This window comes from Rhinolophus ferrumequinum, chromosome 14, assembly GCF_004115265.2.
Source record: "Rhinolophus ferrumequinum isolate MPI-CBG mRhiFer1 chromosome 14, mRhiFer1_v1.p, whole genome shotgun sequence".
In the NCBI taxonomy this organism is placed as follows: domain Eukaryota; kingdom Metazoa; phylum Chordata; class Mammalia; order Chiroptera; family Rhinolophidae; genus Rhinolophus; species Rhinolophus ferrumequinum.
In genome coordinates, this window is record NC_046297.1 from 21,881,631 (window position 1) to 22,025,809 (window position 144,179).

General features: G+C 37.4%; 3 protein-coding genes across 21 annotated transcripts; 2 read left to right on the forward strand and 1 right to left on the reverse strand.

The window, feature by feature from the left end:
• Positions 1 to 863: 863 nt before the first annotated feature.
• CHCHD7 (coiled-coil-helix-coiled-coil-helix domain containing 7) lies at positions 864 to 8,182 on the reverse strand. 14 transcript variants are annotated; one of them, XM_033126703.1, is made up of 6 exons: positions 7,895 to 8,182; positions 7,612 to 7,786; positions 6,480 to 6,583; positions 5,111 to 5,180; positions 3,061 to 3,203; positions 864 to 2,302 (listed from the first exon to the last, which is right to left on the reverse strand). In XM_033126703.1, exons 4-5 carry the CDS (start codon positions 5,162 to 5,164, stop codon positions 3,087 to 3,089), a joined length of 171 nt encoding a protein of 56 aa, XP_032982594.1. In that variant the 5' UTR covers positions 5,165 to 5,180; positions 6,480 to 6,583; positions 7,612 to 7,786; positions 7,895 to 8,182; the 3' UTR covers positions 864 to 2,302; positions 3,061 to 3,086. The 14 variants fall into 14 exon arrangements, with proteins under 14 accessions (XP_032982594.1, XP_032982593.1, XP_032982585.1 ...); XM_033126702.1 differs by having other exon boundaries at positions 6,485 to 6,583; positions 7,895 to 8,176; XM_033126694.1 differs by having other exon boundaries at positions 3,061 to 3,159; positions 6,485 to 6,583; positions 8,061 to 8,163.
• A 411-nt stretch (positions 8,183 to 8,593) lies between these two features.
• On the forward strand, positions 8,594 to 53,087 carry PLAG1 (PLAG1 zinc finger). 6 transcript variants are annotated; one of them, XM_033126800.1, is made up of 5 exons: positions 8,602 to 8,773; positions 35,232 to 35,336; positions 42,796 to 42,894; positions 45,626 to 45,984; positions 46,505 to 53,087. In XM_033126800.1, the coding sequence occupies exons 4-5, from the start codon at positions 45,743 to 45,745 to the stop codon at positions 47,760 to 47,762; spliced, it is 1,500 nt and encodes a 499-aa protein (XP_032982691.1). In that variant the 5' UTR covers positions 8,602 to 8,773; positions 35,232 to 35,336; positions 42,796 to 42,894; positions 45,626 to 45,742; the 3' UTR covers positions 47,763 to 53,087. The 6 variants fall into 6 exon arrangements, with proteins under 6 accessions (XP_032982692.1, XP_032982696.1, XP_032982691.1 ...); XM_033126803.1 differs by having other exon boundaries at positions 45,626 to 45,775; XM_033126801.1 differs by lacking the exon at positions 35,232 to 35,336 and having other exon boundaries at positions 8,594 to 8,773.
• Positions 53,088 to 137,202: 84,115 nt separating this feature from the next.
• On the forward strand, positions 137,203 to 138,249 carry MOS (MOS proto-oncogene, serine/threonine kinase). The gene has a single exon (XM_033125750.1). The coding sequence runs from the start codon at positions 137,203 to 137,205 to the stop codon at positions 138,247 to 138,249; it is 1,047 nt and encodes a 348-aa protein (XP_032981641.1).
• The last annotated feature ends 5,930 nt before the right edge of the window (positions 138,250 to 144,179 follow it).

Sequence of the window (144,179 nt, forward strand, 5' to 3'; positions counted from 1 at the left end):
GATGTGGGGAAATTGGAACTCTCATACATTGTAAAATGGTGCTGCCACTTTGGAAAATACTGTCCCTCAAAAGGTTAAACAGTTACCATATGACCCAGCAATTCAACTCCTAGGAATATACTCAAAAATAAATAAATGCCCACACGAACTCTTGTACACAAATGTTCAAGAAACTCATGACCCATATTAGCCAAACAGTGGAAACTGCCCAAATACCCATCAACTGATGAATCAGTAAATGAAATGCAGTGTATCCACACAATGCAATGTTACTCAGTAATACAAAGGGAATAAAGTACTGATGCATGCAACATGAATGAACCTGGAAAACATAAAGCTAAGTGAAAGCAGTCACAAAAGACTACATATTGTATGATCCATTTATATTAATGTCCAGAATGGACCATTCTAGGGACAGAAAGTAGAGGAGTTCTTGGCCTAAGTGTTGGGGAGGTGGGAGGAAGGGCAGTGTTAAGAGAAATGGAGAATGTGTGCTAAGGAGTACTGGGTTTCTTTCTGTGGTGATAAATGCGTTCTAAAATCAATTGTGGTGATGGTTGCACAACTTTGTTAATATACTAAAAAACCATTGTATTGGACACTTTAAATGGGTGATTTATAAAATGTGAATTGTATCTCAATAAAGTTGCTATTTTAAAAAAAGAGCAATGCCAGGACAAATAGCTACAGGATGAATGTTGATATTTAAAGAGGTGACATTTAAATTCCAAACCCTTAAACAACCATACTTAAAAGTATCGAAATGCTTCTCACACAAGTATGCATTAATTGCTTGTCAGGTCCTATTTTAATCCATCATTTTTAGAGCAATCAATACAAATCAAAGAATTTCTCAATCCAAAAATTTGAATAAAATTTTATTCAAAATAAAATCACATTTTATTCAATTAGAATCACATTTAACAATCAAGGTCCTATGACTTAAAAACATCTGAGCTGTGTTTCGGTATAAGACCAATGTTGTTAGCAGCCATTAAAATTATACTCTTGATCCTGGACCAGATGAAGAAAAAGGACACATCTATTGTTTTCATTGATTGTCTAGTACACGTTAACTTTTATTAAATGTCTTTTATAAAACTATTCTGTAAATGAAACAAACTGGATTTTAGAAACCAGTGGGTATGAGAGCTGCTACACAATCCACCCTGGTCACCATACCATTCTTGTTTTTTTATCACAATGAAGTTGAACTCTACTTTCATCCCAGTGTTGCAAACACCTGATGAACCTCATACCCTTTCCTGCCCATCTCATCCTGAAAATAGAAATCCTACTTCTAAGACACTCACTTTTTCCCCCATTACCATGGTTCAAGGCATACTACTACTATGTTTCCCCAAAAAATAAGACCTAACTGGAAAATAAGCCCTAGCATAATTTTTCAGGATGACATCCCCTTAACATAAGCCCTACTGCGTCTTTTGGAGCAAAACTATATATAAGACCTGGTCTTATTTTCGGGGAAACACGGCATGCCTTCAGAAAGTTAATCAATATTTATGAATTTTAGTCACAGAATACTTTAACCAGGCCTTTCTTTAAAGAAAGAAAATAAAGAATACCAGTTCTCTTGCATGCTATTTATTGAAGACAGCCTTCCCGCACTCCTGCTTCCTGCACGGTGAATGTACTAACCTAATTTAAAAAGTGAGTTAAGTAAGGACAGAGATGTTAGTAATGAGCATCAGATTTGAGGCCCACCAGAACATGCACTCTGAACTTACCTCCCCAGTCTTCTCGCCCGGCACTCCTACCCACCTTAAACTCTAGGTGGAACGGTCTACAGACAGGCCCCTGAATTTGGCTCATGCTTTCCTCCCATCATGTCATTGCTCACATGAAACACTGCCTTCCTTTCATCCCCATTACGTCTTTACTTGTTCACATCTTACTTTTCTTTCGAGACCCAGAGGAAACGCGCAACTCCTCATGCAGCCTTTCCTAACACTCCCCTGATTCCAGGAAGGAAGTAATGTAAACTCAGTGACACAGCACAGTCAGCAGTGGCACATTATCATCCTGGCACGGAGAGCTAACACAAAGGACACGGGCTTAACTTAATTTAAGAATTTAAGATCTGGCTGGGTAAGGCCTATAAGGTCCTAGAAGATTATCATAATCATTAATTGAAAATATTCATCTGCTTTTAAATAAACAATTTTAATGCAAACATTCAATAGGGCATCTTTCCCATTGCTCCCAAGATTTCGTCTCTTTCTACTGCTGTAGGCATAGGTGGCTTCACTCCATTCTGTCTTCTCTTGAGCATGACAGAATTCTGTGTGTAGGTATAAAAAAAAGAAAAAGAAACCAAAATTAGTCACGTATTAAATGCTAGTCATTTGCCAGTAAATTATTATTGCTTCCTCAAAAAGGAAATTCTAAAAACTAAGTTTAAAAAAAAAAACAAAAAATGAATTCTAGGACTCCAGATAAAGTTTTCAAACTATTAACAATTACACAGAAGTGATTATTCCCACAGGAATATGTTAATTGTAACTGGGATAGGAATATGCTGTTTAACTATAAGAGCACAAGTGTTCTGTCCATTAATGAAACCAACACTTAATTTAGCAGAGAGAAAGGAAGTAGCTGGGTCCAGTGCTCACAGAAACAGAAATTATATGCCAATCTTTCAAGAAAAATGCGACCATTTTAAACTACCCTGAGTGGTGGTGGGAGAAAAGGAGGCAGAAATGGAAGCTTAATATGTGTTATGACAAGTTATCCATTCTGTTCATCTCCAAAAAAGAACTAAAATTATAACTAGGTTATTGTTTTAGGGCTGCAGGTACTTATACTCCTAGGATGACCACCTATATTACAACTGTATCCTTATTCCTTGGAGTAGGATAAGGCAGCTAAGAAGAGCATTCAAGGATTCTTTAGGCTAAAATAACACACTGAGGATAAAGTAGAAAAGTTAAGTCTCCCTAAGCTATCCCAAAAAAAGGATTGTAGGTGCTAATTTCAGGCTTTAGTTTCAAGCCTAAGAGATGAGTTAGACTCGAACTCATCTAACAAAGTTAGACTTACCCAGAATTTCCGGCAGTTTTTGTACTTCAAGAAGTAAGTGGAACACCTTTCCCTATCATAGTTATTTTCATCCATACATCTCGTAGAAGCATCAGATTCCTTAAACATGTAAGATAGGCATCATTTGAGAGGTGGAATAGGTTCTAAAACAAAACAAAAAAACCCTAAAAACCTTCTGAAGCTGCTTCCCACCGAAGCAGCTAATATGAAATAGTTCCTTTTTATTCATTTTAACGAACTTTTAAAGAACAAAAACTGAATTATCTTTCCAACTATCCCAGCACTCATTCTGGTGAGGGCAGACATCCTTTTATAGTTTGGGTCAGTTTTCTGAATATCTAATCACAAGAATTTGAGCTGAATCACTGACTGAGATCATTTAACCTAGCAACTGTTTAGCAAAGAAGCTGAGTGAGGCAAGGTACAACGTGCTCCAAACCACTGCTGTGCAGCTAGAATCAAAACCGGCTCCCAACTCAGAGCAGCTCTCCGGCTTTTCCAAGTTCTCACTTTAACTTGAATGTTTGATGTTAATGCTCTTTCTAGATTGTAAGTAAATCACTCATAACTGGTCTGCATCTACGCAATTTAAATTAACACCATTTATCTCAATGTATGTTTGGCTATCATTCACTTCAGTATGAAAGTAAATACACAATTGTGTTTAAGCAATTTTAATAGATATCATTAATATCACTTCAAAACCAAAGTGAGCAACACAGGACTATGAGTTCAAAGAAGAGTATCTGTCATTTGGGAATTAAATTTAAGCTGTGTGAATTGGAAGTAGATTGGATAACAAACTTCAAAGTGAAAGGTATGATTCTGAAAGGTCACCTAAAGGAAAGCTTTAACTGAAAGGGTGGGTAATTTGCTTCATAGATTTACGAAATATATTCTATCTAAAGAGGTTTAATAAAGCAGTTGAAAACATCGAATACACAGAACAAATCTAAATTTCTATGCCAAATAGTTAATGAATGTGTACATTTATTTGGAAAATGTATATAGGATCAGGGACTATCATTTTCTTAGCCCCATCTGAGGCCCGCATTATTCAAGGGTGACAAAGCAACAAGTTAGTATTGCTAGTCATAGCAAATAAATGCCAATAAAAGCTTATTCTTACAACAAAACATTACGTTTATGTGATACCTCTGTGAAAACCTTTACGCTTTAAATAGGCAAAATCTATTCTCAGCCCCTTATTCTCAGTGAGGTAGTCTCAAGAACATGATGAAATTATTACTGTTAAAACATAAATTTCAGCGACAGTTTTAAAAATATCATACTTGCCAATTTCTATGTCTGGACTAAAAATTTTCCTCAGTTTTACATATGCTTGTCTAATATTACAGTGACAATTAAATGCTTGCATATTATACAAATAAGGGAAACTTAAGAGAGATGAATCTTAGTTATAGTATGAATATCTTAAAAGTGCTCTAGTGAAATAAGGATACGCTGGCTAGGAATATTTTTTTGTACAGAAATAACTTTTAAAAGAACTGCAGAAAACAGAAACAGACTGGTACAGTAGATACAGAGAACAAACTGATGCTTGCCAGAAAGGGAAGGGGTGTGAAAGGATGGGAGAAAAAAGTGAAGGAGAATAAGATGAGGTACAAACTTCCAGTTATAAAATAAATAAGCCATGGGGATGTAATGTACAGCACAGGGAATATAGTCAATAACATCCTAATAATTTTGTACAGTGACAGATAGTAATTACTTATCGTGATCACATCAGAAGGTATATAAATATCGAATGTACACCTGAAACTAATAAGTCAACTATATTTTAATAACTAAATTAATGAAAAATAACAAATAAAAATAGTTAAAAGATCCAAGTGAATATGTACTGGATGTCTGGGTAGGAGGAAATGTAAAACTTCTATATTAAAAAAAAATCCCATTAAAATTAAAAAGCAAATAAACTGAGAAAAACATGAGAAAAAAGAACTGCAGAAAACAGATGCCCACAAAATCAGAAGAAGCCTGTTTTTCCAACTTAACGCTCACTAAAATTAAAAGCAAACCACCTTACCGACAAGCAAGGATTTATGTCAGGATCTCTCAGCCTCCGTGCTACCAGGGGCATCTTATCAGTCTTCTAACTGCAGATAGATGTTGGGGAAAAGAGTTATACAGTGGATGACAGAAAATGAATCAGTAAATCTCATTAGCCCCATAATCACTTGAAAATTAATTTGGGCATAATGATTATGTAGTGAGGAATTTTGTGTATCCTCTGTATAGAATAAAGACTTTGATGTGTTTTTCCTTTGCACTGATTGCCCTGGTGCCTCAGCACAAAGGCCATATTTAAATACATCTACCGAAATTTGATTATAATGTCCAGAAAGAAAGATAGTTCAGCTATAATTCAGTTTTCATATTTCTCAGCACAAAGGCCATATTTAAACACATCTACTGAAATTTGATTATAATGTACAAAAAGAAAGATAGATAGTTCAGCTATAATTCAGTTTTCTTCTTATTTCTCAAGATTAAACAATTAAATATACTAACAAAACCTAAGCATGCACTCTAACGATTATTTCCTTATTACATATTGATTATACAAAACAGTGTTGAATAATGTAGTTCAACTCATCTTTAGCAAAAACATTTGTTAACTAAAGAGCACTGGCGTGGCCAACATACCAAAACAGAAAGTTACCGCTTAGTTGACATTTCGGAAAGTTTTAAAAAAAAAAAGAGTTGAAACTTTACTTCCAGTGGCATCTTCTATCTATTTGATACTTCCCTGGGTTGAAGGAATCAGGGAATGCTACTGTGTGTGATTCATTAATCTTTCAACTCAAGCTTACAGATACAGCCTGCAGAAATCTTTATCAATTAAAGATGATCACAGTCTCCTAAAAGCCATTTTGTGATTCCATGTCGAGTCATATATTCATATAAAAGGTATGTCAACTATATCCCAGGACAATTGCTCTCTATAATGGAGTTCAACTGAAACTGGTATGCCTATTATCTTCAAAGAAATGTTATAGAAAGAAACTAAAAAACATTTAAAAACCAATAATTAACTAACTTAAATATTTCAGTGATTTTTTTCTTTTTTGGTTTCAATATATTGGTATACCATGGATAAGCCAGCCACAAATATTTTTAAATGCTCTGCACTAAGTTTAAGGAGCTGATTTAACTTATATTCCCAAATCCTGGTCTAGCTTAATCATCTTCCACCTAAAGATTGAAGGAGAAGCCAGCAAATAATGTACTATGACCTACAAAACGCCACAGAATAAAAACTACGTCTGTAAAACCACACAGAGGTCAGAATTTTTGTATGAAATGGTTTCTCCTTTCCTTGCCCAAGACGGGACCATCAAAAACCATAAGTTGTGTTAAAAGAAATGAAGTACATTCAAGAAAAATAATCAAACCTTACAAGCTCCTGAAAAGTGGAGGTATTCTCAGTCAAGAGTCAGGTAGTTCAGTTTCTTTTGTTGTGGTAAACATCAGGTTGTCCAGGCTAAAAGAGACCAACCTTTGCAAAGAAGGATGGAAATAAGTTTAGTCATTCTGGGGTCCTTTAACTTTACATACAGCCTAAGTAATCCTTTTATTTTATGATTTTCATTGACAATACATGAAGACAGCTAACAGAAACTTCTTGGCAAAAAGGAAATTCAAGATGATGTTCAACTATATCTAAAAGCATCTTCCTCTACTGAACACAATTCTTTTGCAGGCTTGACTTCTTCCTAGAGAGATGATATTCATAACTTTGCTTTTTATAGCTACTCTATGATGTGAGAACACAGAACTCTGCTTTGCTGTTCATATTCCTTGGATATAATCTCAAGAAGCATCAGACATAGTCAAAATTCAGGTTGCATGCCTTACATGAAAGCGTCGTACTCCACATTTTATTATCGTCATTAGTCAGGATTTAAAAATAACATCTAGGTAACATCACATATACCCCAATTAGTTTTGCAGCATAAATTTATTCACATTTCATTTCTTTTCCCTTCCGAATTCTAAATACAAGTCAATCGAAGTTTGGATTTTCGAATGTCACCTTCTTTGCATAAATTCCTGATGTATTAACTGGAAATGTCAATTTACAGTGACAAGTGGGCTAAAGGGCAAGATCAAGAGTTCCGTTAGAGAGGCCTCATCTACTTACTTTGTGAAGGTATTAAACAAATGTTCCAAAGCTCTACTTTGCCAGAAAGAAAACCAAAGAGTTGGAGAGGCCACACAAACAAGCACAGCCGGTGTCAGGAACAAATCTTCTCCAAAGGGCAAACTACTTAAAAAATGTATTTCTTTATTTCCCATCCAGTTGTTCAAGTACCCACCCTCCAAGGAGCTATGAAAGAGAAGGGGGAAGGGACCTTACTGAACATGTCCATGCCACATGCTGGCCAGCAAGTAGACAGGGTCTGTGGTTCTGATAAAATGCAGACGCAACTATTGGGAGGGTGAAACACGTCATGTTAAGAACCTAAAGCCCTTCACCCACTGTTAGGTGCAGAGTCAGGGTGGCAGGAAGTTAGGGTGGCATACCGGAGGGAGGCAAGGAAATCGACTGAAGAAATCGGAGAGATACAAGCCCGAGGCCTCGCTCACTTCCGCGATGCTTCCTGTCTGTCCAATAGTGGATAGCGGGCACAGGTGAACACACCTTGCTTCGACCTCAGACAGTGCCAAGTGGGGCTGGGAGCGAGGAAAACGAAGGAAACTGGGGGTGGGAGCAGGCAATTACGCTTCAAAAGCTGGGAAGGAGGATGAAGGAAGAGCTGGGGGTGCCCGTGCAGGGGTCACCTTCTTCGCCCCCACCCGAACAGACCTGTATCGCCGAGAGGGAAAGCGACGGAAAGGGACCCGCGATGCGGCGAACCCTGGTAGAAGCGGCTTCGCGCGGAAGTGGATTCGGCCCCGATGCGACCTAGGTGCGGCCTTCTCTTTCCCCTTCACTGCAGCCACCGCGGAGGGAGGGGCGCGGGACCACTCACCTCGGGTTACCGCTTCACCAGCGCTCGGGCCGTCTCCAGCTCCAAACACGTCAATGGCTCACGCAGCTAGACCTTAAGTAGTGCTCATCCTAGTTTGCTGCCCCCGCTCCCCGGTGGCCAGCGGCCCAATCGGCGCGCGCCGCTGCCAGACTGACAGCCGAAAGGGGCCTTGCACGACAGGGGCGGGCGGGTCTCGCCCCGCCCCCAGCTGCTGGGAGGAGGGCTCGGGCGGGAGGAGTGGGCGGAGCGGCGCGCGCGGTCCCGCCCTCCCCCGCCCCGCCGCGCCCCCAGTGCCACCGCCCGCCTCTTAACACTTCTGCTTGATGGGCCGCGTCATAGGCCAATAGGCGGGCCCATCACTGGCGGCGGCAGCGCCTACTGGCCCGGCCCAGGGCGGAGCGCGCGCGGGGGGCGGGCACAGCGGCGGGCGGGGGCCAGGGGCGGGCCGGCGGGAGGCGGGGGCGGTGGCCGAGCAGGCCCGGGGAGGCGGTGGTGGGCGCGACGTCGGCGGCGGCGGCGGCGGTGGCGGCGGCAGCTGCAAGTTGGGCTGCAGGGGCAGCGCATACACTACAATGGCTGCTGGAAAGAGGCGTAAGGAAACAATTTCCAGGCCCGCCGCGTCCAGCCCGAAATATGAGAAAAAAATTATTAGAAATTCCGCGGGCGGTGTAAAGGCGGCGGACGGGCCGGAGGGAGGATGTTAAAGCCCCGCGGTGAGTTCTCCTGGAGTCCGGGGCGGCGGAGAGGCGTTTAGCGGGAGAAATATCAGGGTTATTTAAATTATGGGACTAGCCGAGGGGGCAGAGGAGCAGCGGCGGCGGCAGGAGGAGGAAAAGTTTGTGCTACTCTCAGCCCCTGCTCAGGACCCCAGAGAGAAAAATAATAATAAAAAATAAAATAAAATAATTAAGCGAGGGTGTGAGGACTCCCGAAGTCGCTTCTGACAGGGCAGGGGGCGACGCGGCTGGAGACCCAAAGGTGAGGTCGGTGGGAAAAAAAAAAACCCCTTTATTCAGGGTCTGGAAAGTTTGAAAAGTTTTCCTCCTCCTCCTCCTCCTCCTCTCTGGTGCTGTGAATATTGTGACAGCGGCAGCGGCAGCAGCGAGAGCGGAAGACATTAGAGACCCGAAAAATAAGGGAAAAATTAATATAAATTCAGTTTTGAGAGTAAACTCTCCGCATTTTCCACCAAAACATCCCGGGGGAAGGTCGCTTCCCAAAGGGCCTGGCGGAAACCCGCAGTCGGCAATATTTGGGGGGCACTTTGAGTGACTTGGGGTAACTTTGCCCCTTTTTCAAAAGAGGTTTTTCTTTTTTGGAGAAATGAATTTGTTTTTGCCCTTTCCTCAGGTGGGCGAGTCGGGGTCCGGGTGCGGGGTCTTCGGGGAGGTGTGAACCCTGGATGTGTGGCTGCGAGGGGGGGGTAGGGGGAGGGGGTGCTAAATGAAAGCAGGAGATCTGCACAGAGCAGGGACAGCTTGTTGTCAGTATCATAAACAACCAAAATGGAGGGAGAACTCAGGCATATAACCAAATAAAAATTTTTAAAAAATCGCAAAAAATCCCTAAAAATCCGGGATGCTCCCCCTTTTCTCGCTAAAGGTAAAAGTATGAACCGCCTTTCCCCTGAAGTCCATTTTGACTTTGCAGGGACCAAGGAGTTAATATTTATTTATTTTTTAAAACTTTCGAAGGGCAAAAGCCTTTTATAACTCAACCGACAATGAGAAAACGTGAAAATCCGATGCAAGAGAAGGAGGAGGAGGGAGGGGGGAGGTGGTAGTGCAGAAACTGCTAAACTTATTGGTAATGTGGACTGATCTGAGATAAGATAAACACTATATTTGCTATTTTATAACTCTCTTTTGATGATCTTTGCGGTTTTGGGGGGGTTTGGTAGAGAAAAAAGTGATGCCATTTTTCTTAATAGAGTTAATGTGTGTGATTGGAAGAATAAACCTTTCCGGTTTTAAACTGCATTTTCGTCGCATTTATGCTTCAGGTTTTGTTAGTGGCTCCCTCCTTTCTTTAAACTAGGCTCTACGGAGGAGGGGTAGAGAGGTGATGTTGCACTAAGAGACTGGAGTGCAAGACTGGAGCACCTTTTGGGGAGGGGTGGGGAGTTGCTTGGCTTCACCCTTCCTGACACGTTTGCTTCACCTGTTCATCCTCAGTAAAGAATGTTAGCTGAGGTTTTCTGGTTTTATGTATATAAAAGCATGGTGCCTCTTGCATCACATTGAAGTTAATGGGAAAGTGCTACTGATGTTGGTTCCACGTGGGATATGGGACAGAGCAGGGCATTTTAAAGGGACAGCTTCTCTTTTCTTAATGATTTTCATCACCTACACAGAATCAATGTCTGAGGACCAAAAGCAGAGGTACTCGGAGGGTGTATGGTGATAGAAGAGCCTTCTCTTTCCATTACTCAAGTGCACCCACCTTTAGGAGTGATGGAGGGAAAGGAGGGATAAACAAGCTCAACAGAAGATGGATATTGTGTAGATTAGTTTGTTTCCAAATTGTTCTTTTGTGTAACAAGCCCTCCCAGGAACTTTTCATGTTAAGTTGCTTTGCTTTGGAAGCTGATTTTGGAAGGAATTGTGGAAAAATGGAAATAGTTTAAGGTGTGTGGTGTAATGGTATAGTATTATTGAACAGTTATGAATTCTGTGCAGTGAGATCAAAGAGCTATGTATGCCCATAATGTGATTTTACAGCCATTTTGTAAAAAGCTGTAAAATACCTAATAATCAGTTTGGCTTAAGCTATAATGAGGACTTCTGGTTGAAAACTGTAGACAGAGTGGTGAAGATTCTGTAAGCAACAGGCATTTCTCTAAGGAAAAAAAAGTACATACACTAACACCATGGAAAAGTTTACGTATACCCATTTTTAAAGCCCATCCTATATACACATGTTGTAAATGCACCTTTGAAATTAAAAGATTTTAAAATCCTGAGACCTATCAATTGCCTCTTTTAAGTTTATTTATTTGTTATTTAACAGGAAATGTTTACTGATTACAAACTACTGTCATCTCTAATGGTTTAGATTTATATAATATTTTCAAAATTTAGAATATGTAAATTGTTAGCTGTATTCTATTTGGGATTAAGGTTAATCTGGAATAAAAATTACTTGTGTTCCGTTTTCCACAGGTATATGGAGTTTCTGAAATGAATGCCTATTTTCTTTTGTTTTTGTGGATTTGTAGAAATGGATTGTAATTAGAGCTGGATTTTTAGACTTCTTATACAGAGTATTTTTCCTTACCGTACTGTACAAACAAACTGTTATTTTGGAATCCATTGTATATTAACTGGTGTTCACAATTGGGCTCTTATCTGCACCTTTCTGTCAATTACCTCCATAACAGCATTAAATCGATGCAGTGTTTGAGTACATCATCTTGTGGTTTCTGATTTTGGAACCAATTACAACTTTATAAGAACTCATTAAAAAATTAATCTCATGAATCACTGTTAAATCAAAATTGATTGGAAAGTGATTAAACAATCGTTGGAGAAGAAAAACTTTCTCCCTCCCCAAAATAGTCTTCTGTCCAGAGATTTCAGAATGCCATTAATACTTATAAAACCTTTGAAGTTTATCTTACATTTTTATTGTATTTTGGCTCAAGACCGTTACATTGACTAGTAGTCAGACTTAGGCTATATGTTTAAAATAAATGAGTTTTTAAGATCTTGAATAGTTGCCACTTTGACAAACCAAATACTAATATCAATAAATTCAATTTCTGTAAAAGTGAAGGCAAAGTATTTCTTCCAGTTGTTTTAGACCATTGAGTTAATCAGGTTGTTTGGACACTTCAAGTTATGATTCTTGTCAACCTAAATAAAAGTGCTGGTGTTGTGGGTTTTTTTCTCTCACAAAAGGTGATATAAAATCTTCTTTGGGTTTGGGTTTGACATTAACTAGCTACTTGTCTGAATTAGAAAATGCACTCTTAGTGCACAAGTATAAAATCTGTAATTCCTTAGAGAGTCCTCTTTAGATAGGGCACAGCACAATCTCTAATTTGAATTTGTTTGATCGAGCTTTTTTAATGCCTTAAAAATACTACCCATTGAGCATCCTTTTTCTGAAGCTATAATTAAATTATACCAATCTATAGAAATAATCTAATAATATTGTATATTCAAAATTTTTATTTCAGTTAGAATTACAGAAACCTCATAGACTGAGTTTCTTATTTGAAATTTATATGCCTAATTTTACTATTTGAAATTCTATAAGGAATTTAGCTACTGTGGAAGATGATTTATAAATGTGTGCTAATACTGATAAAATTGTATATCTATATATTTATTATAACCAAAATATTTTAATAAGCAGACATCTTATAGCTAAATAAGTTACTGAATTTGCTTTTATCAATATAGTTTAAAATTTTTAAGGATGCTCTGTATTTTAATGTTATACAAAAGTGGGAGATTTTTCCTTCATTTTTAACAGAATCCTGGTTGTTGCTGTATATATTTAGGTTTGGTATTTTGGAAAATTTATTTCTCAGAATTAAATTGTTATTTGCTAAATTAAATGTAAAATGCCTATCTTTGAGATTTGAAAAGCCAGATAACTGAAATGTGTCTATAACTGTCTTTGAAATTTTGTTTCAATAATCATTCGGCTCTTGAGCTGTGTAATCAAAATATTGATTCCTTCTAGTAATGTTTTAATATTTTTTATTTACAATACTATTCTTTGGAAAATTAAGATATATGAAAAATTACCTGTTATTCTCTCTCTCTCTCTCTCTCTCAAGAAAAAGGAAAAAAAGTTTTACTGAATAACTTTACTTACACTGCCTGGAATACTTGTTATTTTTGACGTGTTTCCAAATGTGTGAGAGATCAATATAAATTTTTTTCTCTTTATATTGATAACATTTTAGATTCTTTAGTTATTTGAGTGAGGGAAGAATTTCAAAAGAAGTAAAGGACAACTGAATTTGTTCAACAAAGATAGTGAATATGTTAAAGGTAAAAGGGCTATAAATTGTCCCTTGAGCCATTTTTCAAATGTTTTAAGAACCTGATAAACACCTTTTCTGAAAAATGGAATACTTTGAAAATAGATCAGCCACTGCAAAAAACCAAAAGTGGACCTTTAATTTTTTCTAATTTTAAGAGGAATTAATGTAGGCAGCATATTTAATCAATTAGTAAGTATTTAGGTAGCCTTGGAAAACTATTTACAAATAAGTTAAATGTGAGAGCAGGGTACATCAAATTGATGGACTGTAAAGTTAACTATGATTTTAGATTCAGGCATGGGAATCTTTTCCATTTTACAATAAGACCACTTTGAAGGTAACTAATTTTCACTTTTTGTATTTATTTTGCCTCATTTTTTTTGAAATCCCTGAACCTGACATCTACTGTGTTACTACTTTTCATTTATAACAGGACAACTTTTATAGTTCATTAACAAATTTAATTTTCAAATATAATTTAAGAAATTAAATGAAAAATGTTAGATCTTATTTTATAAAAGTATTGGTGTACAGTTATTAACATTTGCATTTATGAGGAGTATACATGAATGAAAGCCTAGTAGAAATTATTACAGAGGAATAATTTGATTTTTATTTTTGAATCGCTTGGCCTGCTGCCCAGAGATTTGCATTCTCAATGTGTACACCTGTCCCTGCCTCCTCTTTCCAGGGTGGTATCGACAAGTATATGGTGATGTGGAACTACCAAGGGTGCTTTGGTATTTTTGTTTTCTGATTCTGTTTGTGATTTTGTGTTTGTTGTTGTTAAGGTGCAGAAGTTTTTGGTGTTTGTTAATGTTTATCAGAAAACAAAAACCCATTTTTATAAAAATATCTCATGTTTAAAAGTGAGGTGGTGTGATACTGCATGAAAATTGTTAGTATTTAAAAGTCCCTGGATGTCTAATAAACAGAGTTACTGCAGGATGATGGTATTAAAACTAACCACAGTGTGTGTTGGGAATTTGAGATGACTGCATAAGAAATATGTGTGTGTATGTAGAATGAGTGAATTTAGCAGTTATGTCCTAGGTTAATAGGATAAGCAATTTGCTTAAAATGTTTCCTTGCATTTTTTTGTGAAAACTATTTCTAAAAACATAGAAAACCTAAAATGTGAAGGTGGTAGAAAGCAAAAATGTTCTTTTTTGATGCCTTTTAAAAGTAAGAGTTTTATGTTATGAAAGTGTATAACAAGAACATAAGTATGGACTAAAATGCCCAACATTGATGGGAAACAACCAAGTAGATGAGAATTTCAGAATAAAATAAAAATGTTGAATTAAAAATTTTGACTTATGTGAATAAAGAATAACTAACTACAAAGCAAAGATAATAAACTTACCCCCCAAAATGAGAGTGATAATTAGGGGAATCTGTAAGAGAGTATTTTTAATACAAATTGCTCGTTTTATGATAACCTTTTAAAAATCGATTCCCCCAAAGGCTTTCCTCTATCTATTCTTAGATTTGAATTAAACTAAATTGAATTCTAAGACTAATTTGTAGTGTATTTAGAATTCTTTATTTTTAAATAAGGAAAATTGTTTTCTGCTATTTTTAAGAGATTTTAAAGATTATTTTAAATGTGTACCTAAGTGAAGTGTTCTGAAAAATCTTAGAACTTATTGAAAATTGTTTTTTTCATTCTTCATCAGAAAGTTTAAAACTTTTTGTTAAGTTAATGAAATAAATTTTAAAACCTTAGTCTACGAACAGTGTACTTTGTGGACTTTTTTAGGGCAAATTAAAGTCGTTTCTTACAGACTTAATAATATTTAGAAAGCTTTTCACAGGTAAAAACTTTCACCAACAAAGTTCTTAATTTCTGGAATGTTTTTAGGTGTATGCTGACGATAAAAGGAATTTTCTTTCTCATTTATTTATTAATTAGCAATTGAATTTCTGAAGGAGAATCTAGACCTATTATACTGTTATGTCAGAGATTAGAAGTTTCCTTTAGTATTAGATAATATTTTGAGGGTAGAGGAGGCATCTTTTCTTAAAAAGAGACCGAATCCTCTGCAAATTGTGAATGATCTGCCATTACAGAGTCTTAAACTCTTTTTTGAGAGAGAGACTCATTTTAGATTTTCAAATATTAACTATTTGAATTATTGTCTCAAAATACTGTAATTACACATGTGCATATTGATTATTTATGATATCCTATCTTTTAGTTTCTGAATATGGAAATACTCTCATTAAATGCAACAACTAAAGGGCTGCAATTGACTCTTTAAAAAAATTGTATCTTTTTAACCAATAGTTAGACATTAGAGCCTTTACTTTTGTGATATATTTTTAGAAACTGTTAAACTAGAAATCAATTAAAGAATGAGGAATTTTGCCCCTTTGCCTAAAAGACAATATTAGAAAATGTGTAAGTCAATTTTGTTCACTTGAAGATACATTAGTAAAAAGTTGATTGAATTGTTCTTAATCAGGAGAATTTTAAGAAATTGAACCCGAAAGCTTAAGGTAGTTCAAATGTGCAGGTACAAAATAGCACCAGTTGAATTTTAGTCTGCTAGATTTTCTCAATAACTTGATTTTATTTCCTTGTATTGTCTTAATGCTGGAATTACATAGAGCCTACATCACTTTTCATCACACCCTAAAAGGGTTATAATAATAGATTTTATTTTCATCAACTTTAGGCAATGAAATGAAAATATTGTTTTATATAAGAGTACATTGCCTTCTTAAGCTACTTTTTGCATTTCCTAAATATAATTATTTTAACTGTTCCAATTCCAAAGAAGAGAAATTAGGTCCTTTACAACTAAATTTGTTCTAAATTTGCAGTTTATAGGAGAGCTGTCACCTTATATATTTGGATAAGATCTATTATTACCTTAAAAATAAATATTAATATGACCAGCATATCTGATTATAAGCTATATCTCAAACATGAATTTGCTTTCCTTGTACTTCTAAAATTACTTTTTCTAAATAAATCTGAGAAAATGTTTTTCATGTATTTTTCTAATTTGTTACTGAGATAATTTAATTGAGTAAAATTTCAATCTCAGTTATGTTTCTTTTCTAATATTAATAGTATTTTATTTGAAAATCACTATTCAAATACATAGGGTGTCAGCACTAAAATAGAATTAGACATACAATAAAAATAGGTAGCTTAATTACACCAAGAGAGGTGGAAGCAGCCCTAGTAGTTCTTACTTGGAAAGTAAGTTCTTACTTGGAAAGTTTAAAATGTTTCAAAGAAGGAAAGTGCCTATGAGTCTATGGCACACCTCTGACAGCAGTTAGTGATGTTTTATGCTTTTCTTTTTCTGCTTCATAAAACTTTAGCATCCTCAGAGCTACTGTCATGCAAACAAATAACTGATTTAATTAACTATGCCCTGTGTGAAGTACATGTATCAGGTTTAGCTTTTAATGTAATTTGCTTTAGTTTACTTTTAAGGAAAAGTTATAAGACAGATATTCATACATCACATTTTAAAAGATATTACATGTAAAATATATTATAATCATTTACCCAAATCAAAATGAAAGTAAACTATCAAGTAATAGATTTAATTAGACATAGAATGGAAGTTTTAAACATTTAATTGGATAACTTGATGTGCTGTGAAATATAGGGAATTTTAACGGAAAGTTGTTTTTGTCCCTGAATCTATTTTTGTATGCCTAGAAATTTGTAAACAAAGTGAATAAATATGAAAGTCTGGCAGTTTGTAAAAGTTCCTGAACGTCTATCCTTTGACAATTAATGAAAATATAGGTTTCAAGTATATGGGCAAAATTTCTTCAAAAATCATAATTATTTTAAGTTATTTTTCAAAGAAAAATGGTGATGAACGGGTTAGTTCTGTTTTAATCTATATCAGTTAAATATCTATCGTATTTGAAATTTTTAATCATTGAGCATTTAATACTCTTAGGGATATTTTAGTTTTTTTAAGCAGTGTTACAGATGTTTTCCTTAAAAGCTGTTCTGTTTAGACATTATAACCTGCTTAAGACAATTATCATAAACTTTAACTGTTTTTATTTAATAAGAGCATTCCTGTTCCCAAGATTCTGTTGTTCTTTTCAAAAATTTCTATCTTGAAGCACTTTTCATTATAGCTCGGGTTATATTTTTAAATATATACTAGAGATCCAATTGCTCTACTTAAACATTGGGTCTGATGTAGGATACTTAAATTTGATCATGCTCAGTTCACCTTTTATCAGCCAGTGCAGGAAGAGAGAAAACAATTGGTTTTAAGAGAGGTGCAACTGAGCACATTCAGAGGCTGACTCATAAGAGGTTTTCCAAAATGCATGATAGTTCTGCCAGAATTAAAAGGAATTTCTTAGGAATACCCGTGTGTCTAAGAAGTGTATTCATAATCAGATTTCAGGCACATTAGTATGCCTGCATTGGCCATTCCAAGTGTTCTGCTGTTTGCTCCTTTTTTGTTCTCAGTGCTGCCACCCTGTGTATGGCAGTGCCTGAGTACTGAATGCACTAATTTCTGTGCTTTTTATCAAGCGATGACATCCAAAACCACTTCTGGAAAATAAGCACACATGCTACAATAGATTTAAAAAATATTTGGGTATACTCTGCTTCTTTGTCTAATGTACTAAATCTCGATTTTTAAGTTACACAGTTCAGAAGTATGGCATTCCACTGCCCAAAATGAAATTTGGGGATTTTAAAGGTAAAATAGCTTTATCTGTTTCGTCTGACACTTCACTAAAATAAAGTAGAATTGGACAAGCATTTTAAATATAGCTTGAAATTGATCAAAAAGGAATGTGGAGATTCTGGTCCTTTAAACATGAGAGCTATTACAAGATTTTTTATTTTAGCCAAGTTTTAGTTAAAAGTTCTTTCTATAAAAGCAAAACCAAAAATAAGCACAAAAAAGTGACTGTTTCTGTTTAAAAGAAAAAGAAACTTAACTTGATTGGTTAAATTACTCCCTGAATCATTAGCCAACATGACTTTCAAATTATATCACCCAAAATATTTTGAGTATTAACGCTGTGCGTCAGCCATAAAATACTTTGGCTGGATAGCAGTCTTTGCTTTTTAATCTATATTACCTCATTAAATTCTCACAGCAATCTTGTCAGATAGGAAGTAGAAGAATAATGTGTATGCAAGGAGTAATGATATCAGAAACTGGAATTCTGTTACATAAGTCTTTAGAATAAACAGGCCATAGAAGCTAATTATTATACATTAATTTGCTACTGTAAACTTAAATTTTATCCATATTGAAGTTAATATATTTATTTTAAAAACAATTTGGTGTAAAAATAAAATTTTCAGTCATAAAGTTGACATTGAGTAACTCAAGTTAGAAGGTGCTGCATGTCTCCTTATTTTTCAGCTATACATAAGGAATTGGGGAAAATTTATAAACTTACTAAGTTAAAGGAGGTTTTTAAGATTATAAACCTAAACTTTGTTTTACAGGATTTAAGGATCTTAAATAGGTGCAGTTTTATCAGTTTTTGCTTTAAAAGAAATTTATAACAAAGCCATCTGATTTTAGAATAATGAGCATCTTTTTGAATTTTTGTGTGGTTTCAGTCAAATAAACAGTATAATTTTGCATTGTGACAATTGAAAACATTATTTAGTTTGTTTAATTTTTAGATGTTAGGCTTCCAAGGTAGAAATGTCACTGATAATCTTACCACTTAGGAGAACTGAAATAATTTAATACAATATATCGTATCGTCCCAATCACTCCAAAATTCCAAGTTAAGTTCAGAAGCTTTTTTTGGTTATTCATGTGCTTCTCTCCATAGGTTTAGGGGATTTAGAGACACACCCCACATTTGACTGTGGCTATCCCTTTGACCACAGTTCCTTTGTCCTGTTTTTTTGCAATGCTCTTCTCACATTCCTATCCACTTCTTACCTGTTCTTTAAGTCCCATATTTTTGAAGTTTTTTTATTCTTACTCCAAATGGGAGCCAGAAGTGAGGAGAGAACTTCCTGCCCCTGTAAGGGTCCTTGTATTCACCTTCTACTTTTTCCTTGTCTTTCTTTTATGGCTTTTGGAAGATGGGTTGATCTATGAAAGACGTCACAAAGCAGTGTATTTTTAAATGCCAAGTGAATATTACAAACAGCGAAAACTATAGGTATTCAAGGAAAGGAGAGGTGGGACCTGAGGTGGACTTTGAACAAGATGTGTGTTAGGAATAGAAAGAAAGAAGGAGGACATTACGGTGAAACAAATGGTTTCAGCTGAGCCAGAAATGTGTTTATTGTCCATGGCCACCAAGAAGACCAGTCTGACTAGAGAGGATGGTTTGTTAGGGAGCAGTGCAAGGTAAGACTAGAAAGGTATGCTAAGGCCTGATTATGAACAACCTTGATTGGCCAGCCCGAAGAGTTTGCACTCTGTGCTGTAGCTTTTTGAGCAGGGGAGGATGAGTTAGAGAAATTAAGTCAATTCAGAATCCAGAATAAATTAAGCCCATGGGTAGGAGAGTGGACTTACAGAAATGTTAATATAATCCAGATTTGAAGTGGTGGTCCACTGCTCTGCATATAACTCAGATCTTATCACTAGGCTCATTTTCAAGCTGTCACTATCAAGTTCTAGATACACAGCAGGTCCTTGAATAGCATCTTTTCTTTCAATGTCATTTTGTTATTACATTGATTAGTTGTCATAGGAACTTAACTCTTGTTTATACAATTAGCCTATAGTAAAATTGGTTTCCTTATATGTCGTCTTGCTTAAAAGTCGCAGAACCTGTTGCTGAGGCTAAGTGAGGATGTACTGTACGTTTTCAAGGGCCTCTTTGCCATAGTCACCTGGATGAACCATCTTAAACTTTCAACATCCCTAAAATTAGCAATTCAGACTTAAGTAATTTTATCAATGGTCCCATCGTTCTTTCAGGCCCACAGTCATGAAACTGCCTTTTCTATTATTCAGTTGGAACTTCTGTTGTAGGTTTAGTACTTCTACCCTGTTTCCCCGAAAATAAGACCTCGCCGGACAATCAGCTCTAATGCGTCTTTTGGAGCAAAAATTAATATAACACCCAGTCTTATTTTACTATAGTATAAGACCAGGTGTAATATAATATAATACTGGATCTTATATTAATTTTTGCTCCAAAAGACGCATTAGAGCTGATGGTCTGGCTAAGTCTTATTTTCAGGGAAACATGGTATTATAGAGACCTAAGGGAACTGGACACAGAAGAAAGAGCAGTTTATATCAGTAGGTGACTGATTCACAGAGGAAGGTGGTCCTAGAGCAGGGAATGGGAGGGGAAAGCTAAGAGCAAGGAAAGGATAACCAGCCTTGTCCTGTGGCACATGCTGGGTCCTCTTCTGTAGCTGGAGCATAAGGTGTCAGTCAGGAGTGAGCAGAATGATAGTAGATGAGGCTAGAAAGGGAGACTGGGGCCAGGATGTTTTGGATCTTGATTACCACACTGAAGGGTTTTCATGCTGTTGCGAGAGGGACCCACTGAAAGTCAAAATTGGGTCTTCAGTGATGTAAAGCCATTTTTTTAACTGTGTCTCTATTCTCAGTCCCTTTATCTCAGTCCTCTGATCACTGATGCTCAGCACTTGGTTGAGTCTCAGGGAGAGTTGGTCTGGTTGGGGAGACTGGGCCCCATGGCCTCAAGAGGCATTCATCATCAGGGCTGCTGGAGCCGACCCAGTTACTCTGGCCCACTCACCCCTCCCATCCGGGTACCGCCCATCTCTTCCTCTCTACTGCAAAGTATGCTTCAATCTTCTTCCTCTATGAAAGAAAAACAATATAATAGAAGACCTTTGCCATCATCCCACCTCCTCCTCAAGTATCTTACTTCCCATCAGTGCCAACTTCCGTAAAAGAGTGGTCTTTGTCAGTCTCTGTTGCTTTCGTCTCCTTTTCCTCTTTAACCCATCTTAACCACCATTTTGTTTGAAGAAAATACCCATCAGTAGGCCGTTTCCCCGCTCCCCCTGCCTCCCCAACCCATACCAAACCTAGTGGCATCTTTTCCGTTTTATCCCCAGTTATCTTTACTGCAATACTTGACACATTTCTGGAAACGCCCTCCTCTCCTGTCTTCTGGCCTTGCTATTCCTTCCAGCACCTCCTTTGATGGCACCTGTTTGTCCACATGTCTCAAAGACCAGCAGTTTAGCCTTTTCCAGAGCACTACTACTTCTCCTCTCCAGTGTACGCTTTCCGTGAACACTTCTCTCTCCTGCGGTCTCTCTGCTTTGCAGCTTTGTGCTCAGAAAACCTCCGGCCTCACCCCTCTCCTGGGCCTCCAGGCCTGTTTATGTACACAAACATCTCCACATCTGTATACAGGACTCCTTTCCTTACATCTCTTATTCAGAACGCCTGTCAGGGGTCAGATACTGTGCCAGACACTAAGCCAGATGCCACCCTCATTGAGCAAAGGAGACATACTGCTGTTGCTCCATCTCTGGGGACCTAAGGAGGCTGGTTAGCTTCTGCTGAGCACTGTTCCCCACTTCTCTGGAACAGCAGTATCACCTGCCGTGATAAAGGCTCACTCTGCTTTCTGTCCACACACTTCCATATATTGACTCCTAATCCTCCTGGCGTATGGTGCTTACCTCCCATTCGCAGAGGTAGAAGGCGAGGCTCAGAGAAGATCGGTGATTAGGTATTAAATGAGGTGTGATGCATGAAAAAAATTTCAGTATAGAACCTGGTTCATGTAAGAACCTACATAGTTTTTGTTTTCTAAACAACCCCATCCACTCTATGAAATTCTAGCTAATAATGATGATAATAGTTATCTCATAGAACTAAAATTTAAGAGTCTAATATTCTATTAATAGACTAATACCGTGTTTCCCGGAAAATAAGACCTAGCTGGACAATCAGCTCTAATGTGTCTTTTGGAGCAAAAGTTAATATAAGACTTTATAGTAAAATAAGGTCTTATAGTAAAATAAGACCGAGTCTTATAGTAATTTTTGCTCCAAAAGACACATTAGAGCTGATTGTCCAGCTAGGTCTTATTTTCGGGGAAACACGGTATTAACCTATTATTATTTCCTTTTATTAATATTTACTCTAATATTTAATAGAATAGAAGTATGTAATATTTATGTTGTAATAACACTAATCTATTAATAGTTAATCTAATAAGGATTTTACTTAGAATCTGTAATAGACATTAGGTATCTTTGCCCTAAGTTCACTGAGAAAACGGAGTATCAGATTCAACTGTCTGTTTCCCACTGACCACCAATCTTATTTGTCCCCAACCTCTTCTTTTCTTAGCTGCTAAGAAGCTTTGTGCTCCTGCCCCAGGCGCACCATCTCTTTTCCTGTCCCATTCAATATGGAAACTGTGGCTCCTTTTATTCAGCCAGTGGAGATGTGCACGATTCTCCAGGCCAAATGGTTTGAAGCCTTCTCTTGACTCTGCCACCTCTATCCAGCCATCCTCTTTCTCCTACAGACTTTTGTGTCCTCACCTCTTTTCCTAAACCTCGCCAGTTTGGGCAATCTCTCTCTCTCTCTCTGTCTCTCTCTCTCTGTCTCTCTCTGTCCCTCTCTCTCCCTCTCTCTCCCCCCACCCCCCAATCCATGCCCATATCTTCTGCAGACTATTTTCATGCAGAATTGTTTCATATCATTTGTATATTTTTGGTGTAGACTCTTTAAAAGTATAATCACAATTATCACACCCCAAATGAACAATAATTTCTTAATATCAAATATTTAGTGTTCAAATCTCCATAATTGTTTCTTAATTGTAACAATTTGCATGATCCAAATCCAGTAAGGCGTGTAACTACAGTTCGTTGATATGTCTCTTAAGTTCTTTTTCACCTACAAATTGCCCCCTCCCTTTTTGTCTTCTTAAAATTTGATTGTTGAAGAAATGTGTTTTTTTAGTTTGGTTTGGTCCAGTGGAGTTTTTCACGAGTCTGTATTTTGCAGTTGCATCCCTGTAACATTGTTTGACATGCTCCTGTGGCCCCTCATTTTATGTAAGATTCAGGTTCTGCTTTTTGCCTCCAAACATGTTATAATGGCCTAGAAAGAAAAGTTGGAAAGATTGAATATGAAAGAAGTAAATACTCAGTTAAATGGTATAAGCAATAAAAATATCATCAATATAAATATAATAAATATATAATCTTGTTTCTGATGTAATATTAATGTTCGCATTATTAAAAATATGTTGAATACTAACAGGTATTTTCCTTCTAGTATTTTTTTTTAAACCTGTGTAATACTTTTGTAAACTGAATTGAGATCTTCTTCGTTGTTTTTTTTAAAGATTTTATTGGGGAAGGAGAACAGGACTTTATTGGGGAACACTGTGTACTTCCAGGACTTTTTTTTTTTCCAAGTCAAGTTGTTGTCCTTTCAATCTTAGTTGTAGAGGGCGCAGCTCAGCTCCAGGTCCAGTTGCCGTTGCTAGTTGCAGGGGGCGCAGCCCACCATCCCTTGTGGGAGTTGAACCGGCAACCTTGTGGTTGAGAGCCCACTGGCCCATGTGGGAATAGAACCGGCAGCCTTCGGAGTTAGGAGCACGGAGCTCAACCACCTGAGCCACCGGGCTGGCACGAGATCTTCGTTTCGTAGCCTCCTTTTGGAAAAGCTAACACTGTATAAAGGTTATTTCTTGTGTATGTTGCTTCTATTATACATCTTCCTCAAAGCCAGAATACTTGGGGATGAGCACCACAGTTTATTTAGCATTCCCCCAGTTGTTGCTGTGTAGCTTGTTTCCAGTTTTTAAATAATAACTAAGGCAGTGTTGAATGTCCTTGAACATAAATCTTTATGTGCATCTCAGGTTATTTTCTACAGATAATTTGTTAGGTGTGAAATTAGTGGATGAAAGAATAAATGCCTTCTTTTGTGTGGCAATTACATGGCCAATTGTCCACCAATAGTCACCAGTAGTCCATGGGAGTGCCCATTTCCTGAACCCTCCGCAGTGTGGGCCATGGCCCCTTACACCTGGCTACTGTCTTTGCTTTTTCACTTCTCCTGTATGTATTTAGCTTTCTATACTTTCCCTTCCTAGCAATCACCTCTTGCTGCCATTATTACATTTGCTGTTGACACCTGGGTTGCTAATCTTTCCTGTAACCAAAATCTCCGTAAATCGACTTGTTATAATTTTGCCTGAAGGATTGGCACAGGGAGGGAGAACGTGTGGATTTGTAACATCTGCTTTGGCTTTTCAGAACCTGTGCTCCTCCTTTCTGTTCTTCCCCTATGTTTTATTTTATTTATTGATTTTTTTTAAGGCGCGGCTCACAGTGGCCCATGCAGGGATCAAACCCAGCAACCTTGGTGGTACCAGCGCCACGCTCTAACCAACTGAGCAAACCAGCCACCCCATGTTCTTCCCCTGTGTTTCAGATCACTGACATTGCAAGATAAGTGAAAGATCACATTCTATTACCGTGTTTCCCCCAAAATAAGACCGAGTCTTATGTTTATTTTTGCTCCAAAAGACACATTAGGGCTTATGTTCAGAGGATGTCATCCTGAAAAATCATGCTGGGGCTTTTTTTCTGGTTAGGTCTTATTTTCGGGGAAACATGGTAATGCTACAAGTTCATGATAAGGTGAGAGGAAAAACCCAAATTCTGAATTAATTGGATTTTACAAAGCAAGTAAATTAAGGGAATAATAGTTTATATTACCCAATAATTCATTTTTTAAAAAATAAGGATTTGAATTAGCACCTCTTTTGGTACCTTTAAGTATTAATTATCTGGGGAATGTCAGTTGAGAAATCTGAAATATTAGGAATATTCAGAAGTCATAATCAAGTTTTTCATAAATTATAATACACAATAAAAATGCCTCATATTTGCATAATGTTTTGCAGCGTGTTATTGAGGCTTGGAACTGCTCACCTCTGTGAATTTGAACCCTAATATGAGCCTTGCTGACCACAGTTTCGTGTCCTTTAACCACACTTACTCCCTTGCCGTACTGAATCTATTCTTTCATGGTTGACGTTTCCAGCCGCTCCTTCTCTCTTGGTCTTTTCATTCCCTTCTGGTTTCAGTTGCTCCCTGCCACCAGGCTGGCTCTTGCTAAGGCTCTAAAACGTTCCACTCCATCAGTTACCCCCTGTACCACCTTCCTACTCCCAACCCTGGAAGAATTATCTCTCCTTGCTTTTTCTTTCTTGGGCTTCCAGGTCACTGGGGATAGGCACGTTACAGGGTGGTTTAGAAGTAACATGTGTAAAGTAGGCCTGAAGGAATAGCTTGAGTCCAAGGCCTGTTGTGATTTGGTCCCCAGTTATTCTTCAGCTCTGCCTTGGGAATATTCCCTCTTTTCCCCTCCACACCCGATAGCACCAAACTACTAAGTCCCTCAGGCGTGTCAGTCTGGGATTCATATGCCTGCCCTAGCTCATGCCATTTCCTCTGCTAGAATGTTCTTAAACCGCCTTTTGGCCAGTTGGCCGAAGCCTGTTCATCCTTGAAAACTGCTCAGGTGTCTCCTGCTCTGTGCAGCCGCATTAATTACTGTCTCCTCTGTTCTCCACCTGTGCCTTGCAGTCTGGTTCAGCCTTGGCACACCTTGTCCTCCTGTATCTCTGTGTGCTCTGAGTCTCATCCCTGCTAATCCATTATCCTTTTTCTCTCAGCCTCTCCTTCCCTACCTTGTCCATTCTGTCAGCATGTAAACACTCAAACCTCTGCCATCTTAAAAACAAACAACAAACAATAACAAAGCTCCCCCTTTTCTGTACCTTCCCCTCCAGCTAGTACCATTTCTCCAAAGAGTGATGTGTACTTAGAGCTCAGATTTCTCACACGGCACTCTTCCTCACCTTCAGCCTTGCATTCTGGTTTTCCAACCCCTAAAATACTTCTTCCAAGATTACTAAAATCCTACATGCTGCTAAATCAAAAGGGAATAGGATTTAGTGTTATCTTGACCACTGTCCCCATGAAACATTCTCTTCCTTTTGTTTCTATGACAGTACAGCTTCCTGGTTTTCCTCCTAGTCAGTGATGTTCCTTCTACCCTTCTGGCCATCCTCTTCTGTCCAGTTTATAAGTGGTATAGTTCCTCCTTTTGCCCCCTCTCCACGCTCCTTCTCCCAAATGCCTGTGTGTTGTAAGGTGGCCCCCATGTCTCTGCCACAGGCCATCTTCCCCTCTGGTCCTTACCCTGCTTTTCCAAACCTTTGCCTGTTCTTCCTCGTCTGTTAAATAGGCTGCCATTCAAGGTCTTCATATTACTGGCTGTTCCTTAACATTAATGCTGATCACAGTGGTATGTGCTTTACATACAATATCACTTATTCCTCACAACAACCCTGTAGGGTTCAATTGTCTCACTTTTAAACTGTGGAAACCCAAGCTGCAAAAAGGTAAGGCCACACAGCTCGTCCACATGACCCCCGTAATCACCAGACAGGATCACTTCTACAAACAGAACTACCTTTTTATCCCTCTACTGTTCTACGTCCTGAAGCAGAGCCCCTTTCGCAGCTTCCTAGGCTGCTCCCAGCCCTGCCTTTCTACAGCCTCTTTTCCTTAAGGCACAGCAGGCTCCAGTCAAGGAAATAACCGCTCCTGCTGTAGCCCACACACGCTCAGGCCCTGCTCTTGTCTGGGTGGCTCCTACCCCCGGGGCTGTACTCCCCACCTCCCAGCCCCACGGACAGGGCCACAGCTTACCTCTCTCTCTCCACTCAGTTCAGCTGGCTTTTCTTTCCCAAATTCTCATCTCCAGAGGTTGAAAAAAATCTTTTCTTTCTGTGAATCCCCCTTGTTCCTAAACTATACTTATTTTATAGCATCTTCTACCTTCTATTTTATGTTATGAGTAATTTTAAGTATCCTTTTGGGATACCTCCTGTACTAGATAACACACTCTGATGGGAGCACTGATAAATCTTGGTGTTTTCCATGGTACCTTGATAGTTAAATAATAGAGATTGATTTATCAGCCCATTCTAAGAGCCTCTGTGCAGGAAGGAGGACTCTACTGGTGTATTGAAGAAGAGGAACTTTCTAGGTATGACCACAAGATGGCACAGTGACTGCAGCGTCCTGGGATCTGTGAGGGTGGGCCAAGTTAAGAAAGAGAACAAGGTGTTCTTAGTTGCCTAATTACTCAAGGGAAATCCAAGAGAATTTTCAAATTTAAAGTGTTCAGTCAATTTTTAATCATTCACAAAAGTAATCAAGTAGGTTGGACAACTATTTTCTTCTACAAATCCATTTGACCAACAGAATAGATAGCTTCCCTCCTTCCCTCTTTTTCCTTTCATTCAACAAATATTTGAGTACCTCCTTTGTATGTCCACTCTTCTAGGTATTAGGGATACAGAAATAGACCATAAAAGGCAAGATCTCTGCCCTGATGGAGCTTATTTATGGCCTTCAGTGGGACGGACCCAACTGAGGATATTGGAGACAGACCCAAGAGTTTCTTTGCTGTTTTTGTTACTCTTGCAGTCACTTTTTCCCCTCTCCCCCAGCATGGATTGACCCATAGTTTTATATTATCCAAACGAGTTTCAGTTTAAAAAGCAAAAGGACCACCAGTCAGTGTACTGTTGTGACTAATTTTTGTTTCAGCCATGATTTTCTGTGGCCTTCTACTTTACTTTCCAGTTATCCTACTTAATTAAGAATCAACTGTGTTCTTTTCACAATTAAAGATACTTAGGTTCAGAAAGGCCAAAAAGCACGTCCAATATTGTATAGGTAAACACGTGGAAAAATACATACTCAAGTCTGTATCATTTCTTATAATCAAGAATATATGCAATAAAAAAAATTATAATCAAGATAAATGCAATAAAAAAAATTAAAAGTAAACAAGCAAGTCCAGTGTTGTGGCAGGTACCTATAGATAAATTTGACATACACTGTGTTGTTGCTAAAGGTAACTGTTTGACAAGGTGAATCTAATGTAAATTTACTTAGTTAAAATTATATCTAGTGTTTAGAAACATTTCTTCTGCAAAGGGTAAGCAAGGATGTAAAAATGATAGAAGTGTAATCATTTAGAAACCTCAAAAATCACACATTGCCTGTTTAAAAACTATGAAAAATTACTGTCTTTTAGAGCAGCCCTGGTGTGGTGTGAGTCTTAGTTGAGTACTCATGTTTTTCCAGTATTGGCTCCCTGTCTCCTCCCTGTGCCTTCCCTCTGTACCTCATCCCTCCCCAGCCTGGTTCTGCAAGACAGGATTCAGTTCCACACCCCTTCTGCCAACCCTTGCTTCAGTGTAAGGAGGATAAGTGTGGGGATTAAGAGGCTACGTGAAAGAGACATTCCCATGTTGTGGAATTCACAGTGTGGAATTTTAGTGTACTGTGTACTTCAATAGAGTACATTCCCCCCGCTAATATGTAGCTGTTTCCTCTGATTTTTTAGTAATCTTGATATTTTCACAGGTACGTTACAATCTTTTACCATAGTTAAGCTACAGGCAGAGGCTCAGTCCATGCCTGGGTGGTCAGTAATTACATAATACCCAAATTACCATTCAGTTCAACATGCAAAATTACTGCTGCCTCCACATGGATCAGCTGTTGTTTTTTTTGTTTGTTTGTTTTCTCTTCTTCTACCTCCCCCCCAGACTCCAGTTCAAGCCGTCGTTTCTCAGTCTACTTGTGTAGGACCAGCTTGCTGGCCCATGCTGGTATTACGAGACTTGCGCTCACCCTGGCTGAGGCAGTCGGTCGCCGGTCGTCAGTTGGCTGCACACAGCAGCTCTCGCTGGCTGCCGGCCACTCACGCTGGCTGCCGGCCACTCATGGCAGCACATGGTAGCCCACAGCAGCACACAGCAGCCCACGGCTGCTCACGCTGGCTGCCAGCCACTCACGCTGGCCACCGGCCACTCCTGGCAGCACTCAGCAGCCGGTGGCAGCCCATGTCAACCTCTAGCTGTTCACGGCAGCCCAGCTCCAGGGAAAGCCGTTGTTCACAATCTTAGCTGTAGAGGGCGCAGCTCACTGGCCCATGTGGGAATCGAACCAGTGACCACAGCATTAGGAGCACTGCACTCCAACCACCTGAGCCACCGGGCCTACCCGGATCGGCTTTATTTTAGCTGTGATTTAGGATTATCTGTGACCATGACCACCATAAAATGTCGGGTATACCCCATCTATGTCACAGAGACAAGAGATCAGAAGTATACTACTTCACCACTTTTCATATAAATCTCACATTACATATGACTGCATAGTCTTCACATGGTGTAGTCCCAGTGTTTGTCCTTCAAGGATTCTGTTGGTTATGATTCTTAAAATAGCCTGTGCCAGGAAAAAAAAAAAACAGCAAACCTTATTTATAAGTGCACATCAGACCATTTTGGAACTGCACTTATTTCTGAGTGACACACAGAATGTAATAGCTTTGCATTTTGAGCCCTCAGAACTATGCTAGAGATTTTACATACATCACCTTGTTTATTCTAGCAGTAATGCAGGGTAAGTATTTATTCCCATCCTGCAGAGGCAAACTCGGAAGAGAAATTAAATTGTCCAAAGCTACGCTGATGGTAAGAGTCAGGCAGGATTCAAAACTCAGTTCTGATTCCCAAAAGACAGTCCCTTGCCTCTGTATCACTGTTCCCCTATACTGCTTGACTCGGAATCCTTGTAAGAATTTGTGTTTTGAGGTGCTCTCCTAGGCAGGGTTTTAAAGGAGCAGTTTAAAGACGATTGCCAGAACTGTACTGGTTAAGATTATGGAAAGACCTTTCTGTAACACATCTCCTTACCAAAGTTGGGGTGGAGAGCGCAAACCAGGAATGTGTCCTGCAGTGGAGAAGGGGCCACCCCAGGTCCTGGCTGAGGCTTCAAGAAAGAGGACCCTGAACCTCACATCGACAGATTTAAACCCCTTTTTGTTAATTATCTGTCAGCGAACACTTCAAAGGCCTGAGTTTATGATGAGGAAGGTCAAATTTCTTTTTAAAAATGCAAAGCTAGATAAAAATTGAAAAGAGAATGACCACTTAATTCTGCTTCAGAAATCAACAAAGGCACACAAAGATTGGTTGTTTCCTGAATAATCTAAACACATCGCTGGGGACGGGAGTGAGGGGAGTCAGTTATACAGGCACCTGCAGGTGGGATAATTTGTAAATTATCAGAATTGTTTTAAATTTGTCAGCCCTCGGTAACATGACTCATACAAATTTCCTGCACCCATCTCCAGTCTCATAGATTCATTCTTTCTCTCCCTCTTGACTCCCAAAATAACATTACCTGAAGTTACCCAGACCCACCGTACAGCTTCTGACTCCCTTACCTGGAATTCCTGCACATGCTTGGCTAACACTTACTCATTCTTTTATCTTGGCTGGAGGGTTACTTTGTGTATTTTTAAAAATTAATCCAAGGCAGGTCTATCAATTAGCATGACACTATTTCTTTTTAAGGCTGCCACTAATTAACATACTTGAAAGTACTATACACAGCCTGAACTGAAACACTTCAGTGGGTATTTCCTTTGGTATTTGATAAATGGGTCTTATCCCCGAACTATTTATTATTTGTAGCTCTCAGTTCCAGTTAGAGGGTATTCCTGGAGCCTTTAAATCATGTAGTATGATGTGCTAGTCTCTAACGCAACAGGTGAACTGCACTGACTTCCTCCAAGGGCGACAGCTGAGAATGTGGCTCTAAAAACTGCCTGAACATGTATCCTTTCTAGTGAGAGTTGAATGTGACTCTTACATTTAAACCAATATTCCTCATCTTTTTCCCCCCGTCTGAATGGGAAGGAAGGATTTGTCATTTTGAGTCATTGCCCTTATAAAGGATTTTAGTTTATCAATTCGCAGAAAGTGGTTTTGGGTTTTGTTTTGTTTTTTTTTCCATGCAAACTTCAGTAAATTCATATGAAGATTTCTCATCCTTATTAATTTTGTTTTTCTCAATATGAACTTTGCCTTTTTATAGCTTTGAGTTATAATTGATATTTAGTAAACCACACACATTTAAAGTGTACAATTTACCAAGTTGTGACATGTCTACATTCCTGAAACCATCACCACAGTCAACATAGTAAATATGTTCACCATTCCCAGAAGTCTGTTCATGTCCTTTTGTGAGTGTCCCTTCCCCTTCCCCCAGATAACCACTGAGCTGCTTTCTGTCACTGCAGATTAGTTTGCATTTCCTAGAATTTTATATAAGTGAAATATGTACTTTTTTGTTCGACGTCTTTCATTCAGGATAATTATTTTGAGATTCATCCGTGTATCAGAAGTTCATACCTGAATCTGAATGGACATTTAGGTTGTATCTAGTTTTTGATTATTACAAATAAAGCTGCTATGAATACAAGATGTACGAGACTTTGTATATAAGTTTTCATATCTCTTGGGTATATACATAGGTGTGAAATGACTCTGTCATGTGGTAGGCACATGCTTAACTTTTTAAGAAACTTTTCTAAAATGACTGTACCATTTTTACTTTCTTGCAGTGATACATGGTTCCATTTGCTTCACATCTCCACCAGCTGGTGCATAGTCAGGTGGTCAGTCTTTTTAATTTTAAGTCATTCTAATGGGTTCATTGTGGTATTAATTTCTATTTCCCTAAGGACCAATGATGTTGAGCATCTTTTCATGTGCTTATTTGCCATTTGTATATCTTGAGATTTTCATTTAAATATTTTGCCTATTTTTTAATTGGGTTTTCTTATTGTTGATTTTTGGAAGTTCTTTATATATATTCTGGCTACAAGTCCTGTATCAGATGCATGCTCTGCAAAGATTTTCTTCTAGTCTTCTAGAGACTTGTTTTTTCATTCTCTTAACATTGTCTTTTGAAGAGCAGTTTTAAACTTTGATAAAATTCAATTTATCAGTCTGTTGTTTTATGGGCTGTACTTTCAGTGTTGTAGCCAAGGAATTTTTGACTAAATGTCACAAGGTTTTTTTCTGTTTTCTTCTAGTATTTTTACAGTTTCAGGGTTTACATTTGTATCTATGAATCCACTTAGAGTTAAGTTTGTATATGGTGTAAAGTATGGATCCAGGTTCTTTTTCTTTGTATATAGACAAACTTTTCCAGCACTGTTTATTTAAAAAAAACACACTTTTTGGTGAAATGATATCTTTCTAATTATAAAAATAAAACACTTGTAAAATACAGAAGAGTATAAAGCCTGTATCTTGCTATTTTTTTAAATTTATAACTTACCTAGATACATTTAAGGGTACTGGGGGTAGGGGGGAGTGGAAGGTGAGTAGTTCTAAGTATGTACTTTACAAAATTAGAATCATAGTGTATTCTATGTCCTACTTTTTAAAAATTTAGCATTTTATCAGTGGTTTCCATGTGATTTAATTCATATTTGTTAAGCGCATTATTTTTAATGGCTGCATAGTTATGCTATCATATAGACATATCATACTTCTTTTATTAGACATTATCAACTTTTAGTATTTTAAATTTTTTTTAGTAATTTTCAATTACATATGACACATAATATTTGTTTCAGGTATACAACATAGTGATTAGACATTTATATAACTTACACAGTGATCACCCCGGTAAGTCTAGTACCCATCTGACACCATGCAGAATTATTACAATATTATTGACTATATTCCCTATGAGTACTTTACATTCCTGTGACTATTTTTGTAAGTGGCAATTTGTACTTCTTAATACCTTTAAACACACTTAAATCTTTGTTTCTCCTTTCTTTTGGGGACGGGGGCTTAAATTTTTAGAAATGAAACGAATTATCAGGTCAACATATACAAACATTTAAAAGGCTTTGATTACATATTTCCACACTGTGTTCCAGAAAAGTTTTAACAATTTATACCCCCACCAACAATAACTAAAAAAGTTAATTCTTTATGGCAAGTTTTGTTTTTTGTGAAGCTTTCAAGGATGACCCTGAACACCCCTCTCCTTGTTCTCCATGTGGCCTTCTAATCTTCCCTCCTGTCCCCAGGGCAAGTACCTTTTGCTCCTCCCTCATTCTTAACAGATACATGACCCTCCTATTTGGCACTGACAAAGTTAAGCACACTCCTTGCCTCTTGGCCAAAAAACTTAACTAGGATGAATATATATCCCTCTTAGGTCAGTAAAGAAACCCCTCTTCTTATCTAAGACGAAAACCTCTCCCTTTTCTCTGGCTCCCATTTTGCTTTGCCTCCCAGAATGTTCCATTTCTTCCCTGCCTCTTTATCCTTAGCACATAAGGGTTCTCTTGTCTCTCCCACCTGGCATCCTGAGTTCCCCTCTAGCCACCACCCTACCTTTTTTCTCCTCTTTCAGTGCAAAACTCTTTGAAAGAAAGTATCCTCTTTCTGGAAGTCATTACCTTGTCACTCAACTGGCTGTCCTCATTTAGGTTTTTCTCTCTCCTTCCTCCTCCATTCTCACTCCCACCCATCTCACCCCTTGCCCTTTCTTGCTGAAGTTTGGTGTCTTTGTTCCTAAGGGGTGAACTCTATGCAAGAAAGAGCGTGGGGTGGTTTTTGCCACCTTTTCTTTCTCCTTGAAGCTCTGTCTCTGCCCCTCTCCCCTTTTGGGTATCCAGTTCCCTCTTACAGTGGGGTTGTTAGACTCCAACATGAGTGAGCCAGTAAATCGGTTTGAATCTGTCTGTTGAGTAAACTATACAACTATCTTTGTCCACTATGCTATCTTCTTTATTGATATTGTCAGCCATATAAGTGGCCTTTTTTCTAGGAAATGCTTGTGTTTACTGGTTTGCAGCTCTGCTCTGGACTGCTCCAGCACCCACCTCTTGTGTCTCATTTGAACACTTACTTCTCCCCTCCCCTCTTTGCTTCTCTCCCCCACCTCAAGTACTTGTTCTTGGTACTTCTGACCCATTCTGTGTTTTATAGTTGCCCCACTTCTCATTATTAGTACATGAGTGTACAATATTCTGGACACTAGGCTTCAGTGCACTTTTCTCATTTGAATCTTTACAATGTCAATAAATTACACTGTACTCCAGCCAGAGGGTCATCTTAGAATCTATAATAATCCTCACTTCTAACCTATGAATTCTGATGACTAACTGGCATGCCCACACATACCATCTTTTCCCTCCCTTCTTTTATTGTATATTCTTCAAAGCAAAAATCCATAGTAGTATTTTCCTTTTCTGAGCCTCTGTGGTACTTGCTTATACCATATAATACTGTTTTTACTATTGATTTGTCACTCTAATCCTGCTTTATGGCACTTTTATATTATTTAACAGTCATATTGCTTAGCTTGACGTAAGATATCTATCCAGGAGCTGCAACTAGCTTGTATGAGTATGCTCCTAGAGAACGGGCCATGTCTGTTTGCATCCCCAGTAATTCAGATTGAAGCTATATGTAATAGGTGTTAATAATATTTATTACATAATGTCAGCTATCTTAATAGAGTGGTAGCCCTGTATAATTGTGCATTGACTCTCTGGTCTAGGGAAAGGAAGTTGACGATTTCTGCGTAGAACTCCTGGCATTCATTTTCTCTCTTGGTTATTTCCCATAGAGGTAGGTCTTCACTACCTGCCCCAACAGAATGAAGCTGAGGAAAACTCAAAACATTGAGTACTTCAGAATACGTTTTGGTTTTTCTTCGTTGTTGAACATGGACTTGCCACCTGTGAATTCACTTTAAAATGAATAGTAGTCTCATAAAAAAGACTGATTCAGGAGCCGACCACTTGCCCATCTCCTCATTCTGCCTCTACTTCAGGGCACCAGTGGTTTGCACTCTTCCCTCTGAACAGAACAGACAGCCTGAGGTTCAGCTAGTATTCAGAGGAGATCCACACCTCGAAAGGTTTTTCTGAGAACTGTGTTACAGAGGAAATAGTGATGTGTTTAGAATATAAATGAAGAAAATAAGCAGCCATTTTGAGAAATGGCAATAGACTTGGATTAATATTTTACCAAATGAAAATATAAACAATTTAGATAATTGTGATTTGGGGGGAAATATATAAATCTAGGGATATTGATTTGTTTAGTTTTCATTTTTCAATGTAATATAAATTTTTTGTTTCTAACACGATTTGAGATAGATTTTCCAATAAAGAAAAAATATAAAGAATATGAATAAGTGATAATAAATAAAAAACAATTTGGTTCATATGCCATTAACCAGATTGGGTCTGACTTTTGGAATTTCAAACTAACTCTTCTTTTCTTTTTAGGTTGCCTCTTGGTGCTGCATTGGCTGTATTTGGCACCCAGAATGCTTCATTCTATCATGGTCTATTAATAAGGTTACCTTGCTAGAGTTTGGAGCAGGGCCTCAGGTAGGTGGCTTTTATCATTATATGGCATGGCTTTCAAAGTGATCAGTCATTCCATTTCTAAATAATGTAAGATAAAATATTAAAATCTTTGAAAAGCATGCCACATAATAAGCATGCCACTTACTATTTTAAGTCTCTCAGTATGTATTGTATTCAGTGGGATTTCACTAATAGTTATGGTCTAATGGAAGGATTGGAATACTGACAAGGAGCGGTCTTCCTTACTCTGCACAAAATGCATAGCTGCTATAAAAGCTTATTTATTCATGTCCCCAAATAGCCACAGATGAACTCTTAAGCTCTTCTTTCTCGGAAGCCTGCTCAGAGTAATAGACTATCCCATGTTACCACTATATTTCTTTCTGTCTGCTGGGAAGGATCTGATTAACTGTGAGCAGGTGGGGAGGAAGGCTAACTGCTTGCTGGAATGGGGCAGATGCTAGAACAAGGAACTCAGTGGGACAACAGCAGCAGTTTGCTAGCCCTTGTTGGAAAGAGGGCACACACAGGCAACTAGATTTCCTAACCTTGTAGATGCAGCTCAGTGGCACAGAATCAAGGTGTAGTGAGTGATACTTGGGAATCAGGTATACATGGATTTCGCTCCAGGTAAGTGTCAGCAGGACCTCAAACACAGGATTGAGGTTTAGAGGCCAGGACCCTCAGCCCTAGGATGGGAAGGCTGGTAAAAACAAAGATGGCTGTGCCAAGTGCCGGAGGATGGGCTCAAACTCCACTGATGGCAGGCAGGGGCCCCGCCCTGGGGAAAGGAGGATGTAGGCTGAGAGCCAGGCAGGTCCTCACAGTATCCAAGAACAGAGCTCTAATCAAATAAAAGGTACATAAATTAATCTGGCAGAAATTCTCTAATCACAGTTTTCTGTGGAGTTTAAGCATTTTAAGGTTAGCGTAAAACTTTAGTCATTTATATTATAAATAGTTTTTAAATAAATGAAATGTTAATTTTTTCAGTGTTACAGGTTATAGATTTTTTTTCTTTTTCTACTTCATTGTAGTTTTTAAACTTCTTTTTAACAAAGCTGTTTTCTTTGACAGCTAAGAAAAGAAAATTTTTTTTTCATTTTTTACTTAGCCAACTACATTTACACAGATTTTCTCCTTTTGATCTGTCTTGTATCTATAATAAGTAAAAAAATTTTTCTGATATTTTCAACGTCCTCGTCACATTTTAATTCACATGATGAACATCCTCTTTAAAGATTTTGAATTTTACTTTGTTTCTTTTTCCTTCCCATAAAACTTCATTGGCTGTTTCCAAACTGTAAATCATAATCAGTACAGTTGACATGCGCTTAAGGAGCTATGGAATTTAACGTTTGAAAGCAGAAATGTTCTAAAAATCCAGGCCAACTGAGTGCTGCCCAGGTGTGTCTCCCTGCCAGTCAGGCTGCCTGCAGGCCTCTGAGTAGCATGTGCCCAAGTCTCCCTAGCTTTCGACACCTCCTGACAGAAACATGACAGGCTCCCAGGTGGTTGTGATGCTCCCCCAAGTCTCCACCCCTCCATCAAAACAAACTAACAATTTCATTTTATGGGGTTTGTTTTCTGAGCTTTCTTTAAATCAATTTGAGATTCCAGGAACCCGAAAACATGTTTAACTGCTTGTTTTGAGTCCTGAACTTCTTTAAAGGGACTATAGTTATATTTGTCAGATATTTATCAACTGTGTACTGCATGCCAGGGCCCTGACTAGGTGCTGGGGATATAAGGATGAATAATAGTCTCCCCATAGATAAATTTACAGTCCCGGGGGAAAAACGGAATTTCCAGAAGAGCTTTACAGTTCATATTTTAGGAGATAAAGTTCCGAAGTTCATCTCACTCAAGTAAAATCAGTCAAATCTCTTCTGATTGTCACAGCCGGAGAAGTGCATAGATCCTCTTGACAATTTTGCCTAGAACTGGTCCCATTTACCTGTTATGTAGGAATAAATAGAAGTGTAGTTTCCACAAGCGGTTTATCCTGAACAGCGACATGGGCATAGGAAGCAGAGTCATGGCACTTATAGAGCCTTACCTGGATGTGGGTTCTGGTTTCTTTTTTTTGGGGGGGGGTTCTGTTTTCATTAGATTGTTGAGTGCTACTCAAGATTTTGCACACACAGTTAACAACATTGATACCTTGTTTTATACCATAGCACAAGCCTATATTTAAAGTGCAATTTACTTTGAGATTGCTTAAAGCTAATTCTATGCATGAGCTTTTATAATTAAGGAAAACCTTTCCTCATCACTTTTGTCGTAATGTGTATTATTTCTGCCTTTCCATTTGAACTTATAGACAGATTCAGTCTGAGTGCTTGGAGAGTTCAAGCATGAAACCTGGATTATGCTGTATTTGTAATTTTAATAGCAGTAGACAGTTAACCATAAATGAATGGAGGCATGTCCTCCAAATGTTTGGGGTCCTTCAGTGTGAACATGTTTATGGATGGTGTCAAGCATTTTTATTGTAGCCCCAGGAATTTAAGAGTTAGTGGTCATAAAAATAAAAATAACTCATTACAATTTGGGAACTATGCAGTTTTTAGATTGAGTTGACCTGTGAGCTGCCTACTTTATAATCCTACCAAGAGCACTACTATTTTGGAAATACTTTATAGCAAAAAAACGGACAAAACCAGGAAAACCTCTAAAAATGATTAAATTTTTGATTAAGCAATCTTACTTTATATTCAGATATAATTACGATTCTTTTCTCTCTCAGGCATCATTGCTTCCCTTTTGCACAATTCCTCTATTATTTCCTGTTTGCGAATACTTACTAATTGCTGTATGTGAAGAAAATGAAAATATCCCCAGCATACCACTCATCTGTGTTTTTCAGTGTTTTTATTTTGATAAAAATCTACAACCATAGAGGGAAAAGTCCCCCACATAGTAGTTAAAATGAAATGCTAATTTCTAAGCCGTGGATCATTAAAAGAGGGTTTTTCAAGGAGAAAAAAAGCTTTTTAACCGAACACGATGTTATTGCTCCATAAAATAACCAAGGAAAATATTTCTGAATTGGAAGATAAAATTTATTTGAATATTCCATCATCATCAGATTATCTGTTCAGATTGTCTCTGGGTACTCTAGAAAACAAAATAAACAGATGGCCCAAAACAGAGCATTGTAGTTGTACAGACAAGAGAGAATTGACATTGGATTTTGTTGGTTCCACTTTGAAATTTATTGAATCTTTTCTACTGGTTCTTAAAAACAAATAGTTCTGCTATTTCCCTTCACTTCTCTGTTTGCTTTTATGTAAAATATATGGCTATCTAAGGATAGGAAGGCTACATTTTAATGATAAATTTCAAAAGGGTTGTCCTAAAACTGCATTTTAATGAATTGCTCAAAAGTTGTAAATATCCAATACAGTAATTCAAAGAAAGCATCCTTGTTTATGATTAATTTTAGTTAACTATGACATCAACTGTAGGAAAATAAGTACTGTAATTTTTGATATCCTGAGTATAAGATACATTATTTGGGTATCTACTTACAAGTTAGGCAGGTCAGGTGCAGACTCAGCTCTTTGCCATGTCTCCTGCTTTGCAGTGGGCACTTCTGCTCCTATCTCTTCTCTTGATGCATCAGCAGCCCCGTCTAACTATAACCATCTCACCATCCAACCGTCCTTCATGTTTCATGCCAGGCATGGATGCAGGTACCAGGCATGTTTTCACTTTAGAAATTTTTATTAGGAATGGGAACGAATTGATATTATCTCCTTGTATTAATTGAGTCCTTAGCAGTAAGATCAATCAGAGAAGGCTTGTTTTGTGAAACGAAACAAGTATTTTAGACAGCATTCATTACAGTTGCTATTGTTTTAACCAAAGACTTTACAAATAGCTGCTAAGTTTCAAAAATTCCTTTCTAGTGGCTTATTTAGTTTGTTGAACCAAGTTGTATCCATACTGTATTTTTTTTTCACGTGAACATAGAAATGTATGTTCTGTCCTATGTCTACTATGGTAATTGAGCCATTGTATAGTTCATTTTGTTGCTGGAAAGCACTTGCCCCGCTTTAATTATTTACATTCATGCAACAAAAATTTTACCTTTATTGGAAACAGCAGTGAATAAAACTGACACAGCTCCTGCCCCAATGCTGCCTACCGTCTATTTTTGATTCTTAGATTTTATAGTTGCAAGATTTTTTTTTCCTTTCATTATTCTTTAATAAGTGATTTTACAGTTCTACAGAAATTGAATGCTTTAAAAATTTCCGCATTATCATGCAGGATCAAAAAAAGTGTTCCAAGTATGCTGTTGCCCTTACTTCAAAATTGGCTGTCTTCAATTACGTTATCTTGTTAACAATTTCTTTCACATTATTCAAAGCTCTATTGTGTTTTATACACATAAAGTTTTAACTACTGGTAAGTTTCCTTTTGTAGCCTACCTACTTACTCTATATGAAAAACATGTTTCAAGCAAATGTTGACATTTTCTGAATTGTTTGCTAATGATGTTTTATGATTAGCATAAAGGAGAATAAAGCTTTGATTATGTATGACATTTGCCCTTAATTAGCAAAGTATATGTTTGACGTTTAACTTAAATATGAAAGAATTATTGATGCAGGTAAGTGTTGTAAAAATTCACAGCTGTTAGAGAAATGACTATCAGAACTGTAGCATTTTAAGTATAAAAACAGTTTTAATACAGGTCTGTTCCTTAGCCGGCATCCTCATAGGAATTCGTTTTAGTAGACCCTTGATGTCTGATACATTTTTGCTTGTTATTTTTCTGTGTGAGTCACTTTTCAGAATGTAAAACATAGGAAGAAGATAAACCTGTGTGTGTGCACACCCACGCAAAAAATAGCTCCTTCAATTATTATTTTTATGTATGCAAAGTTGCCCTAGGAAAAATGTTGTAGTTCCAGCAAAAACTAGAAGGGTGTTCCAAGTCCTGTTTCATCTTAGGGCGATTTGAAATGGGTATATGTGCATTTTCTATCTTGTTTCACAATTCTTCAAATCAAGGCAAAGAAGAACTTTAATCATTTGAAAACCAATCTTTGATACCTAAAAAAGAAACACAGGAGTACAAATTTTGTTGCAGACTTTTCAGAATAGTAGTCCAATGCCTTTTAAAAGTTTTGTTAATCCTCTAAAAGAGAATACACAAATAATTGTAGTTGACATTTATTTAGGATTATATAAATGCAACCTTTATTTTTTATGTTTATTATATCAAGCCAAATAACTCTAACCAGCTCCTGGTTTCCTTTGTTTTGGGAATTAAGTAGCAGTCCCTTGAAATTATTTGGCCACTCAGAAGAATTCAAAATAGGTCAAATTTAGGAAAATTAACCATGATTTTGGAATTTTGTGATAAAATGAATGAAAATGATGGCTTTATTTATGATTTTATTTCAGACTGTAAAATATATAACGGGTAATTTGTAGACTATTGTAGTATTTTAAATATTACATGATTTTAAATTATATCAAAATAGTTCTCTAAAAGATTTTTATAAATGCCAATAACAGGAAACATAAATAATATTTGTGTGAATGTATTTGAAATGGAATAAAATATATATTGGTCAGAAAAAAGAAAAAAATATAAAAATTTGTTGTTCACTAGTTAGCTTTGGTTTTAAATTTTTTTTCCCTATCCAAATCACTATCCATCAGACAGATATACTAGTTATTATTTTAACTGTTATTTATTTAAAATTTACTTTGTAAACTATATTAAAAGAAGCTTTTTAAATCTTAAATTTGTTTCCTTTGGGTGGTTGTATTGACCGCTCTGATAGAGGAATAGGCACTACCCCCATTCTTGTTTTTTAAGTGTAATGAGAGGATTTATCTGCTTGCAAATTGATTTGCCAACCTGCCCTTCTAGAATGCAGTAGAATAGGAGTGAAATAGGAGTTTTAGGGCATAAGCCCCTTTTTGACCACATATGCTTGACCACATGTATACTATCAAGATGTTCGGCTTCTCTGGGCCTTTCACCTTAAAATGAAAATGATGATAAATGCGTCCGCCTCTCAGGTCTGTTGAATTCCAGGGAGGTAATAGAAATGGAAACACTCTACACTTGTAAGGTATTTATATTATTAAAATAACAGAATACACAAAATAGACTTATATTCTTAACTACCCTACCAAAAACTCAGTATGTGCCCTGGGCAAGTAAGTATTTACAAAGTTAATTTTATTATTTTGCAATTTTGATGTGCAGAATTCAGCTCTCACGTTTATGCATGTCCTGTGCTTTACAAAAGAATGGAGCTTTTGCTTTAACTTTTTAAATATCTTTTATTAGTCTAAATTTTAATTTTTCTTGTCTTTTAAACTATGAGAATAATGCTGCTTTCAAATATACCCTTAGTATTTTTATAATGATGCTTGAATGTCCTCTATTAAATATTTTATTTATCATCAAATTCTTAAAATATATGAAAATTTGATTTCAGGGGAATGTAATTAGAATTGTGTTAAGAACATTCAGTAAAATTATTTTCATTTAATCTGTCATTGGTGAATCCCTTTCTTATTGTATTTTAACTATTTTATTTATATTATCCCTCTCAGGTTCTTATAATCATGATTGTGAATGTTCATCTTTGAAATACTTAGAGTTTACTAAGCTTTCTGTGCCCTGTTCTCTCTGTAATAGATAATTCTACTTTTTTCTGCCTTTTGGCCATTATACTTTTCACATTTACTTATACAATCAAGAATTATTAAATTTTCTGTACATGTTCTTAGTCTACTGAAGATCATGCTACTAATAGGCATTTTTAAGATATTTTAAGATTTTTTTCAACAATTACTTCTTAAAACCAAAAGATGCTTTCTGCTTGACATCCCCGTCTGTAGCAAATCTGTATTTAACTTCCCTCGCATGCTTTTGAGAGCACAGCTTTATTGCTACATTTCAGCAGTCCTTACAGCATTCTGAGAGACAAATTGGCAGGTATTGTAGGTAACAAGCCCAAGTTGCACAAGCGTGTACAGTGTGGGCATGCAAGGTGCTGTCATCAGGAGGCTGCTGTTCTTTGGTGACGTTCCACATGCTCTCTCCAAGAGAACGAGTTTGTCTCTTCCATAATATTATTAAGCTTAATGAAATTTTGATCCATTTGGTTTACAAATAGCAATACTTATATCCATTTCTCTCAGTAGGCAAGTTAGATTTTAAAAGTTAAATTGGGAAAGAAGTGGGGAGCCATTCAGCATCACAAAATGCCGTTTATATAGGTAATACTATTTTACTTTTTTTCCTGCATTTATTTGGTCGTGTAAATGTGCTTAGAACTAATAAAAATTTGCAATTGGTGGAAATTAATGCATGACTCGTCAGCAGAGTATGGAATGTAAGCATGTGCCATGAAATTGCAATTCTTTTATCCTTTATTTTCCATGATTTACGTACTGGTTCCATTTAGAGTGTAGTCCATTCTTATTTTTTGTTTCATAGATTGGCCAAAATGGGAAGGACTGGATTCCGCTCTCTTCCACGAAGAGTCAATGGTACTGGCTAAGATCAAGGTCTGAGGCTTTTTTCATCTGTCGTCAGGTAAGCATTAAACAAAAATCATTACAGTTCTATGCATGTTTCTTTAAAGTATTTGATTGATATGCATATTATGATTGTGGACTTTTATTCAATGTTGAGCTCACAACCTTATATTTATCTTATAGTTTTAAATGCACCTATAACTAATTTGAGTTTTGTAATATGTTGAGATAAAAAGATATTATTAGCCATGAAAAAATTTCAGCTGGTCTTAGAAAAGTGTAATATTTGAAATCTGCAATTTTTCATTGCTCAGTATGTACATCCAAAGATAACAGGGTTCATTTGTTACTTTATATTGAGTATCACCGATTTTTATATAATCAAATGTTAGTATATTGTTTCATGGTGTATTTTTAATAAATTTTTTCAATAATTTAGCAGTTATCTTTTTTCTTAACTGGAATTCTCTGTCCATTATGGTTGGATCTCATAACACAATAATGACAAATATGACCAGTGTTTGAAATATTTTCAGATATTAGTTATATACAGTGATTTAGATTCTTTGAATTCTGTGTTGATTTTACAGTTGAAAAATGTATAAGCTTGTTTCCTACAAGGTGCTAAATAGGTGCATAAAAGCATTGTGTTAGGAAATCAAATAGTCAGAATTGCTCTTTTTCCTACCGTGGCAGAGTGCTTTATACCAGTTTACTGTGTCATTGCTGGTTACAGCGGAATAGCTGTTAATATATTTCGGAGAGAGGCAGAGAAGCTGTCTCTTGAATGAGACCACAACAGGAAAAGAACAAGTTCTTGAGATTCAAAACCCGATCTGGAACCAGAGGGAACATACTGGTTTAGCATTAGTAATGTCAGGTGCATTAATTGTGTTAATGTCACTTTTAAACTGCAGAGGACACTCAGACAATATGAACAGCATGAAGGAAGGCCTTGCCTGTGTCCGCCTACCGATGAAGAAAGAATACCTGAACCAAACACTGATTAACTTACCTATCTGGTTTACATTTTAATCAAATGAGTGGATAATTGCTCTATTTTGCCTTTTTGGTGGCAACCTCTACACTAAAATGCAATAGGATGTATTGTAATATACACTCAATTTTACAAAAATGTAGGCTAACTTTAGAGCCCCTGCAAAAGTATAACTGGAATCTGAGAGAAAGTCAGTATCATACCTCTCGCTGTGAAGGCAAATAAGTGTGTCTCATGTCAAAAGACAAGTAGTGTAAAGAAATTGTTTTTTGTTTTGTTTTTTTATGAATATATAATAGGATGAAAAATTCAACTGATTAGTAGTTAATAACAGTCATTTAGCCATATTCAGTTTTCAGTTTAAAAATCAGATCTTTTTAAAAGAGGTTGTAGGTATTATCATTTCTGTGTCTCTTAAAAGTACATTGCTAGACTAGCTAGCCTTCATGAACCTTGAGGAAAAGTTTAACTCTTATATCAGTTGAATCTTTGGGGGCTTGGTTTCTTACTCTGAGAAATACAATTGATAATAGTATTTACTATCTCTTGTCCACAAATTTTCAAAGGTTTCAATCAGTTTAAAATTTTTTGTTTAAGTAGCCATACTCTTTGCTATACAATGTGTTCATTTCATTCTTTCTCAAAGCACCAATAATGAATTGAAATTCTGACACAGGTTTTTATAACCTGAAACACCTCCGTAAAGATGTATCCTTGCCCAGGTATTGCTCTCTAAGCCAAAAGTCCCACTAATGCTGCACACAGGGTACAGGTGTGTCAAAGACTGACCCCTCCGCTTTTGGGGAGGCCAGATGACTGGCTCGTCCACTAACCTCAATCTGCCCAATGCACAGAATCCTTTTCTATGACGTGAAAAATGGGGAAGAAAATGACTTCAACCAAATCCTTCTTCCCTCCAAATGACAAGAAGCCATGATCCTCACCTAATATAACATCAAAAGGTTTTACCATTTCAAGAATGCATATTTGTTACGAAGATAAGTCATTTATACTCTTGACTCAGAAATTCCTCTGCATGTGATGACACTGGTATAAAGAGTAAATTTTCACTTTGGGCGATGCATTCAACTCTTTCAGGCCTCTGGTGTCTGTGCATTAAGTATGTCTGCCATAGACTAAATGGTTCACAAGGTGCCTAAAAGAGTTTTCAGTTGCTTATTTATGTTTTACTTTCTTATAATACAGAGTGTGACTAGAGCCAACTTGCACAAATTAAAATGATTTTTAGACATTAAAATATTTGCGGAAACATTTTTATGTTCTTAGATTTATGTTCTCTAGTCCCTTGTAAAAATTGAAGCTTAATAATGCCACTTTTAGTGTCATGTTTTTTTTTCTGTTTTTTTCATAGTTCACAGTTCTGTTTATTCTGTGATAGCATTAAAGTCACAAACAAGACACTAAAAACAAAGAAAACTATAAACACCACCAATGAAGGGACCTAATAGAACCATGTCTCATTGGAAAAATATTTACGTGCCTTGTAGATTAGTGTCATGTTTTGGTGCTTCCTGAGAGCTTCTGAAATTGCTACTGCTTTCCCTAAGGACAACATCTGTCAGGTAGAATTTCAAGGGATGTGTGAACTGTTCATTCTGAGCAATGCATTAATGTGTATTTTGACAAATATAAAGAAACCTACAGATATTACATTAGACCAGCTGAATCCGTTTTATGGTTTCTTTTTTAATTCAAAAGCATCACATAGCAAATAAAATTTTTAAAAATTAAATTTAGTTACAAACTAGTTGTTTCTTATTTTTTTTTCCAGTCCCTTTTTGCTTTCTTTTACGACCACATGAAACTTGAGAAGCCACCTAAAGCTAAATCATTTAGTGGAGTTGGGCAGTTCCCAAGTGTCCAACAAGAAGGCCTGATTTAGGCTGCGATGGCCACTGTCATTCCTGGTGATTTGTCAGAAGTAAGAGATACCCAGAAAGTCCCTTCAGGGAAACGTAAGCGTGGTGAAACCAAACCAAGAAAAAACTTTCCTTGCCAACTGTGTGACAAGGCCTTTAACAGTGTTGAGAAATTAAAGGTTCACTCCTACTCTCACACAGGAGAGAGGCCCTACAAGTGCATACAACAAGACTGCACCAAGGCCTTTGTTTCTAAGTACAAATTACAAAGGTATTAAACTCTATTTGTCTTTCAGATTATATTTTCTATAATGTTGGCCATGTGAAGCCATTGTAAACGTATATATTTGTATACACATTTTTTAGCTGATTTGCAGAGAAGAAATGTTAAGTAGATTAGACATTGGCTAGTTTTAGTATACTAAATCACATACTTTTATGTGTTAGTGTCTTTAGATTTTTTAAAATGAAATGCTTAATGAAAGTAGAATTTCCACTTGTACAAAGAAATTACAAGGAAAGGTATGGACGTTTACGTGAGTATATTCAGTCTTGCTCATTTACTTTTGTAATAATAGCTAAAAACCAGACAGTGAAAACTAAAGTGGCAACTTAAATGGCTCAAGTTCTTCAGTATTTAGGTATATTAACTATCCTTGTAGTATATATTAAGTTTAAAAGTGTCCATTATTAGGGAAATTCTGTTTTAGCATAGTAGTTTAGCTTCCATTTGAAAAGTGAATACATACCATTTTTGTCACGATACTTACAGAGTATATCTGTGTTTAAAGGCACATGGCTACTCATTCTCCTGAGAAAACCCACAAGTGTAATTATTGTGAGAAAATGTTTCACCGAAAAGATCACCTGAAGAATCACCTACATACACATGACCCTAACAAAGAGACATTTAAGTGTGAAGAATGTGGCAAGAACTATAATACCAAGCTTGGGTTCAAACGTCACTTGGCCTTGCATGCTGCAACAAGTGGTGACCTCACTTGCAAGGTCTGTTTGCAGACTTTCGAAAGCACAGGAGTGCTGCTGGAGCACCTTAAATCTCATGCAGGCAAGTCGTCTGGCGGGATTAAAGAAAAAAAGCACCAGTGTGAGCATTGTGATCGCCGGTTCTACACCCGGAAAGATGTCCGGAGACATATGGTGGTGCACACTGGAAGAAAGGACTTCCTCTGTCAGTATTGTGCACAGAGATTTGGACGAAAGGATCACCTGACTCGACATATGAAGAAGAGTCACAATCAAGAACTTCTGAAGGTCAAAACAGAACCAGTGGATTTTCTGGATCCATTTACCTGTAATGTCTCTGTGCCCATAAAAGATGAGCTCCTTCCGGTGATGTCCTTACCTTCCAGTGAACTGTTATCAAAGCCATTCACAAACACTTTGCAGTTAAACCTCTATAACACTCCATTTCAGTCCATGCAGAGCTCGGGGTCTGCCCACCAAATGATCACAACTTTACCTTTGGGAATGACGTGCCCAATAGATATGGATGCCGTTCATCCTTCTCACCACCTTTCTTTCAAATACCCATTCAGTTCTACCTCATATGCAATTTCTATTCCTGAAAAAGAACAGCCATTGAAGGGGGAAATTGAGAGCTATCTGATGGAGCTACAAGGTGGTGTGCCCTCTTCATCCCAGGATTCTCAAGCATCATCATCTAAACTAGGGTTGGATCCTCAGATTGGGTCCCTTGATGATGGTGCAGGGGACCTCTCCCTGTCAAAAAGCTCTATTTCTATCAGTGACCCCATAAACACCCCAGCATTGGATTTTTCTCAGTTGTTTAATTTCATACCATTAAATGGTCCTCCCTATAATCCTATATCAGTGGGGAGCCTTGGAATGAGTTATTCCCAAGAAGAAGCACATTCTTCTGTGTCTCAGCTCCCCCCACAGACACAGGATCTGCCCGATCCTGCAAACACTCTAGGCCTGGGGTCTCTTCACTCACTGTCGGCAGCTTTCACAAGTAGTTTAAGCACAAGCACCACCCTGCCACGTTTCCATCAGGCTTTTCAGTAGGATTCCAAGACGTGGGTGTATTACAAAAATGTACGTGTAGACCTGCCTTAGATGACCGTTTTTATTTTAGTGCCTACTTTAAGACAGTATAAAGTGTCTGCTTTTGTATAGTACCAATTTTCATTAAGCCAGTATAAAATAGGAGCTAGCTTCGGAACCATTTGTGTTCAGTTATGTTTACCTGGGTATTTTGTCCTGATTCACTGCCAACTGTCATACTCTGAGATTATTTTTCATATAGGAAAGCCATTATTATTAGTAAAGTCTTACAAATCCCACATTCAAATTACTTTTTGATTTTAGAATTTTCATTTTTGTCAATAACAATGGCTCTACCTTTTGACATTTGGCTCATTAAAAAAATTTTGCAGTAGAATGCGTATGAATAACCCAAGAGTTTTTCAATTTTTATTAGCCTCCAAATGGATTCATAATCACATGAATTAAAAATCTAGTTTGAGGAGGTAAAATGTTTCTTAAGATATATCATAATTTCAGGTCAGTATGTTTTGAAGACTTGCTATTGTCTGGCTAAATAGTTGCTATCTTTACTGTGCACATATAAGGAAAACAAAACCTAAACACAAAGCACCAGTATTTATTGCAAAAAGAGACTCCTAGTGAGGTGACACGGCATTCCATGTTACTTAATAGTTGGCTTTAAATTAGTACACAGGATATTTTGCCACGTTTCAAACTTTTTAACTTGCTCTCTTTCCATTTAATAATATGAATCTGTATGGCACCAGAGTCTTCAGAGTCAGTATATAGATAGATCTCTTTAATCTTTTCTACCTTTGAAGGCCAAAGGGTGAGTCAAGTGCAGCCAGTAATTTTATTTTCATTGTTCATAGTTTGTCCAGAATCTAGAGCCATTACAGAACATAGATGTCAGGTGATTTATCCCAGAGTGGACTGTGTCAGCTTATATGGTGTGATAGACATTCTAAGCAGGAAGATAGATATGAAGCACACAGTTCAACTTGGGAACTTGCGTAGGGGTCATGCCTCCTGTTGGCAGGGTTGGAAACTCGACTATTTAGGAATAAAGTAAAAGCATATCGCTTATATCACTTGTAGCTGAATTTGGTCCAGTTTTCTTTTCCATAAGAGGTAAAAGCAGAAAACAAAACAGTGCTACCCGTGGTATCTTTCTTATTCAGTGTTAATTCATCTCTTCTTGCTATTTTCAGATGGAGAATTTAAACTGAAATGCATTAGAAAACTGAGGAATGACCACAAAGTTTTAAGTGGCTAAAAATATATACAGTAAAACCCCACTTTTACACATCTCTGGGAAATGCAGGGAATATTGCAAATAGGTTTAATTTATAAAGGGGGAGAAAAGTAAAGTACAGCAAGCATTATCTTAGTTAATGTGAAAAATAATCAAGACTATTGTGTTCACTAAACAAAATAGTTACTATGGGCTTTCCTCATGCTAGATAACTACCATAATCTTCTGAAAGTTCAAATTGTTACATTTTTCTAATCAGTTGGGACAGCTACCTAAGAATGTATTAAGCACTTGTTATTAACACCTTGTTTTGGGACCCTGTCTGTTGGGACAGGTGAGGGGGTGGGGGGAAGGTTTATAAAAGAGTATATATCTCCTTAAAAAAAAAAAAGAGAAAAATATTTCTGAGCACTCAGACCAATATGGAAGCTTCTTTTCCCATTTATAAGGCCAATTATCACTGCAGATTACAATGTTTACCACAAATTTCTGAAAATGAGTGCAGATTACTGAATATAATGCATTATTTAAAATATTTGGGAGTAGTATAATTTGTGGAGGAATGTAAATTGTAATAATGTAAGTGGGGGTTTGACTATATATATTAGACACATACACACACACACATCGCACTTCACAGAATCAAAGTTGCTCTCTTAAGGAACTTTGGCTCCTGATATTTTATCATGCTCCTATTTTTTTTTTAAATCCTAGGAGCAGTAGTTTTTATACTTTGTATTTAAATTTTATTAAAAATGACATTTTATTAAAAAAATGTGTTCCAAAGGCATTAAAATTATATATGTTAATAAGGAAATACATTTAAAAATTTTTCAAGCGGCTCCTAAACTTTTGATTAGGAGATTATTTGTTCTGAAAGTAGGCTATTAGCTCTGCTTTGTTACTGCTTCCTTTAGTTTCTATGAAACAGATTGCTTACCTAAATCATTAGTTGAATGAGTAGTGTTCAATATTGCTTTAATCACCATTTTTAAAAATGGGAAAATTTGGTGACAGAGCACAAATAAATAGAAAACCTATTTTTAAATAGAAATCACAAATACAAGTGTGGAAGCACTACTTTATTTTATCTAAAATTTGTTTAAGGAGAAGTTAAATTTAATGAACTGAGACGTTGGCATTAGTAGGCTGTATTTCACTGCTAATAAAAAAAGGGGGAATACCAGGATTTATTCAATAAAGTATTTAGAAAAAGGGGAAAGGCGCCATATATGTTTGTATATTTTTAGCCTAATTCTCACCCTGCATGAAATTCAGATGCATAGAGACATACCTTTCAGGGCACCAGTGTTAAAATTGTGGAGTCTTAATGTTCATACATGCACCGCTTTGCCTGTTGCTACCCCACAGCGTTGACATTAACACTTCCAAGTAAGACGGAATTCAGCTAACTTGTTTTTAAAATTGACCATTGTCACTAAACCCTTTTTGAGAGAATTTCTATTAAAGATGAGACAGAATCATTTATTTTAATTGCACAATGGTCTAATAAGGATGTAACACAGAATTGGCTTTTTTTCCCAAGAAAAAAATTGACATTTTATTTTTATGTCAACTGGATATGATTAAAAATAATTATTGCCAATGCCGTTTTCCATTCTCCGGTGGCAGGAATCATCATTGAAATTTCTAGTAGTGCCTTTGCTTGGTTTTAAAAAAAAAGTTTATCATTAAGTAAAAATATTTCAGTTTAGAATTTGGATCTCGGACAAGATATTGAACATCATTCAGTTTGAACTTCCACGTGTGTGTAGATTAATCATCAGATATGGAAGCGTGACTGTGGAAGGCCCTTGGCACAGTAAGCAATATTATCCGTTGATATATGCAAATATCATCTTTATAGTTACTGGTCAGTGTTAAAATTTGCATTTTAAAATCCTACTACCAAGTTCAGTTTTTCAAAACTTCAGTTGTCCTGGCTGATCATGCACCACTCTTTGTGCAACTTTTAAATTTCATTTAGTGTTTCTTCCAAACTATGTATTTTTGCCTATTTGTTGCTTGTGCTTTATTATTCTTAGTCATTTGTGGAATATAGTGATATATTGTGTTAATTTGGACAGTAGCGGTTTTTAAAAACCATATACTGACTGAAACATGAGCCAGAGCTGATTGCTTTATTAAGCTAATAATGAATGTTAAAGAGTACATATTTTCAGGATCATTCATCTAGTAAGCAATACACGTATATAGGCCAATATTTTTTTTAAAAAATAGAGCTTGGTCAACCTCTATACTACACATATTACAAGATATAGCACTTTCAAAACGAATCTAAACCTTTACAGAAACTTGCTTATAGGTTATGCTTTTTATTTTAAGACTTATAATTTGTTTCAAGTGCCATTAGATGATATATATGTAGGCCTTTGATATATAATGCTTTGTGTTCAAAAATGGTAGATGGTATTTTAAACAGGTACATTTTTACAGTGTTTTCTTACCAATTTGCTATCTTGCACAGAATCAGTGTGTGTCTTTTCATAAGGTTTTACAATGGTTTATTTTTTTACAAGGTTTACGTGTCTCAAAACACACTGTCTTCCCAGTATGTAAATTTAAGAATACCAGTTCACCCAAGTTGCTTCTAGCCTACTGAGATCCATATGGCATTGGAGGAGATCTTTTAAATGCTGAGTATTCTTCATTAGCAATGGCAGACTGTTATCTCTGACAAATGAGTGCCTAAGTTGATTTCATCTTATTTTTCTCAGTCTGTCAGCAGCCTTGTCAACAGCACAGATAGTTTGTTGTGATTACATAGATCCACATAGATGTGTAGTTTTGTGCTAATAACCCATACAGAGTTCCTTTTTGATCATATAAAACAAGATACTAACAACATGAAGGCACGCTTAGATCACCCTTACCCTCTCCTACAGCGTTGTCAGCCCTCTGAGGATGGAAGGCAGTGTCTTTTGATCAGTTATCTAGCTCTAGAAATGACAGAGCTATTGCTAATGTATAAAACACTTCATTGTATAAGCTTCAGTGGTACAGATGAACCAGAATGAATGTCTATCTTCTCAGAAACACTCCTTCAATATTATGTTGGATCATGCTGCTAATGTAACTTGGGATACAACTCTTCATGGTGCTACAAACTTTTCTGTCTCGTTCAGTCGTATTTTTTTATCCATAGGAAAAAAGGACTTCATTAGGTGTAAAGGTGTACAATATATTTTTATACTGTGACTTAATTTGTCATTAACAGACTTACACCACCCACCACAATGTGTTCATGTGCACTTGCAAAAGGAAATCTTGGACGTGCAAATGTTACCAGAACAAACCCAGCTTTCATCCACAATGTGACTGTAACTCAAAAAGAAAAGTGGGCTTTATAATATGGTGTGGAGTGAAGAACATGCTGTATGTCACTAACGGCCCTTTGAATTTAACAAAAACTGGGAATCCATTAGGAAATGGATCGCATCGTGCCTGAACGTAAGCTGGACTGCTGAAACTGTATTTTTAGCTGATGAAAGTGTTTGGACTAGTACTCTTAAAAAAAAAATGTTCTTATGATAAAGTTTTGAGTAAAAATAGAAAACAAAAAAATCTGCATTCCAGGCTGAATTTTGTATATTTTTATTGCATTTAAAAATTGCTATTCTGTGATATTGGGAAATCAAGTGGCTTATCATGTATATCATGTACTTAAAATGTATTCACAAACTACTGTTGTATTTGTATAAAATATAGACAAAGATCGTATTTTTCGTGTGTGTATAAGCTCTGTAAAATAGCAGTCACATTATGAAGCTGCAGTGATACTACATTTTAAACATCCACATCCAAAGAAGCAGGCTATTTATTGTCCAGTTACCCAGATATAAAATATTAATTTGCTGCTAATTAAACAATAGTACTGCAGCTTCTTGTGGCCTACAGTGTTATGTTTTCTGTAAGAAAAAGATATGTGAACTCCACAAAATATATGAATAAAATTATAGAATGGCTTTAGATAATGTAGATCTTCCTGAAATTTTAACAGATGATAAATTTCTATTTGGTACAACATTTTTTTCTTCACTTTGAATTTTAGATATTTTCTCATTTGATAAATACAAGATTTTAATAGTTGGGTCCAAGACAGTAGTTTGTTATTGAAATGAAATGTAAGTTCTAGGGTTTCATTTTTGTTTTTCTAACAACTTTTGTACCTTTAAAGGAAGGATAGAAATTGTAAATAAAAAAGTCAAAACATGATGCATCAAAACTTCAATGCAGGTGAGAATTCAAAAAGGAATTCCAAAAAGACTATCAGTATAAATTGGTAATGTTTCTTGTTCATGTAAGATAAAATAGGCATTAAGCATTCCTTTAACACTTATTGTCTGTCAGTAATATAAATTATCCTTTTAGAAGTTCCCCGGGGCTGTTCGTCTAACATTTGCTGAAAATCCTCCCTTGACAGTTCATCAGGACCAAAATAACAAACACATATTATTTCATCTAAAACTCATCAGTTAAACAGTCACTAATGTAGTTTCAAAAAGAGGTAATTCTGAAAATTCAATTAATAATCTGCTCAGGAACCGATTCTATAAATAATTTTAAATGTATCTCATAGCACCACTTTCAGTCTGATAGGAAAAATTCCTTGTTTACCTTTGGCTCTCTTAAGGCTTTCCTATTTTCAGAGAAAGAAAGAAAATGAACGGTTAATTCTAATGTTGGCAGATCCTCTTTTCACATGCTTCATTCCAGCAAATCAAATATTTCTTTGTTAATTCTTAGTATTAACACTAAATGCATTTTTATTTAAATTCATACATATGAGCTAATTTCAAGAACTGTTTATAGAAGGAAAATGCGTTTGCTTTTTACAGTTAGACTACCCTGACAAAGTACGTTTGGAATTAATTCACTTAAGGTATAATCTCCTTTGTGGAAAAGTAATTAGAAATGCAGTTTTCTTATTACATCATAGACACCATGGGGCTAAAAGACTCATTTGTGTATTGTTAAATGAAAAGTTGGTACTATGGTTTGCCATTAAGGGGAGGAAAAAGTTCAGTCTGGTTATGGACAGCTTGAGCTTTGCTATCACTTTTCCTTAAACATTTATTCAACAAACATTTCTTAAGTAAAAGGCACCACTTTGGGCTAAGTCCTAGGGTTGTTCCAAAGAAATCAGCTTTAGAGAAAGAAGGTTGTTTCCTGATCAAGCATCCTAGTGAAGATGGCAGCATCAATGCAACTTCGGGAAAGCCTCAATATTGTATTGAGCCATACCCAGTTACCCTTTTTTTGGTAGATCAGAAATGGTCAAATACTGGCAATTTCAGCCTAAAACTAAAACAAAACCCAGGTTATTCTATTCACAGAGGTCAATTCATTGCTCTGAAGATGTTTGACTCTTGGCTAGTGTCATGGTTAAGTTTATGTGTCAACTGGGCTAGACCATGGTACCCAAACTAGATGTCTGGTCTAGTCAAACACCAGTCTAGGTGTTGCTGTGAAGGTATTTTTTAGATATGATTAACATTTACTATCAGTTGACTTGAAGTAAAACAGATTACCCTCCATATGTGGGTGGGCCTCATCCAATCAGTTGAAGGCCTTAAAGGGACTGAGTTCTCCAGCAAGAGGAAATCCTGTCTTTGGACTCTGAGCTGCAACATCAATTCTTCCCTGCAGATTTTGGACTTGTCAACCTCCATGATCATGTGAGCCAATTTCTTAAACATATTTACATATACACATTCTGTTGATTCTGTTTATCTAATACAGCTAGTTTCAACTGTCATTCTCTAGAGGAGCTGGTTTTACCTTAGAGAAAGTGGAAACATTTTTTTCTCTGATACACTTAGGGCAGAGAACATAAATTCCCAGGTTCTGACTGCTTTACAAAAGAAACAGGAAAAGAGCACAGTGCTTAATGGCGATTGTATCCATGAAGGAGTTCTCAGAATCTCCTTTCCTATACTGTTATTTTGGCTGCTGTTACTGCAGATGGAATTTTTTTTTTGCAATGAACAAGTGTTCTTTTTTAAAAAATGTAAACAGGCTAATCTTTATTTACTCAATAGAGGCATACTTCAAAAGTAAACCAATGTTTATTATAAATGCACAAGTGGAAACATTTGTAAATTGAATCTTTTGGAAAACAGGGATATAGTCCATTTATAATTGTACCTCAGTCAAGGCCCTGGGGTTCTGAAGGGATGAGGATTGGAAGTGACATGTCTCCTCACATAAGCTATAGAAGTTTTCTGTTTTGATATTAGAATTTTTTGGAAAGGCTTAACTTTTGGTTTATTCCATTTGTAATTAAAGAAGTTTATCTTGTTCTTGGGACCCCATTCAAAGTATTGTCATTACAGTTAGTAGTCCCATTGGAATGATGTTGGTAAACTCCATTTCTAGAAATACATAATTAATCTGTTATTAGCAGTCACACACACCTGGTGACATTTCTAAGAAGGCTCCTGTAACCAGATTTTTATGCTCTAGGAATGTTCATTGTGTAAGTAGGTTAATAGCCTAAGCCATGCCCTATTCAAGAGTTTAAGGTATGTCAGTTTTTCCCACCCCAAAATGAATGGTAATCAGTATAAGCATCTTGAAGATCATTTTGCTTAAAGATTTCAGGCACATACGTTCAACTCATTCCCACCTTTCTAAATAAAATTACCTTTTGCTGTAATAAAGTGTTACTGTTACATTTTCTGTCATATGTTCTTTCATATATTTCAATATTTATTCCTAAATTGTACCTTTACTAAGAGAGCTTCAAGTTAGTACTAGTCAGTGATTTGAAGGACCCTGAAAATTCTTTTCCATTCTTAACTGTCTTTCCATTTCCTCCTCTTCCTCTTCCTATCATTTTCATATGAAGTTACTCATGGTACGTCGTGCTTATCCATTTGTTTGCCTTCAGTAGTCCTGTTCTCCATCCCTGAAATGCTTTCTCTTCCTGCCCATGAATTCCACATGCCAAAATCTTACCCATCCTCCAGCTCTTTATGGTAGCTCTTCCTTCACAGTACCGTCTCTGGTCTTACCCACTGAAAGGTAACTTATTTTTGCCTATGAACATTTATTACAGCTTATTAGATCTTTTCAGAGAACTCTTCTAAGCTTATGTCCACATATTGGTAGTTCCCTGTACATAGCAGATAATCAACATGTATTTGTTGGGTGAAGGACAATGATGGCTCTTATCTTTCTCAAGCATCTTAACCCTTTTGCTGCGACGGTTGGATATATCCGAATGAATACATCTGAAAATTTTATACATAAAAATAATGTCATTTACATATCAAATTGTTATTAAATGCATAAAATAATCAAAATACCAAATTTTTGTTTTTTGTGGATTTCTGACACATTTTGAAAATAAAAAACTTGAAATCAATGCAGCGAAAGAGTTAATATTTAAGACACATTTTCAGAAAGAAATACTCTCAAAATTTGACTCTAGAAAATTTTATAAATAATTTTAACACTTGAGTTATCTTTGTTCTATAAAACAAAAATGTTTTCACTACAATGGACCAAAACTAAAGAACCTTTTGAGAATTCTAATTCTTGTCACTGTGTACCTCAAAAGCTTTAACCATGGAGTCTTGTGCTCTGTCTAAAATTTCTAAAAGTTGTGTGTCTATTTACAAGGTGGGACAATTAAGTTCGCAAACTCATCCTAGGAAAAGTGCTACATACCTCATTGCTGAATATTACTATGGTCACCTTTGAAGTACTCCCCTTGGGAAGCTATGCACCGATGCCAGCGCCCAGTCCACCCTTCAAAGCAATTTTGGAACTCTTTCTGGAATGGCCATCAGAGCTGTCGTCGTATTATCTTTGATGTCCTGAATGTCATCAAAATGTCTTCCTTTCAATATTTCCTTTATCTTCGGGTAAAGAAAGAGGTCATTGGGGGCCAGATCAGGTGAGTAGGGAGGGTGTTCCAATACAGATTTGTTTACTGGCTAAAAACTCCCTCATAGACAGTGCCATGTGAGCTGGTGCATTGTCATGATACAAAAGCCATGAATTGTTGGCAAAAAGTTCAGATCGTTTTCGATCTAACTTTTTCACGCAGCCTTTTCAGCACTTCCAAAGAGTAAACTTGGTTAACTGTTTGCCCAGTTGGTACAAATTCATAATGAATAATTCCTCTGATATAAAAAAAAGGTTAGCAATGTCATTGCAACAAGTTCGTGAACTTAATTGTCAGACCTCATAGATACAGGCATTAGTAAGTAGGGTTCTTAAGATTTTATTTCATCAAGTATTATTATAAGTTCTCATAAGAGAAATCGTTTTAAAATCTCCATAGATGATATTTAAATTTTAATTTGCCTTTTCTCCTTAACAATTAGGCCAGTAAATAAAAAGCCACTGAGTGGACCTTTTTGTTTCCTTGTTCTACAGACAGTGAAAATGAATTTCTCCTTTAAAGAAAGATCAAAACCAAATTTTACAACTGAAACATACCTTTGAAGTTACGACCCCACTTTTACAGATGAATCCAGGGAATTAAGGCTGCTGTCCACAGAGCTAAAACCAGGACCCAGGACTCCAGCTGTTTCTGCTTTCGGGTGTCTGAAGTTTTCCCACTAGAACCAGCCCTATTTGAAGGGAGAGGCACAATTTAACATGCAAGGCTACAAGCAGAAATTTCCTAGAAGTCTCATGCTTTACCTTAACATATCAAATTCTGGGAAGATAGCAAAAATCCTGTGTTTACCCCCCTTTTTTTCAGTGCTGTTACTAGATGAAGAAACTAAGGCTTGGACATGGTAACTTGCTAGAAGTGACAGGATTTAAACCAGGTTATTTGACTCTGGATTTTACCACTACAGTTTCAGGAAAACCAATATCCAGACATCCACAAGGGGAGAAGAAAGTGGAGGTTGAGAGTTGAAGAGGCATACTCTCAAAATAACACGAGCAGTTTTCCCTGAGCTCACACTTGCCAGACAGGGTTACCAAAAAAGGTCCTTTCTGCCAAGACAAAAACACAATGAACATTTTCACACCAAACAACCCAGCAGCAAAATACATGGAACAATAACTTAGACATACAATGAAAATTTGGATAAGCTACAATCTTGGTTAAGAAAATTTGGGGAAATTATGAGGATAAATGAAAGAAGAAAAAAAACACAGCACATACCATGTTTCCCTGAAAATAAGACCCAGCCAGACAAATCAGGTCTAGTGCTTCTTTTGGAGCAAAAATTAACATAAGACCCAGTCTTATTTTACTATAATATAAGACTGGGTCTATATAATATAAGACCGGGTATAATATAATACTGGGTCTTACATTAATTTTTGCTCCAAAATAAGCACTAGAGCTGATTGTCCGGCTAGGTCTTATTTTTGGGAAACATGGTAGGTCCCACATGCCTAAAATTTGAAAGAGAATCAATCAGAACTGACATCAAACAAACCGCCGAATGAGAGAAGTCATCAGAACCAAATCCAATCAAGCTGTCAGATGTACAAGGAAAATAGTTCTGATATGCAAGGATTCAGAAAGTAAGTTGTAGTCTTTTTATTTAAAAATTTACAAATAACTCAGAGAAGCAAAAAGTGGAATTAATATGGACATCTCAAGAAAGCAGAACATAAGGAAGTGAACAATAATGTTAATAACCCACGGTTAAGTCTAAAGTATTGATCACTTGCTAATGAGTAAGTATTTGAAAGAGATAAATCCTAATGCAATGTAAATGTCCTCAATTGGTATTTGGTAAATCATTAAAGTGGCTAGGGCTTACATATCAACTTCTGATCATGTATAATCACACAGGAAGAGTAAAATAATTTTGGAGACTTTTACATGAAGCCACATAACAAGGTGCTATGGAGTGAGATTTGGAAAATCTAGTTTGGTTGGGGAGAAATTTAGGGTTAGAACACTAGAGAAGCTCGACTTTTTACTGAAACCTGGAAGGACCTCCAAATTCTCCCTGGTAAGAAGGAGGGAGACAATAATGGCTACCCTGAAGACCTCGAGATTAAATAAATTGCAGGATTGGAATCAAAAACAGCAAGTCAGATTTGGGAGACTGGATTTGATGCAAGTCTGGCTCTGCACTCCCCACCAAAGTATGATTCCTGACAAACAGGATCCATTCATTCATTCCTTCATTCTACAAACATTGATTGGACACCTACTATGCACCAGGCATTATTCCCAGTGCTGGGCATACAGTACTGAACAAGACAAAGTACTTGTTTTCATGGAGGTTACATTCTGTTGTAGGGAGTTACCAAGGAGTGAAAGTAAGCATGATCCCTGTCCCTGGTCAGAATGATCCAAAGTATATTCAGGATCCTGTCAAGAAACCTCCTTGTTTGTTTCCAGTATATGGGATTGAGTCTCAAAAGTGAACAGCTATGCCCACCAAACCACACCCATCTCCATTCATTCCCCACCACAGCCACCTTCAGAGTATGCAGACTCAGTTCTAATGGATAAAATGAAGATGCTGTGGTTGTTAAAAGATTACACTCACGTTGAAAACGGGGGCATGAGCTGGGGAGGGAGCTACCCCACTCCTCCATACACCTGCTTCTGTGCCCTCACAGCCCCACCCCAAGTGAAAGATCTTGATAGGATTCCGGCTTACATACTCCTGAACTGTTCAGTGCAAGTGTAATTTTGAGAGAGACCAATAACAGGGCGCATGACCAAGCCCCAAGGTGTGACTATCAGAAGCAACTCTGAGGCCTTGTGCGTGCCTGCGTGCCTATGTGCGTGCGTGCGTGCGTGCAGGGGCGGTAGTGGGTGCACCATGGGAAATTCCGGAAGCTGTGGTAAAACACTGCGGCACATATGGGAATTAGGAATCTGTGAGTATCCGGTATGTTTTTGAAACTTTCATGGTACATAAAAATTGATAAAGTATTGACCCACACACACACACACAAATAAATATCTGCCGCCAAAATAATAAGATAATTCAGAGGACATGGCAGAATTTTGAAATCCCCAAATCCTCTTAAATTCTGATAAATATTGCCAGATTGCCCTCCAAAATAGTAGCACCAATCAACATTTGTTTACTTTTTTCTAATTGTCTTGAAGGTGAGCATTTTTATATATTTATTCTTCTCTAAATTGCTATTTATGTTTATTTTCCAGATAGATGTTACTATCATGTCACTTTCTTTATTGTTAGGATATTGAAATATCCAAGAAAGTTAGGGAGTATAAAAGGGATGCTTATTACTATTGGTGCAAGCTCTCAGCTAAATACATAATTCATACAGTGAATTAAGCAAAAATTTCCAAACATTACACTCATCAAAACTTATTAATTATATCTAATCCATTAACATTAATCATTGGTTACAAACATATTTAAATGAATTCGCTTAAATATTTAATAAGAATGCTAGTGATGGGCAATCTTTTTGTTTCTGGATCTTATCCACAATGAACAATGCTTTAGGAAGCTTCCACCATCACAGATCCTTATTAATTGATCTGTGGGACAGATTCTCAGAAGTAGAATCCCTGGGTTGAAGAGTATTTGAAATTGTAATTTTAAGGAATGTTGCCAGATTGCTTTCCAAGAATGTTATAGTGTTCAGTTTCTGTAACACTTCACATTCCTACAACAGTGTAAAAACAGTGTAAAAACAGTGTAAAAACATTATACCCTACCTCCCCAAACCAGGCATTACATTTCTTTTCAGTTTTGCCTGTCTGATAGGAGTGAAGAGATATTTAAATTGTGACTTTAATTTGCATTTCCCTGACTTACTAGTAAACTTGAACATCTTTTCATTCATTTGGTGGCCAATTGCATTTTCTCTTCTGTGGCTTGCCTATGTCTATACCTTTGCTCATTTTCACTAGATGTTTGTTTTTGGTCAATCTGTACATTTTCTTTGCATAATAGAGAAATTAATCATTTGTCATCTGCAATATAAGCTTTTTCCAGCAATATCATTTTTGCATGCCCTTGATATCAAAAGATATAGATACCATTTTTAAAGTTTTAAATTTTGATACAGTCATATATGAATAAATTTTCTTCTATGGCTCTATATTTCCAGGCTTTATTATATGGGATAGAGTCTCAGGAATAGAATTACTGGGTTGAAGATTATATCACCCTTACTTCCCAGATTTTCTTAGATTTTTATTGTTTTAATTTTTATATTTAAACTTCAATCTATGTAATTTTACATCAGGTGTAAGATGCTGATAAAATTTTAATTTCTTCCAGAGGAGTGTATAGTTGTGCTGGCATCACATGGTAGACTACTCTATCTTCATTGAACTTCCACACTTGTCATATATTGACTTCTCATGTAAACTGGGATCTAATTCTAGATTCTCTGTTCCACTGATCTATTTATCATTAGTACACAAATACTATATTGGTTTGGTTAAGGTGACTTTAGGGTGGGTTCTGATAACAAACACGGCAAATCTCTCCTCCACTGTTCTTTTCCATGGTTTTCTTAGCTATTCTCCTAGGCATTTGTAGGATAACAACATATGTAGGATAACAACACATGTAGGATGCAACATAACTTTAAGTGTATTTCATTCAATTATGAAAAAGAACCCTATTTTTATCTAATTCGATTCTAATTGGAAATTGCATTATATCTAAATATTCATTTTGAGAGAAGAGATATAGTATAGATAAATCATTGCATCCAAGAACATGGGAGGCCTTTCCATTTTTTAAAATTTTGTTTAATGTCTTTTAATATTACAGATTCTTGATAATTGGCCCTCAGTCTTTCTTGTTAAAATTTTTCCTATGTGATTTTAAATGTCTTCCGTTTCACATCTAGAGACATAAGAAAGCGGTTGATTTAACATTTATTTCCCACTTAACTAAATTTGCACAATTATTCTAATTGTTTCCTCTGTTCTCTAGGGCTTAGTAAAGTACATATTCACATCATCAGGAAAAAAAACCTACAGTGGTACCCCGGTTTTCAAACGTAATCCGATCCAGAAGACCGTTGGAGTTCTGAAAGGTTCGAAAACCGAGGCACGGTTTCCCCATAGAAAGTAATGCAAAATGGATTAATTCACTCCAGACCTTTAAAATCAACACCTAAAACTGCAAATTTAGCATAAATTTTACTATCTAATCATACCATAGATCCATAAAATTCACGGAGTTCGTAAACCAAAATGTTCGTCAACAGAGACGTTTGAAAACCGAAGTACCACTGTACTTTATTTTCTTATGTCTATGCCAGTCATTTCATGTTCTTAGATTCACTTAAATCTCCAAGAAAAATTAAATAATAATGGTGATAGGCAATGCTTTCGCATTCTTGGTGTTAACTGCAATAACTTTAGCTTTTTGATATTTAAGATATTTGCTGATAGCCCAGGGGAACTCCAGACTTTTCTCCTATAAACTAATCTGTTCCTGAAGAACCTTACATTCTGTAAACACTGCGCACGGAAATAACGGGATACAGCAGCGCGGAGAGCCGGAACTAGGCAGTCCACGATGCCCAACCGCTCAGAAGTGGTCAGGCCCAGACCCACCTTGCTGCCGCTGTTGGGCTGCGGCGCCCCACGACGTCCGGGATTGCGGGGGGGCCATGGGCGTGGCCAGTGGGTAGTGCAGAGCAGTCTCTCGGCTCTCCAAACCCCTCTTCCCCCATCTCACGAGCCTGTAGTAGATCCTTAGACTTAGAGAGGAGCGCTACGCGCATTTCAGAAGTGCAGACAGGGAACTGGGTCCCAGAGCGTCCAGGCATCCCCTCTGCGCCTGGTACCAGGCTTCCAGCGCGTGGCCGCCTCATCTACCGGAGTAGGGAGCACACGCCTCCCTCCTCCTCGGCCCTTACGACAGCCTATACCCACTTTCCTAGACTTCCGTGGCGCCTCTTCCCTGCCCATGCACAAATGGGCTACACCTGGCTGCGGGCAGCTTTGGGACAGCGCGGGGGGGCAAGGTCCGCAGGGCCGGGTGGGTGGACTTAACCGAACTAGGGAGCAACATTGATGTGGCCCCCGGATCAGCCCCCTCCTGTGTCGGAAACTTCCTGCAGGCAGAACAGCCGGTCGTCTTTCTTCTCTTTAAGAATTAACGAGTTCACTGAATTCTAGGAAATGCCTTTCAGCGTCTGTTGATATATCCACATGTGTTTTCTCCTTAAGTTTATTGATACCTTTTCATCTTATATTGAAATACCTTTGATGAATTCCTTGATTAATCAACGCCTGCTTAGTCATTCATACATTACCTGATTCTATTTGCTAATGTTTTGTTAAGCTTTTGACTCCATATTAATATGTGAGATTCGTACATATTTTCCTTTTTACTGAATTTATTAGCTTTTGGAATTCTAGTTATTCTGGCTTCGAAGAATAGGGGCTATCTTTTCCACACTGTAGAATAGCGTAACAGAAATTCAATGCTGCTCTCTAGGGAGTGGGCGCTGCTTGAGGCGCCCTCGCCTCTGGTCAGTTTCTACTGAGCTTTCCATCTTCACTTGGGCAGTTGCTCACTTCAAATGCTCCAGTCATTCTTGGATCAGTTCGGTAGTTGGACTTACAAGGAAATCATCCATTTCCTGTAGATTTTCCCATTTGTTGCCAGAGGATTTGCATGTTGCTGTTCTCTTAGGATGCCTTTTATCTACACCTAAGCTGCTTTAAGTGGGCAGCCCTCTCTTCCATCCTCTTACTCTATCTAGCCTGACCAAGTTGACATCAAAAACTATACGGTCCATTTGTGATGTTGTCAACCTTTCTTTGCTTGGTGTGTATGTGTGTGTGTTAGCTTACAGTTGGCTTTTAATTTTTCACCAGCTCTAACCATCTTTGTCTTTTAATGAGTTGATTCAGTTCATTCATATTTAGACTATATATTTGATTTTAGTTATTTGATTTTATTCCTTCTAACTCTATCTCTATATTTATTACTTTAAGGGATGTTTATCTTTTTTGTTTACCTGATGTTTGTGAGTCTGATAGAGTTATTAATTCCATTTCTTCACCTTGTTAATTTCGATGTGCCTATTGTTATTTCAATGTGCCTTGTTAATTTCGATGTGCCTGAGATTTCCTATTTATTTGTTCAATGAGCATATTTTATGTCTTTGAGTATCGTTTTCAAATGCTTTTCTGCTAATTCTAGCAACTGTTCCTTCACAGGTTCAGTGTCTATCAATCACCTTTTATCTTGTCTATGGCTTACGTGTTCCTGTCTCTTTGTATTTTAGTAATTTTGTGATGTTTTTATGTTTCGCTAAAGACTAGTGGGTCTGTTTGTCCATTTGAGTCTTGTCTTCACTATGGATGGCTGCAGGTAATACAGACGTCCTTCGAGCCAGAATCTGGCTGCTTGTAGTCTGCCGACACACGAGTATTTCGGGAGCTAGAAATTTGGGCAAAGGTTATACAGAATTTGACACCTGCTCTTTGTCTGTCTCATTTCTGGGATTCTCCCCCTACACGTTCCAGCTGCTATTTTCCCCTACAAACCCTGCATCTGGGTAAGACTGCAGAGTTTTATGTGAGTTTTTGTTACCCTTGGGAGCATAATAAATGTGGAAAGTGAATTTTATTTACCTTGGTTTATAATATCTGCACCTGAAAAAGCTCTCAAATCTGTTAGCTATGAAATCTGTTACATCTTAGGAAAGTTTCCACAATTTTATGGGTGTGTTTCCTTCATTTACTGTTTATAACCTTTGCCTGCATTATGAACGGTTTATTTTTTTTTTCTGTGTAATTTGTCTAGATAGCAAAGATTCTGTACAATTACTAGATTGTATAAGTCTAAGAATAACTTTATAATAAACTTTCACTGTCCTTAAAAAATGGATGTACCATAGTTTTTATTTCCATGATTAATGAACAAGAGTTCCTGTGACCCCACATCCTCCCAATGTTTCGATTTTGTAGGATTTTTGGATTTTAGCTGGTATCTCATTGTTGTCTTAATTTGCATTTCCCACTGACAATGATGTTGAGAGTCTTTTCATATGCTTATGTGCCAACTATGTATCATTTTAAGTAAATGTCTGTTCAGATTCTTTGCCTATTTTTTAAATTGGACTTTTCATTTTTATATTGTTGAATTTTAAGGGCTCTTTATATATTCTAGGTATGAATCCGTTATCAGCTATGTGATTTGCATATATTTACTCCCAGTCTCTGATTTGTCTTAATTATTTTTTTATTGTAAACATAGGGTTTTTACTGTGTATAATTATTTTAGGGTTTTTTTAGTTCCATTTCTTTTTTCTGTTTTTTTATTGAATTATAATTAACATAACATTATGTTAGTTTCAAGTGTACAACATAATGATTTGATAGCTGTATGTATTGTAGAATGACCAACACAATAAGCCTCATGAATGACTTACTTTAACAGTGTCTTTCAAAGAGTAAAAGTTTTTAATTTTTGTAAAGTCCAATTTAGTATATATTTTTTCTTTTGGGGTTATAGCTAAAAACTCATCAAACCTAAGGTCATACAGTTTTTCTCCTAGATTTCTTCCAGAAGTTGTATAGTGTGATGTTTTACATGCAGGTCTGTGGTCCATTTTAATTTAATTTTTGTATATGGTGTGAGGTATGTGTTGATATCCTTCTGTTTTATTTTGTTTTATTTTGCATATGAACCTCCAGTTGTTCCAGCATCACTTATTTCTGGTCTCTCTATTCTGTTCTGTTGATTTGTTGTCTGTCTTTTCACCAGCATCACGCTGTCATAATTACTGTAGTCATCTTGAAATCAGGGAATGTGAGTCTTCCGAGTATATTTTTCTCTTTCAGACTTGTCTTCACTATTCCTTTTGTTTTTGCGTACATTATATAGCTTGTATACATTTTAGAATCAGCTTGTTGGTATCTAGTAAAAAGTTTGCTTGGATTTTGATTAAGATTCTGTTGAATATATAAATCAAATTGGGAAAAATTGATATCTTTCAAATATTGAGTCTTCTAATCCATGAACAGGATGTATCCCTCTAATCATCCCAGTCTTTGATTTATTTTATTAGTGTTTTCTGCATACCAACCTTGTGCATATTTTGTCAGACATATTTTGTCAGTACTTTTTTTGGTATTATTGCAAATGGTATTTTTTAAATTTCAAATTACAATTGATAATTGGTGGTGTATAAGAATATAGTTGCCTTTTGTATATTAACTAGGTATTCTGTGACTTGCTAAACTCACTTATTAATTGTAGGAGGTTTTTTGTGCATGTAGACTTTTGAGGATTTTCTATATAGACAATTATATCACATATGACTAAAGACAGTTTTATTAGTATTTCTTGCTTTCCAGTCTGTACACCTTTTATTTCTTTTTCTTGCCTTACCACATGAGCTAGGACTTCCAGCATGATGTGGAATAGAAGTGGCAATTGAGAACATCTTTGCCCTATTCTAGATATTAGGGAGAGAGCATGAGAGACTGAGTGTTTGAGCCCTGTCCAACTACAGTGTTTATGAGGAAAACAAATACGTGTTGCTGCTCTTGTTTTAAGCTACTACATTTTGGAATGCAATAAATAATCAGAACAATGAACTATTTGATCATCAAATACATTTAAAGTCTTTGTTAGACTTTTCTATAAAAATAGTTTCATTTCTTTTTTCTTAGTATTAGATTTATTCCTTTGTTTTGTAATTTTGATTAACAGTCTCATTTTGAATGAGATATTGGAAGTTTGTTTGTTTTTCTCTACTTCTCCCTTGTTTTTTGCCTCTCACTATCAGCTTTGCAGTTATCTCCATCCAAGTCCCCCTTCCCTATGGTTCCTGACCCAGAACAGTTCTTATAATGTCTTATTGGGCTCCTGTTACATGGTGATTCCTTGGCAATATCACAGGTTCATTCCTTGAACTTAATTCAGTTCCTGGTTCCAAACGTGATTTGTTCTCCCATTCCACTAGGTGCTCACTTCCAAAAATCCATGTGCCTAGATGGTGGACAGCTGTAGCCTTTACAGAGAAGGTGGTATCTCCCCTCTAGCTCCTGACTTCAAGCAGGAGCCTGATTTTTACTCCCCCATCTAAATATAACGCTTTAAGTTTAGTCTCCGTTTATCTAAAATCTAAGTGGCTTGCAGCCACAGCCAGCTCTAAATCCAAAACCCAAATAACATGTGGCTTCAGTCCCACTCACCACTGTACACTTCTGTACTGTCTGTGGTTTCCAGAGATCTTTGTTTTGGTTTTGAGTCAGACCGTATCTTTTTTCCTATTTTATGTGTTACCTATCATTGTTACATGTTTAGGACAGAGAGAGTGCATCAGAGCAGGACATGGCTGTACCATATTGACTGACAGTTCCTTCCTCTTTCTTCAAGTGTTGTTGGGCCTGGGAATCAGATTGTTTACAACTCTGGTTCTAGTCAGGCAGTTGTTCACTGCACCACGACACTTGTTATAGAAATTAAATAAAGGCCTTATGTGGCTCATCTAGTTCATAGTTAAGAACTGCATGAATAATGAACCCAGTCCAAGATATCTATGGAATAAATATTTCCGATTACATCTCCACCCTGCCATCTATTGTTAAATGCACCACTTGAAGTGCCACCATCTGACCTTGACCACTTACCACCATTGAGATTACGGAGCCCATTTCAACTATAGCATCTTATACTTGAATTCCTCGCTTAGAAAGAACAGCCAGTAAATCACTTTCTGAAGATCCTTGCACTTCCCTCACTAGCTTGACACATTCTTCAGCCTTGTTCTGACATGAAAGAATTCAGAAAACAAAAGACCTGTGTAATCTATCTGAGGAAAACACTTGAAGAAGTCCTCTCACTCGCTTACATTGAAACTGGAGCAGAAGAAAAGAGAGCAAAGAGAGGTGAACAGTGTATCCTTTTATTACTCCGTATTAATAGATGATGAGAATGGAACTTGGAACTTGAAATATAAGTTTATTAAGTGTTCTTGAAAAAGAATAATTTTGGCCTGTAACTAAGTTTTAAACTGTTTCAGCAAGGCTTGGGAGTAATGCAGGTGGAGGCACTGGAAAGCATGCTACATGTTTTGTTGGTGGCAGGAGGTGAGGAAAGTTTTCTAGGGGAGGGGAACATATTTATTGTTTTACTCTAATGTAATTGGGGAAACAATGTTTAATTATGACTTCAAGATTAGGATAGTAACAGCTAGGATCACTGAAAAGAACAGTAGAACTCTGAAATTAATGAGGGAAAAAGGGGAATAAAGAGAAAGTTGACCAGGTCAGTAGGAGTAAGGAAAGGAAAAAAGAAAAAGAAAGTCAGATAAATAGTAAAAATTAAAATAAGTTGGAAAAAATTAAATGTTATCCAGTTATTACATTAAATGTGAGTTGTGTGAGTCCCTAAACAAAAGACTCTTTTTTAAAAAGAATATATTTTCTATTAAAACATAAGAGAAACAGCTAGAGCTCCTTTTCATATAATAGTGGTGATGTATGAGTTTGATTATGAGCATTGGGAAAGGATAGGCTAAATGAATCTGTTAAATGAAAAGTGAAGCAGAAGTTTCAAATTAATAAGTGAAAAAAGTAATCATAGGTTCATAAAACCTGCAAAAAATGAGGAAATTAGATAAAAGCAAACCCCAAGTAAATGTGTACCAAACATAAACAAAGCTAGAATATCAGTTGTGAATGGAGATGTACTAAAAAATGGGTTACATTCTCCTATAAGAAAACATACTGTCACAATGGAATTTTAAAAACTGATACACGTTGTTTACAAGAAACACACTTAAACCCAGGGGATAAAGATTAGAAATAAATGCATTTTCCTTTTTTAATATCCAAAAGGATGTAAAGAAACTAAGAAGGACTTAGATTGATGATGTAGAAAGAAGTGGCTGTTGACAAGATAGAAACATGGCAAAGAAAGAAAGGACAAACTTTTTGAGTCTATAATTTTTCCTTTTCTCAACTGCCTGGGGACCAGTAGACCATGCGCTCAGAGGTGTTTTGTCATGTGACTGCTTGAAATTATAACTTTATTGTGATTTAAGAACAATTTTAAAATTCTGGCTTCCTGCCTTTAACTTGAGTATTTGTTATTTGATGTTTCAAAGTAGCTGGTTTTCTTGAAACTGTATTCATTTTTAGACAACAAAATGGTAGGAAAATAAAAATAAAATGAACATATTGTTATCCAATAATGTATGGATTCCACAATAGTAATGTTATAAATATTCTCCCTGGTATTGGCAATGAAAATTGGCACAGTTATGTGTATATGTTGGAACAGTAGAAACAGTCTATTAGCTAATGATTAGATTGGTTAGAATGATTAATCAAGATGGGTAAATAGAAAGATTAATAGATAGATAGATAGATGATAGATAGATAGATAGATAGATAGATAGATAGATAGATAGATATAAGTAGGGTATATCTGGTCCTCCCAGTAATATACAATCAAAATCATACAGCAACAACTTAAATTAGTAGGCCCAGTAGCAGAAGGAATAATACGACTCAGATGTGTAGTTCTTTATGGTTTACAAACACTCCCTCAGCCATTATTTTCTTTTATTCTCACAAAAGTCAAGGCATGTTTTTGTTATTTTCATTTTACAGATTAGAGAAGTAAGACTTAGGGGAAAAAAGAATGAGAAATAGTAAAAAAAAGAAGAAAAAAAACATGATAATTGGCATTATTAATATCAGAACACATAGATTTAAGATTAAAACATTCAAAAAGGAAAAGGACACAAAGTAATATTAAATGTGCAATTTTTAAAATATAATAGTTAATAACTTGTTGCACAAAAAAGAATGGCTGCTAAATATATAAATGGAAACTATTAGAAATGCAAGAATTTAATTCTATAAATGCTGTTAGAATGGAAGAATTTAATATTTCTTTCAGAATTAGATATAAAAGACAAAAATAAGAAAGGACACAAAATCAAATAATATAATTAAACTTGATTAATTATATTAAATAAAACTGTCATTTGAAAAAGGAATGTATACATACACATAAGTATGTCTGGATATTACAAAACCTTTTGTGCATTTGGTCACAAATAAAATGTAAACATTTTTTAAAATATAAATTTTAGGGCCACATTCTCTTGATAAAATTAGAAATAAATAGTAAAAACATGACTTTACAAAATATGTAACTACTTGAAAACTAAGAGACATCATCGTAAATAGTCCTTAGACTAATGAAGAAATCCAAGTTGAAACTGCAAACTATCTAAAAAAGGCCATGAAAAGGAAAATGTCATATCAAAACCTCTGAGTCAAATTTTAAGTTGTACTAGAAAAAAATTTATCACTTGAAATTTTTTTCATTACTGAAGGAGAAAGACAGAAAATAAAGTAACTTCATGTTTGTCTGTGGGGGTACTGATAACTGTCCTCCAAAATCAATTCTCTCCCTTTACCATAGTAAAAGAATAGTAGCTGGGCACATGACATATCTGGCTGGTGCCCACTTACAAGACATTCCCCAGGTTCCCTTGAAGTTAGTTATGGCCATTTGACTAAGATCTCACCGAGAAAATACCGTGTTTTCCCCAGAATAAGACTGGGTCTTATATTAATTCTTTCTCCAAGAGACTCATTAGGACTTATGTTCAGGGGATATCATCCTGAAAAAGCATGCTAGGGCTTATTTTCCGGTTAGGTCTTATTTTCGGAGAAACACGGTATGTATGGAAGTGCTATGTGCCACATCTGGGCACAGTGGGCATGCCTTCTCCACATTTTCTTTCCCCTCTCCATCAGCTGGAATGAGGGCACCATGGCGACCCATTTTTGATTATGCACACAGGACATTGCCTTAGAGCAGTGTCAACAACTTTTTCTGAAGAAGTCCAGAGAGAATATACTTTAGGTTTTATGAGCAATCTGTTCTGTACCATAGCTTCTCAATTCTGCCACTGTAGCTCAAAAGTACCCATTGGCAGATGTAAATAAACTAGTATGTTTGCATTGTAATAAAACTTTCTTTACAAAAGCAGGCAACAGGCAGGATTGTCCCTCATGTTATAGTATGCTTACCCCAACCTAGAGAATGGGAGTTCTCCCACTTGCTTGTGTTCCTGAATGACTGTATGGAACAGACACATACCCACCCAGGACTGTTCCAAGAAAGAGAAACAACAAAGAAGTTTTGGGATCCCCCTTGCTACAGCAATTTAGCCTGCATCCTAGCTAATACATCAACTTAAGAAATTAAAGAGGGAGGGAAAGAATAAAATAAATTAGAAGAAAATACATAGATAACATAAGTTAAAGGTAGATTAAGTGAGGTAAAAATTAGAAAAAAATAAATGCAAAATTAATGCTTTACAACAACAACAAAATCAGTAAAGTATATAAACCCTTGCTGGTCCTTGCTAAAGAAAAAAAGAAATAATGAAAGTAAAAACATTATAAGAGACTACTACATCTAAATCTGTTGAAATTATTATTAAAATTTAGAAGAAATGGTTCCCTAACAAAGAATTAATTACCAAGATTCAAGGAGTAGAAAATTAGACTAAATCAAATGCCATACAAAAGAATGGAAAAATGATTAAAATTCTCCTATTTGAAAAAAGACCAGCACACCCATGGATAACACTTGGAGCTGAGTTACATCTAAACTTGCAAGATCATGTATTCATTCATCCTGTAACTATGACAGAGTGCTTACCACCTGTCAAGCACAATTTTGGCCAGGGTGAAAAGCAGTGAACAAAATACAGTCCCCACCCACCTGGAGATTACATTTTGCTTGGGCTTGGTCTGAAGCTAGCCATGGGGCATGCTAACCCTGGGGCCTCCTGCACGCAAAGTTCAGCTGAAGTCTGTGGCTTCAATCTGCAGATGGCCATCACTCACACTGGGCTTGGAGGTGCCTCGAGAGATCAAGCTGCAAACTGAGGCCGGCTGCTGCTAATGCTGGGCTTACAGTTGCTCAGCAAGAGGTACAGGACATGCCAAAGCCAGATGTTTAGGTTTTGTGAACCTTTGAGAAATTTTAGGAAAGACCACAGCATGAGTCAAGACAGGCTATTTGTATGGAAAAGTCACTGGAAGTGTCTTGGGTGTGCCCTCAAGTTGAGTGGAGGAATCACCAGGGCGCGGCAAATGAACCTTGTTAGCTGGGTTGATGGAGACAGATATCGTGGCTTTCTGTGTCTGCATGAGGGCAGGGGGGCAGAACTCAACATAGAAACAGTGGTTTCTATCAGCATTTCTGTCTGGGAGAAAGCTGCTCCTCCAGCCCTCACCCTGCAGCCACACAACTCCTATGTCCTTGGTGCCTCTCGAGCTGCTGCCCCAGTGTCGGCGCTCAGAACAAGTGAGTCCACTAGTAAGTCCGTGCACAGGCCCTTTAAGAGGTACAGCTGAAACTGCAGCCGCCCTCCCTCTCACCCAGCCATAATCTCCGCAGGTTTTCATAGCCAGAAGTTATGGGTACTTCTTTCTCCAGCACTGGAACACTGGGCTGGAAGCCTGGTGCGGGGCTGGGACCCCTTGCTCTTCAGAGGGGACTTCAACAGCTGAGATATCCCTCCCAATTTTTAATGGCCACATGTGGGAGAGGGACCAGTCGATTGTACATCTCTGCCCCTCCTATCAATCTCGAGGTGGCTTCTTCTTCTTCTTTTTTAAGGCTTTCAAAGGTGTAGGCTTTATTTTTTTTTAATAGTTAAACATTTATCATTTATATCCCTCACACAGTGATAACCCCCCTCCCCCATCTACTACCCCTCTGACATTGCATACAGCCATTACATTCCCACTGCCTCTATTCCTAATGCTGTATTCCACTTCTTGTAACTGTGTATATATATATCAGATACCCTACAAAATCTTTACAACATTATTGACTACATTCCCCAAATTGACTTTCGTATCTCCGTGGTAATCTTGTGATTACGGATTGTGCTTTCTAATCGCCTCACCTTCCCTCTTATCCTCACCCCCACCCCCATCTAGCAACCCTCAGTTTTTCCTCTATGTCTGAGACTGTTTCTGATCGGTTCATTCATTTATTCTTTTCTTTAGATTCCACATATAAGTGAGATCATATGGTATTTGTCTTTCTCTGTCTGACTTATTTCACTTAACATAATGTTCTTAGGTCCATCCATGTTGTTGCAAGTGGTAAGATTTCTTTTTTCTTTATGGCTGCGTAGTACTCCATTGTATAAATGTACCACAGTTTCTTAATCCAGTCATCTACCAATGGGCATTATGGTTGTTTCCATGTCTTGGCTATTGTGTATAGTGCTGCAATAAATATAGGAGTGCATAAATTTTTTTCAATTAGAGTTTTGGATTTCTCCAGATAGATACCTAGGAGTGGAATTGCTGGATCAGAAGGTAGTTCCATTATCAGATTTTTGAGATACCTCCATACTGTTTTCCATAGTGACTGCACCAATGTGCAATCCCACCAACAGTACGCAAGGGTTCCCTTCTCTCCACATCCTCACCAGCATTTGTTGTTTGCTGATTTATTGATGATAGCCATTTTGACTGGGGTGAGGTGGTATCTCATTGTAGTTTTTATTTGCATTTCTCTAATGGTTAGTGAGGTTGAGCATTTTTTCATATGTCTGTTTGCCATCTGTATGTCCTTCTTAGAAAAATGTCTCTTCATGTCCTCTGCCTGTTTTTTAATTGGGTTGTTTGTTTTTTTGGAGTTGAGTAAGGTTTTTATAAATTTGGGATATATTATCGGATATATCATTGGCAAAATCTTTTCCCATTTGGTAGGATCCCTTTTTGTTTTATTGATGGTTTCCTTTGCTGTGTAAAAAACTTTTTAGTTTGATGTAATCCCACATGTTTATTTTTTCTCTTACTTCCCTTGCCCGAGGGGATATATCAGTAAAAATCTTACTCCAGGTAATGTCTGTAAAGTTTCTTCCTATATTTTCTTCTAGGAATTTTATGGTTTCAGATCTTACATTTAAGTCTTTAAGCCATTTTGAATTTACTCTTGTATATGGTGTAAGGAGGTGGTCCAGCTTCATTTTTTGCATGTGTCTGTCCAGGTTTCCCAGCACCATTTATTCAATAGACTGTCTTTACCCCACCGTAAATTCTTGCTTCCATAGCTGTAGATTAAATGACCATATAGGCATGGATTTATTTCTGGGCTCTCTATTCTGTCCCATTGATCTATGTGTCTGTTTTTATGCCAGTACCACGCTGTTTTGATTACTGTAGCCTTGTAGTACAATTTGATGTCAGGTATCGTTATACCTCCCACTTTGTTCTTATTTCTCAAGATTGCCAAGGTTATCCAGGGTCTTTGATGGTTCCATATAAATTTAAGATTATATGTTCTATTTCTGTGAAAAAATGTCATTAGTAGTTTGATAGGAATTGCGTTGAATCTGCCTTAGGCAGTATGGACATTTTAACTATATTAATTCTTCCTATCCATGAGCATGATATGTATTTCCATCTATCTTCTTTAATTTCTCTCTTCAGTGTCTTATAATTTTCTGAGTACAGATCTTTTATTTCTTTGGTTAAATGTATTCCCAGGTATTTTATAGTCTTTGAAGCAATTGTAAATCAGATTGTTTTCTTAATTTCTCCTTCTGATATTTTATTATCGGTATATACAAATGCAACTGATTTCTGAATATTAATTTTGTATCCTGCTACTTTACTAAATTCACTTATCAGTTCTAATAGTTTTTTGGTGGAGTCTTTAGGGTTCTCTCTATATAGTATCATGTCATCTGCATATTATGACAATTTTACTTCCTCCTTACCAATTTGGATGTCTTTTATTTCTTTTTCTTGTCTGATTGCTGTGGCTAGAACTTCCAGCACTATGTGGAATAGAAGTGATGAAAGTGGGCAACTTTGCCTTGTTCCTGATCTTAAGGGGAATGGTTTTAGCTTTTCCCCATTGAGTATGATGTTAGCTGTGGGTTTATCATAGATGGCCTTTATTATATTGAGATATGGTCCCTCTATTCCCACTTTTTTTTTTAATAATAAATGGCTGCTGGATTTTGTCAAATGCTTTTTCTGCATCTATTGATATGATCATATGATTTGTATTTTTCATTTTGTTAATGTGGTGTATCACATTAATTGATTTGCGGATGTTGAACCACCCTTGCATACCAGGAATGAATCCCACTTAATCATGGTGTATGATCTTTTTAATATTGCTGAATTCTGTTTGAAGTGGCTTCTTCCATATATCTTTGGTTGTAGGACTTTAGTTCAGCTAGACTTCAGCTGATTCTCAATGGTTTTTCTGTAGTTTAGTTGTAATTTTGATGTGGTTATGAGAGGATGTAAGCACAGCATTTACCTATTCCACCATATTGACTGGAAATCAGTTCATCTCTATTCTTAGTTTGTAAAGTTGTATCATGGATGAGCATTGAATTTTTCAAATGTTTTTATTTTTTGGCATCAATTTATATGCTGATGTGACTTGTCATTCAGCTTGTTCATATGATGGATTACATTGATTGTAAAATGTTGAACTAGCCTTGCATTCTTTAAATAAACATCACTTGGTCATGGTGTAGTTTTTTTTAATGTTACTGAATTCTATTTGTTAATATTTTGTTAATGATTTTTCTATCAATGTTCATGAGGAATATTGGTCTATATTTTGCTTTTTTATACTATCTTTGGTTTTGGTATCAAAGTAACACTAGCTTCATAAAATGAACTGGAAAATATTCCCTCCTCTTCTATTTTCTGGAATAGGTTATGTAGAATTCGTGCTACTTTTTCTTTAAATCTTTGGGAGAATTCTTCAGTGAAGCCACCTAGATCTCAAGATTTCTTTTGGGAGAGTTTTGAAAATAAGAATTCAATTTCCTTAATAATTATAGAACAATTCAAATTATGCATTTCATATTGGGTGAATTATGGTAGTTTCTTCTTTTTGAAGAATTGGTCTATTTCATCTAATTTGCCAAATTTATACATAGACAGTTGTTTGTAGTATCTGTTTTTTTATTATGTTTACAACATTCCCTATTTCAGTCTTGATATGTGTAGTTTGTGTCTTCTTGTTTTATATGCAGTCTTGCTAGAGGTTTGTCAATTTTGTTGATCTTTTTAAAGAGCTAGATTTTTGTTCCATTCATATTTCTCCACTGCTTTTCTGTTACAATTACATTGTTTCCTGATCTCTATTATTCCATTCCTTAAGCTTCTTTTTGGTTTATTTTGCTCTTCTTCTTCTAAGTTCTTGAGGTGGAAATGTAGACTATTGATCTCAGATTTACTTCTTTCCTATTGTGAGCATTTAATGTTACAGATTTCCTTTTTAGCGCTGCTTTAGCTATGTCCCATAAATTTTGATATGCTGTATCCACATAAATTCAATTTTTTTTTAACTTCCTTTGAGATTTCCTCTTTGACATGTGGATTATTTTGAAGTGTGTTATTTGGTTGCCAAGTGTTTGGAGATTTAGCTGTTATCTTTCTGTTATTCTTTTCTAGTTTAATTCTATTATGATCAGAGAACACACTCTTTTTGGTTTCAATTTTTACATTTGTTGAAGTTTGTTTTATGGTTGTGGTTTTATCGATATATTCCAGGGACACATGAAGAGAATGTGTATGCTACTGTTGTTAGGTAGAATATTCTATGAATGTCAGTTTGATATGGTAAATAATAAAGCATGAAGAAACATGTTGAACTATACTATGAGTATGCAGTCAGTAAAATCCAGACTGAGGAAAGTCTACAGATAAAATGGCCCATGCTTCAATAGATAAATTGTTGTTGTCTTTGTTTGTTTGTTTTTTAAAAAGGATGAAGAGGGAGTCTATAGATTAAAGGACTTAAAATACACATCAGGTGAAAAATAATGTATGATAATAACCATAGTGTCTAGGGATGGACACATGGGTGATAAAATCCATTTACTATAAAAGTCAGGGTAGGGGTTACTTTTGATGAGAGAGGGCTGTGATGGTGTACATGGAGGTGTTATTGGGGTGACTGGCAAAGTTTTATTTATTAGCTTGTGGTTTTATTTCTTAACTTTGGTGGTGGTTACAAGCAGTGCTTTCCTGGTATTTGGCAACTGGCGCTCCAGGGGGAAAAGAAAGTCCTAACTTGTACCATTTTCTGATTTCCATCATATAAATACTACCACCATGGCCAGTTTCAAGCTACCAACATGATGTTATTGTATGTGAAGCTGGGAATAAATGGAACAAACAGATCTTTAGAAGACTGTGTGAGCCAGCTCTAGCACAACACTGGAAGGGTGTGTTCCTTATAATAATTCATTGAGCTGTACATTTATTTTTGAATATCTTAAAGTTAAAAAGACACAAAATAAATTTAGAAAATAAAAAGCAATGGATAAATGGCTGATTGGACTAGGAAATAATATAAAATTAACCCTAGGTATATTTTAGTCTCAGAAAGTTAGGAAGTCCTCAGTAATAGAAATTAAAAAAAAAATCTATAATGATGTTAAACGGACACAGTAGCCATTTGAAAGTGTTCCCAAAGACCAAAGCCGGAACAATTTGAGCAACAAGATAAAGTAGTATTGGATTATAACCCAAAGTATAAATAAAATATTCATGAGTGCATACTGATATAAATAAGTGATTGGACAAATAAATAAATGGGGGAGAATAGGCACACCTCTTGTGCAGAAGGATTCAAATATTTTATGAGTATAAGAAACCACATAATTCTCTGCCTCTTAAGTGTGGGCTGCACATACCGGTAGTGACTTCTTTCCAAAGGGTAAAGTATGGAAGGGGGGGCAAAAATAGTGACTTTATAGTAGAAAAACCTGACAAATACTACCTTAGCCAGGACATCAAGGTCAACGTCAGCAGAGATAAGTCATGTTGATACTGTGCACCCTTGATATGGTATGAGGAAAATGGCACTTTACCTTTCTAGTCTTCCTTCCAAAAATCCATAATTCCTTATGGCATACAGCATAGGGAATAGTGTCAATGCAATTGTAGCAACTATATATGATGTCAGAAGGGTAAAAGATTGGGGGGAATATCAATTTTTGAGGGGTGTAAATGTCTATTACATTGTTTTGTACACCTGAAACTAATTTTAAAAATCCATAATCCCAGTCTAATCATGAGAAAACATCAGACAAATCCCAAATGAGGGACATTCTAGGAAATACTTGACCAGTACTCCTCAAAACTGTCAAAGTCATCAAAAACAAGAAAAGTCTTAGAAACTGCCAAAGGCAAGAGGAGCCTAAGGAGACATGATGACTAAATGTAATGTATCATGAATGCGATCCTGAACAGAAAAAAGGATCAGGTTAAAAACTAAGGACATCTGAATAAAGTGTGGACTATTGTTAATAATGTGTCAATATTGGTCATTAATTACTCATACGACACATGAGCCATTGGCTGGTGGCAGCTGGCATGCTGTTAGTAATAGAGGAAACTGGGCATGAAGGATACGGGAACTCTATACAATCTCACAACTTTTCTGTAAATCTAAAACTGTTCTAAAATAACAAATCTATTTAAAACTCTCTGTTGATTCCATATTTATTCCTTGTGAAAATCACACAGGCTAACTCATATCACCTGAAATGTATGGCCCTGAACCTTTCTTTAAGGTAAATGCTTATGAGCCCTGACCCAGCCCAACATGCTGACACAAGGGGCAGCCCCCACTGGGCACCATGCTCCTGTTTGGGCCTGTCCCGAGGCAGCTGGATGTCATGCTTCCAACGCTGGCACCCCAAATGCAAAGCAGACACCTCCCACAAGTCTAATGCTAACCCAACAGCATGCCAGCTGCCACCAGCCAATCAGCATTACTCCCAGACTGCCCTCCTACTCTGGGACAAGCAGTTCATGGTCTTCTGGCTGGAAAAGACCTGCCTCATTTGCTTCCTGAAACCTTATTCTGAGGCTTCCCTGCTTGGCAGTAAAATTTTTCTCTCAGGGCTTAAACTTGCTTTCTAATATTCTCTATTTTTTATTTAATAATTTGAAATTCCTTAAAATGGCTTAAAAGGCCTTCCACAAACCTACCTCTAGACGTCCCATCTCATTTCTAAAAACTCTCTCCAGCTCTCAGGATTTTCTCCAGCAGAATACTTCTTTCAGTTCCTGGAGCCAACACATTCTTTCTTTTTTGGTCTTCAAAAATGCCACTTAATTAGCCCAAAACACTCTTTACCACTCTTCCCTATTTACCCTCAGGTTTGCTGGTTAAATGTCATTTCTTCTGGGATGCCTTCCCAGACACCTAGTTTAGGTTTATTTTCCCTTCTGTATGTTCTCAGAGCACCGTGTCTTTGGCACTAATGAGTACAGATATGAAGACAACTGCCTGAAAATGCACCAAAGTCAGCCATACCCATTCCCAAACCTCATGTCTGCCTCTACCTCAGGGGTTGAAAAAAGCTATGTACCCATTTTTGTTTGGCTTCCTTCCTTCCTTCCTTCCTTCCTTCCTTCCTTCCTTCCTTCCTTCCTTCCTTCCTTCCTTCCTTCCCTCCCTCCCTCCCTCCCTCCCTCCCTCCCTCCCTCCCTCCCTCCCTCTCTCTCTCTCTCTCTCTCTCTCTCTCCATCCCTCTTTCTCCCTCTCCCTCTCCCTCCCACCCTCCTTCGCCTCCCTCCCGCCCTCTCTCTCTCTCCAGCTACCCTTGCAGATAATGGTAGTTATGTGAACCAGCTATGGCAAATGAGAGGGATGTAAGGATAAACTGCTGGGCTGCTTCCGGGAAAGCCCTTGCTTTCCTAGTAAAATGGACAGACGTGGCTACCTCTTCCTGTACCCTCCAAACTCCTGCCCTCGTAGATATGATGCCTGAAGCAGCAAAGGCATCTCCCAATTATTAAATGATACACTAACATCACAGCAAGACCTCTGACAGCTCTGATCTTCTTCTGTATTTCTTGTTATGTGAAATAACTGACTTCATTACTTAAACCAATGTTAGTTAGCTATTCTGTTACTTGCAATAGAAAACATTCTGTGCTGATACATGACCTCACACATCTGGGAACAAGTAGGAAATGACCCCCAAAAGGACAGGAATTCTAATTTGAAAGTCACACAATTCTGACTGTGTGAATGCGATTTCTCTTCGCTCTCCTTTCTCATCCTAGTTCAGAACAGCTCCTACAGGAGCCCTCAAAGCTGATATCTGTGTGGATAATGAGGACCTAGAGAGTCATGGAAGCTAAATTTGAGATTGGCACTCAAGACAATGCTCTGAGTGTCCTGCATGGTCATCTTACTCCAGAGGATCTAAGGCCACTGTGCTGAGCAGAGATAGTGCCAAGGAGTGTGCACTGCTGTGCTTATAGTGTCACAACCTTCATGTGAACTCAGTGGTTTAAAAGTTGGGTAACTTTTATAATTGCTATTGAATTATATATTTCCTGTTATTAATACAACTAAGGACATGTGGGTGATGGTGGCATTTTTTGTGGTCAGTCAGTGGCGTAGCACTAACATCCCATGCATAGTATAGATGTTTGAAAGAATCAGTGTTTATCTAGGGACAACTGTATACCTGCTCCACCCAGCCCCGTGGACCAATCTCCTCAGTCTTTGTGCTTCTTGTGCCAAACCAACAATTGTAGATAATGAATAGTCCCAATTACTTTATCATTAACTGCTGGAATTTGGCAGGTGCTCCAGAAATATTTGGGGATGTTCAAAATTTAAAACCACAGAGGACACATAAAGGCAGCTCTAGGTTTGCCCTCCTCAGCCCCATGTATATGTTAATACCTACCAATCAAATCCAGTACTGAGAACTAATAACTAGGTGCAGTGAATTAATCTATTTTAGGCTCCTATTCTGAGCACAAGGCTCTGTGCACATTTATCATTTTCCTGAGTTCTTCCTTATCACTACAGTGTAGGGTGAGGGAGATTAATAAGGTCTCTAAGTTTTACAAGTTATATCATTAATTGATGACTCTTTAATAAGATTTCATGAGTACTAAACTTAATATGCTTCTCTAGACCTCTCAAAAAGTCTACAGAAATTCAATTAAAACAATGTTGAGCAATATAGAGAAAACACACATTCTATTTGTGAGGGAGAAGTCAGTGCTCCTGGCTTAAGAATTTCATTTATAGTGTCTGACTCACCATAACCAAAGTTTTTCTAAAATTGAAGCTCTTGGATTTAGGCTTCAGCACAGCCTCTAACTTCCCATAGGCATTTGCTTTCAGAACGGAAAGAGACTGGATTGCCAGATATTTGGCATCTGCCTGCTGGCCACAATTTTGAACTACCACTACTAAAAGTTGGTGCCAGTACTGTTCAAATGCCTCCCTAGCTGGATGAGAAATTGTGGCATTATCTCCTTACTGATCCATATTATCCCTTTGGGAAATTCTGATCTAATCACACATCCAGCAATTAAGCCACTAAGACCCAGCACTTCCAATCTCTATAATGAGAAGTGCTGATATGCTTCTTATAAAATGAACACTGGTCTCTTAAGAATACCCTCTATAACCACTGAGTTTCAAACTTCCTCTGTTTTCTTAGCCACGTTCATTAAGAGCCCCAGCAGCCACCGTGAGTGGACACCAGCCTAAGCAACCCACCTAAGCCTACTATGTCAGCTCCAGGAGAAAACTTGGCTTTCGGACACCTGGGTCATTTCCCCACCTGTTCCTAGTGGCGTTAGCCTTCTAAGGTATAGGTACCTGTCCCCTGCTCAACTAGACTAGTAAAGGTAGAGCCCTACTCAGCAAAGTCCTGAGAACTCCTTTCAGTTGGCTCTCGTTTGGAGCAAGGATGCCAAGGAAGAGTCTTCCCCAGTTTAGCTTCTGAAGGCCTGTAGATCTCCAGCCACATTACTGTGGGGAAATTCACTCTAAAACTAACTCATAAAATGTGTTTCATATATAAAGATAGATATAGAGTTAAACACAAATTTTCTCCTTAGAGATAGTTTGATTTTGGAGTATCCTAATAAGGAATTCATATTCCATAGTTAGAAAACTAACATATCAGAATTATGATGGAAATATACATCAAAGTGTTTGTTAAGGGATATAAAAAAAGAGAAATCATTGGTGAAATGGATGTTTTCAAGACATGTGTATAGTTATAGACTGTATGGACTCCATGGTGCTTTGAATGAATGAACAGAACTCAGATAACCTGTCAGCCAAAGGCTGTTGGCAGTGTTCAAGAATCGCTCAAATTCCAGAAGACTTGGTGGGATGACCTGACAACCAGGGTGGAAGAACAGACGTCTTCCCAAGAGTTAATCAGTCAAGGAAGGTGTCTAGGGACACTAAAAAGCACTGCCCATAGCTTTCTTCAAGACTTGTTTTCCAGGTATTTGAGTGTTGCCAGCAGAGCCTTTCACTGTCAGCCTTCTTTTAGGCCTGCTTCAGTGGAAGAACATCACCTTGCTGACAGTCACACCTTCTTCCACAGGGGCAATCATTCAATAAATAGTCAATGTAGGTGCACAAATTCCCAGCTCTTCGCTTCAACTTGGGACACTGAAGAACCATCCTAGCTCTGGAGCAACTATGTGACTGCCTCATAGCCCAGTTTGTCTCTCTGTCCAATTCTGCTTCCACTGGTTCCAAAACACTCTGTAATGAACACCCTGCATGATACTCTCCATATCAGACTCTGTTTCTCAGGGAACCTCACCTGCTACAGTTGAATCAGTAGGGGCCTATTGGCACTGGACAACCCTACATGACAGTTAGGACCCCTCTTAAGAGATAGAGACAAATGGATTCCAGTACAAGGTAGCGGAGCAATTGTTAAAACTTTCACCTATGATGAACTGCGAAGGGATGGTACTGTATATCCTGCTGGGAACTCTGTCACAAATATAGGGGAAATAGTAACTATAAGAATAGTAGAATCAGGAGAAGGTCCAACATGGCAGCATAGGTAAACACTATGTCTGCCACCTCCCAGAATCACATTAAAAATCACAACTAAACTATAGAACAATCAACCTCAAGAATTATCTTAAGACTAGCTAAACAGAACCTATATAACTAAGGATATAAAGAAGAAGCCACATTGAGACTGGGAGAAGGAGCAGAGACATGAAATAGGCTGACCCCAAACCCACAGGTAGTGGTTAAGCACTGAGGCAGACACCTCAGTGGTAGAAGTGCCCCCTGAAGAGTGAGGGGTCTCAGCCCCACACTGGACTCCCCAGCCATTGGGTCCTGTGCCAGGAAGAGGAGTCCCCACAACATCTGGCAGTGAAAATCAATGAGGATACCATCCACCTGTTCCAGTGAGTTGGAAGGCAGCTGGAAACCCATACAACATCCTCTTAAAGGGCCTGTGCACAGACTCACTCACTTGCAATCACTCACCCTGGGCTCCAGCAGAGGGGTGGAACTCAAGAGGTGCCGCAACTCGAGCAGGGCCAGAGACATACAGGGAAAGACGGACTTGTGTGGCTTCAGGGCAAGGATTAGAGGGACAGCTGCCTTTATCCCTGTGTGGAAACTGCCTCACATGTAGCCTACAGGACAGCACCATCTTTCCTGTACTGAATCGACCCCACAGGACGAAATCTGAGGCTGCATTGGTCTGGTAAAAATCCATGTGTGCATCACCTTGGTGACTCCCTGGGTCCACACCCCACATTGCTACAGCAGCATCATCAAAAGCATGCTCAGCTCATGGGCAGCCAGCCTTGCCTGGCAAGCTTCAGGAGGCTTCTACTGCACCAGATGCCCTGTGGCAGCTTGGAAAACTTTATTTATTTATTGTTAGTTTCAGGTGTACAAAGCAACATAATAGTTAGACATTTAAACCCCTCATAAAGATGTCATAAAAATGGCGGCATGAAATGAACCTCTTGAAATCTCCCCTAGAATTTACAACAAACTGAACAACTATAATTCCACAAAGGACTCCCTGCACAGCAGACAGGCAAGACTAAGAGGAACAAAACTGAAATCACCTAAAGGTGGGCAAATTGAGCGAGTGGGGGAGAAGGGAAGTGGGAAGTGTGGAGACGCGGGCCCTGTGGGCACAGGACGCAGACCGGATATCAGAATTCTCAGCTCTCTGATTTCTGGAACTACCACAGCCATGGGAGAGGAAAGAACTCTGACTGCTAGTGCTCTACTTATGGCCTAGAATCCTTTCTGAGGGATCAGCATATAACACGGATGAACCCCATGCTCACAGCAGAAACCTCGGAACAAAGACTAAGGGAAGAAGGGTGAAAATGGTGGATTAAGCCCTCACTGCCAAGCAGAGGACAGAAGGCTTAGGCACAGAGCCTAACTGCCCCCTCCCCATCCTCCCAGAGCTCGCCACATCCCCACCCTCCCAGTGCTAGAAGCAGAATAGAAGCAGTGTCATATCGAAAGAATAGACTATTTGCAGTTCTGAGAACTGTGGCCTGCAGCCACAGACTTGCAGCCCAACTAGTTCTGAGAAAGGGGAGGGAGCATTGGGTGCAGGACTGGCTGTGGTGGTGGTCACTGCCATTGCTCTATGCCACCTCTCACAACCCCCTCTGCCCCTGTCCCCACCTATCTGGGCGGATCCCTGCAGGACTAAACAGTTGCTGAAATACACATGCTCTGAATCTCGTGCAGGAAGAGCTTTGGAACTTCAGAAGCTCTCCACATCTCCCCACAGAGGCAGTGCCCTGTGACCCAGGCAAACTGTTCACAGAGGAGAAGCCTGCCTTCCAGGGAATCCCCCCATTGTGTGAGAACCCAGAACAGTGCAGAGAAAATATAACACTACAGTGTGAGAGAGAATAAGAGGCTGCAATCGGAGAGAAAATAAAATATTCTACCATGCCTACAGGAAAACAAAAGACCTCTTTCTATTAACCTGTTGCAGAATCCCCTTCTGTAGATGCATAGGAAGGTAAATAGTAATTCATTAATTGCCATGGATAACCAGGGTAACAAGACAGCTCAGAAAGAAAATGAAAAGTCTCCAGAAAATGAACTTAAAGACTTGGAAATGTGTGACTTAAATGACAGAGAATTCAAGATTGAAGTTCTGAAAAAACTCCACAAGATGCAAGAAAACAGACAGGCATTTAATAAACTCAGAAACACAATCAAAGAACAAAATGAAAATTTTACCAAAGATCGAAATTTTAAAAAAGAGCCAAATAGAATTCCAGGAGATTAAGAACTCAGTAAAAGAAATGAAAAATGAAATAGCCAGCTTAGGTAGTAGAGTTGACCAGATGGAGGAAAGAATAAGTGACATCAAAGATAGAAACTTGGAAACGACACAGATGAAAGACGAGAAAGACTTGAGACTTAAAAGAAATGAAAGAACTCTACAAGAACTTTCTGACTCCTCAGAAAGAGCAATATAAGAATAATGTGCATACCAGAAGGCAAAGAAAGGGAGAAGATAACAGAGAGTATATTCAAACAAATAGTCGACAAGAACTTCCCAAACTTGTGGAAAGAACTGGATCCTCGAATCCAGGAAGCAAATACAACACTTAATTACCTCAACCCCAACAGGCCTTCTCCAAGGCACATTGTATTGAAGCTGTCAAATACTAATGACAAAGAAAGAATCCTCAAGGCAGCCAGGGAAAAGAAGATGGTAACCTACAAAGGAAAACCCATTACATTTTCATGAGATTTTTCAGAAGAAACTCTACAAGCCAGGAAGGACTGGACTCAAATATTCAAAACTATTGAAAGAGGGAAATTATGAGCCAAAAATAATATACCCAGCAAAAATATCCTTTAGATATGAAGGAGGAATAAAGACCTTTCCAGACATACAGAAACTGAAGGAATTTTCTAACACACGACCTGCACTACAAGAAATACTAAAGGAGGCTATTTGACCAGCTTAAGTAGGGATAATTTGTGACAACAAAAACATAAAAGGTGGGAGAGTAAAGGCCTGAACTGGAATACAGGAATGGAGAAAGTAAGCATGCTGAAGAAAGTGGAATACTCTAAATATGAAACTTTCTTGTACATAAACTTAATGGTAACTACTCGAACAAAAATCCAGAACTGAAATATGTAACATAATAAAAGAATAAAATAGGGAAAAATCATAGAATACCACCACACTGAAATAATAACAAAAAGGCAAAGAAACAATGGAGACACAGTCTTATCAGAAAACCAAAAATACAATGATAGAAAATCCTCATATATCAATAATCACCCTAAATGTAAATGGACTGAACTCACCAATAAAAAGACACAGAGTAGCAGACTGGATCAAAAAACTAAAGCCAACCATATGCTGCCTCCAAGAGACACGTCTCAGCTACAAGGACAAATATAGACTCAAAGTGAAAAGGTGGAAATTGACACTCTAAGCAAGTGATATCCATAGAAAAACAGGTGTATTCATACTGATATCAGATGAAAAAGACTTCAGGACAAAAAAGGTAACAAGACACAAAGATGGACATTTTGTAATGATAAAAGGGACTATACAGCAAGAAGACATAAGAGTCATCAATATTTATGCCCCCAATCGGGGAGCACCAAAATATACCAAGCAACTACTAACAGAACTAAAGGGAGAAATTGACCAAAACACAATTATAGTAGGGAACCAAATACATCATTGGCAGCTATGGATAGATCATCCAAACAGAAATTAAATAAATATCAGCCTTAAATGACACACTAGATAAAATGGACATAATTGACATTTATAGTGCACTTCATCCTAGAATGTCAGACTATAAATTCTTTTCTAGTGTACATGGAACATTCTCAAGGATAGACGATATATTGTGACACAAAACTAGCCTCAGCAAATTTAAGAAGATTTAAATCATACCAAGTATATTCTCTGATCACAAGGCTTTGAAATTGGATGTCAACTCCAAGAAGAAAGCAAGAAAAACCACAAATATGTGGAGATTAAACAACATACTTTTAAAGAATGACTGGGTCAAAGAAGAAATAAGAGAGATCAAAAGATACATAGAAACAAATGACAATGAAAATACATCCTACCAAAATTTTTGGGATGCAGCAAAAGCAGTTTTCAGAGGGAAATTTATATTATTACAGGCCTATCTCAAGAAACAAGAAAATCAAATATTTGGTGATGGAAGGAGAACTGACTTTGGATGGTGAACACACAATGGGATTTATAGATGATGTAATACAGAATTGTACACCTGAAATCTATGTAACTTTACTAACAATTGTCACCCCAATACATTTTAATTTTTAAAAAAGGACTAAAATAGTTATTGTTTACAGATTAAAAAAGAAAGAAAGAAACAAGAAAAAAATCCCAGATAAATAAGCTCACATTACACCTTAAAGAACTGCAAAAAGAAGAACAAATGAAACTCAAAATCAGCAGAAGGAAGGAAATAATAAAAACTAGAGCATAACTAAATGAAATAGAGAACAAAAAGACAATAGGAAAAATTAATGTGACAAACAGCTTGTTCTTTGAAAAGATTAATAAAATTGACAAACACTTGGCTAGACTTACTAAAATAAAAAGAGAAAAGACAAAATAAAATCAGAAATGAAAGAGCGGAAGTTATCACAGATGCCACAGAAATGAAAAGGATCATCCAAGAATACTATGAAGGACTATATGCCACCAAATTCAATAACCTAGAAGAGATGGACAAGTTCTTTGAAACATATAGCCTTCCTAGGCTGAATCACAAAGAACTGGAAAATCTATATAGACCGATCACCAGTAAGAAAATTGAATCAGTCATCTGAATCCTTCCCAAAAGCAAAAGTCCAGAACAAGATGGCTTCACAAGTGAATTCTACCAAACATTCAAACAGGATCTAATACCTGTCCTAATCAAACTCTTCCAAAAAAATTGAAGAAGAGACAATACTCCCTAACTCATTTCATGAGGGCAACATTACCCTGATACCAAAACCTGGTAAGGAGAACAAAAAATAAAATAAAATTACAGACCAATATCTATGATGAATATAGATGTAAAAATCCTAAACAAAATTTTAGTAAATCGAATGCAACAATGCATTAAAAGGATTATATATCATGATCTAGTGAGGTTCATCCCAGGGGCACAAGGATGGTTCAACCAATGCAAATTGATCAATGTGATATACCACATAAACAAAATAAAGGATAAAAATCATATGATTATATCAAGATGTAGAAAAGCATTTGACAAGATATTACATTCATTTAGGATTGAAACAGTTAATAAAATAGGTATAAAAGGAAAATACCTTAACATAATAAAGGCCATATATAACAAACCCTCAGCTAATATCATAATTAAGAGTGAAAAACTGAAGCCCTTTGCTCTACGTTCAGGAATACGACAAGGCTGTCCCCTATCACCTCTGCTTTTCAACATAGTATTGGAAGTCCTAGCCAGAGCAATCAGGCAAGAGAAAGAAACAAAAGGGATCCAAATTGGGAATGAAGAAGTTGTCACTTTTTGCAGATGACATGATACTATATGGAGAAAACCCTAAAGAATCTGCCAAAAACCTATTAGAAGCAATAAACAAATACAGTAAAGTTGCAGGCTACAAAATCAATGTGCAGAAGTCCATTGCATTCCTATATACTAACAATGAAATCTCAGAAAAAGAAATTTTAAAAAATTCCTTTTGCAATTGCAACAAAAAGAATAAAATACCTAAGAATAAATTTAACCAAGGATATGAAAGACCTATATACTGAAAACTATAAGATATTTTTAAAAGAAATTGAAGAAGACACAAAGAAATGGAAAGACATTCCATGTTCATGGATTGGAAGAATCAACATAGTTAAAATGGCCATATTACCCAAAACAATATACAGATTTAATTTTATCCCCATGAAAATCCCAAGGGAATTTTTTAAAGAAATAGAATAAAAAAAATCATCAGATTTGTATGGAAACACAATAGATCCCGAGTAGCTAAAGTAATCCTAAGAAAAAAGAACAATACTGGCGGTATCACCCTCCCTGATTTCAACTTGTACTACAGAGCAACAATAATCAAAGTAGTATGTATGGTATTGGCAGGAAAACAGACACAGAGACCAATGGAATAGAATTGAGAACCACTGAGAACCCAGAAATAAATCCACCTAAATATGGACAGATAATTTTTGACAAAGAAGCCAAAAACATACAATAGAGAAGAGACAGGCACTTCAATAAAAGGTGCTGGGAGAATTGGAAAGCCACATGCAAAAGAATGAAACTAGGTTGTTATCTGTCACCATGTACCAAAATTAATTCAAAATGGATAAAAGATCTAAACATAAAACCTGAAACAATAAAATGCATAAAAGAAAACATAGGTACTAAACTTATGGACTTTGGGTTCAAAGAGCATTTTATGAATTTGACCCTAAAGGCAAGGAAAGTAAAAGGTAAAATAAATGAATGGACTATATCAAACTAAAAAGCTTCTGCAGAGCAAAAGAAACCATCGACAAAATAAAGAGGCAACCAACCAAATGGGAGTAGATTTTTGCAAACAACGCCTCTGACAAGTGGCTAAAATAAAAAATATATATATAAGGAACTCACACAACTCAGCAATAATAACAAAAAAAAACAAACATCCAATTAAAAAATGGGTAGAGGACCTGAATAGACATTTCTTCAAAGAGGACATACAAATGGCCAACAGACATATGAAAAAATGGTTTAACATCACTAATCATCAGAGAAATGCAAATAAAAACCACAATGAGATATTACCTCACACATTAGAATGACTATCATCAACAAGACAAATAATAACAAGTGTTGGAGAGGCTGTGGAGAAAAAGGAACCCTTATACACTGTTGGTGAGAATGCAGATTGGTGCAGCCGATATGGAAGGAAGTGTGGAGGATCTTCAAAAAGTTAAGAATAGAATTACCATATGACCCACCAATCCCTCCCCTGGGCATTTACCCAAAAAATCTGAAAACTTTTTTTTTAAAGATATATATGCTCCGATGTTCATTGCAGCTTTATTTACGGTGGCCAAGACATGGAAACAACCAAAATGTCCTTCGATAGATGAATGGATAAAGAAGTTGTAGTTTATATATACAACGGAATAGTGTTCTGCCATAAGAAAAGATGAAATAGTACCATTTGTGACAATATGGATGGATCTTGAGATTATTATGCTGAGCGAAATAAGTCAGAAAAAGTTGAGAACCATATGATTTCATTGGTATGTGGTATATAAAACTGAAAACAAAAGAACAAGACAAACAAATGAAGAAACAAAAACTCATCAACATAGACAATAGTTTAGTGGTTACCAGAGGGTAAGGGGGGACGGGGGCCCTAGAAAAGGGTAAATGGGGTCAAATATATGGTGATGGAAGGAGAACTGACTCTGGGTGGTGAACACATAATGTGAGATATATAGATGATGTATTACAGAATTGTACACCTGAAATCTATGTGACTTTACTAACAATTGTCACCCCCAATAAACTTTAATTTAAAAGAAATAATAAAAAATAAACTCCTCACAAAATGATAACCCATCCCCCAAGCTACTACCCCTCTGAGAACTTAAATAGCTGTTACAATACCATCGACTAGCTTCCCTATGTTTTACTCCACATCCCGTGACTATATATACCTATACATTTAGTTATACCTGACATTCAATATCATTCTACTTCAGCTCTGAAGGTGTCTAGCACATTGGTCAGGCGTCTACACAGTGTATGAAGTGATCCCCCTGATAAGTCTGGCACCTTACATGGTCTTTACATTGTTAATTATATTCCCCATATATTAACTACAAATTTGTATTTCTTAATACCTTCATTTTTTTCACCCTGACCCCAATCCCATCCCTTCTGTTACCCTGATAGATCTAGTACCTATCTGGCACCATACCTAGGTATTACAATATTATGGACTATATTCCTTATGTTATACCCTACATCCCCATGACTACTTTGTAACAACCAATTTGTACTTCTTAGTCCCTTCTCCTTTCACCCATTCTTAACCCCCCTCCCATCTTAAAGAAATCCCTCTAAGATTCCTTGTAATACTGATTTGGTGGTGATGAACTCCTTCAGCTTTTACTTGTCTGGGAAGTTCCTTATGTTTCCTTCAATTCTAAATGAATAGCTTTGCTGGGCAGAGTAATCTTGGTGGTAGGTTTTTACTTTTCATCACTTTGAGTATTTTGTGCCACTCCCTTTTTGTCTGCTAAGTTTCTGTTGAGAAATCACCTGCTAGTCTTATGGGGACTCCCTTAAGACTTGTAGGTAACTGCTTTATTCTTGCTGTTTTTAAGATTCTTTCTTTATATTTAACTTTTGGCATTTTCATTATGATGTGACTTGGTATTGGCCTCTTTGGGTTTATCTTGTTTGGGACTCTGTGGTTTCTGGGCTGTATGTCTATGTCCTTCACCAGGTTAGGGAAGTTTTCTGTCATTATTTCTTCAAATAGGTTTTCAATTCCTTGCTTTCTCTCTTCTCCTTCTGGTACCCGTATGATGTGAATATTGGTGTACTTATGTGATCCCAGAGACCTCTTAAACTCTTCAATGCTTTGGATCTTTTTTTTTCTCTATTTTTGGGTGTTTTCTGCTACCTTACCTTCTACATCGCTGGTTGGATCCTCTGCTTCATCTAATCTACTGTTAATTCTCTGTAATGTATTCTTCATTTCCGTTATTATATCCTTTATTTAAAACTGGTTCTTTTTCATGGTTTCCATCTCCATTTTTATGCTTCCTATCTCTCTGTTGAAGTTCTCCTTGAGATCATTGAGCATTCTTATAACCAGTGTTTGGAACTTGTGTCTGATAGATTCCTTATCTCCATTTCATTTAGTTCTTTTTCTGGAGCTTCATTATGTTCTTTTATTTGGGACATGTTTCTTTGTCTCCCCATTTTGGCTACCTCCCTGTGTTTGTTTCTATGTATTAGGTAGGGCTGCTGGTCTTAGTAGAGTGGCTTTATGTAGCAGGTGTGCTGTGGGGTTCAATGGCATAGTCTTTCTGGTCATCTGAGCCACACACACCAGGTATGTCCCTTGTGTGGGTTGTGTTTGCCCTCCTCTTGTAGTTGATCCTTGACTGATAATTGCACATCGATGGGAGGGATTGATCCTTGGGCTCAGTGGTTTTGAGGACTGGCCTTGACTATAGTGGAAGAGTTGTTGTGCAGGAGCTGATCCTATAGAGGAGGATCTGCCTCATAGGGCTCTGGTGACTGCCTGATCCACTCCTTGAATGTGTCGTCCTTGGAGGTAGCTGGGTGATACTCCAGCTCATTTTGAAGCTGGCCACTGGGAGCGCCAGCCCCAGGACCACGTTGGAGGGGATCTGCTGTAGGTCAAGCTCCGCCACAGCCCGTGCCCCACCCAGGGCCACCTGGCAGGAGCCACAAAGAAATCCTCAGATAGCTGCTGTCCATACTGTGCTTGGAAGTGCCTTGAGAGGCCAAGCTGCAAACAAGAATAGCTTCCGCTAGTGCCACAATTAGGACTGCTCAGGCAGAGGTACAGGTCTTGCTCAAGCCAGATGCTGCTTGTCTGGGTTCTGTGAACCTTTGAGCAAGCCTAGGAAAGTCTGAAGCTGGAGCCAAGGCAGGCAGTCTACACAAAAAAAGCCACTGGAAGTGGCCCGAGTGTGCCCAAAAGTTGTATGGGGCACACTCTCAAATCCCCAGGCCATGGCAAATAAGCACAGGAGACTCAGATATGGTGGCTGCCTGCATCTGTAAGCAGGGAAAGGGAAGGGCTCAGCAATGAAATAATGGCCTCCACCAGCTCCACTGTCCAGGAGAAATCTTCCCCTCCAGCCCCCATCCCAAGCCAGACAACTCAATTCCCCACCATATGTCCCTGCTACCTTTCCATCTGCTGCCCCAGTGCTGGAGCTCAGAACAAGTGATTCCATTGGTGGGTAAGTCCACATGTGCCGTCCCTTTAAGAGGAGCACCTGGGAGTGCAGTCGCTCTCACTCAGTCACAATCTCCACTGGTTTTCACAACTAGAAATTATGGGGACTTCTCTCCCTAACACTGGAACCCTGGGCTGGGGTGGGGCTGGGACCTCTCACTCCTCTGGAGGGTGGGAGGGACCTCCACAGCCAAAATATCCCAACCGATCTTTAACATGTGGGTGTGGGACCAGCCTGTTCCATATTTCTGCCCTTCCTACCCGTCTTCAGATGGCTTCTTCTGCACGTCTTTAGCTGTATAGCTTTAGTTCAGCAAGATTTTAGGCAATTCTCAATGATGGTTGTTTTCTAGTTTAGTTGTAATTTTGATGTTCTTGAGAGAAGGTAAGCACAGCATTTACTTACTGCACCATGTCTCCAGCCTGGGAAACTTTTAGTGATGGGCAGGCAACCTGAGCTTGGTGCAGCCTTTCTTGAGTGACTCTCAGGGATTGGCAGACCCGAGGCTAGTGGTGGCTAGCTGCAGTGTTCTCAGGGCATTTTGCAGAGTCTACAGTCTCAGCATTGGCACAAGAACTGAATTTACATTAACTTTGTGAAAACTACTGGCCACACCCTGTGACTCCCAGGGACCCCACCCTGCCCAACTCAGGTAGCATTGCCAGGGGCACTGTCAACACCAGGCCAAACAGCATGGCCTGCACATTTAAGGAGGCTCTTTCAGTGGCTGAACTTTATCGGCAGCTGACAGGTAGCAACAGGACTAGAGCATCTCTGGGCCTTTTCCTAAGCTTCCCCAGGACCAATACTAGTAGCAGCCAGCCTTGATTCACATCAGGCCACCCCGCACACCTCCAGGTCCAACACAGGCAGCAACCAATTGCATATAGTTTTGTAGCTCCTACCACGTAGCCCTGGGTGGTCACAGGCAAGGCTGAAATTGGCCTGCGTGGGAATCTCTCCCAAGAGGAACCAGAAACATCACACCCAGAGGCCAGTGTCAGACCACACCAGAGCACTATCCAATTAGCCCTACAAGTGGCACACCCAAAAAGTGGTCTAAATAGGCACAAGACCCCACTGGGGCAAATCCCCTCTGAGGGGCCAGCCATTACATAGCAGCTCATATACTATGGGCATAGCCAATCCTCAAAGTCAGTCAGCCTGAGAATCAATCCCCCAATGACACACCAAAAGCAATCAAGGCTCAATTACAACAGGAAAATACACACCTGGAACACACACAGGTGATCGGGGGACTGTGCCACTGGACCACACAGGACATCTACTAGATAAGGCCACCTGGAAAAGACTGAGAGACGTAGGAGATCTCTCTAACACATAGAATAAAACACAAAGAGGCAGCCAGAATAAGGAAACAAACATGTCCCAGATAAAAGAACAGGAGAAAACTCCAGAAAAAAATAACTAAATGAACGGAAGGCAACCAACCTACCAGAGACAGTTTAAAACACTGGTTATAAGAATGCTAAAGAAACTTAGTGAGAACTTCAACAAAAAGATAGTAAGCATAAAAAAGGACATAGAAACCATTAAAAAGGAACCAGTCAGAAATGAAGAATAAAATAACTGCAATGAAGAATACACTAGAAGGAATCAACAGCATATTAGATGAAGCAGAGAATCAAACCAGCAATTTAGAAGACAGGGTAGCATAAAACACCCAATCAGAACAGCAAAAAGAAAAAAGAATCCAAAAAAAATGAGGGCAGTTTAAGAGACCTCTTAGACAATATCAAGTGTAAAAACATTCCCAGCATAAGTGTACCAGAAGAGAGGGAGCAAGGGATTGAGAACCTATTTGAAGAAATAATGACTGCTAACTTCCCTAACCTGGCAAAAGAAATATACAATACAAGATGAGAAAGTGCAGAGAGTCCCAAACAAGATGAACCCAAACAGGCCCACACCAAGACAGATCATAATGAAAATGCCAAAGGTTAAAGATAAAGAGAGAATCCTAAAAGCAGAAAGAGAAAGGCAACTGTTACTTATAAGGCAACGAGTTACTTACAATCCCATAAGATTGTCAGCTGATTTCTCAGCAGAAAATTTGAAAGCCAGAAGGGAGTGGCAGGAAATATTCAAAATGATTACAAGTGAGGACTACAACCAAGACTACTCTATGAAGCAAAGCTATCATTAAATTGAAGGACAGGAGAAGAAGATCCAAGAAGCTGGAGTAGACAATTGTCCCTGCCTCTTTCCTTGAACACATGAAAATTACAACTAAATTATAGAACAATCAACCTGGAGTCTAGTGAAACAGAAGTTTTACAACTAAGGATATAAAGAAGAAACCACATTGAGACTAGTTGGAGGGGCAGAGATGCAGAACAGGCCTGCCCCAATCCTCCATGCTGTGGTTGAGAATCAGGAGGAATAGCTTGGCCACAGAGGTTCCATCAAGAGGAGCAACGGAGCCCAACCCCACACCAGGTTTGCCAGCCTAGAATACTGGTCCTGGGAAGAGGAACCCCCACAATATCTGGCTGTGAAGAACAGCGGGGATTCTGACTGTCCATGTGGGATAGAAGGCTGTGGGAAACCTAAGCGTCCCATTAAAGGGCCCATGCTCAGACTCACTCGCTAGCAGCCAAGGGACAGTGACCCAGGGGACATGAGAAACATATAGGGGGAGACTGAGGTGGTGGCTTCAGAGCAAGGACAGTTGCCATTTTCTTTGTGTGGGGTCCTCTCCCCACAGCTGGTGCAGCTGGCAGGTGGGCACCATATTTCCTGTGTTGAGAATCCCCCTGAAGACCATGACAAAATCTGAATCTGAATTAGCCTGGTGAGCTTCACTGCTCCACTCTGTTGATTCCCTAGGACCCCACCCTACCCAACTGCTCCAATTCCAAAGGCACTTTCTCAATAGCCCTGCCTGCATGGCATTCTTTCTTGGAAAACTATCAGGTTCACGGGTCTCAGACAGGCAATGACTGGCCTTGGGGTGCTCTGATACTTTTGCTGAGTAGCTCCAAGCTCCAATTTGGCACCAAACCAAAGTCTACATTAACCTGGTAAACACAACGTGTCCCACTCTGGTGACTCCTTGAGACCCCACCTCACCCAATTTGTGTACTGAACAAGACTTTATCAGTAGTTGAACCTTAAGGGAGCTGGGAGGTAGCAGCAAGCCTTGGAGTTTCCTGGCTTTTTGCAGAGCTACCCCAGGCACAGTACTAGTGGCAGCTGTCTTTGATTCTTGGTGTGGCCTCTCCCATGTGCCTCTAGGATTAGCACAGAGAGCAACCAACTATGGATTGCTTTGTAGCTCCTATCAGGTAGTCAGTCCCCAGTCAGTCACAGGGAGTGGGTGACATGGGCCTGCACCAGAGGCCCTCTCAAGAGGCCCCAGAACCAACGTCCTTGGAGGATGGCTTCAGGGCAGAGCATAGAACCACTCAATTAGCCCCACAAGTGGCACAAGCAAAAGTTGGTCTCACCAGGCCCCAGAGCCTGCTGGGGAAAATCCCACTTAGTGGGGTAAATCCCTGCATAGCAGTTCATATACTGTGGATGTGGCCAAACCCAACAGCCAGTCAGCCTGAGGGTCAGTCCCACCCATTGACGTGCCAATAGCAGTCAAGGCTCAACTATAAAAGGAGGGCACACGGAACCCACACAAGGGTCACTCCTGGAGCACATGGTGCAGGTGAGCACAGAGAATGTACCAGGACCCCACGGGGCACCTACTACATAAGGTCACCAGGCCACGACTAGGAGACATAGCAGATCTACCTAATACATAGACACAAACACAGAGAGGCAGTCAAAATGAGGAAACAAAGAAATGCATCCCAAATGAAAGAACAGGAGAAAAATCCAGAAAAAATAAAATAAATAAAATGGAGCCAAGCAGCCTACCAAGTACAGAGTTCAAAATAATGGTTATAAGGATGCTTAAAAAACTTAGAATTTTAAAAAAGAGAGAGCAAGCATTTAAAACAACATAGAAAGCATAAAAAGGAACAAGTCAGAAGTGAAGAATAAAATACTTGAAATGAGGAACACAATAAACAGAATCACCAGCAGACTAGATGAAGCAGAGCATCAAATCAGTGATCTGAAACAAAAAGTAGCATAAAACACCCAATCAAAATAGCAAAAAGAAGAAACAATTTTAAAAAAGGAATAGTTAAAGAGACCTCTGGGACAACATTAAGTATAACAACATTCATATCATAAGGGTACCAGAAGGAAAAGAGAGGGAGCAAGGGATTGAGAACCAATTTTAAAAAATAATGACTGAGGCTTTTCTAACCTCACAAAAGAAATAGGAGGTGTGACAATTATGTTCGTGAACTTGCCACCGTGTGCTTACATTGGCAGCACTGTACAAACAGCTTGGAAAGGTTTTATAACCTTAGTATATAAGTTTCTCACAGCTGTGTTTGTGTCGATGTGTGGCGGTGTCTTGCTGAGTGGCATTCATTATTGTTGTGTGTTTTTGTGTGCCGTCATAAGAACGTCTGAGCTTGAATTAGAGCAATGAACAAACATTAACTTTCCTGTTAAACTTGGCAAGAGTGGCAGTGAAATAAGGGACATGTTAGTCCAAGTTGATGGGGATAATGACATGAAACAAACAGCAGTGTACAAATGGATTAAACGTTTTTTCTGAGGGGAGAGAACGTGTCACTGATGAAGAGAGGTCAATAACAAGTATAACTGACTAAAACACTGAAAATATTGCAAAAATTTGTTGAATTGTGCATCAAAATCATCAGCTGACTGGGTGAGAAGCATAGCAGACCAAGTCAATATCAATAGAGAAACAGGAAAATCTTAACTGAAAATCTTGGCATGAGACAGGTGTGTGCAAAAATGATCCCGAAGGAGCTCCTGCATCACAACAATACACCAGCTGACACAGCATTGTCTGTGAGGGAGTTTTTAGCCAGTAAACAAATAACTATATTGGAATACTCTCCTTACTCACCTGATATGGCCCCCAATGACTTCTTTCTTTACCCAAAGATAAAGGAAATATTGAAAGGAAGACGTTTTGATGACTCTGGACACCAAGGGTAATACGATGGTAGCTCTGATGGCCATTCCAGAAAGAGTTCCAAAATTGCTTCGAAGGGTGGACTTGGCGCTGACGTCAGTGCATAGCTTCCCAAGGAGAATACTTCGAAGGTGACCATAGTGATATCCAGCAATGAAGTATATAGCACTTTTTCCAGGATGAGTTTGTGAACTTAATTGTCATACCTCATAGATATACAAGCCCAGGAAGTGCACAGAGTCCCAAACAAGATGAACCCTAACATACCCACACCAAGACACATCATAATTAAAACAGAATATGTTAAAAAACAAAGAGAATACTAAACGCAGTAAGAGAAAGGCAACTAGCAACTTATAATGGAGCTCCCATAAGATTGTCAAATAATTTCTCAACAGAGACTTTGCAAGGCAGAAGGGATTGGCATGAAATACTCAATGTGATGAAAAACAAGGGCGTACAACCAAGAGTACTCTACCATAGCAAGGCTATTATTTAAAATTGAAGGACAGATGAAAAGCTTCCCAGACAAGAAAAAGCTAATGGAATTTATTACCCCCAAGCCAGTATTACAAGAAATGTTAAAGGGACTTCAAAAAGAAGAAGAAGAAGAGGAAGAGGAAGAAGAAGAAGAAGACAGATGAAAAATAGGAATAATAATAAATATTTAAATAATAAATAATTTAAATAGTAGATATTTATTTAATAATAAATAAATAATAATAATAAAATGGCAATTAATATGTACTTACAATAATCACTTGAAATGTAAATGGATTAAATGCTCCAACCAAAAGGCATAGGGTAGCTGAATGGATAAGAAAACAGGAACTATACATATGCTGTCCACAAGAGACACACCTCAGATTGAAAGACAAATATAGACTGAAAGTAAAGGGATGGAAAAAGATATTTCATGCAAATGAAAATGAGCAAAAAGCTGGCATAGCAATACTTATATCAGACAAACTACACTTTAAAACGAATATTATAATGAGAGACAAAGAAAGACATTACATAATGATAAAGGGATCAATGCAACAAGAGGACATAATCCTAGTAAATATCTATGCATGCAATATAGGAGCATGTAAATATGTAAAACAAATATTCATTGAAAAAAGGCAGAAATCGACAGTAACACAATTATAGTAGGGGACTTTAACAGCCCACTGGACAGATCTTCCAGACAGAAAATCAATACGAACAGTGGCCTTAAATGACACACTAGACCAGATGCATTTAATTGATATTTTTAGAACATTTCACCCCAAGTAGCAGAATATACATTTTTTTTCAAATGTTCATAGAACATTTTTCAAGATAGACCACATGTTAGGCCATGAAACAAGACTCAATAAACTTAAAAAGATTAAAATCATATCAAGTATCTTCTCTGATCATCAAGTATCTTCTCTAGTATGAAACTAGCAATCAATTACAGCCCCGCCCCTCAAAAACACACAAATACATGGAGGCTAAATAACATGCTATTAAACAATGAATGGGCTAATGATGAGATCAAGGAAGAAATCAAAGGATACCTTGAGACAAATAAAAATGAAAACACAATGACCCCAACTCTATGGGACACAACAAAAGCAGTCCTAAGAGGGAAATTCATAGTATTGCAGGCCTAAATCAAGAAACAAAAAAATCTCAAATAAAAAACTCTAACTTTACACCTAAGGGAATTGGAGAAAAAGGAAAAAAAGCCCAAAGTGAGTGGAAGGAAGAAAATAACAAAGATCAGAATGAAAACAAACAAGATAAAGGCAAAACCAACAAACAAAAAAACCCAAAATACAACAAACAAACAAAAAAATCAATAAAACCAAGAGCTGGTCCTTTGAATAGATAAACAAAATGGATAAACGTTTAACTAAACTCATCAAGAAAAAAAGAGAGAGGACCTAAATAAATAAAATCAGAAATAAAAGAGGAGAAGTGACAACAAACACCACAGAAATACAAAAAAAATAAAAAAATAAAAAAATAAACAAACTTTTAAGAAAGTACTATGAGCAATTATACGCCAACAAATTGGACAATCTTGAAGAAATGGATAAATTACTGGAAGCATACAATTTTCCAAGGCAGAATCAAGAAGAAACAGAAAATCTGAACTGACTGATTACTGCTAATGAAATCGAATCAGTAATCAACAGCTCCCAACAAACAAAAGTCCTGGACCAGATGTCTTCACAGGTGAATTTTACCAAACATTTGAAAAATAATTAACACCTATTTTCAAACTATTCCAAAAAATTCAAGGGGAAGGTGGCTCCCAACTCATTCTACAAGGCCACCATTACCCTGATTCCAAAGCCAGACAAAGGCATACAGAAAAGAAAACTATAGGTTGATATCCCTGATGAACATAGAGGCAAAAATCTTCAAAACAAAATTAGCAAAAAGAATTCAGCAATACATTAAAAAGTTCATATACCGAGATCAAGTAGGATTTATTCTTGGTATGCAAGGTTAGTTCAATATCCACAAATCAATTAAAGTGATACACCACATAAACAAAGTGAATTATATAAATCATATAATCATATCAATAGGAGAAAAAGCATTTGAACAAATCCAGAATTGATTTATGATAAAAACTCTTAGCAAAGTGGGAATAGAAAAAACATAGCTCAACATAATAAAGGCCACCCACCACTAACATACTCAATGCGGAAATCCTCTTCCTTAAGATCAGGAACAAGATAAGGATGTCCATATTCACACTTTTACTCAACATAGTAATGGAAGTCCTAGCCAAAGCAATCAGACAAGAAGAAAAAAATGAAAGGCATCCAAATTGGAAAGGAAGAAGTAAACCTGTCATTTGCAGATGATGTGATACTATATAGAGAGAACCCCAAAGATTCCATTGAAAAACTATGAGAACTGATAAATGAATTAAATAAAGTAACAGGATACAAAATTAATATTCAGAAATTGGTTGCATTTTTATAAACCAATAATGAACTGTCAGAAAGAAAAATGAAAACAGTCCCATTTACAATTGCTTCAAAATAAAATAAAATATATAGGAATATATAACCAAGGAAGTAAAAGATCTGTATTCAGAAAAATTATAAGACATTGAAGAGAGAAATTGAAGAAGATACAAATAAATGGAAACATATACTATGCTCATGGATAGTCAAAACATAGTTAAAACCTCCATACTACTCAAAGCAATCTATAGATTCAACGCAATTCCTATCAAAATATCAACGAGATTTTTCACAGAACTAGAACAAATAACCCTAAAATTTATATGGAACCATAAAATATCCTAAGTAGCCATGGCAATCTTGAGAAAGAAGAACAAAGCTGGAGGTATCACAGTATCTGATATTAAAATGTATTACAAGGCCATTGTAATCAAAACATCATGGTACTGGCATACAAACAGACACATAGAACAGAATAGAGAGACCAGAAATGAAACAGAATAGAGACCAGAAATAAACCCATGCATATATGGTCATTTAATTTATGACAAAGGAAGCAAGAATGTACATTGGTGAAGACAGTCTATTTCATAAATGGTCCTGGGAAAACTGGACAGATTCATGCAAAAAAAAAAGAAGAAGAAGAAGAAGAAGAGGAAGAGGAAGAGGAAGAGGAAGAGGAAGAGGAAGAGGAAGAGGAAGAAGAAGAAGAAGAAAAAGGAAGCCAGACCATCTTCTTACACCATACACAAGAATAAACTCAAAATGGATTAAAGACTTAAATATAAGACCCGAAACCATAAAACTACCAGAAGCAAATACAGGCAGTTAATTTTCAGAGATTACTTTTAGTAATATTTTTACTGATATAGCTCCTCAGGCAAGGGAAACAAAGGAAAAAATAAATAAATGGAACTACATGAAACAAAAAAGTTTTTTCACAGTGAAGGAAACCATCAACAAAACTAAAAGAAATCCTACTGAATGGGACAAGATGTTACATCTGGTGCATCTGATAAGGGGTTAATATCAAAAATTTATAAACAGCTCATAGAACTCAACACCCAAAAAAAAAAAATACCAATCCAGTAAACAAAAGGGGAGAGGACCTGAATAGACATTTCTCCAAAGAGGACATACAGATGGCCAATAGATACATGAAAAGATGCTCATTGTTGCTAATCAACAGAGAAATGCAAATTAAAACCACAATGAGATATTGCTTCACATCTGTCAGATAGCTATCATCAATAAATCAACAAACAACAAGTGTTGGCAAGGATGTGAAGAAAAGGGAACCCCTGTGCACTGTTGGTGGGATTGCAAATTGGTGCAGCTACTATGGAAAACAGTATGGAGGTTCTTCAAAAAAATTAAAAATACAATTACTTTATGACTCAGCAATTCCACTCCTGGTTATTTATCCAAAGAAATCCAAAACACTAATTTGAAAAGATATATGCATCCCCATGTTCGTTGCAGTGTTCGTTACAATGGCCAAGACATAGAAGCAACCTAAGTGACCATCAATAGACAATTGGATACAGAAAGTGTGGTACATATATACAATGGACTGTTACTCTGCCATAAAAAAAGAATGAAATCTTACCATTTGCAACAACATGGATGGACCTAGAGGATATTATGCCAAGTGAAATAAGTCAGACTGAGAAAGACACATGATCTTGTATGTGGAATCTAAAGAACAAAATAAACAAACAAAACAGAAACAGACTCATAGATACAGAGAACAAACTGATGGTTACTAGAGGGGAGGGCGTATGTGGGCCTGGGTGAGAAAGGGGAAGGGATTAAAATTGATAATTACAAAATAGTCATGGGGATGTAAATTATAGTATGGGGAATATGGTCAATATTGTAAAAACTATGTATAGTGTCAGATGAGTAACAGACTTATTGGGGTTATCACTTTGTGAGGTATATAAATGTCTAATCACTATATTGTTTTGTACACCTGAAACTAAAAAGAAAAAATAGAAAGAAAAAATAGTAGAATCAAGTGGCAATTACTAAATGCAATGGACTCATTGACAAAAGATGAAGAAAGCCTGGGAATGATTAATCAGCAATTAAATACTAAGTGTGAAAGCCAGAAGGCTTTCTTGGTAGCATAAAATGGCATCTCCTAGAGACAGGATAGAAAATATATTCATTGCAAATATATTTTTCCCCACTGTATGGCTTGCCTTTTATTTTCTTAATGGTATCTTGAATTGATTCATGATTCCCATGTCCTATCTAAGAAATAGTTGCCTAGCCTAAGATTGTGAAGATTTTATTCTACATTTTCTTATAAAAACTGTATAGTTTTAGAGTTTATATTGAGGTCTAGCATTCATTTTCATTTAATTTTGGGGATGGTGTAAAATAAAGATCAAAGTTATATGTTTTCTATATGGATGTCTAGTTGTTCCAACATCATTTTTCAAAATGCTGCCTTTTTCATTTTTGAATTATCTTGGCTACTTTGTCAAAAATCAATTGACCATACATATATATATAGATCTATTTCTGAGTTTGTTATCATGTCCTGTTGATACATAGTATGCCCATCCCTATACCGGTACTAGTCAGAATTACATTACATTACAGTATTTCTTGAAATTAGTGTTAATTGTCCATTTTTGTTCTCTTTCAGTTATGTTGGCTATTCTAGATCTTTTGCATTGCCATATGTGTATGGTTTTTAAAAGCAGGTGATCAATTCCTAAAAATAATTGCTAAGAATTTGGTTAGTATTGTGTTGAATCTATATAAAAAATTAACAACAATTGACTTCTTAGGATTTAGTCTTCCAATCAATGAATATAGTAGATCTCTCCATTTATTTAGATCGCCTTAATTTCTCTAAGCTATGTTTTGTCATTTTAGTGTGCAAATCTTACATACATTTTGTTAAATTTATCCCCATCCACATGTTTTCTGATGCTATTATAGTAAACGTGCTAGTACATAGACCTTGTATCCTGCCATCTGGCTAACTTCATTTATTATTTCTATTAGATTTTTATTTTGTAGGTTCTTTAAGATTTTCTCACGTATGACCATTTCATCTGATCATTTCATCATTTCTTTCTTTCCAACAGGTATATCTCTTTTCCTTTTTTCTTATTTTACACTGCCTAGGACCTCCAGTATAATGTAAAAGTGGACATCCTTACCTTGTTCTCAGTCTTAAGGGAAAATAATTTAGTCTTTTACTATTAAGTATGTTGTTAGCTATAAGTGTTTTGTAGATGCCTTTTTTATCAGGTTAAGGAAGTTCCCTTTTATTATTACTTTGCTGAGCTTTGTTCTCATAAGTGAGTTTAAATGTTACCACATGCTTTTTTGCATTTATTAAAACGACTATATGGTTTTTCTCTTTTATTCATATAACAGTAACTTACATTGGTTGACCTTTTAAAATTAACTTAACCTTAGATTACTGGGATAAATCCCACTTGATTACAATGTAGTCTCTTTTTTATGCATGTTAAATATAATTTGGTAAGATTTTGTTAATTTTATTTTTTTGTTCATAAGAGATGTTGTTTTGTAGTCTTCTCTTTTGCGATGTCTTTGTTTGGTTTTGGTATCAGGATAATTCTGTCACAAAAGGAGTTGGAAAAATGTTTCCTCCTTCTCTGTTTTCTGAAGGTCTGTATGTCATATTGATGTAACTTTTTAAAAAATGTTTGGTACAATTCACCAATGAAGCCATATGGTCCTAAAGTTTTCTTTATGGGAAGAGTTTTAATTACAAATAAAAATTATTTAATAAATATAATGTTGTTCAAGTTTTCTGTTTCTTCTTGAGTCAGTTTTGGTCATGTTTTTCTAAAGGAATGTGTCCATTTTACTTACATTGTCAAATATATTAGCATAAAGTTGTTCACAATATTTCCTTACTATCCTTTTAAGGTTTTTAGGTTCTATAGTGATATGCCCCTGTTCACTCCCAATACTGGTGATTTGTGTCTACTCTATCTTTTCCTTAATCAGTCTAGCTTGAGGTTTATCAATTTTATCGATTTTTAAAATAAAATAGCTATTAGTTTCATTGATTGTTTTCTGTCGTATTGACTTATAATCTCTTTATTTTTAGTTTTTTGTATTTCTAGTTTTTTTTAAGATGAAAGGTTATATCACTAATTTTAGACCTTTTTTCTAAATATAAACATTTGAAAGCAATAACATTTTCTCTAAGCACTGCTTTAGCTGCATACCAAATTTTTTGATGTATTGAATTTTTCATTCAGTTAAAATTATAATTTCCCTTGTGATTTCTTTCTGGACCCGTGGATTATTTAGAAGTATGTTGTTTAATTTCCAGATATTTAGGGATCTTGCAGATATCTTTCTCTTATTCATTTTTAATTTAACTTGACTGTGATGTGAGAATGTATTTTATTGGATATTGATCCTTTTAAATTTACTGAAGCTTGTTTTATGGCTTGTCTTGATGAATGTTCTATTCACCCTTGAAAAGAATGTGCATTGGGAAATTTGGGGGTCAAGTTATTCTCACACCCACCATTTCCTCAGAGGTAATTTATTTGCTGGATTACATAATTGATGTATCTGTGAGAAGATCTTGCTTGTCATATGTCAATTAGCTGGGCCATGGCACCCAGGTATTTGGTCAAACATTATTCTGGATGTGATCTGTGGAGTGTTTTACGAATGAGATTAACTTTTAAGATAATGGGCTTTAAATAAAGTAAATTACCCTCCATATTGTGTGTGTAGGCCTCATCCAATCAGTTGAAGGTCTTAATAGAACAAAGTCAGACCTCCCCCAAGCAAGAAGTAATTCTGCCAAGAGATTGCCTTTGGACTCGAACTGCAATTCTTCCCTGAATCTTCAGCTAGTCACCCTACCTAACAGATTTTGGACTTTCCCAGCTAACACTATTCTCTCTCTCTCTCTCTCTCTCTCTCTCTCTCTCTCTCTCTCTCTGTTATGTTTCTCTAAAGAACCCTGATTAATACCAGAATGTTGCTGAGTTCTTCTGTATACTTGATAATTTTTTGTCAATCACTGTGAGAAGAGCGTTAATATCTTCAGCTACAACTACAGTCTATTTCTTTCAGTTGTGTCTTTTTTGCAGTTTTAATACTAAAATTCTATCATACCATTTAGGATTATTATGTTTTCTTGATTCCTTTACCATCTTTACCAGGATTAAATGTCCTCCTTAGTCCTGTTAATAATTCCTTATTGTAAAGTCTGTTTTTTTCTGTTATTAATATAGCAATTCCAGCATTCTTTTCAATAGTCTTTGCACGGTATTTCATTTTCCATGCTTTTACTTTTATATTATATGTATCTTTATAGTTAAGTGAGGTTTCTTGTAGACAAAATATGTTTAGTCTTGCTATTTTAACCAATCTAACAATCTGTGTCTTTAAATTGGAGTGTTTAGACCACTTACTTTTAATGTAACTGTTGATAGAATTGAGTTTAACTTTGTCATCTTGCTTCTATGTCATATCTATACTTTGTTTCCTTTTTTCTACCTTTATTTGGGTTGAATGAGTTTTAGGATTTTTTTAAAATCCCCACTATCAGCTTATTAGCTATATACCTCTTTGTTTTCTTGTTTTAATGGTTCCTGTAAGATTTCAATATACACCCTTAACTTATCATAGTCTACCTTCTATAATATCTCTTTAGTTGTAATGTGAAACTTACAACAGCATGCTTCCATCTCCCCTTCCTCTATTTTTTGCCAGTTGTGTCATGTTTTCTACTTCTACGTATGTTCTAAACTAAACAATGTATTATTATTATTTTTTATTATTATTTTAAATTGTCTTTTAAAGAAACATTTCTAAGTGACAAGAATCTTTTACATTAGCCATATATTTACCATTTCCAATAATCTCTATTCCTTTGTATATGTCCAGGTTTCCATCTGGTATTATTTCCTTTTGTTTAATGTACTGCCTTTAACACTTTTGATAATGCAGGTGCGCAGGAAACAAATTCTGTCAGGTTTTGTTTGCCTGAAAAAGTCTAGTTTATCTTCATTTTTGAGCAATATTTTTGCTAGATAGAGAATAGACTGATCTCAATTTTTTCTTTCTCAGCAGTTTAAACGTTGTTCAATTATCTTCTAGATTGCTTAGTTTCTGGTGAGATAGCAAACCTAAACCTGCAGCCGAAGTTGAAAACTTGATTACAGTGTTGTGAGAGCCTCTGAGCCAGAGGACCCAGTTAAACTGCATCTAGATTCCTGAGTACATGGAAATTGTGAGATAATACGTGTCAGATATAAACCCCACTAAGTTTAGGGTAATTTTTTATGCAACAATAGATGTCTACTTCAGAGAATATCCTAAAACTTTCACAGTTCAAAAATTAGTTACATGCAAAGCTCTAAGAAAAAAAATTATTATACATCCCAATAGTTGCTTTTAAAATTGTGAGGGAAAATTAATTTCAATATACAATTTGAACTAGCCAAATTATTAATCAAATGTCTGGGTAAAATACAGTATTAGACATATAAGAACTGGAAAAAAAAGTTATTTCCCATGTAGTCCTTCTCAGGAAGTTACTGTAGGATGTGTTCCATCAGAACAAGAAAATAAGATAGGCAAGAGAAAGACATGGAATTCAAGAAAAAAAGTGGATTCAAACCAAGAGAGAGGCAAAGAGAATTCCAAAAATCAAAGTAAAGGAGAAACCCAAGATGGTAGCTATGTAATAAGCTTTAGCAACCATCCATTTTGGAATAGGAAAGCTACAGAAGTGTATGCCAGAATAGGAAGTAAATACTCAAATATACAGCTTAAAAAGTTGAAAATGGTTGCCTCTGGGTAACAGAACTAGGTGACAAAGGGAAATGACAGTGGGCAGGTTGACTCATATCTCACCAACCTGTAGGGAAATTCTCACACCCACCATTTCCTCAGAGGTAATTTATTTGCTGGATTACATAATTGATGTATCTATGAGAAGATCTTGCTTCATGCAGAATTAGCCCTGAGTGTTCAAATACTGCTAATGGTTCCCCATTTCTCTTTTTACCAAATCTTTGCTTTGCTTTATTCTGCATTCACTTCTCTCTCAGGTCAGCACTCGCCTATAGGTAGTGTTTCTTCATTGCTCTAGAAAATTTCTGCAACTGAAACTCATTGAACCAATCACTATAGTCAAGAGAAAGAGAAGGTAATAATAAGGTATCCTGGAGACCCTAATAAATGTAAAGACCCCTTAACCACTGGAACATATGGACAAGTGAGTGTCCAAGATTGAATTGTGCTAACACTCTAAGTGGGCCAGACAGTTCTGGTGAATTACCTAGTGATAGTTTCCCTCTTCCCAAGAGTGCCATAAGAATTGATATATAGTGGTCCTGAAAAAAAGAAAAAAGAAATAATCCTTGAAACGTTTGAATGGCTGGAGAGCACATTTGGAAGCGCCTGTTATTAGGACATGCAAAGGAGGAGTCTTTGAAATTCTCTACCCCAACCCAAACTATAAACATGAAATAGCAGAAGGGTCCTAGTGGACTGAAAAGCATCACAGTTGAATACAGAAATTAGATACACTGAGGTAGTTTACGCCTTCACTTCCCCGTTTCCCTGTTTTTTTGCCTGAGAGAGGTCCCCGTGTGAGTTTAGATGACATTTGTCAGCATTTGTCCTTCCTAACAACATGTTGGTTTCCTTTTGAGAAATTACTTCTTCCCCAATATTTCATGGTCTAGTTGAAATAGTTTATCAAGGTGCCTGCTTCCCACAAGGGAAGCCAAAATGTCATGTCCTTTTTTCGCCATGATAGTATAGCAGGAGGGTTAAAAAGTGAACAAATTTGACCTATGGGCTGTTTCATCCTAAGACTAAAGACATGGCTGAGGAATCCTTAACCCAGTAGTGGTATCCTAGACATACTTTTCTGCCCAGACTGTTAACAGTGGTTTATGTTTTCTAGTTCTCTGGAAATGTGCTGGTTCTTGCCCACTTCTGAGCATGGTTCCTCAGGCTCCCATTGAGTCTGTGGGTCTGCAAAATCTTTCCAATAAATTTCTCTTTGCTTAGTTTGCTTCTATTACATTTTGGAAACTAAGAACCCTAACTAAACTAATATAGTGGCTAACTGTGGATTATAGTAAATTGAATGAGGCTGTTCCTGCTGTGTCGATGTTATGACTCATTTTGTTTTTATATTGAAAGATTATCCTAAATCCCACTAGTTTTTGTAAGCACTTATGAACCAGGTTAATGCAATTTTTTCTCTCCCTGTTAACACCGCTGACAATAATAATTTGATGTATATACTCCCTAGCTTTGTGTCATAACATAGTTCAGTAGAATTTAAACTTATGGCCAAAACTACATCCAAATGTTATAGTTACCCATTACATTGATAATATATTGATTGGGGGACTACAAACATGAAGGAGAGGGTGTAAGTTAATCACACGAGAAACAAACCAAAGAGTAGTGTAAGTTTAAAGCCCTGGAAACATAAAATTGAACAAGGGGCAATGCAACCTAAAACCCAAAGCCATTCAAAATGGAGACTTATAGTAATAATAATTTCATATCTTCTAGTACGTTTCCCTGACCCTGCTTTTTCTGATTTTAACTGTTGTTCAAAGTTGGAGTCATGATTCTACATCACCTGAATCAACACTCTCGCTAATGTGCTAACTCAACACTATTCCTTTGGATGGAAAAATGACACAAATTAGAGAATGTCTGCTATCTTCCATGGGGTCATCTGGGACAAATTATTGTGCAGCCACCACCTGCCCTCCCTGGATTTTGTTAAATGTGGAGACCAATATGGACTCAAGTTATTAATAACATCTGGTCATATAATTGGACATTGTCTGTAGGCAAGAACTGAGTCATATGGGATTACATGCAATTGTGGAAGGGACCAGTTGTTCTTTTTTGGTAATTGGTAACTTCCTAATTTTTAAAATGTGTCAATGATAATTGGGGTATGTAAACCCCAAATCAGCCTCCAGTTGTTTACTCCATGGACATAAAAATTATACAGTAGTGATCGAATAAATACAAAAGCCTAAATCAAATGTTCCTGTGAATAAAAGAACGTGTAAGTGTTCACTGTCCCGAGTTGAGGATCTAGGGAATCCTTAGATGAAGAATCTATTCATCCTTCCCAGAAGCACCCTCAGCTCCCATGTGATACAGGTACTCCTTCCCACACACTTCATTGTTTCACAGGAGACCCTTGCACACACACATAAATAATTCTCAAAAATATTCTGTTACCCAAGTAATAGGGTGCTGAATTTGCTAAATTAAGTTCCTCATTGTTGATCCACAAAAAAGGGATTCAAAGAGCAAGCAAAACTAGAAAACTCTAAGAATATCAGGGAGCAAAGGCACTGGTGTATGTATGCTTCTCTATTTCTTCTTTCTGTGTACAGATTACAAGTAAATGACAGAGTCTTAAAGTTTGAGACCACAATCTTTATTTCACAAGAATTTGGCATAGTCAGCAGAATTTGTTGCAACCAGGAATCTGTAGAAAGAGTCACTTGACATTTGTAAGCCTCTTGTCTTCCCCTCCTCACTTGTCCTTTGCTGTCCTGAGTTGCCATGTTTGGACTCCAGTACTCAACTTGGTTGAGTTCAGCAGCATCTACAGTCTCAGGCAGGAATGATATATTAAATCTTTTCATCTTTCCTCTGTTTCTTTCTCTCTCTCTCTCTCTCTCTCTCTCTCTCTCTCTCTCTCTCTCTCTCTGTGTTTCTCTCTCTCTCTCTCTCTGTGTTTCTCTCTCTCTCTCTCTCTCTCTCTTTCACACACACACATACACACACACACACACACACACACACACCCCTTATATTTTTCCATAACAGCCAATAAAAGAATATAATATCCTGTTTTCTTTCTCAGGCTAGATTGACATAGCACGGGCACCACCATGTTTAAATGTTACGAAGGCATTTCCAGCTTTCTTCAGTTAGTACTGGATCATTACAGTAAATGGTCCGTAAATACTGCAATAGAGGAATGGCGGCAGCAGGGCGCACTTTCTGAGTTCTCCTCCGGATCTTGTTGCAAACGGGACCTATAACCCATCAAAGAAATTTTCGCTCACCACACAGAATAGTGGGGAGATTCGTGGATTACTTGAAGCTAAGAAATTCTTGAAGGTACGCTAATTGGGCGAGCAAGGAAAGGAAAAAGAGGAGCGGCGTGAGAGCGCCCGGCCGGCAGTGGCGGGAGAGCCCAGCCCCCAACGGAGCCTCAGCTGGCGGGGGCGAAAACCGAAAACCGCTGTGCGGGGCATGCACGGGATCCCAGGCAGAGCGGAGAGCGCAGAGACCGGGGGTGGGCTCTTTCCCTGCGTCCCACGGCTGACTTCTCCCGCCGGGAAGGCGGCGCGCCCTGCGGCGGACGGGGGGCGCAGTCTCCATACCTAGGCCCCTCCCCCGCCCCACTCTTCCAATCTTACTCCGCCCTTCCAGAGACTTAAACCGGCCCCTGAACCGAGGAGTGGTATCTGAGGCTCAGGCTTTGGGAAGCCTGACGGGCAGCCCTGACCCAGGCAGACTGGGTAGTGTGCGTGATTTTGGCTGCGCTAGGAGAGAAGAGACGCCTCCACCCCCAGCCACCACCCTTCCTGGCTTGCCTAGGGTGGGGTGGGTGCAGCTGCAGAGACACACCCGGAGATCAGCAGTGAGGCAGGCGCAGCTCTGGGCTTTCAGCAGATCAGAAATCTCCCACCCGCACTCACACACACACACTGAAGAGGTGCCTTAAGACTCAAGAGTTTTGGTCACGTATTTGGTGGTGCCACTCTCAAGTGTGCATTTGTGCAGGCAAGGGCAGAAACTGCACTGATATTGTAAAAACTATCATCCAGACCCCTCAGGCCCACGCATTTAAGTCTGCAGTCCCAAAGTCTCTCTGGGCACCAGGTGACCGGCTCTGCCTGCGCAATAAGCAGGGGGCTCTTTGGTACAGCAGAGAACAACCTGGACATTGCTTGGTGGGCTTAGGCCGAGACTGTCGCTGCTTTTTGTATCGCTTTGTTTTGTCTTGTTTTGCTTTGTCTTTATATCTTTGATATCTTTGCCTCTGTCGAGTGGGGGTTATCGGGTGGTTTTGCATGTGAACGTATTTGATATTTTTCTTTGTTGTTGTTGTTGCTGTTGTGCTTGGTGATTTGCTTTGTTCTGAAACTGCCCTGCCGGGGCCCAGATTGTGAGGCAAGGTCAGCAGATCAGAAATCTCCCGCCCGCACCCATACACACACACTGAAGGAGTGCCCTAGGACTCTGGAGCTCTGGACAAAGGGCTGGTGGTGCTACTCTCGATGTGCATACGTGCGGACAAGTGCAGAAGCTGCACTGACTTTGTGGAGACTATCATCCAGACCCCTCAGGCCCACGCATTTAAGTCTGCAGTCCCAAAGTCTCTCTGAGCACCAGGTGACCGGCTCTGCCTGCGCAATAAGCAGGGCGCTCTTTGGTACAGCAGAGGACAACCTGGTCATTGCTTGGTGGGCTCAGGCCGAGACGGTCGCTGCTTTTTGTTTTGCTTTGTTTTGCTTTGCTTGGTTTTGTTTTGCTTTGTCTTTATATCTTTGATATCTTTGCCTGTGTCGAGTGGGGGTTATCGGGTGGTTTTGCATGTGAACGTATTTGATATTTTTCTTTGTTGTTGTTGTTGCTGTTGTGCTTGGTGATTTGCTTTGTTCTGAAACTGCCCTGCCGGGGCCCAGCTTGTGAGGCACGGTCAGCAGATCAGAAATCTCCCGCCCGCACCCATTCACACACACTGAAGGAGTGCCCTAGGACTCTGGAGCTCTGGACAAAGGACTGGTGGTGCTACTCTCGGTGTGCATTTGTGCAGGCAAGGGCAGAAACTGTACTGATATTGTAAAAACTATCATCCAGACCCCTCAGGCCCACGCATTTAAGTCTGCAGTCCCAAAGTCTCTCTGAGCACCAGGTGACCGGCTCTGCCTGCGCAATAAGCAGGGCGCTCTTTGGTACAGCAGAGGACAACCTGGTCATTGCTTGGTAGGCTCAGGCCGAGATGGTCGCTGCTTTTTGTTTTGCTTTGTTTTGCTTTGCTTGGTTTTGTTTTGCTTTGTCTTGTATCTTTGATATCTTTGCCTGTGTCGAGCGGGGGTTATCGGCTGTTTTTTTTTTTGTTTTTTTTTTTTTCTTTGCTGTTGTCGTTGCTGCTGTGCTTGGTGATTTGCCTTGTTCTGGGACTTCCCTGCCGGGGCCCAGCTTGGGTGGCACGGGACTCGGCATATCCGGGGGCCAACTCCAGACCAAATCGGAGTGCAGCCAGGTTTGACCTGCAGGTCACACACCTAGAGGGGGTTCTCGGCAGGCTCTGGAGCCCATAGAGGCCAAATCACATTGGGGTGGTCAACCCTCACGCAGCAGAGTGCCCTGCGGGGGGCAGAGCCAAGTCTCACGGCAGGTCAGCCCAGGAGTTGACCCCACCTGCTCACAAGCAGGAAGCAATTAAAGATCTTCTTGAACGGGACAGTGTACACAACACAAGACTCACCTTTGGAGCACACGCAGAGGAGGACGACGTGGTGCGAGTCAAATATAAAGGACACATACTACATAAGATAACCTAGCAAGAACTAAGAACTCTAGGGGATCTACCTAATATATCAAAATAAACACAGTCAGCCAGAATGGGGAAACAAAGATACACGTCCCAAATAAAAGAACAGAAGAAGCTTCCACAACTGGAACCAAATGAAGCAGACATAACCAACCTCTCAGAGACAGAGTTCAGAACACTGGTGATAAGAATGTTTAAGGAGCTTAGAGAAGACATAAAGAAGGATGTAGAAATCATAACAAACGAGCTTAGAGAAAACATAAAGAAGGATGTAGAAATCATAACGAACAACCAGTTGGAACTAAAGAACACAATTACCGAAATTAAGAACTCACTTGAAGGAATTACCAGCAGGCTAGATGAAGCAGAGGATCGAATCAGCGACTTAGAAGACAAGGTAGCAGAGATCACCCAAACGGAACAACAGAAAGAAAAAAGAATAAAAAACAATGAAGATGGCCTAAGAGACCTCTGGGATAACATCAAGCGCAACAACATGCGCATCATAGGAATACCAGAAGGTGAAGAGAGCAAGCAAGGGATTGAGAACATATTTGAAGTAATAATGTCTGAAAACTTCCCCAACCTGATGAAGGAAACCAACATACAAGTCCAGGAAGTGCAGAGAGTTCCAACCAGGATTAACCCAAACAGGTCCACACCAAGACACATTATAGTTAAAATGGCAAAGCTTAAAGACAAAGAGAGAATCCTAAAAGCACCAAGAGAAAGACGGAGGGTTACATACAAGGGAACTCCCATAAGACTATCAAATGATTTTTCTACAGAAACATTGAAGGCCAGGAGGGAGTGGCAGGAGATACTTAAAGTGATGGAAAACAAAGGCCTACAACCTAGATTGCTTTATCCAGCAAGGCTATCATTTAAAGTTGATGGAGAGATAAAGAGCTTTCCAGAAAAAAATAAGCTAAAGGAATTTATTACCACCAAGCCAGCATTGCAAGAAATACTAAAAGGACTTCTGTAAATAGAAGAAAGATCAAAACAACCTAACTACAAATTTAAAAATGGCAATATCTATGTACCTATCAATAATCACTTTAAATGTAAATGGATTAAATGCTCCAATCAAAAGACATAGGGTGGCTGACTGGATAAGACAGCAAGACCCTTGTATATGCTGTATACAAGAGACTCACCTCAGAACAAAAGACACACACAGGCTGAAAGTGAAGGGTTGGAGTAAGATATTTCATGCAAATGGAAACGAGAAAAAGCTGGAGTTGCAATACTTATTTCTGACAAAATAGACTTTAAAATGAAGAACATACTAAAAGATAAAGATGGGCACTATATAATAATAAAGGGATCGATCCGACAAGAGGACATAACCCTAGTAAACATCTATGCACCCAACATAGGAGCACCTAAATATATAAAACAGGTACTGACTGACATAAAGGCAGAGATCAACAGTAACACTATTATAGTCGGGGACTTCAACACACCTCTGACCACAAGGGACAGGTCTTCCAGACAGAAAATCAATATGGAAACAACAGCCTTAAATGATACATTGGACCACTTGGATTTAATCGATATTTTCAGAACATTTCACCCCAATGCTGCAAAATACACCTTTTTCTCAAGCGCACATGGAACATTTTCCAAGATAGATCATATGTTAGGTCACAAAACAAGTCTTGATAAATTTAAGAAAATTGAAATCATACCAATTGTCTTCTCTGATCACAATGCTATGAAATTAGAAATGAACTACAGGAAAAAAACTGGAAGACACACCAATTCATGGAGGCTGAATAACTTATTACTAAATAATGAATGGGTCAAGCAGGAGATCAAGGAAGAAATCAAAAGATATCTCGAGATAAATGAAAATGAAAACACGACGACCCAAAATCTATGGGATGCTGCGAAAGCAGTCCTAAGAGGGAAATCCATAGGTTTGCAGGCCTACCTAAAGAAACAAGAAACATCACTAATCAACAGTTTATCTTCACATTTAAGGGATTTGGACAAAGAACAGCAAAATAAGCCCAAAGGGAACACAAGGAAGGAGATAATAAAGATCAGAGCAGAAATAAATGAAATAGAAACCAGAAAAACAATACAAAAGATCAATGAATCCAAGAGTTGGTTCTTAGAGAAGATAAACAAAATCGACAAACCTTTAGCCAGACTCATTAAAAAAACGAGAGGACCCAAATTAATAAAATCAGAAATGAAAGAGGAGAAGTGACAACGGACACTGCAGAAATACAAAGAGTTTTAAGAAGTTACTATGAGCAACTATATGCCAACAAATTTGACAATTTGGAAGAAATGGACAATTTTCTAGAGGCGTACAACCTTCCAAGGCTAACTCAAGAAGAAACAGAAAACCTGAATAGACTGATTACCACCACGGAAATTGAATCAGTAATCAACAGTCTCCCAACAAACAAAAGCCCTGGACCAGATGGCTTTACAGGTGAATTTTACAAAACATTCAAAAAAGAATTATCACCAATTCTCCTCAAGCTCTTCCAAAAAATCCAGAAGGAGGGAAGACTCCCAAACACTTTTTACGAAGCCACTATCACCCTGATCCCAAAATCAGACAAAGACACCACAAAAAAAGAAAACTACAGCCCGATATCTTTAATGAACATAGATGCAAAAATCCTCAACAAAATATTAGCAAACAGAATCCAGCAATACATTAAAAAGATCATTCACCACGATCAAGTGGGATTCATTCCTGGTATGCAGGGGTCGTTCGACATCCGCAAATCTATTAATGTGATACACCACATTAACAAAATGAAAAATAAAAATCACATGATCATATCAATAGATGCAGAAAAAGCATTTGATAAAATCCAATAGCCATTTATGATAAAAACCCTTAAGAAAGTGGGAATAGAGGGATCTTATCTCAACATAATAAAGGCCATATATGACAAACCCACAGCTAACATCATACTCAATGGGGAAAAGCTAAAACCATTCCCCCTAAGATCAGGAACAAGGCAAGGATGCCCACTATCTCCGCTTCTATTCAACATAGTTCTGGAAGTTCTTGCCACAGCAATCAGACAAGAAAAAGAAATAAAAGGCATCCAGATTGGTAAGGAGGAAGTAAAGTTATCACTGTATGCAGATGATATGATACTATATATAGAGAACCCTAAAGACTCCACCAAGAAGCTATTAGAGCTGATAGATGAATTTAGTAAAGTGGCAGGATACAAAATTAATATTCAGAAATCAGTTGCATTTGTATATACCAATAATAAAACATCAGAAGGAGAAATTAAAAAAACAATCCCATTTACAATCGCTCCAAAGACTATAAAATACCTGGGAATAAATTTAACCAAAGAAGTAAAAGATCTATACTCAGAAAATTATAAGACACTGAAGAAAGGAATGAAGGAAGATATAAATAGATGGAAACACATATCATGTTCATGGATAGGAAGAATTAATATAGTTAAAATGTCCATACTGCCTAAGGCAACATACATATTCAATGCAATTCCTATCAAACTGCCAACGTCGTTTTTCACAGAAATAGAACATATAATCCTAAAATTTATATGGGACCATAAAATACCCCGAATAGCAAAGGCAATCTTGAGAAATAAGAACAAAGTGGGAGGTATAACAATACCTGACTTCAAATTATACTACAAGGCTACAGTAATCAAAACAGCATGGTACTGGCATAAAAACAGACACATAGATCAATGGAACAGAATAGAGAGTCCAGAAATAAATCCACGCCTATATGGCCATTTAATCTACGACAATGGAAGCAAAAATGTACGATGGAGTAATGACAGTCTATTCAATAAATGGTGCTGGGAAACCTGGACTGACACATGCAAAAAAATGAAGTTGGACCACCTCCTTACACCATATACAAAAATAAATTCAAAATGGCTTAAAGACTTAAATGTAAGGTCTGAAACCATAAAATACCTAGAAGAAAATATAGGAAGAAACTTCTCAGACATTACCCGGAGTAAGATTTTTACTGATATACACCCTCGCTCGAGGGAACTAAGAGAAAAAATAAACATGTGGGATTATATCAAACTAAAAAGTTTTTTCACAGCAAAGGAAACCATCAATAAAACAAGAAGGGATCCTACTGAATGGGAAAAGATATTTGCCAATGATATATCTGATAAGGGATTAATATCACAAATCTATGGAAAACTTACTCAACCCAACTCCAAAAAAACAAACGATCCAATTAAAAAATGGGCAGAGGACTTGAAGAGACATTTTTCTTAAAAGGACATACAGATGGCAAACAGACATATGAAGAAATGCTCAACCTCACTAACCATCAGAGAAATGCAAATAAAAACCACAATGAGATACCACCTCACCCCAGTCAAAATGGCTATCATCAATAAATCAACAAACAACAAGTGCTGGCGCGGATGTGGAGAAAAGGGAACGCTTGTGCACTGTTGGTGGGATTGCAGACTGGTGCAGCCGCTATGGAAAACAGTATGGAGGTATCTCAAAATTCTGAAAATGGAACTACCTTATGATCCAGTAATTCCACTCCTAGGTATCTATCCGGAGAAATCCAGAACTTCAATTCAAAAATCTTTATGCACTCCTATGTTTATTGCAGCACTATACACAATAGCTAAGACATGGAAACAACCAAAATGCCCATCGGTAGATGACTGGATTAAGAAACTGTGGTACATTTATACAATGGAGTATTATGCAGCCATAAAGAAGAAAGAAATCTTACCATTTGCAACAACATGGATGGATCTAGAGAACATTATGTTAAGTGAAATAAGTCAGACAGAGAAAGATAAGTACCATATGATCTCACTTATTTGCGGACTCTAAAGAAAAGAATAAGTGAATGAACTAATCAGAAACAGTTTGGGAGACATGAGGAAAAACTGAGGGTTGCTAGATGGGCGGGAGGGGTGGGGGGGGGGGGGGGAGGGTGAGGGGATTGGAGGGCAGTCGGTGACCACAGGATGGCCACGGGGTTTGAAAATTAATCTGGGGAACGTAATTTGGTGGTTACCAGAGCGTAAGGGGGTTGGGGGGTGGGGGATGAGGGTGAGGGGGATCAAATGTATGGTGATGGAAGGGGAGCTGACTCTGGGTGGTGAACACACAGTGTGATTTATGGATGATGTGATACAGAATTGCACACCTGAAATCTATGTAATTAAACTAACAATTGTCACCCCAATAAATTAAAAATAAATTTAAAAAAAAAAAAAGAGACATAGGGTGGCTGACTGGATAAGAAAGCAAGACCCTTGTATACACTGTGTACAAGAGACTCACCTCAGAAGAAAAGACACACACAGGCTGAAAGTAAAGGGTTGGAGTTAGCTATTTCATGCAAATGGAAATGAGAAAAAACCTGGAGTTGCAATACTTATATCTGACAAAATAGACTTTAAAATGAAGAACATATTAAAAGATAAAGATGGACACTATATAATAATAAAGGGATCAATCCGACAAGAGGACATAACCCTAATAAAAATCTATGCACCCAATATAAGAGCACCTAAATATATAAAACAGATATTGACTGACATAAAGACAGAGATCAACAGTAACACTATCATAGTAGGGAACTTCCACACACCTCTGACAACAAGGGACAGGTCTTCCAGACAGAAAATCAATATGGAAAAAACAGCCTTAAATGATACATTGGACCACTTGGATTTAATCGATATTTTCAGAGCATTTCACCTCGATGCTGCAAAATACACGTTTTTCTCAAGTGCACATGGAACATTTTCCAAGATAGACCATATGTTAGGCCACAAAACAAGTCTTGATAAATTTAAGAAAATTGAAATCATACCAATTGTCTTCTCTGTTCACAGTGCTATGAAATTAGAAATGAACTACAGGAAAAAAATTGGAAGACACACCAATTCATGGAGGCTGAATAACTTATTACTAAATAATGAATGGGTCAAGCAGGAGATCAAGGAAGAAATCAAAAGATATCTCAAGACAAATGAAAATGAAAAATCGACGACCCAAAATCTATGGGATGCTGCGAAAGCAGTCCTAAGTGGGAAATTCATAGCATTGCAGGCCTACCTAAAAAAACAAGAAACATCACTAATCAACAGTTTATCTTCACACTTAAAGGATCTGGAAAAAGAACCGCAAAATAAGCCCAAAGGGAGCACAATGAAGGAGATAATAAAGATCAGAGCAGAAATAAATGAAATAGAAACCAGAAAAACAATACAAAAGATCAATGAATCCAAGAGTTGGTTCTTAGAGAAGATAAACAAAATTGACAAACTTTTAGCCAGACTCATTAAAAAAAAGAGAGAGAGGACCCAAATTAATAAAATCAGAAATGAAAGAGGAGAAGTGACAACGGACACTGCAGAAATACAAAGAGTTTTAAGAAGTTACTATGAGCAACTATATGCCAACAAATTTGACAATCTGGAAGAAATGGACAATTTTCTAGAGGCGTGCAACCTTCCAAGGCTAACTCAAGAAGAAACAGAAAACCTGAATAGACTGATTACCACCAGGGAAATTAAATCAGTAATCAACAATCTCCCAACAAACAAAAGCCCTGGACCAGATGGCTTTACAGGTGAATTTTACAAAACATTCAAAAAAGAATTATCACCTATTCTCCTCAAGCTCTTCCAAAAAATCCAGAAGGAGGGAAGACTCCCAAACACTTTTTACGAAGCCACTATCACCCTGATCCCAAAATCAGACAAAGACACCACAAAAAAAGAAAACTACAGGCCGATATCTCTAATGAACATAGATACAAAAATCCTCAACAAAATATTAGTGAACAGAATTCAGCAATACATTAAAAAGATCATACACCATGATCAAGTGGGATTCATCCCTGGTATGCAAAGGTGGTTCAACATCCGCAAATTAATTAATGTGATACACCACTTTAAGAAAATGAAAACTAAAAATCACATGATTATATCAATACATGCAGAAAAAGCATTTGATAAAATCCAACAGCCATTTATGATAAAAACCCTTAAGAAAGTGGGAATAGAGGGATCATATCTCAACATAATAAAGGCCATATATGACAAACCCACAGCTAACATCATACTCAATGGGGAAAAGCTAAAACCATTCCCCCTAAGATCAGGAACAAGACAAGGTTGCCCACTATCTCCGCTTCTATTCAACATAGTGCTGGAAGTTCTAGCCACAGCAATCAGACAAGAAAAAGAAACAAAAGGCATCCAGATCGGTAAGGAAGAAGTAAAATTATCATTATACACAGATGATATGATACTATATATAGAGAGAACCCTAAAGACTCCACCAAGAAGCTATTAGAGCTGATAGATGAATTTAGTAAAGTAGCAGGATACAAAATTAATATTCAGAAATCAGTTGCATTAGTATATACCAATAGTACAACATCAGAAGGAGAAATTAAAAAAACAATCCCATTTACAATTGCTCCAAAGACTATAAAATACCTGGGAATACATTTAACCAAAGAAGTAAAAGATCTGTACTCAGAAAATTATAAGACACTGAAGAAAGAAATGAAAGAAGACATAAATAGATGGAAACACATATCATGTTCGTGGATAGGAAGAATTAATATAGTTAAAATGTCCATACTGCCTAAGGCAATATACAGATTCAACGCAATTCCTATCAAACTACTAATGACATTTTTCACAGAAATAGAACATATAATCTTAAATTTATATGGAACCATCAAAGACCCTGGATAACCTTGGCAATCTTGAGAAATAAGAACAAAGTGGGAGGTATAACGATACCTGACATCAAATTGTACTACAAGGCTACAGTAATCAAAACAGCATGGTACTGGCATAAAAACAGACACATAGATCAATGGGACAGAATAGAGAGCCCAGAAATAAATCCATGCCTATATGGTCATTTATTCTACAACTATGGAAGCAAGAATTTACGGTGGGCTAAAGACAGTCCATTGAATAAATGGTGCTGGGAAACCTGGACAGACACATGCAAAAAAATGAAGCTGGACCACCTCCTTACACCATATACAAGAGTAAATTCAAAATGGCTTAAAGACTTAAATGTAAGATCTGAAACCATAAAATTCCTAGAAGAAAATATAGGAAGAAACTTTACAGACATTACCTGGAGTAAGATTTTTACTGATATATCCCCTCGGGCAAGGGAAGTAAGAGAAAAAATAAACATGTGGGATTATATCAAACTAAAAAGTTTTTTCACAGCAAAGGAAACCATCAATAAAACAAAAAAGGATCCTACTGAATGGGAAAAGATATTTGCCAATGATATATCTCATAAGGGATTAATATCACAAATCTATAAAAAAGCTCACTCAACTCAACTCCAAAAAACAAGTGACTCAATTAAAAAACGGGCAGAGGACATGAAGAAACATTTTTCTAAGGACATACAGATGGCAAACAGACATATGAAGAAATGCTCAACCTCACTAACCATCAGAGAAATGCAAATAAAAACCACAATGAGATACCACCTCACCCCAGTCAAAATGGCTATCATCAATAAATCAACAAACAATAAGTGCTGGCGCGGATGTGGAGAAAAGGGAACGCTTGTGCACTGTTGGTGGGATTGCAGATTGGTGCAGCCACTATGGAAAACAGTATGGAGTTATCTCAAAAATCTGAAAATGGAACTACCCTATGATCCAGTAATTCCACTCCTAGGTATCTATCCGGAGAAATCCAAAAGTCCAATTCAAAAATCTTTATGCACTCCTATGTTTATTGCAGCACTATACACAATAGCCAAGACATGGAAACAACCGAAATGCCCATCGGCAGATGACTGGAAGAAGAAACTGTGGTACATTTATGCAATGGAGTACTACGCAGCCATAAAGAAAAAAGAAATCTTACCATTTGCAACAACATGGATGATCCTAGAGAACATTATGTTAAGTGAAATAAGTCAGACAGAGAAAGGTACCATATGATTTCACTTATATGCGGAATCTAAAGAAAAGAATAAGTGAATGAACTAATCAGAAACAGTTTTGGAGACAAAGAGGAAAACCTGAGGGTTGCTAGATGGGCGGGGAGGGTGGGGGTAAGGGGGAAGGTGAAGGGATTAGAAAACAATCAGTAACCACAAGATGGCCACTGGGTTTTGAAAATTAATCTGGGGAACGTAATCAATAATGTTGTAAAGATTTTGTAGGGTATCCAATAGACACGTGTCTCATTTGGGAGACCATCTCAGGGAAGATGTAGATGCCTGATCACTGCACTGTACACCTGAAGCTGAACAATAATGAATGCCAACTATAATATTATATATAATATGTATATATAGTTATGTATACATTTACAAGAGGCAGAGTACAGCATTGGGAGAGGAGATAGTGGAAATGGGATGGCTCTGTGCGATGTCAGAGAGATAGTGGATGGGGGGAGGGGGGTCCACAGTGTGAGGGATATAAATGATAAACGTCTAAGAAAAACAAAACAAAACAAACTCATAGACACAGACAATAGTTTAGTGGTTACCAGAGGGTAAGGGGGGAGGGGGGTGGTACATGAGGGTAAGGGGATCAAATATACGGTGATGGAAGGAGAACTGACTCTGGGTGGTGAACACACAATGTAATTTATAGATGATGTGATACAGAATTGTACACCTGAAATCTATGTAATTTTACTAACAATTGTCACCCCAATAAATTAAAAAAAAATAAATTAAAAAAAAAGTCTTAGTCTAATAAGAGGCAATGAGTAAGGCAATTTTATCAATAAAGAGAATTGCTTACGATTTTGTGTACAGATACCGCCCCAAAAATGTACACACATTTTAAGATAACATCTCTTAAAATGTATACACACACACACACACACACAGTCTCTATCTATCATCTATCTATCCTTACACACACACACACACACACACACACTCTCTCTTTTTACCAATTAAAAAATTGCAGGCTGGCCCTGTGGTTCAGACAGTTGGAGCCCTGTGCTCCTACCGCCTAAGGCTGCCGGTTCGATTCCCACATGGGCCAGTGGGCTCTCAACCACAAGGTTGCCGATTCGATTCCTCGACTCCTGCAAGGGATAGTGGGCTGCGCCTGCTGCGACTAAGAATGACAGCTGGAGCTGAGCTGTGCCCTCCATAACTAAGATTGAAAGGACAACTGGAAAAAGTTCTGGAAGTACACACTGCTCCCCAATAAAGTCCTGTTCCCCTTCACCAATAAAAATCTTTTTTAAAAAGTTGCCGTCCAAAAAGCATTTGGGGTGTGTCAAGACTGATCTACTTGGAAGCTTCCATGGGTTCTGTTGCTTCTATTATATATATATAATATACACACATATATATATATATATATATATATATATATACACAAATTTCCATTTATTCCTTTGGTTGAATGTATGTATGTATGTATGTATGTATGTATAATTGACCCTTGAACAACATGGGTTTGAACTTCATGGGTCCACTTATATGTGGATATTTTTCAGTAAATACCTGTACTGTTTCGATCTGCAGTTGGGGGTCTGCAGATGCGGAGGGCTGACTGTATGCATTGATCTACACTATTTTATATAGGGGACTTCAGCATTCACAGATTTTGTTATCTGCAGGCAGTCCTGGAGCTAATCTTCTGCAGATAACCAGGAAAAACTAAGATTTGGGGGAGTCAAAAGTTATACGCAGATTTTCAACTGTGCTGGGGTTGTTGTCCCTAACCCCTTTACACAAAATGGTATTTGTATAAAGCTAAAATTACAAGAATGGGGTTTTTATTTTTTTTTATTATTAGTTTCAGGTACACAAAACACTGTAATAATTAGATATTTATCATTTATATCCTTCACACAGTGTCAACCCCCCGCCCCCCATTCACTATCCACTATCCCTCTACCATCGAACACAGCCATTACATTTACACTGTCTCTATTCCCAATGCTGTACTCCACTTCTTGTAACTATATACATACATATATATATATATATATATATATATATATATATATATATATATATAATTGTAGTTGACATTCATTATTGTTCAGCTTCAGCTTCAGGTGTACAGTGTGGTGATCAGGCATCTACATCTTCCCTGAGGTGGTCTCCCTAACAATACAAGTGTCCATCGGATACCCTACAAAATCTTTACAACATTATTGATTACATTCCCCAAATTGACTTTCGTAACCCCGTGGCAATCTTGTGGTTACTGACTGCTTTCTAATCCCCTCACCTTCCCCCTTATCCCCACCCCCACTCCCATCTAGCAATCCTCAATTTTTCCTCTATGTCTCTGAAACTGTTTCTGATCAGTTCATTCATTTATTCTTTTCTTTACATTCCACATATAAGTGAGATCATATGGTATTTGTCTTTCTCTGTCGGACTTATTTCACTTAACATAATGTTCTCTAGATCTATCCATGTTGTTGCAAGTGGTAAGATTTCTTTTTTCTTTATGGCTGAGTAGTACTCCATTGTATAAATGTACCACAGTTTCTTAATCCAGTCATCTACCAATGGGCATTTCGGTTGTTTCCATGTCTTGGCTATTGTGTATAGTGCTGCAATAAACATAGGGGTGCATAAATTTTTTTCAATTAGAGTTTTGGATTTCTCCGAATAGATACCTAGGAGTGGAATTGCCGGATCAAAAGGTAGTTCCATTTTCAGATTTTTGAGATACCTCCATACTGTTTTCAATAGGGACTGCACCAATCTGCAATCCCACCAACAGTGCACAAGGGTTCCCTTTTCTCCTCATCCTCACCAGCACTTGTTGTTTGCTGATTTATTAATGATAGCCATTTTGACTGGGGTGAGGTGGTATCTCATTGTAGTTTTTATTTGTATTTCTCTAATGGTTAGTGAGGTTGAGAATTTTTTCATATGTCTGTTTGCCATCTGTATGTCCTTCTTAGAAAAATGTCTCTTCATGTCCTCTGCCCATTTTTTAATTGGGTTGTTTGTTTTTTTGGAGTTGAGTTGAGTAAGTTTTTTATAAATTTGGGATATATTATCGGATATATCATTGGCAAATATCTTTTCCCATTCGGTAGGATCCCTTTTTGTTTTATTGATGGTTTCCTTTGCTGTGAAAAAACTTTTTAGTTTGATGTAATCCCACGTTTATTTTTTCTCTTACTTCCCTTGCCCGAGGGGATATATCAGTAAAAATCTTACTCCAGGTAATGTCTGTAAAGTTTCTTCCTATATTTTCTTCTAGGAATTTTATGGTTTCAGATCTTACATTTAAGTCTTTAAGCCATTTTGAATTTACTCTTGTATATGGTGTAAGGAGGTGGTCCAGCTTCATTTTTTTGCATGTGTCTGTCCAGGTTTCCCAGCACCATTTATTCAATAGACTGTCTTTACCCCACCGTAAATTCTTGCTTCCATAGTTGTAGAATAAATGACCATATAGGCATGGATTTATTTCTGGGCTCTCTATTCTGTCCCATTGAGCTATGTGTCTGTATTTATGCCAGTACCACGCTGTTTTGATTACTGTAGCCTTGTAGTACAATTTGATGTCAGGTATCGTTATACCTCCCACTTTGTTCTTATTTCTCAAGATTGCCGAGGCTATCCAGGGTCTTTGATGGTTCCATATAAATTTAAGATTATATGTTCTATTTCTGTGAAAAACGTCGTTGGTAGTTTGATAGGAATTGCGTTGAATCTGTATATTGCCTTAGGCAGTATGGACATTTTAACTATATTAATTCTTCCTATCCATGAGCATGATATGTGTTTCCATCTATCTTCTTTAATTTCTCTCTTCAGTGTCTTATAATTTTCTGAGTACAGATCTTTTACCTTTTTGGTTAAATGTATTCCCAGGTATTTTACAGTCTTTGAAGCAATTTTAAATCAGTTTTCTTAATTTCTCCTTCTGATATTTTATTATTGGTATATACAAATGCAACTGATTTCTGAATATTAATTTTGTATACTGCTACTTTACTAAATTCATTTATCAGCGCTAATAGTTTCTTAGTGGAGTCTTTATGGTTCTCTCTATATAGTATGTCATCTGCATATAATGACAATTTTACTTCCTCCTTACCAGTTTGGATGTCTTTTATTTCTTTTCCTTGTCTGATTGCTGTGGCTAGAACTTCCAGCACTATGTTGAATAGAATTGGAGAAAGTGGGCAAACTTGCCTTGTTCCTGAATTTAAAGGGTACAGTTTTAGCTTTTCCCCATTGAGTATGATGTTAGCTGTGGGTTTATCATATATGGCCTTTATTATGTTGAGATATGATCCCTCTATTCCCACTTTCTTAAGGGTTATCATAAATGGCTGCTGGATTTTGTCAAATGCTTTCTGCATCTATTGATATGATCATATGATTTACATTTTTCATTTTGTTAATGTGGTGTACCACATTAATTGATTTGCGGATGTTGAACCACCCTTGCATACCAGGAATGAATCCCACTTGATCATGGTGTATGATCTTTTTCATGTATTGCTGAATTCTGTTCACTAATATTGTGTTGAGGATTTTTGCATCTAAGTTCATTAGGGATACTGGCCTGTAGTTTTTTTTTTTTTTTTTTTTTGTAGTGTCTTTTCTGATTTTGGGGTCAGGGTGATAGTGGCCTCGTAAAAAGTGTTTGGGAGCCTTCCCTCCTTCTGTATTTTTTAGAAGAGCTTACGGAGAATAGGGGATAATTCTTTTATGAATGTTTTGTAAAATTCACCTGTAAAGCCATCTGGTCCAGGGCTTTTATTTGTTGGGAGATTGTTGATTACTGATTCAATTTCCCTGGTGGTAATCAGTCTATTCAGGTTTACCATTTCTTCTTGAGTTAGCCTTAGAAGGTTGTATGCTTCTAGAAAATTGTCCATTTCTTCCAGATTGTCAAATTTGTTGCCATACAGTTGCTCTAGTTATTTCTTAAAATTTTTTGTATTTCTGTGGTGCCTGTTGTCACTTCTCCTCTTTCATTTCTGATTTTATTAATTTGGGTCCTCTCCCTCTTTTTGTCATGAGTCTGGCTAAAAGTTTGTTGATTTTGTTTATCTTCTCTAAAAACGAACTCTTGGATTCATTGATCTTTTGTATTGTTTTTCCAGTTTCTATTTTATTTATTTCCACTCTGATCTTTATTATCTCCTTTCTTGTACTCTCTTTGGGCTTATTTTGTGGTTCTTTTTCCAGATCCCTTAAGTGTGAAGATAAACTATTGATGAGTGATTTTTCTTGTTTCTCTAGGTAGTCCTGCAATGCTATGAATTTCCCTCGTAGGACTGCTTTTGCTGCATCCCACAGATTTTGGGTCGTCGTGTTTTCATTTTCGTTTGTCTCGAGATATCTTTTTATTTCTTCCTTGGTCTCATGGTTGACCATTCATTATTTAGTAACATGTTATTCAGCCTCCATGAATTGGTGTGTCTTCCGTTTTTTTCCTATAGTTGATATCTAATTTCATAGCACTGTGATCAGAGAAGATAATTGGCATGACTTCAATTTTCTTAAATTTATCAAGACTTGTTTTGTGGCCTAACATGTGGTCTATCTTGGAAAATGTTCCATGTGTGCTTGAGAAGAACGTGTATTCTGCAGCTTTGGGGTGAAATTCTCTGAAAATATCGATTAAATCCATCTGGTCCAGTGTGGCATTTAAGGCCTTTGTTTCCATATTGACGTTCTGTCTGGAAGACCTGTCCCGTGTTGTCAGAGGTGTGTTGAAGTCCCTTACTATGATAGTGTTACTGTTGATCTCTGTCTTTATGTCAGTCAATATCTGTTTTATATATTTAGGTGCTCCTATGTTGGGTGGATAGATGTTTACTGGGGTTGTGTCCTCTTTTCGGATCAATCCCTTTATTATTATATAGTGCCCATCTTTGTCTTTTAATATGTTCTTCATTTTAAAGTCTATTTTGTCAGATATAAGTATTGCAACTCCAGCTTTTTTCTCATTTCCATTTGCATGAAATATCTTACTCCAACCCTTCACTTTCAGCCTGTGTGTGACTTTTCTTCTGAGGTGAGTCTCTTGTACACAGTGTATACAAGGGTCTTACTTTCTTATCCACTCAGCCACCCTATGTCTTTTGATTGGAGCGTGTAATCCATTTACATTTAAAGTGATTATTGGTAGGTACACAGTTACTGCCATTTTTAAAATTTGTAGTTAGATTGTTTTCATCTTTCTTCTATTTAGAGAAGCACTTTTAGTATTTCCTGCAATGCTGGCTTGGTGGTAATAATTTCCTTTAGCTTATTCTTTTCTGGGAAGTTCTTCATCTCTCCTTCAATTTTAAATGATAGCCTTTCTGGATAAAGCAATCTAGGTTGTAGGCCTTTATTTTCCATCACTCTGAGTATCTCCTGCCACTCCCTCCTGGCCTGCAATGTTTCTGTAGAAAAATCTTATAGGAGTTCCCTTGTATGTAACCTGCTGTCTTTCTCTTGCTGCTTTTAGGATTCTTTGTCTTTAAGCTTTGCCATTTTAACTATAATGTGTCTTGGTGTGGACCTGTTTGGGTTTATCCTGGTTGGAATTCTCTGCACTTCCTGGGCTTGTATGTCGGTTTCCTTCACCAGGCTATGGAAGTTTTCGGACATTATTACTTCAAATATGTTCTCGATCTCTTGCTTCCTCTCTTCACCTTCTGGTATTCCTATGATGCGTATGTTGTTGAGCTTGATGTTATTCCAGAGGTCTCTTAAACCATCTTCATGATTTTTTATTCTTTTTTCTTTTTGTTGTTCCGTTTGGGTAATCTCTGCTAACTTGTCTTCCAAGTCGCTGATTCGATCCTCTGCTTCATCTAACCTGCTGGTAATTCCTTCAAGTGTGTTTTTTATTTCTGTTATTGTATTCTTTAGTTCTAACTGGTTGTTCATTATGATATCTCTATCTTTCTTTATGTCGTCACTTTCTTTATGTCGTCACTAAGCTCCTTAAACATTTTTATCATCAGTGTTCTGAATTCTATCTCTGATAGGTTGGTTACCTCTGTTTCATTTGGTTCCAGTTCTGGAGGTTTCTTCTGTTCTTTTATGTGGGACATGTTTCTTTATTTCCCAATTCTGGCTGAGTCTCTGTGTTTGCTTCAATATATTAGGTAGATCCCCTAGGGTTCTTAGTTTTTGCTGGATTATCTTATGTAGTATATGTGTCCTTTAGATTTGACTTGCACCACTTCCTTCTCCTCTGCATGTGCTCCAAAGGTGACTCTTGTTTGGTGTATATTGTCCTGTTAAAGTTGATCTTTAATTGCTTTTAGCTTGTGAGTAAGTGGGATTGACTCCTAGGCTGACTAGTTGTGAGACTTGGCTCTGCCTACAGCAGGATGTTCTGCTATGTTAGGGTTGACCATTTAAATGAGGCTTGGCCTCTATGGGCTCTTGTGCCTGTAGAGAATTCCCTCTGGGTGTGTCACTTGTATGTCAAACCCAGTAGTACTCTAGTTTGGTCTGGAGTTGGCCTCTGGGTGTTTTGGATCTTGTGCCTTTTGAGCTGCCCTGGTGTAGGCCACTTCAAGTAATCCTCGTACGAGTCTCTTAGCTGTTCTGTGTGATGAGCAGAGAGTCTTTTGATGGGTTATAAATGTTCAATTTGTGGTAAGCTCCGGAGGAGAACTGAAGAAATCCACCTCACTGCTGCCATTCCTATGACGTCACTCCTCAAGAATGGGTTTAAGCAAACACATCAATTATTTTAAACGTAGTCTTGATACCAAAAAGAAATATAACTTATCCAAAGCCTTCTTAAAAATTAGAATTTTACACTGTAACTAAAAATTAGGGTAACTATTATGTACAAAGTGACATCAGAATTTTGACCCAAGTAGGGAGGCTCTCAGACAAAATCCTTAAAGCTTATAATATCTGTGGTGACCATGAAAATGTGCCTCAAAGATGACTGAATACAGAACGTATTATTTGCCAATGGCCTCAGAGCTGCACTCTGAAGTTCATCATGATGTTTGCACTGAAACTATGCTTCCCAGGGCTGCTCCCAGCCAGTAAGTGTGTGTAGCATGGACATTAAATAAAGCCAGCCAATTTCTAGGAGGCAAGGATTCCTCTAACAGGCAATTTTAACTTGAAGACTCCTCACCAGCCATATGGAAACTTCTTAGAACTACACTGCAAGCTAAAACATTTCCATCCAACCTGCTTTCCTTCCCTCTCTCCTTCACAAGGGTCAAACCTGTATCACTGTCTGACAGCTTTCCAGCTGCCCCCAGCTCCCTCCTCATTTCCCCTCAGATGTTTCCTCTAGTAAATCTCTTGCACTTCTAATTCTGTCTTGCTATCTGCTTCTCAGAAGACTTGGACTAACACAGCATTCTTTCTTAATAATTTTGAATTCTAAGATACTACTTACCTCCTTAAAGTCCTCCTGGAGAAAACAGTTTAAGATTTTGGCCCTGAACTGTAATAAAACAAACTTAAGAGAATCATTTGGATTTATACATTCTAAACTTTGGTTAATATAATATTAACTTGGTAGAAAAATGTTACATAGCAGAAAAGGAAGCTAAAAAATAAATTTTAAAGGCTTTAATATAGTTTATTATTTACTAAATTTTAACGGAATATATGAAACTATGTAGGTTCTAATACTATCACCAATTGAATAGAATACAGAATTGGGTTGCCCAGCCAGAACTTATGCATATGAATGTTATGCATGTGATACTTCATTTGGTCATTAAATGTAGACCAGATGGTGGCTAAATGAAATTTTCACACAGAACTTGGGAAATTCATTTGCTTGAGTTCTCCTTTACCCCCCACCCCTGCCATCTCATAAGGTAGACTTAGCTAACTGTTTTCTACCATCCTCCAGGGTTTGAATATCACACAAGAAAAAAACCTCTTGGCTGAAAGCCACTGCCTTCTACGAAAACTACCAGTTATTTATGTTGATAACCTCTGAGAATTGAAAACAAATTAAACTAATCATATATGAGTATAATATACAAAGCTTCCAAGAAAGAGTTATTATGAATGACTTTACAAGAACATAATTTGACTACACATCCTTAGTGGCATTCAGTATAAGGATTAAGATAACTGCAAAAAAATTTTTTAGACTATATTTAATAATTTTGTCAGATAAAAGAAGTAATATTTTTTGTTTGGAATCAAGATTTTAAGTATAAGAGAAAGGGGAGGGAAATTACAAAATCTGTTTTAATTAGGAACCATAATATTAGAACTGAATTAGAAATATCAGTATGAACCCATGCTTTGAAAAGAAAAACAAAAGTATATGTTTTCCAATGCTGTCAGCTAAAATGATCTAGGGACAAGGGCTTAGATAATGAATCTAATGTGTAAATTATGATTTCTTTTTTTCCCCTTTTTTTCCCCGTCATCTTCCCCCTTATCCCCACTCCTTCTCCCATCTAGCAACCCTCAGTTTTTCCTCTATGTCTCTGAGACTGTTTCTGATTAGTTTATTCATTTATCCTTTTCGTTAGATTCCACATATAAGTGAGACCATATGGTATTTGTCTTTCTCTGTCTTGACTTATTTCACCTAACATAATGTTCTCTAGGTCCATCCATGTTGTTGCAAATGGTAAGATTTCATTCTTCTTTATGGCTGCATAATATTCCATTGTATAAATGTACCAGTTTCACTATCATGATTTCTAATTCCATCTTCCCAGGATACACTGGAGAAATGACTGATTCAATATCTGGGGCAGGGTAGATTATGAGCCTGGGGGTAACTTGCTATACCAGGATACAATAAATAATTCAGATTAATGGGACTGTGTCAAAAGAACAGAAGCATTGTAAAACACAATAATGATTGCACTTGGCTAAACCACATCGAATCTATGGAAAGCTATGAGTCCATAATGGTACATGGGAGAAAAATTACAATAAAGTTGAGTAAAGATGGTGAATTGAATAGCCTGTACTACTTCTGGATTTTTTTCAACATGTTATTTTGATTCATTTACTTTATCATTGAAAAATACAAAATTTAGTAAATATTAAATACATAATTTAAAAAAGTATTTTCTGCCTTAAAGAAGGATGTCAGTAGAATGATTCCATAAGTTGGACAAAGCAATTCAAGAGTGCCAAATTTCAGATACAATTTCAAATATCCATGAACATTTTATGGTCTTAAAAATGTGAAAAAATTTGCAAGATACCATTTGCTCAAAGGTCTTTAAAACCAGTTTGATAGGCATTTGTATGTCTTAACATCCTGTGAAGTTTAAAGGTAGAGAAGTTAGAAGTTAAATGTTACAGAAGTAAGCATATATTTATGTATCTTAAGAGTCAAAATCCAAAATCCAAATGATCATCCCAGATAAGAGTGACCAACCTCCATGAATGAACAAAAGAAGCACATAGTGTGTGCAGGTTCCACCCAGGGACATGATCCATGTGATCCAGTGTTAATATCTGTCAAGTGGGAACCTGTGCATATTTTGGACTTCATACATTTGTAACATATAAGAGAATTTGGCCTATTATAGTGATGGCATGTATCTCTAATTTAAAGTGTATAATTCAGTAATTTGTTTAAATTTGTTATTTTTTAGGGTATAATTGACATACAACATTATTTTAGTTTCAGGTATACAACATAATGATTTGCTAGCTACATGTCTTGCAAAATGATCACCACAGTAAGCCTAGTTAATATCCATCACCATACATACAGAATTTTTTTTCTTGTAATGAGAACCTTAAGATATACTCTCTTAGCAACTTTCAAATATGCAACACAATATTAACTATAGTTGCCATGCTATGCATTATATCTCCGTGACTTACTGATTTTATAACTGGAAGTTTGTACTGTTTTGACTCCCTTCACCCATTTTGCCCTGCCCCTGCCTTTGGTAACCACCAATCTGTTCTCTGTATCTATGAGCTTGGTTTTGTTTGTTTATTTTAGATTCCACATATAAGAGAGATCATATAGTATTTGTCTTTCTCTGCCTGACTTTATTTCACGTAGCATAATACCCTCAAGGTCCATCCATGTTGTCGCAAATGGCAAGATTTCATTCTTTTTTATGGCTGGATAATATTCCATTGTATATATGTACCACCTCTTCCTTTATAAGTTGCTGTGATTTCTCATCTAAGTAATATTCACTGAGATACCTAATTTTTAAATCTTTTGCTTAAAGAGGATCCCCCAGTTTGTATAAACTTTAGGCCCCACAAAACTTGGATCTGCCCGATCATATTATGTTGCAAAAACTAAAGTAGCTCTATATGTACTGCACTGACATGGAAACACATGTATGATATATTGCTAAATATAAAATTTAAATTTCAGATTAATATCAACAGTACAATCCTACATAAGTAAAAAATTTTCAAGTATGACTATACAATACAAAGTACGTGTATTCTTTATATCTTAGTTTTTAGTTCTAAAAAAAGCAAAAATGAATTTTCAACCTTAGTTCAGGCTTGTAAATAGTAATAAAAACACTTCAAAGACTCCAATATGAGCATTCTCTCACATTTTAACATTGAAATTTGGATGAAACCTGAGATCACTGGGAAATAGTCCCCGGGGTGGCACGATGTTCACTCAGTGCGCAAGCGCTGACATGGCCATAAGGATACGAGGTGATAGTCCTGAGTGGGGTTCTGTGCGTTGTTGTAAGACCATTGACTTTAAAGGCCTTTTAATAATGTCTTCCAAGAGCTTATGTGATGATTCTGACTTGAAGTGAAAATAAAATTCTGTGTATGCAGAAAGGCAAGGAAACAAAGCAGCTTGGAGTACATTTGACCTTTGGCAGCACATCGTCTTGGGGGTGACGGCCTCGTCCACGTGCTCCTCGGCACCCCCCCAAAGCAGCTCACTCACGGCCTCCACCACGCTGCGGTTCCTGATGAGGTGCGTACAGACTCCAGGGCCAGAGAGGCCTCGGGAGCCCTGCGTGCGGCCTCGTGCAGGGGAGGCGGCGATGGCGTTCGTCCAGCTGCATGAACAGCAGCCGCTCAACTCCTGTGACTTGGGGATCCCGGCAGGGAAACTGCTCTTAAGCGCTGGGCTGGCGAGGCAGGGCGCTCCTACAGCCGGCGCTGCCCTGGATCCGCCGCGCCCACGCTGGCCAGTAGCACTCACGCCCTTTACGCAGTGGGCAAGCCTTCGCGTGCACCAATAGATTTCCTCCTACACCCAGTGCTTCTGAATTCTCTTTGATTGAAATAGAATTCAATGAGCTATTAATTCCGGTATCTGTTGTCACGTCTTGTGATAAATATGCTGTTCTTTCTCTGATACTGAGGTATCCCATAACAGTCATGCTGCCAATGAAAGAGCAGAAAATGTAAAACCTTTTCTAAGAACCAGAGAGCCCTTTGCTCTTCAGTAGGTGCATGCACACAGTCTCTTTAATTTCTCTCCTTTGTTTCATTGGCAATTCTAGAGTAGATAGTGCCTACCCTGTTATCAGCAACTTTTATTCTTTGTCTTTGAGGACGACGAGGTTATTGCATTTGATCAGATTAATGCTAACCCTCCACATTTTAAACATATAAAAAGGCAACATACTCTTTTATCTTTAATCTCAAATAAAATTTAAGTGCAGGAAAAAATACTCAAATTAAACTCCAAATTGGTTTAGCTTATAATAACTTGCCTTGCTTCAGCCCTGGTAGGGTACAATCTAAACCAATACTATCTAACAAATCTGCTTCTTATTGGTATAAACCCATATACATTTTTAATGAGTTTCATAAATAATAATTAACATTTAGGTATCACTTATTAAGCTCTGACCTAAGTAGTTAAAACTATGTTAATCCTGACAACAATCCTGAAGTAGGCATATTTTCCTCATTCAGCAGATTTGGAAACGGAGGGACAGTAATAAACCCAGGCTATCTGGCCACAGAAGATATTTTAAAAAGGATATTCAATTAAGTACTCTTGTGCAGATTGGCAGATGACAAGTTTAATGAACTTGGGGTTTGTGAATGTACAGAGTACCACATTTTCATTAATACTTATATTTTATTTAAGTAATAACATCAAACTTTGAAAAATGAATTGTTTATGCTGTGATCTTAAAAATAGATTTTTGTGATAACAAGTTGCATTGTTTTGCATTGGGTGTCAATACCAAGGAGGTTAAGGCACTCTATTGCTCTTATTCGACTAATAGTCATAGCAGTCCTAATAACACAGAACAGTTTCAGAGCCCTAAAGTATAATCCCAACTATGTGATGACTATTGAATAAATTTTGCAATATTGACTTATTACAGATTATAATTTTATTGCTTTTTTATTTTACTCTATTCACTGTTATCCTTTTATATTTTGGGTCTGATACACCTTCATCTAACTGTGTTTCTATTAAAATATCACATAGTTTACATTTTTTAGATTTTTACTGTTATTAATCTGGCCAGGGCACCCCAACTTTTATTCCAAGATAAAAAATTTAATAATGATTATGCTAATTTCTTAAGTGAAAAGATGGAGGCTTAAACAGGTTAACTATTACACACCATATCACATACTAAGTCAAATGGATAGTATAGAGTAGAAATCCTATTTTAGAGTTCAAGAGACTTCAAAAGGGCTTGTGTTTATAAACATACCTTTTCAAAACCAACATATTTCAGAAGCATAGACCTATCATCATAAAAAGGTGGTTACACATTACCTATGTGCTCTAAGTACAAAAATTCTTAATAAAACTTTACCATTTGATTTTTAAAAATGTAGATCCTAACATTTTCCTGTGCTTTTTAATGAACAGGGTAATATTGTTGGTCCTTTTTCCAAAGATATGGAATGAAAATTAGTTTTTTTATTATAAAAATTAGAAAGGAAAAACTTATGGTTGGACAGCAAGACCATGAATTTAATTTCAACATCTGGTTTTCCACATTATATACAGGCACTAGTGATTCTGTGCCATTTTTATTTCTTCAGATTTTCCCTCTCCTAGGATTCTCTCATATTTATTATTACTTGAAGCTCTGATCGTGGCTCTGAATCATTTTTGTTCTTTTTTCTTCACCCAACTCTGCTTCAAAACTTCTGCAACTCATTTGCTGTGGAGTCTAGAATCTCTCTTGCAAGCAAGCTTACTGGGTGGGCTGAACTGCCGTGGAACGGAAGGATTGTTAGGAAGTCAATATGTTGCTAAGTCTTGCTAATTTGCTGTATATGCTGAATGCAGTATAAGAGACTTTTCCTTTCCCGCGCTGAATTTAGGAGGTGTATGTCTATGTTTTGACCTGTATCAGTGATTCTATTTGGATCGATTACTTTAAGGTTACAATTTTTTATCCATATATGAAGATTGCACCTAATTATCCCTGTAATTGGTTTAACAAATGTCAGCCGTTCATATTTCAACTCTTTCTGCCAATAACTGCTGGAAGTGATTTAATGCAGCTGGAGAATAACTGACAATCATTACAGTCTGCAAAGTGTGAAATAATTTCATTGCACTGTTGTGGTCTCTTTAGGCTGATAACTGATAATGTTCAGAGGATGAGATGTGAAAAAAAAGCCCGTTTTATTATAATAAAAAGTAGTGTAAAGGGTGACTCCTGGGGCAGCTCAGTGCTGTTTATCTGAGAGCTTGGTGTTATAAGAATTCACTGTAAGTGTTGAAGGGAAATACTTTCATCTGAAAGATACTGCTGTGCTTCGTTCAGATTGTTTTCTCCCATCTGATAGAAACCCTTGCTGAGTAACAGCACAGATGCGGCTCATTTGGGGAAAATGAAGGAAGAGGAGAAAAACGCTGGGGTGGAGCAAAGGAGTAGGCAGTCAGTCATGCTCCCAAACTCACGAGTGTTTTTCCTTTTCACTTACCTGAGCCGCTCTGGGTCCACTTTGAAGGGGCGATGCCCTCACCTCTCCCACGGCGCCGTTACCTCCCTGGGGAGTTTTCTCCTTCGGTGGACTCGAGGCCCTGCAGTAGCCCCTCCAAGCTCCCAGGTAAGGCAGGGAAGCTCTTTCCGGGGGCCACTCCTCCTAGGGCCCCACGGCTGCCACGCCGACTGGCCTGGTGTTCCATTGACTGGGAACAGGTGTGCTTCCTGCAGCGGTTGGGAGCTGGGGGCTTCGGCTCGGTATACAAGGCAACTTACCACGGTGTGCTAGTGGCCATAAAGCAAGTGAGCAGGTGCACCAAGAACCGACTGGCATCCCAGCGCAGTTTCTGGGCTGAGCTCAACATTGCTAGGCTTCGCCATGACAACATCGTGGGGGTTGTGGCTGCCAGCACGCGAACGCCTGCAGGCTTTAATAGTTTAGGCACCATAATCATGGAGTTTGGTGGCAATGTCACTTTACACCAAGTCATATACGGGGCTACCAGCTGCCCTGAGGAGGAGGAGGTGGAGCCTCACTGCTGTGCGGGAGAGCAATTAAATTTGGCAAAGTGTCTGAAGTATGCCCTAGATGTTGTGAATGGACTCCTTTTCCTTCACTCACAAAGCATTGTGCACTTGGACCTGAAGCCAGCTAACATTTTGATCAGTGAGCAGGATGTCTGCAAAATTGGTGACTTTGGTTGCTCTGAGAAGCTGGAAGATCTGTGCTTCCAGACTCTTCCTCACCACTTAGGTGGCACATACACCCACCGAGCCCCAGAGCTCCTGAAAGGAGAGAACGTAACGCCCAAAGCTGACATCTATTCTTTTGCCATCACTCTCTGGCAAATGACTACCAAGGAGGTGCCTTACTCGGGGGAGCGACAGTACGTGCTCTACGCTGTAGTGGCCTATCATCTTCGTCCGTCTCTCTCAGCAGCTGTCTTCACTGACTCCATCCCTGGGGAAAGACTTGAGAAGATCATCCAGGGCTGCTGGAGGGCCAGTGCATTCCAGAGGCCAAGTGCAGAAAATCTCCTGGTTGAACTTAATTCTTTGAAAGCTGAATTTGGCTGACTCTAAACCTATATCAAGATAAGCTTTTGTCTTTGTTTCTATTTATTTTTAAAGAAGTGAAGATGTAGAAAAAAAACATTTGTAGGATGGATTTTAAGAAAATAAAGTTACTAAATAAATACTCCTTTAGTCTCAAATGCTTTTTCTAAGACAAATAGCAGAGCTACAAATCTAGTAGTCATCTTAGTAGTTAGTAACTAGTCTTATTCTTTTATAGGGTTATATGCTTTGCTTTCACAGCTAGAGGGCTTACTTAACAGTTCCATAGTATTGCATTTATTTAAGTTTGTTACTGATAAAACCAACTTGTCCAAAACAGAACTGAATTGTAAAATGCCACAATTTTCTAAAATTCAAATAGCATCACCGTACCCACCACCTAAATTTAAACTATTAACAGTTTACTGGCTCCCATACCAAATAAGTAAAAACTTTCTTTGAAACAAAGATTAAATTTTCCCTGCTCCCTCCCCGCCCCCATTTCTTGTTTGTAAAGCACAGGTGCCCACTGTGAAGTGCAAACATCAAGGAAGAAACTCCTGAGAATGGAGCTGAGATCAAACTGAGCTGAGCTTATAAGAGTTGGTAGAGAAAGAAGGAACAGAAAGTGTTGATGAGGATCTAGCCATGACAGAACTCATGATAGCAAAATACCGTCCTGAACATTGAGAGGGTCACCAGGGGGTGGGATCCCAGAATACAAGACAGGCACAGAAGCCTCCTGAGCTTGGTTTGCTTGGAGGGAGAAGTATGGCTGCATGGAGAAACCCACATTTATAGGAAACAAATATGGCCTTTTGGGTGACTGATAAAGGAAGTCTTTGAGTTGTAGCAGAATACCCTGACGGGAGGTAGAATAAACATGTAGCTTGCTTCATCTGTAAGAGTCAAAAGAAATTATTTAAAGTTGACAAAGTCAGAGGTAAAAGCAAATTTAGCAGTGCAAAGGTAAATATCAAGGATAATACTATTGACTTAAAATGGGGCAGAGGCGGGGAGAGGGGAAAGGATACAAGCTGTTAGTGTTATCATTGTTCATAGAAGTAAACTAAAAGACATTGTCTGGGATTAAGGAAATTGTATACAGGTAAATAATAGAGCAAAAATACAGAACACCCTTCCTCAAAATCAGAACTACCAAAATAAAACAAAAGGGCAAAAGAACTAAATACAGAATGAAAGATAGCAATATAAACTATAAAAACAAAATAATAAAAATGTCAGAGTGAAGATCAAACATATCTGTCATCAAATATATCAATAATATATTCTCTCTGTCATAGCCACACCCTTCATAGTTGGTGATACCAGAGCCAAAAGATGGTATACTTGGCCAGTGTGGCAGGGATATTAGTTGAACAATTAAATAAAGAGAGCCAAATTTCATAAATGTTGGCGAAGGGGGATAGAAATACAAAAAGGAAGACATTTAGAATAAACCCTACCGTGTTGGATTAAAATAGGAGGTAGCAGTATGAAGTCATAGTTTTTAATAGCAATAGACAGATAGAGTGATATATAGAAATAGACATAAATGTATGTGAGTATATGTGCACATACATGTTTCTAGCTCTGTCCTTTGAGAAGGTTTAAAATAATGACATTCTGAAGCAGACTTAGCATCAGATTTTAGTTTCTGAATTCTGAATTTTTAACCTGAATTCTTAAATATCCACAACAGAAGGAAATCAGGACTTTTGGGAAAATGGCTGATTCTAGAGCAGGGAAAACACAAAATGAATATCTTATGCCCCAAATTAGGAAGTATTCCAGGAATGAGAGGGACCTGTCAAAAGAACATGGGAACTAACTTGATGGGTCTCCCACTGGCCAAACCAAGACTATTTGAGCATTAAAATAATAATAGCATTTTGGTTGCTTCCATGAAACTAATAAAAATATAGTAACAGCAAATAAAATAGGAACAAATAGTCATATGTATAAAATAGGAATTTACTGATATAATTAACTAAATAAATAAATAAAAGAGAAGGAAAGCTCTACCTTACAATAGAATGCCAACCAACATTAATTGCTATTAAGTACAAAATAATTAATCCTTATAGTGAAGAAGCCTGCTGACATTATCTTACAAGTGATGTAGATAGATATAAGCTAATTTAATCAAGTTAACATCACCAGTAATGGGACAAATCAACATTTTGTACCTCCTCATATGATGTACTGAGAAGAACACAGCACCACTTCTGTGGTATTTCTGTGCAAGATGTATGAGCTTGACTCAAATCATGAGTAAACACCATACAAACCCAAACTGACCTGTATACTTCAAAGCTATCAGGGTCATGAAAGACAAGGAAAGACTGAAGAACTGCTCCATATAGAAGAACATGACAACCCAATGCAACACATAATCCTGGATTGGATCATGGTCCTATAATGAATCTCATTAGGCAAACTGGCAAAATTTGAATGGGGTCTCTGGATTAGATGATAGCACTATATTAATTTTTTTTATTTCAATAGTTATGGGGCAGTTATGTTGAAGTGTGTCTTTGTTTTTAGGAAATACTAAAAGGATAATGAGATATTCATGTCTGTAACTTACTTTCAGTTGGTTCAGAATAAAAATCATAATTGTAAATATATGTAGAGAGAATGATAAGTTAAATTTAATAATTTAACAAATTTAACAATTGGTCAAATTTTACAATTGGGTTATCTCTGTTGAATGAAAAGAAGTCGGAAAATCCTATCATTCCTGCAACTTTTGAAACTTTTCAGCAAGTTTGAAATTTCAAAATAAAACAATGAAAATAAAAAGAAAATATCTAGGAATAAGCTTAATAAATGTACAAAATCTTTATGGGGAAACTTTAAAATACTCTTACAAAGTATGTAAGAGCCACAAACAAATGAAAAAGACACAATAAAGGTGGCCATTCTTCTTAAATTAACTTAAAGATTTAAAATAATTCCAATATATTAATTACTATCTTCACTGCTCAGAAAAATCATCATCATCATAGCTAAAATTTATTGAGTATTATATACCAGGAACTGTAAAGTATTTTACATAGATATCAAATTAAATCCTCATAACTGCCCTAACATATTTACCATTATTATTATCTGCTTTTTAAATGTGAGGAGACAGGGAGATTAAGAAGTTACTCAGGGTCACATAGCTAAGTAATAGGACCAAAACCTATGACCTTAACCATTCCATTCCACCACCTGAGATAGTGGTGGTGGCAGGGAATAGACTACCCTACTCTTAGCTTCATTATTTCAAATGTTAAAACAATTTATGTAATTCATAAAAATCAACCAATAAAATTATTATTGAAGGCATTACTTAGTACAAATACTAGAATAGTGTAGTTGAGGGTAATTTTTAAAGGGAAACAGAAAAGGTATATGAGAAATATAATGTGGTGCCCAATGCTAAAAAAAAAAAAAAATAGAAAAAGAAAAAAAATAATCATAGTATGTACTTATTCCTTTCCTTCAGATAAATCTGATCATAAAACAATTCTTATCCATATATTCATGTCACGTCCAGCGCAACAAACGCAGTGAGCGAACGAGAAGGGGAGGCGAAGGGTTAAGAAAGAAAAAAACAGAAATCAAGAAAGTTATGAAACAGGGACCAAGGGTCTCACAGCCTCAAAGGACTGAGAGCCCTGAATGGGGCCAACCTGTGGCTTTTATTGATGCATACACAAGAAAGCAACATTGTTTTCTCCAAGGCCTGTGAATTTCACACATTATACTAAGAAACTGATTTGAACTAATTACCCTTGCCTGCAAGCAACTGAACTGTCAGTTTCAGGATGTATCTCCCCAAGAGACAAAACCTTTATGCTGAAACTAACTGAAATGGATAGATGGAGAACTGATGTTATTACACCATTGAATCTCTTCCCAAGCAGGTTGTGGGAAAGAATGCAGCCACAAGGGCAGAAGCTCTCCTTAACGGGGGGAATGTGGGGGGGTCTATGCCCACCTCTATCAACCCCATGGGTTCTCCTGTTGGTCCCCACTCGACTGTGCCTGGCTTGAGTTTTCCCCCACTGTGGGAAATCTTACTCGTCATTGGCTAACCAGCCATCCTCCAGGGCCAAACAGGGAGACATAAGATGTAAGCACAAAGGTGAAGCAAAGTCCCTGAAAGGATTAGTCTCACAGACTCTCCTTTCTTTAGGGGTAGGTACAAGGAGACAGACGGGGTACGCTGCTGCATGGCAACATATTCACATATTCAACAAGCATATACTGTGTTTCCCCAAAAATAAGACCTAGCCAGACCATCAGCTCTAATGCGTCTTTTGGAGCAAAAATTAATATAAGACCCAGTCTTATTTTACTATAAGACCTGGTCTTGATATGATATGATATGATATGATATGATATGATATGATATGATATATTACCAGGTCTTATATTAATTTTTGCTCCAAAAGATGCATTAGAGCTGATGGTCTGACTAGGTCTTATTTTCAGGGAAACATGGTATTTCGTCATCTAATATATCCTCAGCACCATGCCCCGTACAGTGAGAAAAAGCGAAGCATAAACAGATTAAATATTTGATATTCTAGTTGAAAAAGTCATGCAATACTAAATTTAATTTAAGATTTTGTGGATATTGATTTCATTATTAAATACATTTCCAAAATTTAAAATTATCTGACAGTCTTTGAAAATGTGGAACTTCCAGCAAATGATGAAGGGCAAAATATACTCATTTATCTCTTTTCCCTTCTAAAATCCCCATATGTGACAGTAGATAAACTTTTTTTAAGTGTTAATTCAAAAGGACAAAGAGAATGAGGGAGAAAATTATAGGAACAGAATTTTGGAAGCTAGAAAGTTCAGGACACCCTAGAAAGATCAATCCTGAGTCAGCAGTAGGAGAATCTGAGATGCAACCTAATTTGTACCATAGAATGCCCCAAAGTCTTAGCATTGTCTGTTTAAGTTCACAGAATGTGGCAAATGAATTAATAACCTCTAAGCAGGGAAAAATAAATAGTCCAAGAAAATAGAGCTCAAGACACTGACAATGGAGGCTCCCCAATAAAGCAACCAGAATAACCTACAGTGAGAGTTTCATTCTTAAAAGTCCATCTACATGTACAGAGTTACCAATCAGCTTTTTAATGCTCTACTATTGAATAGGAGCAGATACCCTCGTTTATTCCTTAAAAAACAAAAGAATAAATGCTTTAATATGAAAGAGGAAGATAAAAAAAATCTTAACTCTCCACAGAGACATATGAAAGGAGCTATTGGATACATGAAAATAAACAAACAACAACAAGCATTCTGTTTTTAAAAACCTAGAAAATAGTAAATAGTTCTTGGAATTTAAAACTACAATAATACACATGAAAAATTTATTAGAAAAATTCATACATAAAGTAAATCTTTCAGAAAGTAGAGGAAAAATAAAAGAGATTGAATAAAAGCAAGTCAACACAACTGGAGGATCAGTCTGGGAAGTCTAATATCCAAATAATAGAAGTCTAGAAAGAGAAAATATGGGGAAAAAAGGAGAAAATTATCAACAATTAAGGAAACTAAAGTTTCCAGATTGCAAAGATGTAGTGTTTTGTGCCCAGTTAACAAATGAAAACAAAGAAAAAGAAATAAAAAACTACAAGAAGTTATATTACCTTAATATTTTGGAACAGTAGAGGCAATGAGAAAGTACTAAAAGCTTCCAGAAATTAAAAAACAAAAACAAAAAACATCAGGATCCTAAAAGACAACACAGGCTACTGCCTCCAAAATTCTGACAGAAAATAATTACCAACTTAGAATTCAATACCCAGCCAAACTATCAACTGAATGTATATGCTGACTAAAGACTTTTACAGACATGCAAGATTTCAAAAATTTACTATGCATCCTTTCTCAGGAAACTACTTGAGGGAGTATTCCACCAAAGCAAGAGTATAAAC

What these genes read in the sequence shown, in the direction of transcription:
- PLAG1 (XM_033126801.1), top strand. Translation starts at nt 45,743, where the DNA reads ATGGCCACTGTCATTCCTGGTGATTTGTCAGAAGTAAGAGATACCCAG. An exon ending in TCTAAGTACAAATTACAAAG is followed by an intron (nt 45,985 to 46,504) that starts GTATTAAACTCT and finishes CTGTGTTTAAAG; the next exon opens with GCACATGGCTACTCATTCTC.
- MOS (XM_033125750.1), top strand. Translation starts at nt 137,203, where the DNA reads ATGCCCTCACCTCTCCCACGGCGCCGTTACCTCCCTGGGGAGTTTTCT.
- CHCHD7 (XM_033126701.1), bottom strand. Translation starts at nt 5,164, where the DNA reads ATGCCCCTGGTAGCACGGAGGCTGAGAGATCCTGACATAAATCCTTGC. An exon ending in ACATAAATCCTTGCTTGTCG is followed by an intron (nt 3,160 to 5,110) that starts GTAAGGTGGTTT and finishes TACATGTTTAAG; the next exon opens with GAATCTGATGCTTCTACGAG. An exon ending in AAAACTGCCGGAAATTCTGG is followed by an intron (nt 2,303 to 3,060) that starts GTAAGTCTAACT and finishes ACCTACACACAG; the next exon opens with AATTCTGTCATGCTCAAGAG.